The sequence below is a fragment of the Nansenia antarctica genome (genome assembly GCF_963989245.1).
Source record: "Nansenia antarctica genome assembly, chromosome: 1".
Lineage (NCBI taxonomy): Eukaryota > Metazoa > Chordata > Actinopteri > Argentiniformes > Microstomatidae > Nansenia > Nansenia antarctica.
In genome coordinates this window covers 92,799,173-92,943,351 of record NC_137674.1, presented here as the reverse complement: position 1 = coordinate 92,943,351, position 144,179 = coordinate 92,799,173, and the positions used below count along the sequence as shown (strand labels likewise).

Here is a 144,179-nt window from a genome sequence, read left to right as displayed (position 1 = left end):
TTGAGGTCTAATGCAGTCAAAACAGATATCTGTGTTTTCTAGACAGGCCAGGGTGTAATTGATGAAGTCATTCAAACCTGTGGGGCATGTCATGAATTATTTTCATAAAAATGTCACTGTTACTGCAATATGGTTATGCCAATATTGAAATGAATATCCAACCAATGCTAATGCAATGCAAATTGAATGTGTATGTCTTCTGAAGAACATAGGGTGATGGAAGGCGGACATTTTGTGTCAGAGAGCTACAGTCGCTACAATCCCAGGAGGAGAGCATTATGGGATAGATGGCAAAAACACTGAGGTTGCGTCTCTGTCTCTTCTCTTCTCTTGCTCCACTAAGGCCTAGGCTACACGACGACAAAACGCAGACGAAACGCAATTTCGATCTCTGGCACAAGCGTTTTCTCATTGTCGCGCAAAAGAATCTCTGGCCACATGGAACCGCATATTCAGGTACACTGGGCATGCGCGTACTGGTAGACCTAGAAAATGGTTCAAACTGAGACAGTACCGTAACATAATAGAAATTCATTACTTTTCATTCATTCGGTAGTATTGTCAACTCACGTTCAATCACGTAATCACCTTTGCCTCAGTGATAAGGTAATGACATTTATTATAATATTGTAATAGCAGTTTTGTTATGTCATGGACAACTTAACTGCAACAACAATTGCCTGTTAAATAATGAATCTTCGCATTGGTTTCACACTTGACTAGAGAATCCTTTCATGGCTCAAAAGTCATTAAAGTTTCTGTCTCTGGGACCAACTGGTTGTGCAAGAAAACTCTATCCAGAGAAAAGTTGTTTCTGGGCATCCAAATCATCAACAGTGGCCAAAGTTAGATGCAGTTCTCTACAAAATGCAGTACTCTAAAGACTATGTTTTGCTTGGCATTCTCCAATGGCTTCAGTCTTAAAACCGAAAGGTCATCCCAAATCCCTGCCAGGTGAATCTGTTTTAATTTTTAAAGTTGCATGGATGAGGTCGAAACAACTCACAAATAAAAAAAACTAAAGAAAAGCCATTAAATAGACATTACACACAAAGCTCTTATATCCATGACCCCCTCCACTAAGTGCCAGAATGTCTTTGTCAGAGAGAGTTTATACCTCAGTGCTGTGCTGAGAATAGCCTGATAAACTCAACTATAACTGTATAACGGTTCACATCACAGTCTTGTCTAAATGAGAGATCTACTCACAGTACATGTCTGGTAGGAAATGTGAAAGAGATTGCCCTACCTACACCATTAGCACAATTAGACATTTTATTTCGTGCCCAGACATTGAATTCCAGGGGTTGTTCTGCCGCCCCCAATGGCTACCAGGAAAATGTACCGCCATTGTATGCATATCGGTTTATATCCATAAGCCGGCATGAGCGTCGCACTCAAGGAACTGTACGGAACTATCAGTGACAGACACCCAGAGGCCGCTCTAATAGTGGTTGGAGACTTCAACAGAGCGATGCTGAAAAAGGAATTACCCAAATTCTTCTAACATATAACTGTTAATACACATGGTAGTATGGTAGTAGTGTATATGTTACGGTACATGCGGGAATAGGGTTGATAGGATGCATTTTATCATTGTGCTTAGGTAAACCCTGAATACTTTAATCATTGGTGATTATCAGCAAGTTGTAATATCTAAAGTGCTGACACAGGCTGCAAACTCTCTGTCTGTAACTGGACCTGAGCCAAAGATAGAGACCACGGGACCAGTTTGGCTCTGAGGATATTGGAGCCTTGTGGTGGTCAGCCAGGTGGGAGACTTATATGGGTACTGAGGTCAATAGGTCAGTTGACCAACCCGTTATGGTAGGGAAGCAGAGGCAAGCTGGCTTCTAACTTTAGTATGTAAACAACATATATGACTGGTGACTGGTGATTGGGAAGGAACAGCTGGTTCCGGTGTCAGCGGAAATCTAGCATATAAGCCCACTGCAAAATGTCATTCAGTGTGTGCCTCTCACCGTTGCTTGCCGTGTGTTGAGAGGCTGACCCAGCGCTGTATGGAATAAACTTCTATCTTTAATTGTCTACTTGAGCAACCTATTAATTAATTGCATCTCGGCCTGCCGCCCTTCATCAGACATTCATCTTATCAATTGGCGTTTAACGAACAGGATCCTAGATTCAGCGAGACAGGTAAGGCAGATAAACACAGTGTGGTTGTGTGCTTAACCTGAATTGTTGTTCTTGAGGGAAAAACCTGTAATTTTTTTTCCTTGAATGAAGGAAAGGGGATGAATTTGATGATGGGGGGGCCAATGATTAAATTTGACTAAATATTGAAGGTTGAGTATTGATGTGTACATGAAGGGCATTGATCCACATATAGGATAATACGTTATAAAGGACAGAGATGCTAGGTGTCACTCTGGAGGTGACATACTGATACTGGATATTGATTAATTCATAGAAGAATTGATTAAACGGAATTGGGCATTCCGTGGGTTTTTATTTGTTTATCTGTAAGGTACAGACATATTGAGGTATTTGACAGGAAATAAGGTGAACTGCAGAAGCACGCTTGAGTCAATTGAAACTATGAAGTAGAATGTTGATTAAGATGGTTAAATGAATAAGGTATTGACACGCAAGTGGTTATGGTATGTAATTTGAAGTGTGATTTAAAGAAAGTGTTTATAAGTGGTCTAGTAATGTGGGTATATTATATAGAGAAACAGGATAATGAAAGATATAGGTCAGCGGTAAAAAGACAGTTGTAGGACGATAAGAAGTTGAACGGATACGGCATTTGTGTTAATGTTAAAGCGCAACAGATTTGAGTGACAAGAGTGATTTATTGAGACAGGAGAGAACAGATGAGACGTGGATTTAAATGACCTTGATGAAACGCAATACAACAGACTGAATTAAAGTATATAACACGAATGGTGTAACTATAAAGCTCTAACGAGACAATTTAGATAAAAGAATTCCTTTTTACTAACATTGTGTGCAGTGTAATTAATCAAACATGGGTAATCAAATGTCTAGGACGGCAAATTGTGAGAAACGGATTATCAAGTATAAGTCGGTTAGGGACTTGCCACGAGGGGAAAAGAAAGCTATTAAGAAACTATTGGAAATTGATCCACACATAATTGATATTCCGATAAAATACACTGATACAGTGACACCGAAAGGATGGATTTTACTTAAATTAGGACCATTCTATGCAGAACCATTTCTAACAAAGATTGCGGAATGGAGTGACGATAATTTCCCAAGTATCGGGAGTTTTGAAAAGAATAAACTAAAGATTATTGACGAATATTTGATATCGAACAAAAGCATTTGCGACCCATTATGGGATATTGATTACATGAAAGAAGTCTATCAAGCATGGGTAATAATGTCTAATCAATGGCCTGGTAATATTGTCAGAAAGAAGGAACACAATAGGTCTAACCCTATACCCAAGGTAAAGGAGATACAGAGCGTGTCTCCTCCGGTACAGGCGGAACAGGCGGAGCAGGCTGTGATACGCAGCGTGGTCCGGGTGCAGGCACCATTGTTAACTATAGAGGAGAAAGTACTGTATAAACCATTAACCCTGACTGACGTATCTGCAATCATAGTCGACGCACCCAGACCCTTGATTAACCCAAAAGGATTCATAAATTGGTATAAAACAATGTTGCTCCATGGTAATTTGAATGGCACGGATTTAAGATACATTCTCATCACGTTAATGCCAGATGTTGAAATTGATACTTTGATAAATGCTTGTGAAACTTTGAATGAAAATAATGATGGGCCATGTAGAGGTAATACAATTAATGAACGATTCCCATGGTTTAATAAACAACACAAAGTGACTCACATTGAACAATTAACCAAATTTCTAAACGAACATGCCAGCCAAAACCGTGATATCTCACAAATTCTGAACTGTAAACGTAAGCCTAATGAAACAATGTCTGACTTTGTAATCAGATTCCAAAATACCTGGAGAGAAAAGGCGAATTTGGAATTAGATGACAAACCTAACGCATTCTTTACAAATATGATTCTAGATGGTATTGGAGAAGATGCAAAGAACTTCAAATTATCAACACCAGACATTTTCTCAATGACACCAGCATTGATTGAAAAACGAATAAGGGAATTAGAAGCTTTGGGATTGTTTAATAAGCGACACCAACCACAAGTCTTGGAGCTTGCGCAATACACGGACCTAGAGGGTTGGAATGAATACTAAGCATTATGGGTAATGAAGTCTTACGTGAAGCATGTCGAGTGATAGAGTTATAGGGAAATCATTGAGTTAAGTAATAATAATCCTTGTATTGATTAACATATTGTAAACAAATGATAAAGAGTGAAATGAATAACTATTGTATTTTCAGGACAAGCTAAATAGCTTAGCACGAACAGCAAAAGGTGGTAAGAGACACGAGTGCACTTGTGCTCCACAAAAGCTGTACCAGGGACGACGCTCTGAACCAACACTATTAATAGAACTGCCCTTGCAAACAAGACGCAGCTCGGCGACACAGAGACACAGACACGCAGAGAACACATAGAAGTGTTAGACATGAAAATGTAGTTGTCTCTTATTGTAATTATCATACAATTCTGCATTGACTCAGTAAACGTAACATTTGAATTTACTTAGTGAACAGAGATAAGACCATGCATTGATGACTGTTGATGTTCACACAAGCAAAGAGCAATATGTGACATTTTGATTGATGAATAATCCCGAACGGACAACACAACTCTTGCCAATTCTATCTCCTGACAGACCCAAGAAAATGCAGAAAAACTGAGCGACGGACTAAAAAACGGGGGCGTTGCTGAGGGCCAATCTAACAGAAGTGGGGGCTGAAATGACAGTGAACGATTGACGGATGAGAGAAAGGGGAAACCACAAATAATAATTCTCTGTGTAACTGTAAATGAAAATGTTGTTTTTCTGTTTGAAAGCGGAAACATGATAATGACATGACAGACTACAGACTTTGATAAAGCAATTACACATACGAATATGACAGTACTTCACAATCAACAGTGTTAATCGGCCAACAGCTGAATGCACGAGCATTACACATTGATGCAACATTTATGATAAAGAACCATTCACACTGACTCAAGAGTGTCTCTGATAAATCTACTAAAACCAACGGGTGATTGACTGAGAAATATTTGATTATAAGAAAGGGATAGAACATTTAAATGTTCACAGCAAATTTAAATCTTAATGCAAAATAAGCTTATAGCGTACATAGACCAACGGGGAAGTATTCAAGCCATCAGTTATGATTATGATCAGAATTTTTTAACATACGGGTAGAATAGAACCTATCTACCTCATTAAAAGTATGCTTATGGGAATTGACTCAGATTGCACATTGACAGTAAATAAACTAAGTATTGAAGAACTGATTTGGATATTAAAGGGGCGGTTCACGGTTTTTCACAACACAAGTCCTAGTTTGAATACCCATGGCATGAACGTCAAATGACAAATCCTTTTGTTTCCTCTAGGAGCATTGATGAAGGATGAGTTAACCATTTTGAGAGAAACTAAATGTCTGTCTACCTGTACTTAGCGATTGTGCAATCCCTGTATCTAAAAATGTCTCAGCAGGCAAGTGCAGAACTCATTAGAGGGGGGGGACCACAGGGAGCCCAACCCACTCTCAACTCTGACGATGAGACCCAAGCAAAGGGGAAAACACGTATTATGACAAACGATTACTGATTCCAGTGCCATAATGATGACTATCTCTGCTATTAACAATTATTCTTGATGTTGTTGTGAATTAAGATTGAAACTAGGACAAGAGATACCGGACAGACGATGCGTGCCGAGAGAAACCGTGTGATCCTGGCCTCATTGTGGATAAGATGGATGGCCACAATTTTATCGGTTCTGTATACGCTCTGGGTGTTAACTAACGAAACAGACTTTACTTTAACTGAAGACTCTGACACTAATCTTGTTCGCATGCGTCGTGACATCCAGGGAGTTAAACCGAATAGCGCACTAGACTCAGTTGCAGGAGTTTGCCAGTTTGTTGACAATTGTTGTACGTATTCACCACAACAGGAGTAAACCTTTAAGATCAGACAATGGGGACATAGAACAATAGGGGAGAGAAAAGTAGGGGGTAAGGATTTAGAGTTTCAATAACACTGTTAAAACATTTGAGCAAGCATCATGATGGTGAATGAAATAATTTCTACTGTGAGTCTCTCAATAACACAGCAACAAGACAAGAGGACACAAGGCGAAAGACAACAATGGTCCATCAGCATCTCAGATAGTGCCTCATTGCGACCGGAAAAGCATGATGGTCCCTCTGTTGAAGATCGACCTAGGATATCGAAGAACCAAGAAACTGATTGACGATATCCCTATTTGTTAAAAATGTACAATTATGTAACAAACTATGGAAAAACATTTGATTTGACTTAATGATGGAAATGATATCTACTTCATTTGTAATGAGTAGTTAGACATAGCAATGAGAAACCTATTTGGATATTTTCTCCTTTAAACAACAAAGGTTTTTATCCAAAGAAGGTGATTATTAATCAGAGTAGTTTTAACCACAAAGTGACCTTTTACTCATGCCAAGTCAATTGTGGAGTGAGATGTTTGTTCACTTTGTCAGGCCACATGACTGAGGAATTGTATTTGTCTATGGGGAAAGTCCTTTGATGACAATTCCGGGGGAGGAATGCAAGATCTCAGCCATGTGGAAAGAAAGAGAAATAATTAAAGTTACTATCCATTAGAGAAGAAAAAAAAGAGTGGGCTGATAGGATGCATTTTATCATTGTGCTTAGGTAAACCCTGAATACTTTAATCATTGGTGATTATCAGCAAGTTGTAATATCTAAAGTGCTGACACAGGCTGCAAACTCTCTGTCTGTAACTGGACCTGAGCCAAAGATAGAGACCACGGGACCAGTTTGGCTCTGAGGATATTGGAGCCTTGTGGTGGTCAGCCAGGTGGGAGACTTATATGGGTACTGAGGTCAATAGGTCAGTTGACCAACCCGTTATGGTAGGGAAGCAGAGGCAAGCTGGCTTCTAACTTTAGTATGTAAACAACATATATGACTGGTGACTGGTGATTGGGAAGGAACAGCTGGTTCCGGTGTCAGCGGAAATCTAGCATATAAGCCCACTGCAAAATGTCATTCAGTGTGTGCCTCTCACCGTTGCTTGCCGTGTGTTGAGAGGCTGACCCAGCGCTGTATGGAATAAACTTCTATCTTTAATTGTCTACTTGAGCAACCTATTAATTAATTGCATCTCGGCCTGCCGCCCTTCATCAGACATTCATCTTATCAAGGGTACATGTGGGAAAACTAGGGTTAGGGTTAGGTGCTACGTCGCTGGCATGTCTAACCCTAGCCCTAACCCTACCCCTAACCGTAGCACCCTAGCACTTAACCCTAACCCTAGTTTTCCCACATGTACCGTATTCCCACATGTACCGTAACAGAAGCGGAGAGCATTCACATGCAGGGAGGGCTGTCGGCACAACGGTCCGTCGGCATATTGATGCGGCACCCATTCTTCTAGCACCAGTTAGTTAGATATCTTATCAGTTTTCCAGGCACGTTATCAGTTTGGTACCCTACACAAGACCAATTATAAGGTATTAGGGAGTTACTGTCTGTCTGGGACTGTTCTGTTTGGCCTTCAAGCCAGGTGCTGCTACAAACCCCTCCTCCGGGAGGCGAGGGGCAAATCAGATCACAGCACCATCCTCCTTGTACAAGCAGGCATTGTGCAGAACAGCTGGCTGGTGTCTCACCACCATATTTAACCTCTCCCTCTCCACGGGCATAGTGCCCTCCTGCTTCAAGTCATCTGCCATAATCCTGGTACTGAAAAAGGGTAAGGTAACATGCCTAAATGACTGGTTCCGTGTTGCTCTCACCCTCGTAGTGAGCAAATGCTTTGAGAAGATCATCAACGTTCTGATCTGCAGGGAGTTGCCACTCACCCTGGCCCTCACCAATTTGCCTACCGAGAAAACAGATTGACAGATGATGCCATTGCCACGGCACTCCTCTCAGTCCTCACCCACCTTGACAGGAGAAACTCCTATGTGAGGATGCTGTTTGTAGACCACAGTTCAGCATTCAACACCATAGTCCCCTCCAGACTCAACTACAAGCTCAGGGACCTAGGCATCGGCACCCCAAAAATGTGTGTGTCGATTTGATCACAGACAGGATGTCTGCTAAGTGTGATCATTCATCTGGGAAAGGACCCAGAAGAGAGAGTGATTAGCGTCTATACATATTTAAACATGATAAGTGGTCATCAATGTAACCAACGACTGTCATCATTCAACTCAGTATACAAATCGGTCTGTCTTGAAACCCCTCTAGAGTGTGATATTATAAATAATATGATTAATTTGCGTATTTTTTTATTTCTTTTTTTTACCGCTTTAAGCTTTCCAAATTAACCGTGATCGTTAACGTGTTACAGTGACATCCCTAAATAAAAGTGATTCTGATTCACATGAAAGAATTTTGGGCCAATGGAAAAGTAGGATGTAGGCCAAACCAAAAGGCCCACTCCCTCTTACTCATGTACCACAGCTCATGCACAATAACAAGTTAAAGTTATTGGTTTATAGATTGAACCCTCTGGTTTAAAACATCAATGTCTCAGACTAGCTATTCCCATTCTCAAGCATCAATTGAGACTGAAGCTTAGGCTATAGAGAATGCTTCAGCTGGCATGTTTAGGGGACATGGATATACAGTCATGTGAAAAAGATAGGACACCCCATGAAAATCTTTGTCAACATATTTAAACATTATGGACATTTTCATTTTAACAATATTGAGAGATGGAGGTAATATAACTATAGGAACAAAACAGAAAATACATCTTTTTAAATTCTAATTAATAGAAATGCAATTTTCTTGTGAGGAAAAAGTTAAGATACCATCGATCTGTATTACTACTTAAAATGCCTAAAATTAGAATCAAGTGTACCACATCAGGTGCAAATGATTGGAAAATCGTTAGAGAGGATTTTGGAGGGGCGTGTCTTATTTAAACTTTTGGTTTGCTCTTGATTGTTGAAGTGAGTGGTATTACCATGGCAAGATCAAAAGAGCTCTCTTGGGCCTTCAGAAAGAAGGTTGTAGGTGCGTATGAGTCTGGGAAGGAATTTTAAAAGATCTCCAAACAATTCGAAATCAGCTATTCCACTGTCCGGAAATTAATTTACGTGGTGAACATTTAAAACAACTGCCAACATGGCCTGGTCAGGCAGTCCTAGCAAGTCTCCAACAATCCTAAAATGGTATCACGGGACCTACTGGTAGCTCTTGTCACAGTTGGTTTCAAAGTACATGCACCATGTACCATCAGAAAGAGACTGCACACATTTGAATTCATGGTAGGTGTGCAAGGAGGAAACCCTAGCTGTAAAAAAAAAAAAAAAAAAAACATCAGGGCAAGACTTAAAGCTTGGCAGAGAACACCTAGACAAACACCAGGACCTTTGGAACAATGTGCTTCGGACAGATGAATCCAAAGTTGGATTATTTGGGCATAGTAACAGAATAGACAGAACCATCTGTCCAAAAATGTAAGCTGAAGCGGATGTGGACCATGCAACATGACAATGACCTAAAACATTCCAGTAAATCCACTAAGGAATGGCTCAAAAGAAAGAAACAGAAACGGAAACAGAAGAGTTCTGGAATGGCCAAGTCAAAGCCCGGATCTTGTCCTATTGAGATGTTGTGGGGTGACTTGAAACGTGCTGCGCATGCAAGACACCCCTCAAACATCAGTGTGAGAAAAACCTTCCTCCCAGTCGATGTCAGAGATTCGTAGACATAGGAAATGTCTAATTTTTATTTCAGCAAAAGGGGACAATACCAGCCATTAGGGTATTGGCTGTCCTAACTTTTTCCTTAATAGGAATTACAATTTTTGTTCATTTCTTTTGTTAAATAAATGATAACGAAGTTGAATTGTCATTGTCTTTGGTTCAATCACCTTTATCTATAGATATTGTTCGAAAGAAGATTGACTGGTTTGTAGTTTGGCTATCGTGGGGGAACGTGTCTCACATGGGAGTCGGGACAATAGGGGCAGCTGTGGCGTAGGAGGTAGAGTCACTGTCTATGTCGAAGTGTCCTTGGGCAAGACACTGAACCCCCAAATTGCTCCCAGTGAGTGGGCCAGCGCCTTGCATGGCAGCTTGCCGCCATTGGTGTGTGAATGTTTGTGTCAATGGGTGAATGAGAGGCCGTTGTAAAGTGCTTTGGAGCAGCAACAAAGGCGCTATATAAGTGCAGTCCATTTACCATTACCATTTACCATGCAGCTCACTTCTATGGTTTGGAATGGCAGGGTCATAACTGTCTGAAAATGTCAGGTTATTGCTTTCTCTGTCATGGCACTGTGGAGCAAATACATCAGATGTACAGTGGTGTTACAGTATTATGTTATGTGGTAAGTACACTGAAATAGTCACTTATCATCATAACACCTATGAACAATACATGATCCCATTCCATATTGAAACAACCTGGACAAATGACGCAAGACAAAAAATAGGGCAATATGGTTTCAAATTGAGTAACACTATCCAGAGTATTACCATAGCCCTCCAAGTATAGGTAGCTGGCTGCATGCATCAAGCCCTCAGGTAATGTCTGAAAGCAGTTCCCCCTGGTTTTCCTTTCTGTTTTGCTTTTACTTCAATGTGTTACTGACCTGCAGTCTGCATTAGATAAACAGGTGGGGGGGGTACTGTAAAAGCTTTTGCATACAGAGAAAGAGAGAGCAAAAAAGCAGCATCCGCAGCATGAGCGGTGGCAGGGCCGGTCCGGTCCTAGGCATTTAGATGCCCTAGACGAGAGTATGATTTGATGCCCCCCCCAAAAAAAAATTTTTTAGGGGCGCCACCACCACCACCACATTAAGCCACCAGTACTGCCTCATCACCACCCACACATTCAACAGTAAAAATATGGACAACAATGGTTTCAAGACCAAAATATTATTATTATTATTATTTTATTTTTTTACAGAAATCAGAAAACAAGGTACAAATAAACATATTCAAACATTAATAGTGCAATCAGAAATCAGAAAACAAGGTACAAATAAACATATTCAAACATTAATAGTGCAATCAGAAATCAGAAAACAAGGTACAAAATGATTTAAATGAAAAAAAAGGACCGGCCATGAGCGGTGGTATTTTCACTATTTTGATTGATTTGCGAGAGAGAGAGATGCTGAATTAGCGTGGGAGGACACAGAGGGAGAGAGATGTGGAGGAAGAGAGATCATTAGCAGTGATATGTCTGCCTGAAGAAGGTCTACTGTATGACCACAAGCTTTTTTTGCACAGATTTGATACTCTTCAGCTCCAGCACCTCAGCTAAGTCTGATCACGGATGAGCTGTGGTATTTTCACTATTTTTGGTAAGCGGTGAAACTGCAATGAGTCAATTGTAGTGTTTACTATATCATTTCTTCACTAGATGGCAGTGTAAGCATTATGATAAGCCAATAACATGGTTCTGAAGTTGTTCTCATCCATAATTACCTTTACTTAATCATGTTTATGTACTCTGGTGACATGATTATGAATTCTTTGAAAATAGGTCAGTTTATATTAGAACTGTTTCCAACCAATCCAAACCTGAACCTGTTGATATGACCTTTGACCTTATTGGTTTTGGCTGAGGGTGTTCAGTGATTAGAGAATCCTCAGGAAATGAATTTTTATCAGCCTATTGAAAAAACAACAACAGGCCAAAGGTGGGAGTGAATATATCTAAATTTAACACATCAGATACTGCCAAACTAAGTCAAACCGCTACTGAAAAAAACTGAAATGTTTTCCGGCCTTACTGATTAGAATTCTCATGATAGCAATACTGCCTAATCATGTCAACCTACATTCTATTGCAGTCTTTTCATTCAAAGACACAGAAATAACTAGGCATATAAAGTTGTGTAGTATCAAGAGGATTAGCCATATCCAAATTTTCCCACATTACCTTCAGTGATGGGGCTCCATATTTGAGCCTGTGGGATTACCCAATCCTCCCTATGATACATCATAACAGTCCTGTGTTGCTCTCTGTTTCCGCCCACACTAACCCACCATCTCTCTATCTCTCTCCCACTCCCCCTCTCTCTCTCTCTCTCTCTCTCTCTCTCTCTCTCTCTCTCTCCCTCTCTTTCTCTCTCTCTCCCTCCCTCTCTCTCTCCCTCTCTCTCTCTTTCTCTCTCTCTCTCCCTCCCTCTCTCTCCCCCCCTCTCTCTTTCTCTCTCTCTCTCCCTCCCTCCCTCTATCTTCCTCCCTCCCTCTATCTTCCTCCCTCTCTCCCTCCCTCCCTCTCTCTCCCCCCCCCTCTCTCTCCCCCCCCCCCTCTCTCTCTCCCTCTCTCTTTCTCTCTCTCTCCCTCCCTCTCTCTCTCTCTCCCTCTCTCTCCCTCCCTCCCTCCCTCTCTCTCTCTCCCTCTGTCTCCCCCCTCTCTCTTTCTCTCTCTCTCTCCCTCCCTCCCTCTCTCTTCCTCCCTCTCTCCCTCCCTCCCTCTCTCTCCCCCCCCCCCCCCCCCCTCTCTCTCTCTCTCTCTCTCTCTCATTATCATACTGTGTACTCCTCTTCCCTAGGCATACCTCTCCATGAGATGAGTGATATATTCAGGCAACACAGTGAAGAGGTTGAATAGTACTCCTGTCTCGTATTCACCCTCTCCTGAAGCGTGTGGGAGGTGATAGTGGGCAAGCATACTTACTCTGCTGTGTCCTACAATATCAGCTGCAGTATTTAGAACATGTACGGTAGCTTCTTACAGGGAGTAGATTGAAAATTTACCATTTAAGAAACTGGAGTAAGAGCCGCACCATCACACAGTATAACATGAGGTTGAACTAGGTTGTTTGAAGTACTCAAGTAGTGCTAGTCTCCCCAGTTGCATCATTGCAACCTGACAGACACAATAGGCTCTACAGTAGACATGTACTATATATATATATCATTTGTGGTATATGGTACATGCCTACTGTAGAGAATATTGTGTCTGTCAGGTTGCAACTGCAATGTAAAAGACACATCCTATGACATCCATTCTCAGATACAGTAGATCGAGTGGGTGTGTGACTCTGTTGCTCCTCCCCCCCTTTGCACAACATAGTCCAGTAGTCTCCACAACCTCCTTTGACAGATTATTTGGCTATTCGTCGGCAAACCGTGAGATTAGGCAGCCCGTGTCACAGAGCAACTGAAAGGTGGGAGAAAGGAGAGGCAAACCAGCGGTCTGTCATCCTAATTGGAGCGAGATGACCCTTCCAGCCTTCCCTATGTGATAATGGGTAGTGGGAAGTGGTGTTAAATTGAAGTTACTTGTGTTAAACTTGCTAAACTAACATCATAACAATCGCCATTTTAATTCTCCCTGCTGCTGCCGTCTTAAAGTGACAGGCGCCCTTTTCTCACCGTGCCACACACAGACCTATGAAGGCAAGTTCTCTGTCTCCCTGGCTAGGTCAGGCTAGGTCAGGCTAGCTCTCCCTGGCTCGGTTAAAGGACTTTATCTCAGCAACCGTAGGTGCCACAGACACGGTTGAGACATCATTCGACAGGGCTCGGCCCCACCGAGAGACATATGGAACCCCCGAATCGGTGTGGCGCCCCCTGGTGATGTTAATGAGCTTCCTGCAATTAGCCGCATGCTAATTAGCATCATGCTAATCTACCTGTTTTTTGGATTCTGTGTGAGCTCATGAGCATAAAAGTCAATGGGAGGGGCCCAAAAAATCGGGTTCGACTTAAAAAAAAAAAAAAAAGCCAAGGGTGAGGATAGTAGATGCACATGTGAAAACAAAGCTTAGGGTGAGGATAGTAGGGGTACAAAAAAAAAAATAAGCTTAGGGTGAGGATAGTAGGGGCACATGTGAGTCGATGTATCTTCTATTAGTCTGTGGAGACGAGATAGAATTAGCTCCATGGATTTAACATCTCTCTATGACCTGGGGTCACAAGGGTGCGGAATAACCAGTGACATCTGAGCTCCTGGGCATACTCAGGTATATGTGCCTCCAGTGGTGGTAAGTTGAAGGCACATTGTATTCACGCCATTATCTATATAGTAGTTAGTCACTGTTTCCTTGGAGCTAAGAACCTAGCACGTAGCACACAGCACCTGATCTGCTGACTGAGAACAACCTTTTACTACAACTGTGTAATAAACTTGAACTTTTTATAAGACGCTCTCAGTGCCTCTTTGTTGAGGGGAACCTGGATTACTGGAGGTTACAATAGTATAGTTATGTGTGTGTGTGTGTGTGTGTGTGTGTGTATGTATATATATAACCTGTGTGTGTGTGTGTGTGTGTGTGTGTGTGTATAACCTGTGTGTGTGTGTGTGTGTGTGTGTATATAACCTGTGTGTAGGTATGTGTGTGTGTGTATGTACCCGTGTGAGTGGGAGTGGCTTGTCTTGATATGGGAGTGGCTTAGACAGTTAAGGGGAGTGGCTAAGGGGAGTGGCCAGACAGTTTAATTAATTAATTAAAAGGGGGGGAGTGGCTTGTATCAAAGTGGGTGTGGCCTATATAAAAGTGGGAGTGGCTTGTATCAAAGTGGGAGGAGCTTGTGACCAAGTGGGAGTGGCTTAGACAGTTAAGGGGCGTGGCCAGACAGTTTAATTCATTCATTAAAAGCAGGAAGTGGCTTTATCAAAGTGGGCGTGGCCTGTATCAAAGTGGGAGTGGCTTGTATCAAAGTGGGTGGAGCTTGTGTCAAAGTGGGAGTGGCTTAGACAGTTAAGGGGCGTGGCCAGACAGTTTTAATTCATTCATTAATTAATTAAAAGGGGGAAGTGGCTTGTATCAAAGATGGCGTGGCCTGTATCCAAGTGGGAGTGGCTTGTATCAAAGTGGGCGGGGCTTAGACAGTTAAGGGGCGTGGCCAGACAGTTTAATTCATTCATTAAAAGCAGGAAGTGGCTTTATCAAAGTGGGCGTGGCCTGTATCCAAGTGGGAGTGGCTTGTATCAAAGTGGGCGGAGCTTGTGTCAAAGTGGGAGTGGCTTAGACAGTTAAGGGGCGTGGCCTGTATCCAAGTGGGAGTGGCTTGTATCAAAGTGGGCGGAGCTTGTGTCAAAGTGGGAGTGGCTTAGACAGTTAAGGGGCGTGGCCAGACAGTTTAATTCATGAATTAAAAGCAGGAAGTGGCTTTTTCAAAGTGGGCGTGGCCTGTATCAAAGTGGCTTGTATCAAAGTGGGAGGAGCTTGTGTCCAAGTGGGAGTGGCTTAGACAGTTAAGGGGCGTGGCCAGACAGTTTAATTCATTCATTAGAAGCAGGAAGTGGCTTTATCAAAGTGGGCGTGGCCTGTATCAAAGTGGGAGGAGCTTGTGTCCAAGTGGGAGTGGCTTAGACAGTTAAGGGGTGTGGCCAGACAGTTTAATTCATGAATTAAAAGCAGGAAGTGGCTTTATCAAAGTGGGCGTGGCTTGTATCAAAGTGGGAGTGGCTTGTATCAAAGTGGGAGTGGCTTGTATCAAAGTGGGAGTGGCTTGTATCAAAGTGGGAGGGGCTTAGACAGTTAAGGGGCGTGGCCAGACAGTTTAATTCATTCATTAGAAGCAGGAAGTGGCTTTATCAAAGTGGGCGTGGCCTGTATCAAAGTGGGAGTGGCTTGTATCAAAGTGGGTGGAGCTTGTGTCAAAGTGGGAGTGGCTTAGACAGTTAAGGGGCGTGGCCAGACAGTTTAATTCATGAATTAAAAGCAGGAAGTGGCTTTATCAAAGTGGGTGTGGCCTGTATCAAAGTGGGAGTGGCTTGTATCAAAGTGTGAGGAGCTTGTGTCCAAGTGGGAGTGGCTTAGACAGTTAAGGGGCGTGGCCAGACAGTTTAATTCACTCTCAAAGCGAGGTTAAACCAGAGTAATGCTAGGTCACACAGCAATAGGGCCATGGGGTCTGATCTTGACCTTACCTCTGGAAATAATCTTAGCCTGGCTCTGATTAAGCTTCTACTCTCTCCTGGTGAGGTTGTTAAGTTACTCTAGGCTAAGTTGTGTGTTGCCCTAATTAGCCATGAAGTCAGCAACAAAACAGGAGAAGGTCACTTTTTTGTTTAACATTCAGATACGAAAACAGTACAGTCCAGTACACAGGTCACTAACTCCATGTGCTAGCTGCTAATGAGGTCATGGGAGGCCCTTCTGACTACGTAGTCTAAAGGCCACAACAGACTCAAATCACTAAACCTTGCACAATTAGTGGTGGAAAAATCCCAACATTCTGCATCAGTCATTCACAAAGTAGAACATGTCATCTTGCAGGAGACCCCTTTCATTTTCAGGAATGTAGTTTTTGAGCCTTATCAAAGGGTATGAGAGAAAACCATCCTTGCAGACATGAATTATTAACCAAAGTATACATCACAACCTCAGAGATCAAAACAGCATGCTTGTAAGATACCTGGGGGAAATTCTTATATTTAGCACTGGCTGCCAGTGCAACACAATCTAAGATGGAAAATAAGTGTTGCACCATCACACAGAATAGGCATAAAATGGTACATTTAATATTTGGATTATTCCTAGCATACTATTATTGCATTGAAGCATGAGTGAATTAGCATTCTAAACTGACTCTTCAGCAGAAATGTCATCAACTTCAGATGTTAACAGCTGTAGTGCATGGTAGTCCTCGGAGATGTGGAATATAGTTTGCTACTGTTTGTCTGTCTCCCTTGTGGTTAAAAACGACAAGGCAGGGAAAACAATATTTATCTTCTATCAAAACAGTAACAAGACTAGACTTTGAATTAGTTTATCAACAGGGTCTACACAGACTACTGGAGTTGTGATCAATGTGATTCTTCTGATTGAGTGTTTTGATGAAACATTGACTATTTCATTCATTGTGTACTGTATTTTGTGGATAGGTCCCTGGTCTTGGATGAGGCTCACAATTATATTAAAATGATTAATGCAGTGTCTCTACCAAGCGAGAGGATCTGCTTTGCTTGATGTGGTCCAATACCCTATGTTTATGTGTTTGGTAGAGTGGATTTTAACTGCTGATGGGGGAACAAAGCCTTCCAACATTGAAATGAAATGAAGCACATCTAAAACATTTACATTACTTTGTCATAGTGCTCCTTCTTCTTCAAGTTTATCAGATTAGAGGGAAAAAAACACCCTTTTGTCTGGCTTTTGCACCACTTAAACCCACTCGACCTAGATCCAAATAACTTGTCACTTTTCATTCTGTGACATAAACCCGCTGATGGAACCAAAGGTTCTGTATTTACATTTTATATCAGGTTATCTGGTCCAGTGATTCTTCTGATTGAAGGATACAAAGCTTTAGCCCCAGGATTTGATGCAGGCCCTGACTGAAACTCTAGGTAGAGTGGATACTCTCTCCGTGTGTACGCTGTATAGGAGCTCATTAGACAGAGAGACCTGCTGTGTGCATTGTTCCAAGTTTGCAGAGTCAGCGGGGGAGGGACTCATCACTCCACACAATCTAGACTCGAGCACATCTGGTCTGGCAGCTCCAGGGTGACCTGTACGTACTGTAAGTGCAAATTATTCAATAACGGCAGCCTGTTTCGTTTCAAGATGTATAAGAAAATATATTTAATATTCTTCTGCAGAAGGAGGAAGTTTACAAGCACGTCAGACAAGTCTTAACAGTGAAAGTTCCTCGTAAAGTCCAGATCATTCATTTCATCTCAGTATTTATACAATCAGGTACCTTCAGGTAAGGGGTCCGCCCTCAGGTGAGGTTTAGACCAATCATGAGCAATGGGTGTGGACTTGTACATTGATGAAGATGATTTTGATGAAGGCTAGGGGGGAATCGGCCCCCACTTTCTCCCAGGGAGACAAAGGTGAAAACGGAACACAATAGCCACAACTGGTTCAGTCTGGTCCCAGAGCACTGGGTCTGGGGCAACACAAAGGTCCAAAACTGCTCTAGATGGTAGGGCAATCAGGTCTTTGTAATCATGTAAATGTGTCTATTGTCTTAGCCCATGTCAAGCTTCAAGTAGAGAAACTGGTTCTATTGTGTGACAACAGGAAATCATCTTCTACAGCCCGCTGCAGACATTCAACCCAAGATGATGTTTGGTTCTTAAATGTAGCTTATTACATATAATAATTTTCTCTCACATTCCACACTTTTTTAAGATGTAAACTCTTAAAACAAGAACAATTTGAAAAATATGGTTCAAAACATTTTTGGAGAAAGAATAATAAAAATTCATCACAACCCAAAAATCCTAAAATTAACAACCAAGCTTAAAATTAAGCACAGTACATCATACACAAGACAAAAAAAATAATAAAAATAAATCCAAACGACCGACGCCTTCTTGATTCTTGCATCTTCAATCTCTTCCTAATCGGTCGTTGTCTGTCAGTGTCATTGAGGTTCAGGCAGTCGTCTGTCTCCTTCCATGTTGGACATGGTCTGGGGAGTGGTCTTTAGCACCATCGAAAAACATGATGCAGGCAATCACCAGCATCTTCACTAGTACAGGTGTCCACACTTTGGACCCTGGCTGGACTCACAGGTATCTGTTGACAGATCCAACAATCAGAGTAATTCATCCTCGAAGCAAAATCTCTCATGATACTATGTGTCTTTCCTCCTTGAAACGGCCATGCTCTGATTTGAAGGCTCGGTGGTCCGGGCTGTTGAAACTGGAACACTGTCGTCGATGGTCGTTTGGTGGTTCTCTGTCGGGCCTGGCACCCTGGTGTTGTTTCCCTCTCTGGCGGGTCTGGCACCCTGGTGGCTCTGGTTCCTCCTCTGTCGTCTGGCTCTCTCTCTGGCGGGCCTGGCCACCCTTATCGTCATCTCCTCGGTGTTCTCTGGTGGGTCTGGTAACCCTGGTTATCGTTTCCCTCTCTGGTGGCCCTGGTTCATCCCTCAATCATCTGGCTGGATATTGCGTAGCACGCCGTCTCTGGATTCTGGTAAAACGGCTTCCACTCTGAAATATATATCACATTCTTGCCGTGGCAAAAATCAAGTGTATCTGCAATAATACAGGGCCACCACTGGTCTGTCTGAGGAGACAGTTAACAAATAAAATAAAAACTGCAACAGAATTTTATGTCTAATCAAACCAACATCTTAATATTAAAATGGGAAACGGTAGAACATTTTCGTGTGATTTGAAAATCATAAACAAATGTGTCATGTTTTATGATGTCAAAATATACTTACTGAAAAATCATTCAAAAACAAGAAAAACCAGGGTTAATTGTTAATGAGTTAGTGGGAGTTAGCAATCAAAAATATAGTATTTTATGAGCCTCTGATACGACAGGCCACATGGTTCTTTTTTCAATACATCATGGTCTGAACAATGCATGAATACCAAACAGATCTATATAATTTTGGACAGGTTTATGCAAAAAACTCAAAATGGAGAGTGATCAGTTCTCCCAGAGTTTCACACATAAACCTACCTTCTTGAGAATAGAAATAACTCTCAGGGTCTTTCTGCGCAAGAAAGCAGCTCCCCATGACTTGGGTTAGAAAATATAAAACCTTGCCTAATGCAAAAAAAATGTTTTTAAAATAGAGAACAGAAACTCAAAAACCGCTAGGGTCTCATCACAACAAAAATAATCCAAACAACTCAACAATTTTCCTAGAAGTGTCGGAAAACAAAAACATTCTTAAACCATCAAGATATACAAAAAACTGGAGCTGTACATGGAGAAACAACGATTATAGATTGTTTCCTAAAATTGCTGCTGTGGTGTCGGGCAGAATTTGTAGGAATGGTTGCCCCCACAATTATAACATGCAAAACCCTTATCACCCCACTGTTTTTACAGACAAAAAGATAAACCAGGGACCTTCTTCATCACACCTGTCCGAATGACTGATGAATGAGCCCCTGTGTCTGCAAGGAAAATTAGATTTTCACCGTTCACACAGAGAGTTACAAGGGGATTTTCACTTGGAAAAGAATGCAAAATAACACATTGTTCCAACATCTCTTGGTTGACAATATCTTGATTGTCATCTAGCTGGGTAGTTTCTGTTTGTTCCCCCTTAGTACTCTCTTGTGTCTCTTCTTCCTCCCTGCTTAGTCATAATGGATGTGTATTGCCCTGTGGTCTATTCATGGTTATGTCTGTAGGAGGCGCTGAACCCCAATCGTTCCTGGTCTGATGTTGTCCTCTCTGATTGTCTCTGTATCTGTATGAGTTGTGTCGATGAGTCGTATGTTTCTGTTTCCCATGGTTGGGAAACCTTTGTGACGTCGGACAGAATTTATAGGAATGGTCGCCCTTACCACAATTATAACATGCAAAATCCTTAACAACCGTGGGACAGAATTTATAGGAATGGTCGCCCTTACCACAATTATAACATGCAAAATCCTTAACAACCTGCTGCCTATTATTTGTTTGTGGCTGTCTATGTTGTTCTCTAGAACGTTTCTCTTGTCTTTCATAAAATCTAATTTGTGCAGCTTGTAGACGCACCTGATTCTGTAGCAATTTCAAAAGTTCTATACTCATTTTAAACTCAAAATCAAGATATTTTCAAAGGAACAATAGATACAAATAGCACTATTAGTTAAAATAGCTGTAAAAAACACACAAGGAATGACTAAGAACAAAGAAACAGCTGTACTGTCTTATCACAAATAAGAAGACAATTACTTTAACAATACAATTAACAAACAATCTTGTAAGATCAGCACTGCCTTTCACATATGCACTGAGTCAGCAGATAAACTGAAGTATTAACACTGATTAACTAATTAAAACTGGAGTTCAGAACTTTGGTTAGCTCAATGAAACTCTATATTCATACATGGAAAATTCAGAACACCTGGTTGGCTCAATGAATTTTATGGATAAGTACTGAAAATGTGTTCCCACCTCCCCACTTTTACACAGAACTAACCTCTGTGTAATAAAAACCCAATCCTAGATCAACCTAGGATTCACTGATTTGGACCTCTGTTAGCCAAAAACAGCATCTCTCCCTGGTTAGGCCCTCTCTGTAACCAGGTGAACAGCAACTCCCCCTGATTAGTCCCTTTCTGCAATCAGGTCAGCAGCCACTCCCTCTGGTTAATACTTTTTCTGTAACCAGATAACAGCAACGTCGAAAGATACACATATATATATAACTAAACCTCTTTTCAGTCCCACTAATCATATACACAAAAAGAGCAGTCCTATGGTTTTGCCAGGTGCAATTATAGCCACGATAACATGTAAATCGTCTAAAAACGCCACAAGCCTTGCATCACAAAGTGCACCCGGAAACAAAGACCTCTCCAATCGGGTATCTTTCTCCGATTAAATACCGTTCCACATACAAATGAAAATCGACAGGCTTACCCTTGTTCGTGTGTTTACGTAGACAGCGTGCCAAGGCTCTGATCATCCGCTCTCAGCCAATCCAAAAAATAGAGGGGATCTCTTGACCGCGTCACTTGCTAGGTGAAACGGGAGAGCTCCGTCTCAAAAACAGCTCGTCAGCTGAAAATGGCTGAAAACGGACAAAACAGGATACCTCCGCAGCCGCTCCCTTTGTTTCCTCGTCGCCAACTGTAAGTGCAAATTATTCAATAACGGCAGCCTGTTTCGTTTCAAGATGTATAAGAAAATATATTTAATATTCTTCTGCAGAAGGAGGAAGTTTACAAGCACGTCAGACATGTCTTAACAGTGAAAGTTCCTCGTAAAGTCCAGATCATTCATTTCATCTCAGTATTTATACAATCAGGTACCTTCAGGTAAGGGGTCCGCCCTCAGGTGAGGTTAAGACCAATCATGAGCAATGGGTGTGGACTTGTACATTGATGAAGATGATTTTGATGAAGGCTAGGGGGGAATCGGCCCGCACTTTCTCCCAGGGAGACAAAGGTGAAAACGGAACACAATAGCCACAACTGGTTCAGTCTGGTCCCAGAGCACTGGGTCTGGGGCAACACAAAGGTCCAAAACTCCAGGGGGGGACTTCCTGACCGACCGCCCCCAGAGGGTGCGGGTGGGCCCCCACACCTCCACAGCCCTCAGCCTCAGCACTGGGTCCCCCCAGGGCTGCGTGCTAAGCCCCATCCTCTACAACCTCTACACCCACGACTTCACCCCCGTCCACCCCAGCAACTACATCGTAAAGTTTGCAGACGACACCACCGTGGTGGGATGTATCTCGGGGGGGGACGAGGCGGCGTACAGGGATGAGGTAGAGCAACTGAGCAAGCTGTGCAAGGTTAACAACCTGCTGCTAAACAAGTCAAAGACCCAGGAATTCATCGTAGACTTCAGGAGGAAAAAGTCCGAGATCCAGCCCCTGCTCATCGACGGAGAGAGCGTGGAGAGAGTCTCAACCCTCCGATTCCTGGGACACAACATGCGGGATGACCTGGCCTGGAAGGACAACACAAAAGGCACCATCAAGAGGGCACAACAGCGGCTATACACCCTGAGATGCCTCAGGAAAGAACACAACAAGCAGGAGATACTGGTGGCCTTCTACCACGGCGCAGTGGAGAGCATCCTCACCTACGGCATCTCCAACTGGTTCCACAGCTGCACAACAGCGGAGAGAAATGCGCTACAGAGAGTCGTGAGAACAGCACAGAAGATCACCGGCGCCCCCCTCCCCTCTCTGGAGGAGCTGTACAACACACGCTGTCTCAGGAGGGCCTCCAAGATCTCCAGGGACCCGACCCACCCTGGGCACGTACATTTTGTCAAGCTGCCCTCGAACAGGAGGTACAGGACCCCGGCCGCTAAGACAAACAGACTGAAGGACTGCTTCTACCACAGGGCCGTCAAGGCCCTGAACACAGAAAAGGCCTAAGTTCTGGGCCCAGGACAGTCCGGACGGATTGTATGGCAGCTAGTGCTGAGGCACAAACATGTATATTTTCAAGCCTGCAAACTGTGACACTTTAAAATAATGTGAAAAAATACTCTTGTGCAATATGACAACCCTAGTTGACTATCTGTGCAGTATAGTACAGTGGATTGTGTACATAGCCTTTATTGATGTAAACCAGCTCCTTACCTTCTTGTGATTTTATGCTTTTATGCTTTTTCAAAAAAAAAAAAAATGTTTCCCTTTCCTAACACCAGGGGAGCCACCCCTCCTAAATTTCGTTGTTTGGTACCTGTACTGTAGCAATGACAAATAAAGTCCATTCCATTCCAAAACTGCTCTAGATGGTAGGGCAATCAGGTCTTTGTAATCATGTAAATGTGTCTATTGTCTTAGCCCATGTCAAGCTTCAAGTAGAGAAACTGGTTCTATTGTGTGACAACAGGAAATCATCTTCTACAGCCCGCTGCAGACATTCAACCCAAGATGATGTTTAGTTCTTAAATGTAGCTTATTACATATAATAATTTTCTCTCACAGTACGTATAAACACACACACACACTTGCACACGTACAGACATTCTCACACACACACACATGCTTGCCTTGCGCACATATACATACAAACGCATGCACACACACACACAATCTTAGCTGTCCATCGTGTTCCATGATGACACTTGCTCCAGGGATAGGGGTGGGGGGGGGGATATTCAGCGACGAATCGCTGGTGCCACTTCTCGTGGCCGTTGAGTCGATCCTTGAGCCGCAAACCCGTCCGCAGATGGTGCAGGGGAAGCCAGATACCAGGGGGATTCCAACTGCACGCTGGTGTCGTTGTGTGCGCCTCTCGGATCTTCTGTCTTGGTTGGTTTGGTGTATTTTGGAAACTGCAGTGGCACAAGTGACTTGCCAGGCTGATCTGTCGAGTGCCAGAGTTTCAAGCTGCGTGGTGTTGATGTTTGCTCTGTAGGCAGCGGATGTGGAAGGCCTCCAGGTTGGTGATGTGCCGGCGGTATGGGGTCCAGGATTCTGCTCCATAGAGCAGAGTGGAGAGACATACTGCGTTGTAAACGGCAACCTTGGTGCTGACCTTCAGGTTTTGTTTTTCGAAAACCCTGCTGCGTAGGCGTCCAAAAGATGATGAGGCTTCAGTGTTTCCCCTAGGTTTGCTGCCTTGGGGGGGTGGCATGGACCGTGGCATGGACCCCCCCCCCAGGGGGTAAGACCCTGCCTCATACCAGCGTCATGTCCAGGGGTGTACTTGTACATTAAGCCGCCTCACGCTACGGAAACAGGAGATAGGCTCCTGCCCTATGGGCCATTAGGCTCCAGAACCATCGGTTCTCAAGGCTACTTACTTATGTGGTCTTGACTACCTGTCCACTTTCTCACCTGGTTCTTGCTCTCTCTCTCTCTGGTGTGCCGACACCATCCTGCTCTCTCTCCTTCTCTCCCTCCCTACCCTCCTCTCTCCCTTTTGCTGTCAACCAAAAGGTAAACAAAACAGCCAGAGTATTTATAATCTAATAAGAGGCATAAATTGACATAATTATAATTGAATATTGGATTGCTGTGGGCAATCCAGTCAGATAATCATGTCATTTTGACTTTACTCTCTCACCTGAAAAAAATGTGTATGTCCAACTATAAAAAACAGACATTTCCAATGCTTCAATCAACTGTCCATGTACTGTAAATATGCCATTATGGTATTACCATGAAGCCCAACTCTAGCAGAATAAGAAAGATAGTATATCTACTTTAAGTAAAATAATAAAGTGCCTCCAGTTAGCTCTTTAGCTGGCAAGTGTGCAAGGAGACTAGCTCATCTCATCACCTCTGAGCTAGCTAGTTCTTTGACACTATTTACACTATGGAACTATAGTCAGACACTTTCTAGTCACGATAATAACGACCAATTTTAACCAACTTTCTCTGTCAGAACACTCAGCAATTATATTTGCTAACGTTTGAACTTGCTTACTTTCAATCTGCAGACATCACAGCCGGCAAAAACTCTCGCGTCTCGCGTGCACACTTGCGCAAAGTCTTGTATTATTCTCCAGCGCTGGCACAGCGCGAAGTGTGGAGATAGGTCTGGCTATGCGAGACTACGGCGGACTAACGTTACCAACGAGCCTATGGGCTTGCCACTCGCCAGATTCGGGTTGGGTGCGTTTAAAAAACGCGGATATTTTAGCCTGCTTGTCAGATGTTTGGTGTCTACGTCCGTAATAATTCCTCTTTCTTGGGGGGGCGGGGGGTTCCGTTGGTAGGGTGGCCCGCCCCCCCAAGGCAATGGTAGGGGAAACACTGAGGCTTTATTGATACGCGTGTGTATCTCCGCGTCAAGGGAGCAGCATGAGGACAGAGTGGAGCCGGTAGGTGAAATGATCAACTGTTTTAAGTGGAACACCGTTTATGTGAAGTTTGGGAAGTGAGTTGGGACATGACTTTTTTGGGATGTTGACCTGGAGACCGAAGGATTTGTACAGACTGGATATGGTGTTGAGAGCGTGCTGCATAGACTCTGGGCTGTGAGATAAGATGGCACAGTCATCAGCGTACTGAAGCTCACAGATTTGGCAGGACTCTGTCTTTGTGTGTGTTTGGAGCCGGCGGATGTTGAAGAGACTACCATCAAGGATGGCAGAGAGGAGGAGATTAAAGAGCACTGGAGCCAATACACAGCCCTGTTTCACCCCAACATATACCTCAAAGAATTCTGACTGGAGTTCACCCGTCTGGACTCTGGCTTGCATCCCATCATGCAGCTGCTGAAGGATGGAGAGGAACTTGGGTGGTACTCCAAGTTTGTCGAGGTGTTTCCAGAGCAGCCCACGGCTGATGGTGTCGAAGGCTTTGCTTTGGTCTATGAAGGCTATGTAAAGATCCTCGCGGTGTTCTCTGCTCTTCTCTAGTAGCTGCCTCAGGACAAAGACCATGTCGGTGGAGTTTCCGGAAGCACAGTTTCCGAGATGGTCTCCATCAGCCTGTTCAGCATGATCTTCGCCAGCTCAGGGGCCCATAGTCCTCGGGACCCGGGGCCTCTCTCTAAGAGAAAGAAGGGCCCACGGAAACGTGACATCAACCGGGGCCCTTCCTTGGACCCGGTCACCCACCCTGATCTCCATCAAGGCCCCGGACCTGTATTTTACCTTAACCACAACACCCACCCTACCCTCCCTAATCTGGTGTTGGACCCCTCTGGCCCTAACTCTAGCCCTGACCCTGGCCCTGACCCTGACCCTGACCTGGACAGACTGCTCTATCACCGCAGTGCATATCAAAAAAGTGTGGTGTGGGACCTTGAGATTAGAAAACCAGTGGTGATAGTGGGGGATTCGAATCTCAATAGAATCCCCCCTTTCAACTATCCACTGGTACAAATTGACAGTTTCCCGGGGGCCAACATTTTCCATCTGAGGGATATTTGGAACAAGATGAACCCTAGTCCTGCCACTCACAAACCCTAGTCCTGCCACTCACAAAGTGGTCTTTGTGGTGGGATTGAATAACTGTCTGAGTGGAAACCTGCTCTCGAAACCTGCTCTCGAAAAAGCAATTCCAACAGCTGATGGCGAGGGCAAGAGTGGTTTTCCCTCAGGCAGAGGTGTTTGTTACATTGACACAATACTCACCCAGGTTGCAGGCCCCAGTACGGGCCCTCCTGGAAGAAACAAACACCTATGTGCAGTCCACATACAGGACCCTGAGAGGGGTGGAGGCCCGGGACTTCAAAGCTTGTGAGAGGGATCCGATACATTGGACCCCTCTAAAATGTTAGAGGCATGGATGCTACAGTTAAACTGAAAAGAGGGGGACCTGGGACACTTACCAAGCCCCATTCTAATATTTTAAATTTTTCTAATATTTTAAATCTTTCACTTACCTTTGAACTATCCACAAAAGAAGAAATGCTGCTGGAGAGGGGCCTCTTCTTTATTCCTACGCCATCTGTAACAGACAGAGAAGATTTACAAAGAGATTTAGCAAAGTATCACAGGCGTTTGAAACGTTTAGATCATTTCCGGTTTACCACGGATTTCATCAGGGAACCGTTCATCAACCCCTCTCATTGGGAACCTGATTGGAATTCCATCTTGGACCCTATTAAGGGATTGATCAGGGAAGATGTACGGGACCTGGAGGGAATCCGTTGGGCCTGTGAAAAAGAAAGTAACCTGTCACAAGGGGAAAGAAAAGCATTAAACAAATTAAAAAAGAACCAGGATATAATTATTAAGCCTGCCGATAAGGGCTCTAAAATTGTAATAATGGATAAAAAAATCAACATTTGACAGAGGCTAACAGACAATTGGAAAATAGAACACACTACTTACCTTTAACTAGCTCTCTGCAACTGGAGACCCAGAAACAGATTAGAGCGACGGTGTCTCACCTGTATGAAAAGAAAGTTATATCGGCCAAACAAATGACTTACCTGTATGGGGAGGATCCGCCACGTCCACGGCAACTGTATCTCTTGCCAAAGATCCACAAGGATCCAGAGACCTGGACAGTGCCACATCAGGTCCCCCCAGGAAGGCCGATCGTGTCCGATTGTGGGAGCGAGTCCTATCGAATAGCAGAATTCATAGATTTTTATTTAAATCCATTATCCCAAATTCATGAAAGTTTCATTAAAGATACATATGATTTTGTGGAAAAACTAAAAAACATCCAGGTTCCTTTTGGTTCGATGCTTTTCTCGGTCGATATTGACTCCCTGTATACAAATATAGAGACCCCATTGGGGCTCAAAGCGGTGCGGGACCTATTTAACGACCATCCAGACCCTTTTAGACCAGATGAGGCTCTTCTCCATCTTTTTGAGTTAGGGTTAACTAGAAACTATTTTATCTTTGATTCCAGATGTTTCCTTCAGGTACATGGGACGGCCATGGGGAAGAAGTTCGCTCCTGCATATGCCAACATTTATATGGCTGATTGGGAGCGGACTGTCTTCCCCAAATGCCCGAAACTCCCAGCACTGTATGTCCGTTATTTGGACAATATTTTTGGCATCTGGAGCCACACAAGGGTGGACTTCCAGGTTTTTATCAATGTACTGAACACGCATCATCAGGCAATCACTGTAAAATGCAATCTTCAACCTGAGAAAATCGAGTTTTTGGACACAGAGGTGTTTATTAAGAGAGGAGAGGGGGGTTATAGTCTGGGCACAAGAGTATATTTTAAACCCACAGATAGCTAGACTTGTGCAACAGCACATGGGTATCACCCCAAACATACCTTTAGGGGAATAGTGAAATCGCAGCTTATCAGATTTAAGCGAATTTGCACAGCAGAGGAGGACGCGTCTTCAAGTCAGCCACGAGGACCCTCTTCAAGGTCCTCAGATCCAGGGGTTATGGGAGAACTTTTCTCCGGAACATCAGGACTGAGGCAAGAGGGAGTCCTAGGCAGGAATTTAGACCGGAGAGGAAGGATGGCCCACAACATCTGGTCCCTTTCGTCTCCACCTTCTCCCCCGCCTCTCGTAGACTAAACAGCAACATCAAAAACAGTTTTTTAAGGGTGCAGGAGGTTATGGAACACTTGAACAATTTGAAAGTTTTAGCAGCATATAGAAGAAATAAAAATCTGAAGGATCTCCTTGTACATGCCTCCTTAAGTCGGAGTGTAAAAGATAAATATAAATCACATTTCAAACAGTTGAAGTTTCTCAAAAATCAGTATACTGACCTGGGCTCACCGGTGTGGCAGACCGTGGGGCCTGAGTCTTCTAATCTGGTTTACAGTATCCAGTGTGGAACATGTGGGAGACTGTATATTGGACAGCTTAAGAATAGCCTCTTACAGAGACTCAAACAACACCTGTATACAATTGAGAAAACGGATAAACAGACTGTACTGTACACACACTTTAGGAGACATGGGAGCACCAACTTGCTCATAGCGGGATTGGAGTCGGGTACGAGGTGGTCCAGAGCACAAAGGCTCGCCAGAGAGAGACAGTGGATTAGAAAATTAGGTACTGTCGATCCTGGGGGGCTGAACGAATTGGATCATTAAAATGATGAGAGGAGAAGTGGGGAACTTGAACGGGAGGGAGACTGAAAGAGGGAGAACGCCCTTATTTATTTATTTATATGTTATATTGTATGTGTATGTGTGATGTTTTAGGATCATTTATGAGGTGGAGGCGTTATGGATTGAGACCCCCCTCAATACTTGAGTTGTTACCAGCACTTATTTTTAGCACTTTTATTATTGGCGGGATCTTCCTCATTAAAAATATCAAGGCCCCCCGGCCCCCATCTTCCCTCTATGGATCCGAATTTTGTGACCTCTACCTCATGTTGGTACCCACCGGAGACCCTCAGTTGTGGATGGTGTTGGTCACCAGTAGTTTTTTCCTGAAAACCAGAGGAAATTTTAGGAAGAGGAAATTTTAGTTTATAAGAGTGAGAAGTTACAGTTAATATTTTCCTGTATATCGGATATGAAATAAAGAGGATTGTAGAATACTTACCTACTACTTACCTGGAACCGGAATGCTTACCTGTATCACAGACCTAATAGAGGAAAAGTAGAACATTTATCTATCACCTCACCTGGAACCGAATTTTGAAAAAGAAAGGAATTGAAAAATTAAACAATAACAATAGGAAATGAGGATACCTACCTGTGTGTGGATGTATCAACTCGTCTGGGACGTATTCTGACAGTTTAGAGGGGTTTAATAACGGTTTTAATGCATTTAAGATAAGTAGAAAATATGTTTAGACACAGACCGCATTTATCTGGGTTAAAGGACAGCGACGTATAGACGCAATTTAAACCACCACTTCTGCTAGGATACTATGCTAGACTATATGAATCTCATACTACATGACGTCTGCGACGTATTCTGACAGTTTAGAGGGGTTTAATAACGGTTTTAATGCATTTAAGATAAGTAGAAAATATAGCCGTAATATAGCAGGATTATATGATGGCCAACCGTAGACGCGAGGTTGAAACGACGTCTATTGCTCACTGGGATGTTTTGGTCATGTAATTTGTTGTTAACATTTTGGAACTTTGTGATTGACACGATAGCATTATGTTTAAATATTCACATTGCAAAATCATCTCGCTTGTGTCTTTTAGGCCCAATCAATATGGATCCTTGGAATGAATTTCAAAAAAAATATATTGATCTTGCTTTGATTGCTGCAAAGAAGTGTATTGCAATCCATTGGAAATCCGATTACTCTCCTACAATATCACATTGGTTAAATGAAATCTCTAGCTTCATTCCATTAGATAAAATATACAATAATATAAGACATAAGAGTCAGGACTTTGTAGAAATATGGCAACCACATATAGATGTTATGGCAAGAAGGGCAGCTTCAGGTACTATTGTTTGATGGACAGTGTTTCTTGTAGGGATGCACGGTGATGTGAATTGCTGTTAATATCATAGCGCATCCCTAATGAATGTATTATTGTGTGTGTGTGTGTGTGTGTATGTAGCTGGGTTTCCGTTAACCGGCAATTACCGGTCTTTGTCCGGTAAATGTTGTTGAAGTCCGACAAATTGAAAAGTCGTCGGACATATTGTCCGGTGAAAATAATTCCCTTTGAATACAATTCGCTAAAGTTCACATTCTGATTCATTCTATTTTTAAAAAGACGAATATATAGGCTATGTATTTCTTTTATTATGATATGATTTGACACCGGCATGATGATGACTCCTAATGTGTAGGCCGGCCTATGCGAAACAGCGCACAGGTGCCACATGGGATTGATTACAGTTTAACCAGTCTATTACCGCTTAAACACGGTAGCCCATTCGGCGGTAACCCATGCCTATCTGGCAACCCTGCCAACCCGTCCACCATAGTAATACGGTTTCTTGATTTCCCATCTATGGGTGCGTTCGTAAACACGCTCTGGAAATCCGATCAGCACTCGCGGAACGCCTCTCGTCCAATCGAACGACTCGGTCGCTCTGTGACATCGAAGCCAGCGTGCGCTCCGGCGCTCTCAGAGCGTGTTTACGAACGCACCCCTAGAAGTTTCTAGCCAGCTAGCTGAAGCTGCTACACACACCAGAGCCATGGCGACCGAACGGCAAGTTAAACAACATACTATAAAAGTGACATTGTTTTACTCATTACTCATACATTTGTTGTCATTCAGTTATACAGTTATGTTCTTCCCATTGTCATACTCCCGAGCTAAACGAAATGCCTTCCCAACCAGCGAGACTTATAGAAATGACGTTGATTTATTGATTTAAAAAAAAGGGTAAAACTGGAAAGAGAAAATAGAAAACTCACATTAATCCCAAACAATTTAACAAACTTCAGTTAACGTAATGTGGAGTCCGTTCATTGATCGATGCTGTCTGTTCAGTTCCCAGTGAGGCGCCCGTTCAGCGCTGGATTTGACGCATGGCATAGCGCGCATGCGTCAAATCATGTTATATTATTATATATTATATAGCTCGCATCTAATCGTATCGGATGAGAAATATACATTAAATGGCATATATAGGCCGCTACACAACAGTAATCACCGCGACAAACAGCTATATTAGATTTGGAAGAAAAAGAAATATGATTTTGATTTTTTTTTTTTTTATTATATTTTAATATGATGACCGGAATATATCACGTTTGTCCGGTAAATCGAATTCTTCCCGGACACGATGTCCGACGGCAAATTTTTCTAACGGAAACCCTGGTATGTAGGTATGTGTGTTTTGTCTTATTATTATTATTATCTGTGTGTTGTGTTGTCGTTGGGCGTTGCCGCACAATGGTGGGTGGGGGGGTGGATACAAGGGGGCGGGGAAACAAGAAAAAATGTGTTCAATTATATTGTAAAAATGTTTGAATCTTTGGGGAAAAAAAAAAAGAAGAGGCGGACCCAGGTCATCCAGGAGTTCCAGAGCCCCGCTCCTGACGGCCCCACGATCATGCTGCTGTCACTCAAAGCTGGCGGGGTGGGACTCAACCTGACAGCCGCCTCCCGTGTTTTCCTCATGGATCCAGCATGGAACCCTGCAGCAGAGGACCAGTGTGTGGATCGCTGTCACCGCCTGGGCCAGAAGAGAGACGTCTTCATCACCAAGTTCATCGTGAAGGACTCTGTGGAGGCGAACATGGTGAAGATTCAGAGGCAGAAGCAGGATCTGGTGGACAAGGCTTTCGGCTCCAAGAACCCCACCGACAAGAAGGCGTCACGCATTAATGAAATAAAAGCCCTCATGGAGCTGTAGACGTCCCTACGTATGGGAACCTTGTTAAGAAATTCCCATTTTGAAGTTTAGTTTTGATACTGTTTGTTGTGGAATGTTCTCTCAGCACATATATGTCCATCGTTACATTCCCACTCACCACACTGCCCTTGGTTAACAAGTCTCATGATACATTTACATTTTGAAATTAGGTAGGGATGTCCCGATCCCATTTTTTCACTACCGATACCTGGGCTTCAGGTATCTGCGATACCGATATCAATCCGATATTTGTATTTATTGTTTTACTCCTGAATAATAACAAATACTTCCCCAGTATAGTCCAAAACATTTGGCTATTAAAGACTGCCAGCCTTTATTCAAGCAACAAAAACAGTACTCACTGTTACTCACTACTCAGTGACCAACTGGTTTCAAGTTAAAACAATTTAAACAGCAGCATTCAGCATTGTAGAAAAAAATGAGTTACTGTCTGATTTCTAGTTGTAGTGCCTTCAGTTCTCTTTCAGAGTATTCGTTTGGTATCTCACTATGGGAACGCCCCCTGCGTGACCTCATCAGAAACTGAATTACACTGCGCCAGCCCATTGGCTGGCCAAGGCGACGCTTGTGTCACGAGGGACGGGACCCTCCGCCTATATAAGACGTACACACGGCATTCAAAAGCCTTTTTCTCGCTTCTCACTGGAGCTGACAACAACTGTGCGGGTGGCTAGAGCTAAACAGTCCACAGATACGAGCGACCACAACACAAACACACACAAACTGTATGGAAAGTTTGAGCGGCAGTGACGGCCGCGCGCTACACTTAGTATTTATTCTTGATTATTTTGAACGTCTCGCTCAGCCCGTCAGTGACGGTGCAGTGTGTGTTAGCCCGTCAGTGACGGTGCAGTGTGTGTGTGTTAGCCCGTCAGTGACGGTGCAGTGTGTGTGTTAGCCCGTCAGTGACGGTGCTGAGCCGTGCTGTACGTTAACAAACACGTTTGTACAGCTGTTCCTTTGTGTCGACCTCCCTCTGTGCCTAGAGACTCTTACACTAACGTTACCACCAGGTGCTAGCTAGCTACGGTAGCTAACGTTACCACCAGGTGCTAGCCAGCTACGGTAGCTAACGTTACCACCAGGTGCTAGCTAGCTACGGTAGCTAACGTTACCACCAGGTGCTAGCTAGCTACGGTAGCTAACGTTACCACCAGGTGCTAGCTAACTAAGGTAGCTAATGTTACCACCAGGTGCTAGCCAGCTACGGTAGCTAATGTTACCACCAGGTGCTAGCTAACTAAGGTAGCTAACGTTACCACCAGGTGCTAGCTAGCTACTGTAGCTAATGTTACCACCAGGTGCTAGCCAGCTACGGTAGCATTCCTACACTTGAGATGGATGTCACTGCATGGAGTATACAAGAGTGGTGTATGCTGGAGTGCATCCACTTAGGTTCACTCTTATAGAGTCATTTAGATGCTCATCTGTCAGTCTTGTTCAGAAGTAGTAGGCCTAGTAGTAGATTTCATTACATTCATATCAGACAAAATCTGATTCTCAAAGGCATGTAGAGCCAAATACAACAAATACTTTCAGGGCTGCTTGGGTCTACCAGGCTCCAGAAATGTTGTGAATGTAGCTGGACATTATTCTGGAGCTTTATAACCTCCATCTCCATTTCTCCAGGCTTGACACTGAACAGTTCAGCTATCTGCTCTCAGTGTTTCCGTTGGTTGCTGCCTTGGGGCGGGGGTGGCATGGACTGTGGCATATGTTGTCTTGACTACCTGTCTACTTTCTCACCTGGTTCTTGCTCTCTCTCTCTGGTGTGCCGACACCATCCTGCTCTCTCTCCTTCTCTACCCCCCTCTCCCTCTTGCTGTCAACCAAAAGGCAAACATAACAACCAGAGTATGTATAATTTAATAAGAGGTATAAATTGATCCATATCAATTCATAACATAATTCGAATTGAATATTGGGTTGCTAAAAAATAAAGTGTATCCATCTATAGAAAACAGACATTTTCAATGAGTGAGGGTTTGTTCCAATGCTTCAATCCACTGTCCATGTACTGTAAATATACCATTATGGTATTACCATGAAGCCCAATTCTAGCAGAATAAGAAAGATTGTATATCTACTTTAAGTAAAATAATAAAGTGCCTCCAGTTAGCTCTTTAGCTGGCATGTGTGCAGCAGACTAGCTAATCTCATCACCTCTGAGCTGGCTAGCTAGTTCTTTGACACTATTCACACCATGGAACTATAATCAGACACTAGTCACAATAATAACAACCTTTCTCTGTCAGAACACTCAGCAAGTATATTTGCTAACGTTTCAACTTGCTTACTTTCATCTGCAGACATCTCACCCTGCAAAAACTCTTGTGTCTTGTGCGCGCCCACTTGCGCAAAAAGTATATATTCTCCAGCGCTGGTACAGCGCGAAGCGAAGTGTGGAGAGATAGGTCTGGCTATGAGAAGTGTGTCAGAAGCATTGGCTTAGAAAATAACAAATCTCATGTGGTCTTGAGAAGAAATCTCAAACATTTTAATGAGCAATCTTTCTTGGCAGGTTTTACTCAGAAGTAGAATTGATGTCATGTTACTATAAGTTCAATAATGCTCAACTGGCATTGGACTTCTTCAATGAATGAACTCAGTTGACCTAGGTACAGAGGAACGGCTGTAAATATGTTTTTATTGGCGTACAGCACGGCTCAGCAACGTCACTGACGTGCTGAGCGAGTCTTTTCTAAATAATAAAGAATAAAGAACAAGTACAGCTCTCTGGTTCACTCAGTCTCTCTCCAACACCTCAGCAGGTTTTCCCCGTCTCCTTCACTCTCCCGGGGGAACAAACACACACTGGTTAAATAGACCATCCAGTATTGGCTGTTGTGGTTCCTGTATGCCTCCAGGGGGCCCCGTCACAAAGCTCCTATACTCTGTTAAGTCCATGTCCACAAGAGTGTGAGAGGGCATTATTTGCAAGGTCATCTCCAGGTAAAGGTGCATTTTCCTCTGTGAATGGATCAAATAGACTGAACAGATCCTCTGGTTGAGCCATTTTACTCCTAGTTATGCTTTCACAGTGCTATTATTACAATATTAAACAATTTTTCCTAAGCCAGGTTTGTGGTATTGAGTCCTGAGTGTTTTACCAGTCTGTCATGGCCAGCATTCTCTTCTACGCTGCAGTCTGCTGGGGGGGAAACATCACCAAGAGGGATACCGGACGGCTGGACAAGCTCGTAAAAAAGGCGGGTTCAGTGGTGGGAAGGAGCCTGGACTCTCTGGGGACGGTGGTGGAGAGAAGGACTAGGAGTAAGCTGCTGTCCATCAGGGACAACCCCAACCACCCCCTCCATCATGTCCTCGCTGGGCAAACCAGCAGCCGCCGCAGAGGGCGGTTCATTACGATCCGCTCCCGGACGGAGCGATATAAAAAATCATTTATCCCGGCTGCACTAAGACTGTTCAATGGCAACTAAAGTAGCAGTCGGGGTCAAGGCTCCTGAATCTGTATTTATTATTTATTTTAATCACCATCATCACTTTTTTTTAGTATTTTAATATAAATAACTATAGCCATCCTTTTAATCCACTTTTATATCAGATCTCACTGTTTTTTATATACTGTACATGGCTGGCCCAGTGTTGTTGTCTGTCCTTTATGTTGTGTTGTGTTGTTATGTGTGGTTTTTAGTGGAGTGGCGCGGCAAAATGAATTTCCCCACGGGGATAAATAAAGTATTTATCTATCTTTATCTATCTATCTATCTATCCTACCTGGGGTGCCATTTTTTATGTAACGGTTTTGACCTTTGACTTGGTTGTCCGGGGTGCCAGTCAGGGCGAGGCCTGACAATTTTGATCATGTCCGTGACCGAAGAATAGTTCTCTTGACATTCAAAGAGCTCAGAAAAATATTGGTATCAATATCGCTAATACATTTTACCCACAATTCCACAGTGAATCTGGGGGGATAGCACCATAGCACCAGCCTCCCCCCAAGCGCCTTCATGGGAGAGGGCACCAACTGCCATCATTCACTTCAGACTTGTATAGAAATTTACAAAATTAAAAAATCCATATACAGTATATATCATCAGCACCCATTATTATATAGATCCTAAATATTACTGAATCAATATAACTGTGTGTGGAATGTGGCTCATGCATTGCTGTTATCGAGAGGGTCTTACAGTGAGAGTACAATTTGAACAGTATCATGAGAAGTGAGACAAAGGAGTCAGTCCTGTTGATCATGTCCGTGACCATCTATGACAATTAACAAAAGACAATAATTACAAACTAACTACCTGGTTATCATCTGCCGTCTTCCATAAATGCTCCGCAATGCAAATGTTTTGTTTGGTACTACTAAGTGTTAAGTTGTCATGGTTTTCACGACGGTATATCCGTTTCTACTGTTATCATCACTGTCATTGATAACAATCAACAAGCACATTAAAAAAAACGGGTACGAGTACAGTAGCCTCTCACCTGATAGTCTAACACAAGGGGACAGGGTGGCTGGGCTGTGTCACCTCACTCTACGTCTCACACACAAGCACTTCTGATTTGGGTTCTGCCACCGTTCATGGATTAAAAACATGTCTCAACAGTTGTCAGAGGGTTTCAGACGGGGTGGATGTCATAGTCATACTCTGGCTCTAGGTGGTCTGGTTAGGTCAATCTCTTCTCATGGAGGGGGGGCCTGGATGCTGTCAGAGGTATTGTGTAGTACAGTACTTATGAAAGCAAGACAGCAGTATTATTAATAAGTATGGTATACATTTACAGACAACACTTTAGAATCAGTTGTGTTGTTTTCTGGTGATGAGGGCTGACAAGCTGAATGGACAAAAATCCACAGAATCATTCATGATTTAGTCATTATCCCTCACCAGTTAAATAATCTTACCTAAATATTTAAATATTTACATTTGTTATCACTCTCTCTCTTCTCTCGAAAATTCCAAAAACCAAAAACTAAGCTTCAAGTTGTCAATATTCCGTTCTTTTTTTTCCTTCTCATTAAAATCAAGATCAAAAGTGCTTTTATAAAATATTTTCTTCTGTATGTACAATTTGTATTAGCTATAGCAGAAACCAATAACATCAACAACAATCATCATCATTAGTATCATATAATAAATAAGAATAAAAAAGTGGATTCAAATTATTTATGTAGACGGAGCGCACAGAGAGGGGACTGTGGACAAATGCATGTTGCCGTGGCCACAGCGTGTTGAAGCGTGTGGTGACCGTGACCAGTGTCTCTACAACATGAGGTACAGAGAGCTCTACAGCCCCTGAAAAGCACCAGGGTTTCTCCCAAATAAGCACCAAGCAGACCCTGGCCACGCTGCACGCCTGGTGCCACCCTGGAGCCTACACAGCACGCACACACACACACATTTGAATACTTTATTTGGTTCCACAAATTATATTATACAAACAGGGAATCAAATATTTCGGGGCTAAGCAGCACTGAACACTTAAGGATACACATAACACCTCCTTCTCCACACGGCCAAGCTGCCAATAATAGCTGAGACAGAGCAAAATTTGGCAACCTGTTTGGCCTTTCTTTTAGTCATTGCAGCAATTCTCAGACCCCTCATGGTGCATTTATATATACATGGCCCAGACTTCCAAATACAAGTATGCTGAATTTGCACTTGTACCCAAAGCTGGTTATCGTACCAAGTAGTGGTTGGTATTTGATATACTTGTCCTGGAAAGTCTGGTCCATGTACAGGTCAAAGGGGCAGCCTACTTCTACAATCAGCACCTCCTTGTGGTTGGTGTCAACAAAGACAACATCAGGTGTATTTGGGATGTTGGAAAAAACATCATTGGCAAAACCAAACCACTCTGGTAACACTCTGGCATGCTTGTACATAACTGCGCTAGATGGTAAGATGTTTTGTACTGTATCAGACACAATGTCCACAATACGGTCATGACGAGCTATGTACAGGTGTTTGTATGCATTACATCCATTTGTTATGTGTGCAATGGACTCTAGGTGTTGTGAATCCTGATGGTTTAAACAGAATGGACTGTGAGTGTGGGGATACCAGGTGGACAGATTGTACTTGGTCGGTAATACCTGCAGTCTTGCTTTGATGGTGAATTTCAGAACATCCTCACCAACAGCGACGTTCTTATACACTGAGTGTGAGACTGAGTGGTCAGCGAACTGCAAACAGGCTAGCTTTCCCTGTAGTCTGAGTCCACACCAGTGCTGCCTGATCTCAGACTGCTTCAGGCTGAGCAGAACCCTCCTTGCAGAGTCTCTGTGCAGTCCGACAGTCTCTTCCTGCGGTGTTGTGACGTGCAGGTGTCATCACGACAGGAGGATGTCATCACCAAAATGCTGGCACGCACTGATGAGTTCCTCCAATGGTCAGGGCTGGAGGTGAAGCAAGCCAAGTGTGCCGTACTCCATGAGCGCCGCAGTGGAGGCAACCGCTGGTATAAGGCCAAGAACGACAAGCCCCCCACCTTTCTTGTAATGGGCCAACCCATCAGGGTGTATTCCCGCAATGAGACCTACCCATACCTTGGCCACAGGTTTAACATCGCTGGCGAGTGGAGCGAGCAGGTCGAGGAGCTCACTACAGAGTTTCTCCATCGTCTCCACCTGATTGACTTGTCCCCCCTCCCCATCCTCATGAAGCTCCAGGCTGTGAGAGAGGTGGCTCTGGCCAAAATCCAACACCTCTTCGCCAATGTGCACATCCCTCTCAAAGCACTGAGAGAGATGACGAACAGAACTGTCCAGCTGGTCAGAAAGTGGGTGGGCCTCAACACACACTCCACACGGGGCATGATCTTTCTCCCATGTGGAGAGGGAGGGCTGGGAGTCCCCAATGTTGAGTGGGCCTACATAGCCACCAGGCTAGCCCACCTGCTCCACATGCTTAACAATGACGATGCCACCGTAAGAGAAATGGCCAGGGCCTCTCTCCTACTGGATCTACGCAGAAGGAAGATCCCCCTGGCCAGCGCACACCAGAACGACTTCCTCGGCTTCAGGAGGAAAGACTCTGGGAAACTGGATTCCCAGGCCAAGGGCTTCGGGGTCTGGTCTGACTGGCCGGATCTCAATGACCTCTGCAACCAGACTGGAGTTCAGCTAAGATGGACAGAACTTAACACACAGACTGAAGTCCCTGTCTCTGATGAGGTGATCACAGACCCCTGTGTGATTGTGAAGGCCGACATCACAACACCGCAGGAAGAGACTGCGGGCACAGGGGCACACACACACACGTGATGCTTGGTGGCCCTCAGCGCCCCAGGCTCCAGGGCTGGGAGTGTTGAACCCTGTGTGGTGGGGGTGGGGGCACCTACCCCTGATTAGCACCACCCCCCCCCAGGGGACAATCGCCTTGGGCCGCCTGGTCACCTTGTCACCTTGTCACCTTGACCTGGCTGGACCGAGATGATCATGGTTTCATTCTTGTGGTTGAACAGCATGCTTCCTGTGTAGCCTTTCTGTGATAGCATGTTGTCATGACAGTAACCTCCTCAGTGTGGTGTAGTTGGTTAGCCTCTCGTTTAAGATAGTGTCCAGCATCTGGGTGAAGCGGTTGAGGCTCTTTACCTCCCGGGCCAAGGTCTTGTAGCTCAGCTGGGCCTCATGGAATTGCCTGATGACCGTCTCGCTGTCTCCCTGCTGGGTGCTGATCTTCACCTTCAGGCGGCTGATCAGTCACAGCACCATATACAGTATTAGCAGGACTGAGTGAAAGCATATACAGTATACTGAGTCACAGCACCATATACAGTATTAGCAGGACTGAGTCACAGCACCATATACAGTATTAGCAGGACTGAGTGAAAGCATATACACTCATAGAGGGTTAATATCGACTGTGAGAACTAAAATATATGAGTACTTCCTACTGACCTGATCGCCCCTCCTCTACAAGGCCTAGCTAGCATTGTGCTTTATTATACGGCAGGGAAATAGACTCCTGGGGGACAACAACAAACAAAATAATTGTTGTTCTTTACCACAAAGGTTCTCCTGAATGTATGTAAAATACTTTGCAAAGTGCAAACAAAAATGTTGCCGAAATGACAACCAAAAAAGCATGTCACCGTGGACATTATGCCAAATCAAGATAACAAAACAAAAAAATAAAGAAAGTAACCAAGTTATTGTCCAAACAAGCATTAAATCAAGAGTTTGTTCTTAAGGTGAATGCACTCAGGTACAAAACAACATGTTTTATAACAATATGAACAAATAACAAACAACATTGACAAAATGTCCTTAGAAACACTATACTCCTTTAATAAGGAATATTCCAATAACAACCAGTGGTATGGATTGTCTCCTGTGTGTGTTCTCTGATGCTTCTTCAGGTGTCTTGCTTCACTAAAAATCTTCCCACACTGGGCGCATGTGTTTGGTTTCTCTCCTGTGTGCTGAATGCGGGCTGGATTTGTGCATTCTTACCCATTTAAAGTTTGAGAATAGGTTGAGATCGTTTCGGCCCCAAGACCTCTAATCATTCGCTTTACCAGATAAAACTGCGAGACTTCGAGCGCCAGCTATCCTGAGGGAAACTTCGGAGGGAACCAGCTACTAGATGGTCTTCCATCCATCCAGCTACTAGATGGTAAGCTACTTCCATCCAGCTACTAGATGGTAAGAATGAAACCATGATCATCTCGGTCCAGCCAGGTCAAGTCTTTCGCCCCTATACCCAGGTCGGACGACCGATTTGCACGTCAGGACCGCTACGGACCTCCACCAGAGTTTCCTCTGGCTTCGCCCTGCCCAGGCACAGTTCACCATCTTTCGGGTCCTATCGCACGCGCTCACGCTCCACCTCCCCGACAGAGCGGGCGAGACGGGCCGGTGGTGCGCCCGGCCCCGCGGGGCCGGGATCCCACCTCAGCCGACGTAAGAGTCGGCCCTCACTTTCATTGCGCCACGGGGTGTGTTCGGAAGTACCCTCTGACTCGCGCGTGCGTTAGACTCCTTGGTCCGTGTTTCAAGACGGGTCGGGTGGGTTGCCGACATCGCCGCTGACCCGACACCTGACTGATAACTGAATAACATAAACTGAACAGAAATGCACACAGGCTACAAATAGTGGCTGTTATGGAATAGAAAGTGTCTCCCTCTCTCACAAACCTCTGGCACCACCATGTAATCAGCACACAGAACTACAGCCAGCCAGCCAGCCAGCCACACACACACACACACACACACACACTCATCTACTCAGCCATCCCAGCCCCATACATCTGCCCTTCATTCAGTTCCTGCTCGTGCCTTTTTAGCTTTTGGGCTGTGCTGAGGTGCTTACGCCTACGCTTGGCCGCTGCGCTATGCTTTGCCTCTGCCTTCGTCACCCGGAGCAGATCGACCTCCCTCATGTTCTCCAGTGTGACCATTGTGCTTTCCAGCCACAACTTTTGCATCACACCGAGCATGGCATGGGCACCTTCATTAAAGGTTGCAACGGCCATCCCTGCAGCAGCCTCAATTCGGCCTTTGCCTTGAAAAACTGTCTTCGGACACCGCACCCAGATTACTGAGTTGAGGCACTCATTGGTGTTCTGTGTGCCTCCATTCTGCATCCTCTGTAGAAGGGCATCGCTGGTCATCCTGTGGTAGACAGGCAGCAGCTTCTCCCCCACCTCCTTGCGGAGAAAGTTCTGAGGGTGCTGGCTGTGGCTGTCGGGCTCCTCTCCATTCTCCTCCGCCTTCTTGAACCAGCACCAGGACACATTGCACCTGGTGTGCATAGGATGTTCATCACTCGACATCGAGTGGAGGAGGCCCGCCCATATTGCTCTCTTCATCGCGTCTACATTGTCCAGATTTGACAGAATGGCCCCCCTGTAAAATTTTTGCAAAGCCTTGCATTTCTTGGCGGTTAACTTGCCGACCCCCTTCCCTCCCAACTTGCCTTCTTTAGTTAGTTTCCGCAGAGCAGTGCCCATTCTTTTGTGCGCGTGGTTGATGCACTCCAGCTTCTCAACCACAATCCCCGGGTAGGGGTCCAGGGACACCACCTCCCGGAGCGCTGAACTGTCCCCATCGCCGAGCATCTGCGTGTAGCGCAGCTGGTGGAGGTTTACTGACCTGCCCCACATGCGCTTGGCGGATTCCTGCTCCATTGCTTTGCTGGAGCCAGCAAAGTTTTGGGAGCAGGACTCGGTGTGTTCCTCCCTCCAGGTCTTGTAGTCCTCCTCTGTGACCTTTTTGTCCGTGACAGCAATGGCTTTGAGGACACAAGAGTGGCAGTAGGTTGACAGCACCTCGTAGTCGATGACTAGCCCGGTGAGGATGTCAATACAGACCCCGATGCCATAATGTGAGGAAAACCCCCTCTTCTGCCAGGTTCCGTCGAATGATACAGAGATGTCTATGACAGCGTCCGGATCCTCCTGCAGGAGCTCTGCCACATCTGGGTCGGTGTCGGCGTAGGCCTGCCGCACCACCTCTCTGGTGTTGTAGAGGCTCTCAAGACCTCTGTTGGTCTCTACGGCTGAAATAAAAAACAAAGCAAATCACCAACTCTTCATCTGAAGTTTTATTGATAAAAAGTAAAGATGAGAACAAAGAGACTGATGCATTTTATTGCCATTATGTATGAATATCAATCATGAGACACAAACAGTATAGTAATCTAAACAACTGATTACTGCACTGAAAAACAGTATTGACCACTGTCTCTCTCTGCCTCTCTCTCACGCACACGCACGCACACACACATGCACACAGAGGCTTCTGCCTACAGTAACTGTTAGCCTACACACACAAACTGTCACAAACACACACAAATGAAAGCATACACACACACACACACACACGAAAGCATACACACATACACACACACACACTGTTTTATTACATACTGAAGTATTCCCTTCCCACTTGTTGCCATAGAAAATACACTATAAAATAGCCTGAGAGAGAGAATTCTTACCGGACACCATCTTGCTGTGCTTGACGTAGGTACTGTGTCCAATCCCAGGTATCCCGAGCACTTTGCTGATTTTTTTTAGGGCTGCATAGCCCATTCCCAGTTCATGTGCGAGGAGCACCATTCTGACGTTTATGTCAAACGCCGTGGACTGGAGACGAGGGGAAGAGAACATGCTCCTGTTGTACCCACACTCACCGCACCCCAACACAAGGTTGGATGAGAATCCTTTGTTCCCTTGACCAATGTCCACCTTTAGTGCACCTTTCTCTCCGCAATCCGGGCATGGCAGGTCGGCAATCAGTCCAGTTAGTTGGCCAACATGCGCCAAAAGCCAGTCTTGTGTAGCCGCGGCGGCGTGCTCTTCAGAAGCGCTCGATGACAGCGACAGCTTGCGCTAGAATGAATGAATGAATGAATGAATGCTCTTTATTGTCATTGTACTGATACAACGAAATTAATTCTCTTATGGGAGAGTGGTATCAGGATTCAGGATTTTTCAGATACCACTCCCGTGCAATACGCATTGTTTCCCAACCCTCTCCTCGGGGCACCCCAGCCGCACCACATATTTGATCTGTTCCACCACCAGCACACCTGATTCAACTAATCAAGTACAAACCATAATTGCTTTATACTTGATTAGTTGAATCAGGTGTGCTGGGGTGCCCCGAGGAGAGGGTTGGGAAACACTGCTAGAGGGACTGTGCAACAAAAGGGACTTACCTTCGAAGCACTTTGAATAGCATCAACATTTTCCTCCACGTCACCTTTCCTCTTTCTCTTCTCTCTGGCCAAGCGGAGCTGCATCTGCTTCTTTTTGCCGAATTTGAAACAAACTTTCATCATGTTTGTTTTCTTATCGTATATTTTCTTGTCTAACTTCGCCAAAGTTACCAAGTCTCCACTGGTAATCCTTCTGCGTAAAGTCGACTGAGTCAATCCTTCCGCGTCACATGGGACACGAGAACCAATCACATTCGAGAATTTTCGCATCAACCAATAGAATCGTGTATTTTCAAATAATGCAACCTATCTATTTTAGTGATTGGTTGCTGATACAAGGGGTGTTGTACATTTTTGGGGCGACCATTTTGAGCAAGAGAACCAGATCTTTCAAACGAACCCAGGCTTGACGTATTTCAGACAGCAGCCGTTTCGGTAAAGCTGTGCGTAAAGTACTAACTTTTGGCGAATTTATGAGGATTTTACGGACACATGCACCACAATCAAGTAAAATAAACAACCAAATGTGTTTTTGTCGACGTTTTATTGTCACTAATATGAAAGAAAACATGTTTAGGAGGCAAAAGAGCAACTCATCTCAAAATCGAAAAAAAAGGGGAAATTGCGTTTTGGGGGGAGGTAGCCTCAAGATGTTATTCAATTCTTTGGCGACCAGTGACCAGCATTTTGAAATGGTAGAACATCGCCAGAAGCACTGGATATAAGTGCCATTTTTCTCCTTACACTTGGAGCAAAGTGGTGATCTGGACAGGTCAAATTTATTAAGGATATATGGAGTTCTATGTTGTCTATGCAAAATGTTGTACTGAGTCTCCTTAAATTTATTACAGCAAAAAGTGCTACTGCAAGAAGTAATACATGTAGTCCAGTCTGCCCCTTCATACTTAGATTCCAAGTCCCTCTCCCAAGTAGCTATTACATGGTCTATATTATGTTTGTTGCAAGTGTCTAAAAAGTTATAAAAATAAGAAATAAACCCTCTAGGTTGTGAGAACCGGGTAAGACATTCATCTAAAGAGCTCCTTACTGGCCCCCCTGGAGACAGTTTAATATTGGTATCTATGAAATGGCGTACTTGTAAATAAGCAAATAAATGTTTATTAGGTATAGCAAACTGAGACTGAACCTGGGTAAATGACATGAGAACCTCGTCCGTGAATAAATCACCTATGACCCTAACTCCCTTCCTATACCATTCATTGAAAACACTACTATTAATACCTGGAGGGAAGGTCTTATTACCAATTATTGGAGTCAGGGAAGAGAAACATCCCTTCGTACCAGTATGGCTTGTAATTTCTCCCCACGCTCTTACTGTGCTATAGATAATGGAATTCTTAATGCTTGATGGTATTTGTTTTCTGTCACCAGTTAGCAAACTTAACAGAGTTACAGGTGAACCAACACCATTCATCAATGTGTTTACCCACTCCATTAAGGTAATCTTTTAACCATTCCAACATGATCCCAGCATGACAGGCCAAATTGTAATTGAAAATATTGGGGAGTGCTAAGCCCCCTCTTTCTACAGGTAGCTGGAGTGTTTTCATCTTTAGTCTCTGATGCATCTTTAGATTTCCTGCTGTGTACTTGAACCTCTTCCCACACAGGGAGCATTGGTACGGTTTCTCTCCTGTGTGTGGTCTCTGATGCATCTTTAGATTTCCTGCTGTTTTGAACCTCTTCCCACATTGGGAGCAGTGGTATGGTTTCTCTCCGGTGTGTGTTCTCTGAGGCATCTTCAGGTGTCCTGCTTCAAATCAAATCAAGCCCCCAAGGTGTCTCTTGTGGTCTCCAGGATCTTGCTGAGGAGACGTCTGTGATTGACTGTGTCATAGGCAGCTGAGAGGTCGACTAACACCACACCAGTTACCATCCCTTCCTCATATCCGTCTTCGATGTACTGGGTGAGGTTGAGTACTTGGCTAGTTGTTGACTTGCCAGGGCGGAAACCTGCTTGTTCAGGGATGAGGTGTTCGTCAACAAAGGTACAGATTCTGTTGAGGATCAGACGTTCAAAGAGCTTGTAGGTGTGACTTAAAAGTGAGATTGGTCTGAAGTTCTTAGGAGCGGATGGATCTTTCCCCGGTTTCAACAGTGCTATAATGTGGGCTTTCTTCCAGATGTTAGGGAGCTTGTATGTTGTTAAGCACTCATTGTAGAGCTGTAGAAGCCACGTCTTTGCCTTGTGACCGAAGTGCTTGATCTGTTCGGTTGCGATGTTATCCAGTCCAATTGCCTTTCCTGGTTTGAGGATAGAGATTCCCCCTTCTAGCTCTCCCATAGTAAGCTGTCTTGTAAAAGCAGGGTCCGCGATGTATTTCTTGCGGTTCAGCTTGGCGTGTGTGGTTAAATAAATAACTATTTACAGAGAGGAGATAAAAGATCCATATTTGAAATTGAACATTTGTTATTTAAATAATCACAAATAAACACACACTCACACACAAATAAACAAGTTAAGCGTATTCCAGCAGGATTCCTGTCACCAGCAGGGTTCCTGTCACAAGCCGAGGATGGTGCTGACAGCCTGGTTAAATCTGGATCATTCTAATTTAGATTAGACGTTTTTGAAATACTGGGCTCTAGCTATCAATATTATATGGGCTAGTGGTGTTGACAAAAGTAGGTAGATTAACATCATGTATTATGTTACCCTAACTCTCCGGAAAGGAGAGCTAGCCAGCTAATCAGTGTAGCTAACATTAGCTAGGACCCCTAGATCAGGCTGGGATATCGGATAGCTCCATGCGTGGGATGGTAATCAGCTTGAGTGGAGCAACTCTGGCCTTTGCCATGATAAAGGCTCCATGAAGCTCGTTGTCATTGCTCTTCTGTAGCAAATAACTCACTGTTCCATAGCCCTCTTGACTAGCATCTGCAAAGTGATGCAGTTGGCTGAATGTTGTCTCGCCAAAGCCTTTAGGCTTGAAACACCGAGCCACTCCGAAGTCTTCCAACAGGTGAAGGTCGCTCTCTGTATACTTCCCATGGCATGTTCCATGCATCTGATGGGATTTAAATCCGTGCGCACCGGTGTGAAGGCTACAACTATGTTACAGTTTTTGGAAGGACCCTGAGAAAGACCTAAAATGAACATGTTCAGGCGTGTCTAGAAATCAAGTTTCACACATTCATATCAATTATTATTTGTGTGACTGTCAAATAAGTAAAAGCCTTACCTTCAGAATGATGCACTAATATAATAGATAACGTTAGACATATCCACACTTTGTATTTCCCCCCCATTTCGGTGGAAATGTGTTCCAACGCTTCTCTCTGAAGTATTTAGCAGTAATACATCCTTTGGAAGTTCTCACAAAGATAAAAGTTCCAAGGGTGACAGCAGGGAATCTTCATAAAGTTTTTAAGGAGGACATTCATCAACTAAAACCAAGTAAAAACGATGTTGAAAATGTTTAGGTCCAATCCCGTATTCGTGTCCTCCGCAGCTCGGACAGATGATCTACTTGGCTGACACTAGCTAGTAGTAGCTAGCTAAAGATAAACACACACTAGCTAGTTGATTTCAAGCTATACAGCTGACTTTTTAAGATAGCCCAGGAAGCCAATACATAGCTAGATAGAAATATACATTCTTTCTCTACTCTACAGAGAGAATGCCTCTTCTCGTGGATGGTCTGTCTTGTACGACGATCTTAAACTTGAAGTCGTCAGATTCGGTACACCATCGGACTCCCAACGCTAGCTCAAAAGGGAGCTTGTCCAGGTCCAAATCTAGGTCTCTAACTTCTTGGACCCGTTCTTCTGCAGGAATGGCTGACAGCACGGCCCGGCTGTTGCTCACCCATTTTGTGAGCCGAAATCCTCCCGAACTAAGGATAGCTCTCAAGTCGTGGTACAAGGAAACAGCTTCTTCCTCTGAGCTAACTGACTTGAGGCAGTCATCGACGTAGAAGTTGTGCAGCACGGTTTCGACCCCTTTGGCGCCGTACTGGTCTCTGCTGTCTTCTGCACACTTCCGAAGGGCAAAGCTGGCACAACTTGGAGACGAGGTGGCTCCAAATATGTGCACCGTCATCCTGTACTCCACCAATTCTTGGCTGGTGTCACCGGAAGGCCACCAGAGAAACCGGAGAAGGTCGGCATCCTCCATCGGCACCCTAACCTGGTGGAACATAGCTTACACATCCGCCATGATAGCCACCTCCTCTTGTCTGAACCTGGTGATGACACCGAGCAGAGTACTAGTTAGATCCGGCCCCTGTAGCAGGTGGTTGTTCAATGTGGTACCCTGGAACGACGCTCCACAATCGAACACCACTCGGATCTTCTTCTTCTTAATATGGTACACACCATGGTGTGGCAAGTACCAAACCTTCCCGTCGCTGCGGCTGAGCTCGTCCTTGGGAACCTTTACTGCGTAGCCTTTGGTTATCCAATCATCCACGAACACCGTGTAATCAGCTCGAAACTCAGGATTCCTCATGAACCTCCTCTTCAAGTTGAGAGCTCGCTGTTCAGCTACTCTTCTGTTGTTTGGCATCTTGACTGTGCTCTTTAGTGGTAGACTAATGCTGTAGTGTCCCTCTGTGAGCCTAGCAGACTGCGAGACCATCTCCAGAAACTGGATGTCATCCCTCGTTATCTCCAGTTTGTCGTCTTGACCCTCTGGAAAGTCATTCTTGAACTGTTGACTCCAAAGCTCATCCAGCGTTGCCACTGATAAGTGGTTGGATGTGACCTGTATGAGTCCACTTGTGGTTCCGTGGCCATGGTCTTCCCGGAGGGGACCGTTGACAATCCAGCCCAGTCATGTTTTCACCGCGTACGGCCCTTCATCTTGGCTGGATATAACCTGCCATGGTTCCATAGCCTTGGGTACGTTAGTCCCAATGAGAAGGCCTATCTCCGCTTGAATCTCCGGGATCCGTACTTGACTGAGATGGGGCCACTTATCCACCTCCTCTTGTAGTGGGATGTTCTGTTTACGTGCTGGGATAGCCTTCTGAGAGAAGATGTTGGGCAGCTCCAGGAAGTCATTACTATCCAAGCTACAGATCTCTAAGCCGGATACCACTTGGCTGCTTATGATCCTCTCTCCCCCCATGGTCTTTAGCAGGATGTTTGTGTTCCTGCCTGTGAGGTTAAGTGCCGACATTAACTTCTCAGTGCAGAATGTGGCATTGCTGCCTGGGTCGAGGAAAGCGTAGGTAGCCAACACCTTGTTGCCCTTCTTAGCTTTGATCTGGACCGGAACGATCGCCAAGATGGTCTCAGTGTTGCCGGCCCCAGTGGCTCTGCAGGTTCTCGTCTCTGCTTTGATGCATCCGCTGACCACCGAATGATCTTCGCCCCCATCCGATGGCTCGCTCTTGTGTACATCATCCGGTGACTCGCCCTCGTGCTTAGCTTCAATAGATGTAGCCTTGTTCTTCATATTCTTCAAAACCGTAGGGTGTGTCAGCTGGCAGTCTTGGCAGCTTAGCCTTTCCTTGCAGTCCCTGCTTATATGTCCTTGTTTAAGACAGCCGAAGCACAGACCTTTATTCTTAAAAAAGTCTATCTTCTCCTTGTGAAGAGACCTCCTCATCTTCTCGCAGTGCTCCATGGCGTGCTGTTCTCCTTGACAGAAGATACAAGGTTTCGAAAAAGCACAGAGTATGTCCCTCTTTACCTCGCATTTGTTTTCTAAATACTTTTCCATATCATTTAAGTATCCATGTGTGGTGAATAAACCAAGTGTTGTCTATGGAATACATATAGTCCTGCCTCAACTGAATATGAAAGCAGTAGCAGCTCAATGGCAAACTGCCGGGGAAAAAATATGATACAGTAGTCTCCTCCACTAGCAATTGCTAACCTGCACAAGCTCTTGCCTGTAACCTGTCAGTAAGCCTACTGTGTTGAAATACAATTGCAGAATTCTTAAATATGTGTATGAACAGATTGTTCTGACTTTACAACAAACCTCTGTCAACAGAGAGACACCTGGAAAATGAAATAATTATAAAATCAAAAGATGTATCCTGGAGGCCCTTTGCCTGGTCAGTGATATTCTGCCCTGGAAAATGTTTTGATGGCATACAGTTAGTACAACCATTGCATTTAATGGAGATAATAATGTGGACAGGGAAGAAATAACCTATGGATTTGTAACTTAATAACTCACTCAAACATGGAGCTGCTGCTATACAATAAGTGCCAATGCCTTGCAAAATGTATTTAATCTATGTACACCATTTGGGATGGCTTCACCAAAGGCTCACACATTTTTAATACTTTTAGTTTCGCCCCCTTTTTACTTGTCTATGCACTCTTTTTCGAGAATACTAACAAAATGATGGTTAAACCTCAATTATACCATATATCTCTGTTGAATTCCCTACCACTGTAGCAGCAGTGGTAAAGCTTCCTCGACCGCCACTCTTTCTGGTCGACCTCTCATCATTGTGAGCTCTAGCTTGGCTCCTGACTCCATCTGCTATGTTCCCGAACAGGGGATCCAAGGCTTCTTCAGCTTGCTTGTTTACAAAACCTGCGAGCTCATGAAACTTGGCTCTACGCTGCAAAAAAAAATTATACTTAGATTTTATTAACAGCCACAATGTGCATTCATTTATTTAACAATTGATTACATTTCCATAAAATAATTATGTACATCTTAAATAAAATATCAAACAAGTCAACATTCTTCTTCTCCTCTTCATTGTCTTCAATCTTAAACACAGGAATGAAACAACACATAAAGGCCAACTTGGAAGGAGGCTAGCAGGCAAGAAGTAATTTAATTGCTTAGGCACACTTTAGCTAACAGGCATAACGTCAGAACAAACTGCTTTCCCTGCAAAGTCATCTGCCCTTAGAAATCCAGCATTTTCTGTTGTTTTGACCCACTACCAGACTGCTTTCTGTGCCTGGAACACAAGGCACAAGAGAGGCAGCGAGCAAAGGCAAGCCTCAAGAATGAATATGAAACTCCTTAAGCAGCCAGAGTGGAGGAGAAAGAAGGGGTATCTCCGTCGCTCTCCCCCTCTTCCTCCGCAGCGTCTCCACTCAGCATCTGCCGGGGCACCCAGCTGAACGGGGCGCTGGCCGCGGGGGGGGGGGGAGGCGCCAGCGGGGCCACCACCTTCCCCGACGTCTCTTTCCTGTGTTTGGGCGTCTTTGTCTTTCTCTCTTTCTTCATTCGCTCAGCTGGGGGAGCCAAATACTCCGGTGGGAAGGGCAACGTGTTGAGGTAGGGCGTAGTGCCTGCAGACTGAAGGGAGTTCACTCCAGGGCGTGACAGGAGGGAAAGATGAGGGGATGAGGATGAAGGAAGGGTAACACCAGGACTACTCCTTCTCTTCTTTCCTCCATCTCTCTCTCTTTCCCTATTGTAAGGCGATCAACTTCTCCAGTATCGATTTAATTGAGTCGTCACTTTACAAGCGAGTTCGTTTAATCTCAACGAGACGTCCTTGATATCACTTCTTAAGATGATATGATCCAATCAAATATTAGGCACCACTACTGAACTGTTCATTAAGATAATATTTATTCAAGCACATCAGCAAGCAATAATAGTTCATTTCCATGGAAAAGTGGTCTCATCTAGTTTCACCTCTGCAGGCCCGTCTCAGCTAGCCGTCAACAAGTTAACTGCAAGAGCTCCACCAGACGAGAGTCCCCTTTTTCCCTGGTACATAGTGTTTATACATTTGATTCAACATTTGGGGCCGGGTGGTGCCCCCCCCCCCCCCTATCTAGTAGTTTTCCACTTGTCCGTACAAAATCCGTTGCAGCTGCTCGTTAGCATGGCCTTCAATTCCTCTCTTGTGTGGGTGCTGAGAGTCTATGTATGTTATCAGCTTGAGTGTCCTGCTAGCGTCTCGTTCCCATGGTGATATCATACTTTGTGAGCAGAGCAGTGAGTTGAGTTCTTATCAGTAGCTTGTGAAAACATTTGAAGTTGCACAGTAATATGAGTTAGGATTCGATTTACAAGTTAAAGTATAGTATAGAAGAATAGACTTATCATTAATCATTAGTTATGAAAGTATAAAATCAGTACAGCAAATAGAATATCATAACAGCAGGTATACAATGGTTGTTTAGCACATAGGTAAAAATAAGTAATTTTCAGGCAGTTTGAATCATAAAACGTTCTTTTAGTCAGGAGCTTGTCTTCTTCTTGTCGCTCAAAAACAGAACCTCTCTTGTGGCTTTGCGTGACCTTCCTATTGTTCTCAACTGACCGCATTCATATATTATTTAAATGAGCACATAGTACATGATTTATCACTTCTAGTGATTTTAATACAAATTCCCAACACTATCCCTGTGTCCCTCTCCTTCACTGTTCTCTGAGGATGCTGTAGCATCTGAGTCTGAAGAGTCCTCGTCCACCCTCTCATATTGTAACAGTCTGTCGAGAAGAAAGCTTTTGTCTCCGGAAACTTTAAGCAGCTTTCTCTGAGATCTTCTAAGTTCTTCCTGAAAACATTCCTGCTCATAAACCAGAAATTTCAATTTGCGTTTAAGGTTTTTGTATTTCCTCTTGTAATCCACCTCCATATCGGCTTGACCGTTCATTTCTGACACGGGGATGATGAACACACGTTTATGGGAATTCTGACTTCACTTCGGTCCTCTTCTCAGCCGCAGTCCACACACGGCTGTCTTCCAAAAGATAAGTTAAATACAGAAGTGTGAACCAGTTTATAGCATATCGTTTTTTGACTAATGTGAGGGGCCGACGATGGACTTTTAGCTGCTACAGTTAGCTACTCGTGTGTGTTGCACTCCTTCGTTTAGAATACCAAAAATCCACAGGACTCCGATGTAAAAAGATATCAAAAGTTTTATTCCAATTTCCACAGGTTGTGAATTTCGTAAACTATGTTTTGCAACTACGACTACGGTCAAAAAACTATATGCTTCCAGTCTCAAATCCAATCACCGACACACTGCCTAGAACAATCTAGAAAACAAAACAACATCACATTTTAAAACAATTTAAACAAAACCAATATCACATTTTTCACAAGATTAAAACCTCTTTTAACGCACTAGAGGCGATGACTAAGCATGAGACTCGGCACGGGAGCGACGTGCCTCAAAAGAATCGTCCAAACTACTAACTTTCTTGTTGTAAACACTTAACCAGTGTCCGTGTCAAGCCTGACTGTGTGATAAGTCCATAACATGTTATTGGTCAGGAGCGTAACTCCAAATAATCCAATACAAGTTGGAAATCCAGCTAATGGTGAACACTTCTGCTAACAAAATAGAATACTTCGGCTCTTGACATTGTAGAAACTGAACATGACAACGTATTAAACTGTTCCAGCAATCCTCACTCAGCTCTGCCTATGACTGTCGATACTCTTCCTGTAGTGATGATAAAGAAGATGACATTAATAATCGGATACACCTGTCCCCTATAACATCTGTAGTGTATAACACCTGTAGTGTATAACACCTGTAGTCTATAACACCTGTAGTCTATAACACTGCCACGCCGCCAATGTTGGGGTCCAGGAAGTTGTGTGTTTTGACGACCGCGGTTTTCTTCTCCGAGGCGGCCTTCTTGGCCTCCAGGCGGCGCTGTCGGCAGGACTTGGCCGGCTCGGGGAGCTTGCGGACGGCGCGGCGGAAGTTGTCCAGCACCTGGATGGCACCGGACTTCATCTTCTGCCGCTGGCCCTCCTCGCTGCCGTGCTCGTCGGTGAGCAGAGATGGAGCATGTAAATAAACAGGCCAGTTGTAACTGAGTGGTTATTTTTATTTTCTGGTTCCAAGAGTCATAATGATCACCACAGAAAAAGGTCATGTAAGTCAACGTCAAAATAGAATCTAGATGCATCAAAACAAAACAACTCAACACAGTCTTCAGTAAGGTTTGTCAACACAGATCCAATACAGAACACAAGTAACAATTAACAAGATCTTCAGGTCTGCGCTCGTACACTGAATACTACCAGAACACTTTATATACAGCATATTGGTTAACAACTAAATTGGTACAATCAGTAACGTAGCCCTTTGAGGAAGGTGTGCCCAAGCAAATTATGAAAATGTACAAGAAATAAAAAGAAAGAAATACAATAACAAAATGACACATTGAAAGACAGAAAACAAACAATAATGAGATTTAGTTTGGTGTTGGAAGCTCATAACTTACAGGCACCATATGCAGGATTGCTGGAACCCCCCTTGTAGAGGGGCAGCACATGGAGCTGCTCGTCCTCGGGGATCTCCCCCACCTTGCGGTTGTCCTCTTTCGTCAGGGTGCACACCTGGGAGAGAGGCGGTGGTGGGGGGGGGAAGGGGAGAGGGGGCGTGCCGCGTCACGGGCGCACTCAATCAGGATGGAGCCGTGGGCCTGGGCCACCGCCACGCCACCGGGTCCAGGAAGTTGTGTTCGCTGTCCGACCAGTACTCCCCGTCGCACGGGTCCCCCCTCTGGCTCTCGGCGTCGCTCTCCGTCCGTTTGTGTTCGCTGTCCGACCAGTACTCCCCGTCGCACGGGTCCCCCCTCTGGCTCTCGGCGTCGCTCTCTGTCCGGTTGAGCTGCTCGTCCTCGGGGATCTCCCCCACCTTGCGGTTGTCCACGTGCACCTTCATCTTGACCTCCCACACGGTCAACGGTCACATCTCACCTTTATTATTGCCTTGCTGGGGATCTCCCCCACCTTGCGGTTGTCCGCACACGGTCTACGGTCACATCTCATGTTTATTATTGCCTTGCTGGTGTAACCCCTCACAATCCGGACAGACCAGGCAGGCACACGGGTTCACTTTCAAGCTGTTTATTTATCTGAATGTGCAAACAAAATGGTGGTTATTTAATGGTAGGCTCCAGCACAAAACAGCTCTCGCCCCATCTCCAGCACACAAAGACGAAAGGGGTGAGCCTTTGTCATAACATCAAATAATTATTAGTTATCATACCATTCATATCATTATAACACACAAGACTAAACCATACCCATGGATACAACATACATGCAACATACCTGAATGTGCAAACAAAATGGTGGTTATTTAATGGTAGGCTCCAGCACAAAACAGCTCTCGCCCCTGCATGTCAGCAAAACAATACATTCAGAACACGCTACATTGCCGCCATCTTAGCTCACGCACAACTTTATCCATCCATAAAATACAAAGCGTGCACATTCATCTTGGCCTCCCACATGGCCAGGCCGTGGACGGGCTGGTTCAGGTTCTTGTGCATGTAGAAGACCAGGGAGATGCGCGTGGGGTGGGAGCGGTCGGGCCTCTTCAGAGGCGTGGTGGCATGCAGCTCGCGCCGGGCGCACTCAATCAGGATGGAGCCGTGGGCCGGGGCCACCGCCACGCCGCCGATGTTGGGGTCCAGGGAGTTGCCTTGTGTTCGCTGTCCGACCAGTACTCCCCGTCGCACGGGTCCCCCCTCTGGCTCTCGGCGTCGCTCTCTGTCCGGTTGAGCTGCTCGTCCTCGGGGATCTCCCCCACCTTGCGGTTGTCCGCGTGCACCTTCATCTTGGCCTCCCACACGGTCAACGGTCACATCTCACCTTTATTATTGCCTATCCCCCACCTTGCGGTTGTCCACGTGCACCTTCATCTTGGCCTCCCACACGGTCAACGGTCACATCTCACCTTTATTATTGCCTTGCTGGGGGTCTCCCCCACCTTGCGGTTGTCCGCACACGGTCAACGGTCACATCTCACCTTTATTATTGCCTTGCTGGTGTAACCCCTCACAATCCGGACAGACCAGGCAGGCACACAGGTTCACTTTCAAGCTGTTTATTTATCTGAATGTGCAAACAAAATGGTGGTTATTTAATGGTAGGCTCCAGCACAAAACAGCTCTCGCCCCATCTCCAGCACACAAAGTCGAAAGGAGTGAGCCTTTGTCATAACATCAAATAATTATTAGTTATCATACCATTCATATCATTATAACACACAAGACTAAACCATACCCATGGATACAACATACATACAACATACCTGAATGTGCAAACAAAATGGTGGTTATTTAATGGTAGGCTCCAGCACAAAACAGCTCTCGCCCCTGCATGTCAGCAAAACAATACATTCAGAACACGCTACATTGCCGCCATCTTAGCTCACGCTAACTAGCTGTTAGCTAGTTAGCTCACAACTTTATCCATCCATAAAATACAAAGCGTGCACATTCATCTTGGCCTCCCACATGGCCAGGCCGGTTCAGGTTCTTGTGCATGTAGAAGACCAGGGAGATGCGCGTGGGGTGGGAGCGGTCGGGCCTCTTCAGACGCGTGGTGGCATGCAGCTCGCGCCGGGCGCACTCAATCAGGATGGAGCCGTGGGCCGGGGCCACCGCCACGCCGCCGATGTTGGGGTCCAGGAAGTTGCCTTGTGTTCGCTGTCCGACCAGTACTCCCCGTCGCACGGGTCCCCCCTCTGGCTCTCGGCGTCGCTCTCCGTCCGGTTGTGTTCGCTGTCCGACCAATACTCCCCGTCGCACGGGTCCCCCCTCTGGCTCTCGGCGTCGCTCTCTGTCCGGTTGAGCTGCTCGTCCTCGGGGATCTCCCCCACCTTGCGGTTGTCCGCGTGCACCTTCATCTTGGCCTCCCACACGGTCAACGGTCACATCTCACCTTTATGATTGCCTATCCCCCACCTTGCGGTTGTCCACGTGCACCTTCATCTTGGCCTCCCACACGGTCAACGGTCACATCTCACCTTTATTATTGCCTTGCTGGGGGTCTCCCCCACCTTGCGGTTGTCCGCACACGGTCAAAGGTCACATCTCACCTTTATTATTGCCTTGCTGGTGTAACCCCTCACAATTCGGACAGACCAGGCAGGCACACAGGTTCACTTTCAAGCTGTTTATTTATCTGAATGTGCAAACAAAATGGTGGTTATTTAATGGTAGGCTCCAGCACAAAACAGCTCTCGCCCCATCTCCAGCACACAAAGACGAAAGGGGTGAGCCTTTGTCATAACATCAAATAATTATTAGTTATCATACCATTCATATCATTATAACACACAAGACTAAACCATACCCATGGATACAACATACATACAACATACCTGAATGTGCAAACAAAATGGTGGTTATTTAATGGTAGGCTCCAGCACAAAACAGCTCTCGCCCCTGCATGTCAGCAAAACAATACATTCAGAACACGCTACATTGCCGCCATCTTAGCTCACGTTAGCTAGTTAGCTCACAACTTTATCCATCCATAAAATACAAAGCGTGCACATTCATCTTGGCCTCCCACATGGCCAGGCCGTGGACGGGCTGGTTCAGGTTCTTGTGCATGTAGAAGACCAGGGAGATGCGCGTGGGGTGGGAGCGGTCGGGCCTCTTCAGAGGCGTGGTGGCATGCAGCTCGCGCCGGGCGCACTCAATCAGGATGGAGCCGTGGGTCGGGGCCACCGCCACGCCGCCGATGTTGGGGTCCAGGAAGTTGCCTTGTGTTCGCTGTCCGACCAGTACTCCCCGTCGCACGGGTCCCCCCTCTGGCTCTCGGCGTCGCTCTCCGTCCGGTTGTGTTCGCTGTCCGACCAGTACTCCCCGTCGCACGGGTCCCCCCTCTGGCTCTCGGTGTCGCTCTCTGTCCGGTTGAGCTGCTCGTCCTCGGGGATCTCCCCCACCTTGCGGTTGTCCGCGTGCACCTTCATCTTGGCCTCCCACACAGTCAACGGTCACATCTCACCTTTATTATTGCCTATCCCCCACCTTGCGGTTGTCCACGTGCACCTTCATCTTGGCCTCCCACACGGTCAACGGTCACATCTCACCTTTATTATTGCCTTGCTGGGGGTCTCCCCCACCTTGCGGTTGTCCGCACACGGTCAACGGTCACATCTCACCTTTATTATTGCCTTGCTGGTGTAACCCCTCACAATCCGGACAGACCAGGCAGGCACACAGGTTCACTTTCAAGCTGTTTATTTATCTGAATGTGCAAACAAAATGGTGGTTATTTAATGGTAGGCTCCATCACAAAACAGCTCTCGCCCCATCTCCAGCACACAAAGACGAAAGGGGTGAGCCTTTGTCATAACATCAAATAATTATTAGTTATCATACCATTCATATCATTATAACACACAAGACTAAACCATACCCATGGATACAACATACATACAACATACCTGAATGTGCAAACAAAATGGTGGTTATTTAATGGTAGGCTCCAGCACAAAACAGCTCTCGCCCCTGCATGTCAGCAAAACAATACATTCAGAACACGCTACATTGCCGCCATCTTAGCTCACACAACTTTATCCATCCATAAAATACAAAGCGTGCACATTCATCTTGGCCTCCCACATGGCCAGGCCGTGGACGGGCTGGTTCAGGTTCTTGTGCATGTAGAAGACCAGGGAGATGCGCGTGGGGTGGGAGCGGTCGGGCCTCTTCTGAGGCGTGGTGGCATGCAGCTCGCGCCGGGCGCACTCAATCAGGATGGAGCCGTGGGCCGGGGCCACCGCCACGCCGCCGATGTTGGGGTCCAGGAAGTTGCCTTGTGTTCGCTGTCCGACCAGTACTCCCCGTCGCACGGGTCCCCCCTCTGGCTCTCGGCGTCGCTCTCCGTCCGGTTGTGTTCGCTGTCCGACCAGTACTCCCCGTCGCACGGGTCCCCCCTCTGGCTCTCGGCGTCGCTCTCTGTCCGGTTGAGCTGCTCGTCCTCGGGGATCTCCCCCACCTTGTGGTTGTCCGTGTGCACCTTCATCTTGGCCTCCCACACAGTCAACGGTCACATCTCACCTTTATTATTGCCTATCCCCCACCTTGCGGTTGTCCACGTGCACCTTCATCTTGGCCTCCCACACGGTCAACGGTCACATCTCACCTTTATTATTGCCTTGCTGGGGGTCTCCCCCACCTTGCGGTTGTCCTCACACGGTCAACGGTCACATCTCACCTTTATTATTGCCTTGCTGGTGTAACCCCTCACAATCCGGACAGACCAGGCAGGCACACAGGTTCACTTTCAAGCTGTTTATTTATCTGAATGTGCAAACAAAATGGTGGTTATTTAATGGTAGGCTCCAGCACAAAACAGCTCTCGCCCCATCTCCAGCACACAAAGACGAAAGGGGTGAGCCTTTGTCATAACATCAAATAATTATTAGTTATCATACCATTCATATCATTATAACACACAAGACTAAACCATACCCATGGATACAACATACATACAACATACCTGAATGTGCAAACAAAATGGTGGTTATTTAATGGTAGGCTCCAGCACAAAACAGCTCTCGCCCCTGCATGTCAGCAAAACAATACATTCAGAACACGCTACATTGCCGCCATCTTAGCTCACGCTAACTAGCTGTTAGCTAGTTAGCTCACAACTTTATCCATCCATAAAATACAAAGCGTGCACATTCATCTTGGCCTCCCACATGGCCAGGCCGTGGACGGGCTGGTTCAGGTTCTTGTGCATGTAAAAGACCAGGGAGATGCGCGTGGGGTAGTGATGAGGGAAACGAAGCTTTCGACGCAATTGACACATTCGACACAATTGTGTCGGAAAAAGTGTCGATCTATCGATGCAGTCGATACAGCAACTCCATACTGCCATCTGCTGGTCAGGTCATGGTACTGCCTATACTGCCATCTGCTGGTCAGGTCGTGGTACAGCAGTTCTATACTGCCATCTGCTGGTCAGGTCATGATCATGGTCATTTTATGCAGTACCAAACTTGGAACACTGCCTCGTCTGCGGAATGATTGACACACGCGTCAGATGTGCTCGTGTGACGTACGAATCTTTCTTCGAGTAGTCACGTGGTTTTTGCCAATTTGACACAAGCATCGATACATTTGTATCGACGCACATTGCGTCGGAAGATAGACGCCGTGTCGTGACTACTGCGTCGAGCGTAACATCCCTAGCGTGGGGTGGGAGCGGTCGGGCCTCTTCAGAGGCGTGGTGGCATGCAGCTTGCGCCGGGCGCACTCAATCAGGATGGAGCCGTGGGCCGGGGCCACCGCCACGCCGCCGATGTTGGGGTCCAGGAAGTTGCCTTGTGTTCGCTGTCCGACCAGTACTCCCCGTCGCACGGGTCCCCCCTCTGGCTCTCGGCGTCGCTCTCCGTCCGGTTGTGTTCGCTGTCCGACCAGTACTCCCCGTCGCACGGGTCCCCCCTCTGGCTCTCGGCGTCGCTCTCTGTCCGGTTGAGCTGCTCGTCCTCGGGGATCTCCCCCACCTTGCGGTTGTCCGCGTGCACCTTCATCTTGGCCTCCCACACAGTCAACGGTCACATCTCACCTTTATTATTGCCTATCCCCCACCTTGCGGTTGTCCACGTGCACCTTCATCTTGGCCTCCCACACGGTCAACGGTCACATCTCACCTTTATTATTGCCTTGCTGGGGGTCTCCCCCACCTTGCGGTTGTCCGCACACGGTCAACGGTCACATCTCACCTTTATTATTGCCTTGCTGGTGTAACCCCTCACAATCCGGACAGACCAGGCAGGCACACAGGTTCGCTTTCAAGCTGTTTATTTATCTGAATGTGCAAACAAAATGGTGGTTATTTAATGGTAGGCTCCAGCACAAAACAGCTCTCGCCCCATCTCCAGCACACAAAGACGAAAGGGGTGAGCCTTTGTCATAACATCAAATAATTATTAGTTATCATACCATTCATATCATTATAACACACAAGACTAAACCATACCCATGGATACAACATACATACAACATACCTGAATGTGCAAACAAAATGGTGGTTATTTAATGGTAGGCTCCAGCACAAAACAGCTCTCGCCCCTGCATGTCAGCAAAACAATACATTCAGAACACGCTACATTGCCGCCATCTTAGCTCACGCTAACTAGCTGTTAGCTAGTTAGCTCACAACTTTATCCATCCATAAAATACAAAGCGTGCACATTCATCTTGGCCTCCCACATGGCCAGGCCGTGGACGGGCTGGTTCAGGTTCTTGTGCATGTAGAAGACCAGGGAGATGCGCGTGGGGTGGGAGCGGTCGGGCCTCTTCTGAGGCGTGGTGGCATGCAGCTCGCGCCGGGCGCACTCAATCAGGATGGAGCCGTGGGCCGGGGCCACCGCCACGCCGCCGATGTTGGGGTCCAGGAAGTTGCCTTGTGTTCGCTGTCCGACCAGTACTCCCCGTCGCACGGGTCCCCCCTCTGGCTCTCGTCGTCGCTCTCCGTCCGGTTGTGTTCGCTGTCCGACCAGTACTCCCCGTCGCACGGGTCCCCCCTCTGGCTCTCGGCGTCGCTCTCTGTCCGGTTGAGCTGCTCGTCCTCGGGGATCTCCCCCACCTTGCGGTTGTCCGCGTGCACCTTCATCTTGGCCTCCCACACGGTCAACGGTCACATCTCACCTTTATTATTGCCTATCCCCCACCTTGCGGTTGTCCACGTGCACCTTCATCTTGGCCTCCCACACGGTCAACGGTCACATCTCACCTTTATTATTGCCTTGCTGGGGGTCTCCCCCACCTTGCGGTTGTCCGCACACGGTCAACGGTCACATCATTCATTCATTCATTCATTAACCCAAGCATGTTAGTAAAACTAATTCTAGATGCACTTTCAAGAAAACAATAAAAGAGCGCTTGATACAATTAACTCTCAATGAACAGTAGATTATTTATCTCGTTTGCTGATCTGTTGTATTTCATTATTTTATTTTTATTAAAATGTATAAATGTATTTATTCTTATTCATTTATTGTTATTATGATGTATGTTTACAATTGTTTACAAAAAATGAAATATAATTCTCTGTTGCAGTCCTTTGTCTTCAAGTGCTCCTTTGTTCCACATGACTATCTATACTTTAGATCAGGCCTATTCAAATTGCGGCCTGTGGACAGGTGTAGGTGTGATAGAGTTGATATAAAGACGGTGCATAATAGCGATTTTTGCGTTATGCTTGTTGTAAATAAAAGTTCTATGATTCATTGAAATGACATTAAACTAAGATAATACGATGGTCTGCATAATTTTTTGAATCTTTATTAATAAGCTATTACAGAAACTGTAGTGACATTTTCCAAGAGCGAATGTGGTATTTAAAGATGGGTCTTCGTCGTCATCGTTGGCATCGCGAATCCTATGGCCGGAAAGGGCAGAACCTATGGGCGGATACTAATTTGCATTGTATTCCATTCCGATGTAGGTGCCATAATACCTACATCGGAATGGAATACAATGCAAATTACATCGGATTTACATGGGATATCGAAAAGCAATGCAAATGAGTACACCGACACTCGAATGGAATACACTTATGACCGAATGGAATACGCTGCGCTCAAATGTAATACACATGCACAATGGAATACACTCGTGACCGAATGGAATACACATGCTCAATGGAATACACTCATGACCGAATGGAATACGCTGCGCTCAAATGTAATACACATTGCTTTTATTTTGGCACAAACATTCCGTATTTTTGCATTGTATTTGGTGTTACACGTGTATTGCATTCCGATGTGTGTATTGCATTCCGATGTGTGTATTGTATTTAAATACGGCATGATACACCCTCCATACAAACTCACATCACTTACTATATTCAAACAGAAACTTCAACAGATTATAGTTGACAGTTGTACCTGGTGATTGCTTTCTCCACTGCCAACTGGCCCGTACCGGGCCATAGTACCCGTACTTATTTTAGCTACCCTTCCTGACTCGGAGTGAAAGGTACTATCTCAGGTCCGGTCTTAAACTGGTTCAGGACTTACCTGGCTGACCGAGACTACTTTATAGCCCTTGGTGACCATTAGTCAAAAAATTATAGCACAACCTGTGGAGTTCCCCAGGGGTCCATTTTAGGACCGTTGCTTTTTAGCCTATACATGCTACCCCTCAGTTCTGTTATCAAGAGGCATAGCGTTAACTACCACAGCTATGCTGACGACACTCAGCTTTATATCTCAGTAACTCCCAACGACTACAAGATGATCGACCACCTGATAGATTGTATGGCCGATATTAATATTTGGATGACACAAAACTTTCTCCAACTCAATCAAGAAAAAACAGAGGTATTGATCATTGGCGAGAAAACTGGGAGAGAGAAATTATCTGCACACTTGAAAACACTAGCTCTTAACACTAAGTGTCAGGCTAGGAATCTTGGTGTCATAATTGACCCAGATCTAAATTTTGAAACTCATATTACAAATACTATTAAAACATCCTTCTACCATCTAAGAAACATCACTAAGGTACAATCCTTTCTCTCCCAGGCAGACACTGAAAAACGAATGCATGCGTTTGTTACTAGTAGGCTAGATTACTGTAATGCTCTCCTGACAGGTCTCCCTAAAAAAATGATTAATAGACTACAAATGGTTCAGAATGCTGCTGCTCGTGTCCTTACTAGGACCAAACGAAGAGCGCACATCACACCTGTCTTGAGATCACTACACTGGCTCCCTGTCAGTTATAGAATAGACTTTAAGATCCTTTTACTAGTCTATAAATCACTCCACTGCGATGCACCCAATTACATGGTGGACATGCTCATAAGATACACACCAGCTAGACGCCTAAGGTCTAGTGGCACGGAACTTTTAATAGTGCCAGAGGCTAGGACAAAGAGATTTGGAGGATCAGCTTTTAGCATATATGCTCCTAGATTGTGGAACACCCTACCTGAGAGCCTGAGGTTGTCTAAAACTCAGGACATTTTTAAACGTGACCTCAAAACCTACTTATTCAATGTCGCCTTTTGATACTAAGTAAGACATTGGACATTATAGAACTAGGATCACTAGGCCATTACACCATACTCGTGTTTTGAGATTTGTGTTGACAGGAAAATGCTGATGAGGCACTGTCAGCTCCCAGTAGCACCTCGAGCAGTATTGGAACCGGTACAAGGGTGTACCAGGACCACCATCAGGTTGTATTGCTGTCATCTTTATTGTCTTTATTGTGTTGTTGCATCATAACTGTGCTTAATATTCTCTTTTGGCAGGACCTGTGACCCTGCTGGATGCAGAACGATGCAGATATAACACTAAATGTATGGACAGTGTGTACGCCAATAATATGCAAGGAACTTTTCCTGGATACATGGTGTACATGTTTTTTGCCCTTGCTTGCTTGCTTTGTGCCGGTGGTCCTTGGCCTCCCCTTGGGGCCCCCCGGCTGCCCCTGTGTGCCTGGTCTGTTCCGCCGCCGGGGCACCTGCTTGGCCGTCCTTGTGCGGGGCCTCTTTGGTCTGTGCTTGCTTGGCTGGGCCGGGTGTGCTGGTGGTGGGGCGGGCTGGGTGCGTGGGGCGGCGGGGGCTCCCCGGGGGGGGGTGTGGGGGCCCACCGCTGGGTACTGGTAGGCAAACTGGCTAGTAGTCGCTCTATGTGTAGAGGGCTGCAAGGGAATTTTGTCCTGGCTACATAGTGTACAGGTTTTTACTTTTGCCTGCTCGCGGCTCTGTCAGTATTGATTGATTGATTGACTGATTGACTGAAAATGTTCATTGTGTGAAGCGCATTGAGTTGCATCTTGTAAGAAATGCGCTATACAAATAAAATTTGATTTGATTTGATTTGATCCGTGCTACGATGTGACGCTGCAGACCGTCGATTGGTTTGATTGATAAGTGACACGTCATACGTTGTTTACAATGGTCCGAGAGCCTTGAGACTGAAAGCTCGCAATAAACATAGTTTTTGCACTGATTTGAGTATGCAAATGCTGCTTTTTTGCACTCTATTTGATTCTCTTCAGCTGCAGCACCCCAGCTAAGTCTGATCACGGATGTGTTAGGATATATCTTTCTTTCAAAGGTTTTATTGTTCATTCTTCTAGCACCAGTTAGTTAGATATCTTATCAGTTTTCCTATTTTAATAGGCACGTTATCAGTTTGGTACCCTACACAAGACCAATTATAAGGTATTAGGGAGTTACTTTCTGTCTGGGACTGTTCTGTTTGGCCTTCAAGCCAGGTGCAGCAGAATACTCCTTTCTCAGCTCTCACGTCAAACACAAGACAACACTCAATTCTTAGTTTTAGACCATTCTAATCAAGGCCATTCAGCGATTACATCATAGTGTCCAAAAGGGGAATGACTAAACGTATATAATATCATGTAAACTCTGAAGAGAACAACCTTCCTCCTGAGACCGCCTCAGGAGTGGGGTCCAGCTGATGCATCTCTGTACTCTACGTGTCATTTTCAATAAATACCAAGTGTGCAACAGAGAACTTCTCTCCTCTTTCTTGGAGCAATCGAGAAAAGAACCGGATCTGATTTTATTCTAACAATTGAGCGGTGGTATTTTCACTATATTGGGAATTTACATTGTGAAATGCATTCTTAGACATATGACTACGTCGTCATGATTACAAATATGCCACTTGAAATGCATGGAATCCAAGTTTATTTGTGTCTCACACACACGTTCGCCTTGTATTTGACTCCCTGTAGCCCAGTCACGAATGGTCCCAGTATTGTAGCTTCAGACGGAACAATTTGGTTGTTATTGTGCTTGCTGTAGCAAGCCCACGATATGTTATTGCTCATATATATTTATTTTAATCCTGTTCTTTTACCAACTGCTAAGACCACACTATAGTAAGCTAGTTACTTAAGCTAGCTAAAGATATTGGCCCCCCAAATCAGTTTACAACTTGTTTAGCTATTATGTTACAATGTTTCTGTCACAGTGAAGGTATCTAAAAAACGTAATGTAGCTAGCGAACAGAAGTGGAAAAAAACGTCAGATCAGATTTGGGTTATTTTGATAAACTGGATACATTTTGGGACTATATATGGTTACTTTCTCACCTGAAAACATAATAAAACTTAATAAAATGACATGTTAACACTTTAGGGTTAGGGTTAGGGTTACCAACCAAAATTACAGCTTTTAGCCAATGGAGGTTCTCTGCCGGCCAGTGCGAAATGCATTGTGGGAGGCAGGTCAGTTGTGTTTAATGGAGAAGCGTTTCTGAAAATACGGTACATACGGGTAAGATACAAATGCGTGCCGTCCTGTACCGTCCCGGTCTGGTCAATGGAGAAGCGCCATTAGGGTCTCTGTCCTGTCTAAGATGGGGAAGTGTGTTTGGTGACTGGTCCACACCCTCTGGCAGCGGACAGCCATTTCAGGAAGTATTTCAATGTTTTGGACCAAAGTGCTTTCCAGACAGGTCACTACAATCATATTGCAGCTGCTTACCTCTGAGATAAAGCTTGGTGGTAAATACAGAGTTGGTGTAAGACTTTGATAACTATACATTTTATTCCATTGCTGTCACAACCCCTCCTGAAACCTGCTAATTGGGTGGTTTTTGCTTGTTCTCTGAAAAGAGGGGGGGGGGGGGGGGTGAGAGACATGGGGGTGTAAACAAAGAAAGGGAGAGAGGGGGAGAGAGAGACTAACATGTCAACCCCATCGCTAGAGATTTAGTAGTGTGAAGAGCACACACAACTCACAGACTCCTCAAAGGCTCACAGACTCCTCTTTTGAGTTTTTTGGGGGGGCTCTGGGAAAAGCAGAGTTGTCAAAGCAATGATTATATTTTAAACTTTTAAAACTTTGTCTGCCTTTTTGGTCTGCTGATGCATTTATTCAGCATTTGCATTTGAATTGTGTAGATATTATTCATTGCATGCTTCAAACACAAATCCTCTGATATGTAGTGATTTATTATGGAGGTATTAGGATACTTTGATATAATAAATGATAGTGAGAGAACAGTGAAATTAATACTAAACATTTTAGAATACTAAAACTGTTTGTTGCACATTGTAGATGCAACTGTTTTCAATCAAAATAGTGAAGATGAATTGTTTATTAAATAAACAAAAACATGTTTTGCACAGATTTGAGTGTGTGGATGTTGCATTTTGCACTCTAGATGCAACTGCTTTGAAATGACTGCCAGCATCATAGGAAATACTTTGGGAGGGGACACATTCATTGACCAAATCCAGTGCTGTTGTGAAACCTGCGTAATGTCAGGGTCTTAACAGTGATGGACAGTACATTTGCAAAGCCTCTTCTTCCTCATGAGATGAGGTATAAAGAACACATCTCTTATTCTGTGAGATTAGATTTCAAGATTATATATTTCCATATATATACTGTATATATAATTCAAATATACTGTAACCTATCAGCTTTAAAGCTTATAATCATCTGTGACTGAAGTTTAAAAAATGGCACGATTGGTATTACTCCAGTGCAGGCAATACTTTCTAAACTTCTGAGTGCTAGCATGTCAAAACAAAGCAGGTAGGAGAGCTTCCAGATGGCTACCAGTCAGACATTGTTATATGGCAACAGACCATCTCTTAAGATCATATATTTACGAGGGGAGATTCAGGTGTGGTGCTGAAGGCTGATATTTCACCATTGGACTCAGATCCATTGTTGGGATCCAAAGTGAATGTTATGAAAACGTTCAGTTTAAAATTAAATGATTAATAGCCACACAGTCTGAACTATCCATTCTGTGAGCGAAGTTAAATATTTTATTAGCATCTTCCCTTAGCGTTCATTGAAGCTAAGTGTAGGAAGCCTAGCTCTTCTCTCTGGCACACTTTTCACACCATGAATAAAATAGTATGGCCCTTACTTGGGTATGCAACAAAAAGAAACGTCAGGATTATTTTTGCAACGATTTCAAACTGAGCTTTTTGGTATGAAAATGATCCCCCCAAAAAAGTAATAATGTAGCAGCTCAACTCAAATGACTAGGTTCTCAGGTGGATTACACTCAGGAAAGTACACAAGACTAATGTGTAACAGATCTGCAATGTATGGGTCACAATGTTATTTACAGTGTTGGTGTTTGTGCTGCCGCTGTGTCTAGGACTATAATACTTGGATGTTGTCTCCGATGGGGGTGATCCCTCCATTTATCTTTATTTTGTTTTGTTTGTGTTTTTGTTTTTTGTAAAAAAAAAAAAAGAGAAAGAACATTCTCTGTTATTGTTTATGGACTGCATAACAAAGTGCAAAACTAGTTTTCTACTATTACATGGGACAATAACCTCCCCCATGGATGCTAGTAGTTGTTGCTATGTCCTGTTGTGTACATGTCTCTGTGAAATTCAATAAAAAAATATTAACCATAAAAAAAAGACTAGGTTCTCTAGATCTGTCCTATACTGTAGCTGCGAGCAGGGTCTAAGCTATGTCACCACATGTGTACAAAATTACCATGATGTGTTTTGAGTGACCTCTATAGAGTTTTTTTGGGGGGGTTTCTGAGTGGGGCAGTGACACTCATATTTTTCATTGTATTGTATAGAGATAGTGAAGACAGACAGGAAAGTAAGGAGAAGAGAGCATGTCAGCAGGGCCAGATTCAAACCCATGCTGACATTGGGCATATTATGTGTGCACTGTAGACTGGACCAACCCATGCCACAGACTGGATAGAGTTCTGTTAGCGTTTCCTGTCATTTTGAAAAGTCAGAGAAGTGCCCATGATGTATTCTGTTGTGTTGTCCATATTTTAGCAGACTTTAAACATCTTCTCTTCCAAAGCTGCTTTGCGGATCTACATTAAATTTGGTTAATGATCTATGGGCAAAAGTCTTTCCATGTGCTAGGTTTCATTAGCTAAAACACAACATGGCCAAATATTCTAAATAGTGCCACCTTGTGGTCAAACACAACTCTAGGGCTTAGTTGAACACCCCTGACCATCTGTACCCAATGTAATTATGACTAAGTCAAACAGATGGGTTAGGGTAAGAGATATGAATAAGCACGTGTTATAGCGCCACAATGTGACAGATTAAGGCACAGATCAGACACAATGCCTGGGTGATACAGTTCAGCTCATTCAGCATAGAGAAAGTTTGTTGCAGTGTCAAGGCTGAGGTTTTGATCTTCATTATGTATGTTAATTAATTAGTTCAAGGCTAATCATTGTAGCAGTATGGCTTTTACCGCAGCATTTTAGAGTCTAACACTCCGTCAAAGCCTTTGCCTCTTCGTCAGAACAAATCCAAATTGTTTAATAGGTTCTTCTTCTGTCCAGTCAGAAGAAAACCCAACCAGACCAAATCCAAGGTGAGCAGTAGATTATAGATTCGGACTCCTGTAAATAACACAAACTTCATCATATTAATATCCAGGCTAGACTATTATTTCTATAGAGGAGAAAATGCCCGGTGGAGAGATTTGAATCTTTCACTTTTAAAGGGAGGGAGGAATGATTCTTAATGATAGAATGAACATGTATTTATTCTTAATGATAGAATGAACATGTATTTAATGATAGAATGAACATGTATTTAATGATAGAATGAACATGTATTTAGTGGTGCAAAATGGTGTTGTTGTCCTTGTAGCTCTAACATCTCTTGTGTGTCGCTCCAGCAGCGTGGCTCGTCAAATGCAGCTTCGCCCATCGCATCAAGTTTGATCCATTTGCCTTAGCAGGCTTTGCATCGGGCCATATGTAGGTTCAGTGACAGTGGAGGCTCCTCCATAGAGGTGGAGGAGGCCTGGCCTCCCCAATAATTTGAGAGAAGAGAGAGAGATTTAAAAAAGCAATAATTATATTTTTTATCAGACGCACAACATACAATTCAGAACAATACTTCATCCATTTCTAATATTTATCCTGCAGAACAGCACTCATACACGCGTGTGGCGGAAAAAGGTACTACACGGAGGCCAGGCCTCCTGTCGGAAAGTGGTTTCTCATAGAAGTCAATGTAATGCAATTTTTTTCATGGCAATATGTGATTGTCCAAATCACTGAAAATGGGTGGGCACAGGAGGCCTGGCCTCCGTGTAGTACCTTTTTCCGCCACACGCGTATGAGTGCTGTTCTGCAGGATAAATATTAGAAATGGATGAAGTATTGTTCTGAATTGTATGTTGTGTGTCTGATTGACATAGTGTTTGAGTGCTTTTGACATGTCACTAATATGTTGTGGTGAATGTTATGAGCCTGAGCAGAAGGGACAATAGCTGCTGCAGGCGGACCAGAGATTCATGCCAATTGTTTTGTTTATTTGATGACCCATTGTGCAGGCAATAAAAGCTGCTTCATCCACCATCTTGAGAGTGTCCCAATCCCTTCAGTACCGCCAAACAAAAATTAATAATTTTTAACAAAGACAGATAAGAAGAACAGGGAACATTCCATCGCGAGTGAAGCGAGCAAGCGGTAAAAAAAATGTGGCCTCCTCAATTCTGGAAGTCACCAGCCTCCACTGTTCAGTGAATCTTTAATAATCCATTGCTTGTGAATGTCTTTAGTGAGCCACACATCCTGACATGTACATTTGCATACAGGCATAGCTCCAGCTGCTTGCTGCCGCTTAACCTGCACCGGAATGTCCTTGAGGCGCGTGCGTGGTGCGACTCAGATAGCGGGAGAGACATGCAGACAGCGTAACGGAGCATATTTACTAACATTACGTTCAAAATAATTGAGTTAGAGAGTCTCTCCCTCTCTAAAACAAAACAAACATTGAGAGAGAGGGAAATTCAAGCACTTTCATGGACCCATGTCTATTTTTCAAAACTTGCAGGAACCCTGCATTTTGATCATGATGATATTTTGATGATATCATATTATTTTCGAGGGCTTTAATGCTTTAATCATCAGAATGAGAGATGAATACATATGGGGCTTTTTAATATTATTATTTGTATTATTATCATTGTTTTTAATAATTTTCTTTGGTTAAAAATGGAGCTCCTGAGATCAGAATGTTCAGAAAACATGCATTATGACATCATAGTCAACAGTCGAGAGGACGTCACAATCAAATGTCTGCTAAGCCAGGCGCCAGTGTATCAGGCCAGTTGAACTTCGAGAAGGAGCAACACACCGTGACACAAGCAAGGTAAGCCTGTGTTAGCTACTTGTCAAAATCTATGGTCTTGTGATATTAGTGATATTATTAATGTCTAGCTAGCTAGCCTGCCCTGTACTCACTGTGATATTAATGTGGAACATAGAAAGGAAGTGGGATGACCTTACTTTGCCTTTGTAGAATCCAATTGATAAATCTTCAAGCCTTAAGTTCAAGCCCTCAAACATGTGTATGAAGCATATGCATCTCTGTAACTGATGTGGCTATTGGAACTTGTATTCCACTCAGATGGGCAACGTCAGTCACTTTTGAAGTTCAAACAGCCTCACAGTCATCCATGAACTCATAGGGGACAAGTAATTCTATAATAATAATATATAAATATAAAATACGTAATTTCACATTCTCTGTCCTTGGTCAGAAATGCCAAATAAAAAGAAGAAGAGTCAGGGAGGTCAGGGAGGCTTTAATTTTGACGAAGCTTGGAGGTTGGAAAATGAGTCAGACGATGAGGAGATCACCTTAACCAAAGCCATGAATGCCGCCCCCATCATGGCCGCCCCCAGGGACAACAACAAGGCCCAGACAGCAGCCAGCCTGGAGGACCAACCCAGTGGTGTGTGTGTGTGTGTGTGTGTGTGTGTGTGTGTGTGTGTGTGTGTGTGTGTGTGTGCGCTGAGAAGAGATCAACGTGGGTCTTGTGCGTAAATTACCAGAGAGTCTTGAATTACAGATTTGCACATAAAAAATGTGCCTTGACAAGTAAAAGTCTATGGGGTTGATGGCCTGACTGTATTCATAGGATTGTTGTAACTGTATAGGTTACATGATTAACTTTATAGGTTACAGGATTAATTCATATGTTACATGATTGACAATTAAAAGAGATTAATTAATTAATTAATTAATATATATTACATAACATAAAGAAGTACATTTCTGTTGTATTGGCTAAGAATAGGTAGAACTGCAGGTCCCAGGAGGCCTTGCGGCAAGACGTCATGGAAGTTGACAGTTTAGTTTGTTGGTTTTGAGAAATGCAAATTGTAACGTCCAGAATTAAAATGAATATCAAATAGCTCTTTTATTGTTTGAAAGTGATCAAAAGTGTAGGCCAACAGATCTTTTATATAAAGAAGCTTTCGCTTTACAACCCGACGTCCTAGCCATACTTTTTTGAGGTAGAAATACTACAAGGATATGGCTTTTTGCCACGTTGCACCTGTTGTCATGACAACTGATGCTTCAATCATAATGTCGCGCAATATCAACAGTCAGTCACTTTTGAAGTTCAAACAGCCTCACAGTCATCCATGAACTCATAGGGGACAAGTAATTCTATAATAATAATATATATCTAAAATACGTAATTTCACATTCTCTTCCTTGTTTTTCATATTGTAGCCATGAGCAGGAGGACTGGGAGGAAGCAGGAGGATAGAGGGGACAGACCTGTAACTGTAAGTGTAACCATCACCATTAGCACACGTCCCTGCAGTTATATCAGTTTTGTGTAACCATGTAGCCATGAATGATGCCACACCTCCTCTGTTCTGCTCCTGCAGCAGGTCTGCTCGGGTGACGAGGCCACCAATGCCTCTGTGGCCACGGTTGCCCCATCATGGCCACCCCCGAGGACAACCAGGTCCAGGGAGCAGCCCCCCTCCTAGAGGTCAAGGCTGAACCCGAGGCCACCTCTGCCTCTATGGCCATGGCTGCCCCCGCGGACAACCAGCCCAAGGCTTCATATGCCAATGTGGCCCAGGTAGGCATCCCGCAGGTAGAGGCACTCCAGAGAGAAGCCAGCCAGGCCAAGAGAGCAGTAGTAGCCCAGGCCCAGAGAGCTGCCCACACAGCAGCCCAGAAAGCAGCCCGTACCCAGAGAGAGGCCCAGAGTCCCACAGCAGTCAACTGGGCCCAGGGTGAAGCCGAGAGAGCAGCCCGACAGGCCCAGAGAGCAGAAGAGATACTGGCCCAGGCCCAGACAGCAGCCCAGGCCCTGACAGCAGCCCCACAGGACCAGAGAGCAGCCCAGGACCTGAGAGAAGCCCAGGACCAGATAGTAGTCCAGGCCCTGAGAGCAGCCCAGACAGCAGACGAGAGAGCAGCCCGTACCTGGAGAGAAGCCCAGAGTCCCAAAGCAGACCCATGGGCCCAGAGGGAAGCCAAGAAAGCAGCCCGATGGGCCGAGAAAAAAGCCCAGGACCTGAGAGCAGCCCGACAGGCCCAGAAAGCAGTCGAGAGACTGGCCCAGGCCCAGACAGCCGCCCCACAGGGAGCAGCCCCACAGGTCCAGAGAGCAGCCCCCCAGGGAGCAGCCCAAAGCGCAGCCCCACAGGTCCAGAGCGCAGCCCAGGCTACATATGCTTCTGTGGAGAAGGTAAGACCCACCAGGAGACATGTGCAATGTGCAATATACAGTAGTACAAAGGTAGTAATGTACATCAGTAGTGCAAAGGTTATAGAGTGATCACATTAACCAGGGATGAGCAGCCATTATTAAGTATTGTCATTGTCATCATAGTGTAGGCATTTTCCATTGTCTATAGTATCCTAAGGTGGGGGGGGTACTGAGAGTCATAGTCAAGTGTGTGTGTGTGTGTGTGCGAGGGGGGGCAATAGTTCAGTGGGGTATGTGGAGGGGTGGATTGTTTATCAGAGTGATAGCTCTGTTATCTCCATCGGGGAGTTTCAAAGGACTATGGTACTGTATTTGATAACTGCCCACTCACCCTATTTAGGATTGCTAAAAATAGACAATACACAAAGATGAGGGGAGACAACTGACTGGTTTTATTCTCAGAAAAGACAAGGGACCCCTCTTGCCAAATACATTTGAGATTGCACCTTAAGTGTGTTCACTGTATGTCCACAGGAGTGTAAAGAGGCCCAGGCTGCCCTGCTGTTGGAGGCGAACCAAAGAAAGGCGGAGCAAGAGCTCTACATGGCAGAGAAGTCCCGAGTGGCAGAAGAAAGAAAGGAAGAACAAGGGGTCTGGAAGAGGGAGATGGAGGAAGCCCAGGCCAGGTACATGGCAGAGAAGGCCCGAGTGGCAGAAGAAAGAAAGGAAGAACAAGGGGTCTGGAAGAGGGAGATGGAGGAAGTCCAGGCCAGGTACATGGCAGCCCAGGCTTCATATGCTTCTGTGGAGAAGGTAAGACCCACCCCATGTCAGGAGACATGTGCAATGTGCAATATACAGTAGTACAAAGGTAGTAATGTACATCAGTAGTGCAAAGGTTATAGAGTGATCACATTAACCAGGGATGAGCAGCCATTATTACGTATTGTCATTGTCATCATAGTGTAGGCATTTTCCATTGTCTATACTAGTATCCTAAGGTGGGGGGGGGGTACTGAGAGTCATAGTCAAGTGTGTGTGTGTGTGTGTGTGTGTGCGAGGGGGGGCAATAGTTCAGTGGGGTATGTGGAGGGGTGGATTGTTTATCAGAGTGATAGCTCTGTTATCTCCATCGGGGAGTTTCAAAGGACTATGGTACTGTATTTGATAACTGCCCACTCACCCTATTTAGGATTGCTAAAAATAGACAATACACAAAGATGAGGGGAGACAACTGACTGGTTTTATTCTCAGAAAAGACAAGGGACCCCTCTTGCCAAATACATTTGAGATTCCACCTTAAGTGTGTTCACTGTATGTCCACAGGAGTGTAAAGAGGCCCAGGCTGCCCTGCTGTTGGAGGCGAACCAAAGAAAGGCGGAGCAAGAGCTCTACATGGCAGAGAAGGCCCGAGAGGCAGAAGAAAGAAAGGAAGAACAAGGGGTCTGGAAGAGGGAGATGGAGGAAGCCCAGGCCAGGTACATGGCAGAGAAGGCCCGAGTGGCAGAAGAAAGAGTAAGGACAGCAAAGATGGCAGGCTTAGGGTTAACACTAGGCTTAGGCTTAACACTAACCCTAAAAATGTTGCATGTTTTTTTCAGATAATTTTTGCATTTTAGATGCAAAACTGAACTGTCAGAGCAAATCAATAAATGTCCTGAAATGTCTAAAAATGTTTTTTCACTTTGTCATTCTGGGGTATTATGTGTGGATTGATGGCAAATTATGACTTTGCTTGTTCTGTAGACATGGGTCTACGGACATCAACTAAACTTGTTTCTCTAAAAGCCTGTTTGCTTTGAGAGAACCATAAACAGCAGAGGAACTATTAGCTCTTACAGGAGATACGAGAATGATAGTGATTTGGGATATTAAGATACACAGGTACACAATGTCTAAACTAGCAAGATAAACACCTTATATTAAGATACACAGGTTACACGGTGTCTAAACTAGCAAGATAAACACCGTATATTAAGATACCCAGGTTACACTGTGTCTAAACTAGCAAGATAAACACCTTATATTAAGATACACAGGTTACACAGTGTCTAAACTAGCAAGATAAACACCTTATATTAAGATACCCAGGTTACACAGTGTCTAAACTAGCAAGATAAACACCTTATATTAAGATACACAGGTTACACGGTGTCTAAACTAGCAAGATAAACACCTTATATTAAGATACACAGGTTACACAGTGTCTAAACTAGCAAGATAAACACCTTATATTAAGATACCCAGGTTACACAGTGTCTAAACTAGCAAGATAAACACCTTATATTAAGATACCCAGGTTACACGGTGTCTAAACTAGCAAGATAAACACCTTATATTAAGATACCCAGGTTACACGGTGTCTAAACTAGCAAGATAAACACCTTATATTAAGATACCCAGGTTACACTGTGTCTAAACTAGCAAGATAAACACCTTATATTAAGATACACAGGTTACACGGTGTCTAAACTAGCAAGATAAACACCTTATATTAAGATACCCAGGTTACACGGTGTCTAAACTAGCAAGATAAACACCTTATATTAAGATACACAGGTTACACGGTGTCTAAACTAGCAAGATAAACACCTTATATTAAGATACCCAGGTTACACGGTGTCTAAACTAGCAAGATAAACACCTTATATTAAGATACCCAGGTTACACAGTGTCTAAACTAGCAAGATAAACACCTTATATTAAGATACACAGGTTACACAGTGTCTAAACTAGCAAGATAAACACCTTATACTGATCCACGGGCTGAACCAGCGCTGCACACAAGAGCCCTCGGCATGACCAGTCTCATCATGATTATCTACAATCATTCACCTGTAGGCGAACTTTACAGTAAGTTGTCAGTGATGTCACCTTTTTGCGTCCTTCTGAAAGGTAACAAGTTCTACAGCAATAACTGTAAGCAGTTGCAGCACAGCTGCAGGGCGGAATACCACCGGCATCCGTCCAACTTCCCTGCTTTTCCCAGTTTTTTCTTACATTACAGAAAGGTTCCACCTCTAAGAGGACGGTTCTACCTCAACGAAAGAGCTTGAAAAGTCAAAAGATACAGCCTAATGTTGGTGCCTGTTCAGATACAAAATAACTGGTCTGTTAGAAAAGACGTGAAGTGATTTCTATTGCCTCTGCCCTTAACGGCAGCAAGCAAAGATGGTCGCTTGACTGTACTGTGACCACACTACATGAGCTCTCAGATACATAGATCACCCATACACCCAAAAAAATCAATTACACAGACAATGTTTTTGCAATGTTCAAATATATTTAATTAATAGGCAGTTATGCACATCTTTTCATCTTTGATCTTCTCCATAGTTTCTAGAATCAAATAAAACATACTACTCTCTATTAGAGGACTTATTGTTAGGGGATATTTGAGCTCTGTGGAGGTGTGTCTGGTTCTGCTTACACTGCCTGGGCCAGACCCACCATGTTGTTCTGTCTGTCAAAGACGGTGTAGAACTCCCTGATGAAGAATCTCCCCAGGTCCACAGCCTGCTACTGACACCGCTGACCAGGCCAGAGTTCTAGAACGCTGCCCAGGCCAGAGTAGCAGCCGTTGGAGTTCTAGAACGACAAGAGCGGAGGAATTTACTGATGGAATTCCACTTCTACTTCAAGAGATTTAACCCTTTATCGGGCAAATAACCGTTTTAGGTAACTTCCGCACACACTACAAATGGCGTCCCACTCGCGTAACAGTGAAACAGTGAGGTCAAATAGCATATGGTTTCCACCCAGACAATCAGCGAAGATCCCTCTTTGTCAGCATTCGCGCCATCGTGGCATTTGACCAATCAGCAGAGGCCTGGGACATCTCGAAACCTCCTCTTTTCTCTGAAGGCGGAAAAGCGGGTATTTCGGCTCCGTTTGCTTCACTAATAACGGTGAAACTTCGAAAGTAACCATGGTAAGTTGACAAAACTCACACATTCTATGTTTGAATAGTTGTGCTAAATGATGACGTGTGTTGTTTGTGGAGGACATTGTGAAATTAGTGAAATTACGGCATGAAAAAAGAACGCACTATTATTAGTCATTCACCCTAACCATGTAGCACCTAGCGTTAGCATAGAATGTCCGTGTGGTAAACTTGCAAACAAACGCGCTCACTCGAAGGGGTCAAAAAGTGAAAGTGGAACTGTGTGATATTTACCTGATGTATTATTATTGTTATTATTATTATGTTATAATGTTGTCAAAGGTTTGTAAAACACTATACAGTGTTTCGGTGAGAAGCTTAACCAATTTCTAGAAAATGTAATGCTATAAATAGTGAATGACATTCTATTGGATCTATTTTGTCAGTTTTATGACCTTATAACAGTTGTTTTATGTTTTATTGTTTAATTTTTAGCACATGGGGATTTCTACCAAGATGTTTTATGGCAAGAGGAGGGAGAATGTTGTTGTGCCAGCCCACCCTGCCATCAGTGATGAAGAGGACGATGTAGATGTGGCAGACCCTGACTTTGTTCTGCCCACCCACAACCATGACCTTCCAGGCCCAAGTGACACAGGCCTTGGAAGAGCCAAGAGGAAGCGCATTCAGCCTGCAGTGGAGGTGTTCCAGGTTGAGGACAATGATGACGATGACGACGATGATGACGAGCAGCCAGCACCACAAGCCAAGAGGCCCACCAAACCCAGGAAGTCAGCAGCCAGGCCAACCACCTGGCACAAAGTTGACCTGGACAACGCAGCCCTGCCTGAATACCAGCACAACCCCCCGGACCACATTGAAACCCCTTTTCAATACTTCATGAGGTACTTTAGCCCTGACGTCATTAGGCATATCACATACCAAACCAACCTGTACACCTCTCAAAAGGATATCAACACCACCTTCACCACCAATGAGGATGAAATAATGACCTTTCTGGCCATCCTCATCTATATGGGGATTGCTGAGCTCTCAGCTGTGGAAGATTACTGGGCCATGGAGACCAGGGTCCCTCAAGTTGTCGACCTGATGTCATCCAAGAGGTTCAGGCTGCTGAAAAGAGTTGTCCATTTCAATGACAACACCGAGCTCCCTGGCACCATCGACCGCTTCTTCAAGATACGGCCATTGTTTGATTTCCTCAACACTGCATTCAGGCGTGAGCCGCAGACACCCAAACAATCGGTGGATGAGGTGATGGTTGCTTACAAAGGAAAGACAGCCGGAAACCTGAGGCAGTATATCAAGTCCAAGCCAGACAAGTGGGGTTTTAAATTATTTTCCAGGGCCTCTGAGGATGGTTTTGTACATGACATTGTGCTCTACCAGGGCCAGACTACGCTGGAGGCCCACGGTGTGCCCATGACACCTCAACAACAAGCCATGGGTGCCACCAGCCAGATCGTCTCTGTCCTGGCGAGTACCATGACCTTCCCCACCACCACAGCCATCTTTGCCGATAACTTTTTCACCAGCCTGGAGCTGGTGCGATACCTCAGAGACCAAAATTGCAGATACACAGGGACAGCCAGGGACAATAGCATTGGAAAGCCTCCAATCAAATCTGTCAAGGAAATGGAGAAAAAGGCTGTCCCTCGTGGTGAATGTGACTACACCATGAGCGATGATGGGATCCTGGCCGTCAGGTGGAAGGACAACAGAACGGTCACTTTGTTGTCAACAGACATGGGGGTGGAGCCTGTGTCCTCAGTCCTCAGGTACTGTCACTTTTATCTTCTTACTATGCTCCTCTTACTGTATTTTTATAATGTATGTAAAGCACTTTGAATTGCCCTGTTGTATGAAATGTGCTATACAAATAAACTTGCCTTGCCTTGCCTCAGGTACTGCAGCGAGACAAAGACAAAGGAGCATGTTAGCTGTCCAGCTGTCATCCGGACTTACAATGCCAACATGGGGGGCATTGACAAGAGTGACATGTTGGTCCACCTCTACCGCACCCCCATGAAGTCCAAGAGGTGGTACCTGCGCTTATTTGCATACGCTATTGATCTCAGTGTCACCAACGCCTGGATCGTTTACAAGCGGGACTGCAAGGCCCTTGGTGAGAATGGCGTGCCTCTGAAGAACTTCAGAATACAAGTGTTCAGGGGTGCCAGCAGGCAGATGCCAGCCACGTATAGCTCCCGAAGAAGCTCGTTGTCATCGTTGTCATCTCCTAACCCTAACCTGACCGTTGCTGTTGTCCCAAAGCCTGTCCGGGGACACCGCAGTCACACCCCAGATGAGGCTGTGCGGTTTGATATGTGTCTCTTCCATGCCCCTGTACATGCCCAACGCCAGACCTGCAAGTACTGCAGCAAGAAAGGGAACATTCTGAGGTCAAATGTGATCTGCAGGGTCTGCAAGGTCCACCTCTGCATGAACGCTGACCGTAACTGCTTTGTTGCTTACCATGAAGAATGAAGATGTGGCCTAATGCTATCTCATGTGTAACAAGTAATATGCTCCCAGTGTGGGACATTTATATAATACATTTGGTTATTTGCTAAGCCAATGATAGCTGGGTCAGGTGACAAGGTTAGGGTCTGTGTGTTATTTACCTGATGTAACATGTAATTTGTTTGTGGTTGCGAATAGTAACCATTGCACTCTGCTCTGAGGTGTTTGTATAAGGTGTATATGTGATACACTCATGTTCTAATGCTCTAAAATACATATTCCTTTCACCTTATATGTGTTTTTCTTGTATTTCTTATATATACACTTTTTAGATATTTTTTTTTACCACGAACGGGCAAGGAACCATATATGGTAACTTCACTGACCTTGATTTTGAAGATGAAAAATAATATATTTTTTCAAATTTCACTCAAACAAAAATGTCTTCTTATGTCCTCCAATAACACTCTAGGGTTGAAATGTAGAATTTCATAGTATTTCAATGAGTGCCCTATATTAATCGCTTGTATTCTTCACATCCAAGTATTGCAGTTTTATTTAGTAATAAGGTTATCAAGATAATCGTCTTGTTCTAGAGACAACCAGAGGGCACAGAGCTTGTCTCTGGTTACACATAGAATAATTCCAAGCATGTCTCTCAGGGAAATACGGACTGTATGAAATGTCATAGAATATTTCCTCATAAAAAATGTTGCTGTTTTATTATTATAGTATTATAGTATTAGAATGGGCAAAATGAAAGAGTGCACTGATGGAGATGTGAAGGTCACTTCCCTGACCCTCTTCCACAATAGAGGCCAATGCCTCTCTTAAATTGTCGATTTAATTGTGGTTTTAAGTGCTTTGTTTTTAACATGTTTTATCTTTCAGCCCTCCTCCCCTTTCCCCTTATATGAGGCAGGCCAGCATTGTAAATAAGAATTTTGTTCTTAATTGTCTCGCCTGGTAAAATAAAGGTTAAATAAAAATAAAATAAATGATAGAGACTGTATATCTGCTATAATTCTAATGACTTCATTGAGGTCTAATGCAGTCAAAACAGATATCTGTGTTTTCTAGACAGGCCAGGGTGTAATTGATGAAGTCATTCAAACCTGTGGGGCATGTCATGAATTATTTTCATAAAAATGTCACTGTTACTGCAATATGGTTATGCCAATATTGAAATGAATATCCAACCAATGCTAATGCAATGCAAATTGAATGTGTATGTCTTCTGAAGAACATAGGGTGATGGAAGGCGGACATTTTGTGTCAGAGAGCTACAGTCGCTACAATCCCAGGAGGAGAGCATTATGGGATAGATGGCAAAAACACTGAGGTTGCGTCTCTGTCTCTTCTCTTCTCTTGCTCCACTAAGGCCTAGGCTACACGACGACAAAACGCAGACGAAACGCAATTTCGATCTCTGGCACAAGCGTTTTCTCATTGTCGCGCAAAAGAATCTCTGGCCACATGGAACCGCATATTCAGGTACACTGGGCATGCGCGTACTGGTAGACCTAGAAAATGGTTCAAACTGAGACAGTACCGTAACATAATAGAAATTCATTACTTTTCATTCATTCGGTAGTATTGTCAACTCACGTTCAATCACGTAATCACCTTTGCCTCAGTGATAAGGTAATGACATTTATTATAATATTGTAATAGCAGTTTTGTTATGTCATGGACAACTTAACTGCAACAACAATTGCCTGTTAAATAATGAATCTTCGCATTGGTTTCACACTTGACTAGAGAATCCTTTCATGGCTCAAAAGTCATTAAAGTTTCTGTCTCTGGGACCAACTGGTTGTGCAAGAAAACTCTATCCAGAGAAAAGTTGTTTCTGGGCATCCAAATCATCAACAGTGGCCAAAGTTAGATGCAGTTCTCTACAAAATGCAGTACTCTAAAGACTATGTTTTGCTTGGCATTCTCCAATGGCTTCAGTCTTAAAACCGAAAGGTCATCCCAAATCCCTGCCAGGTGAATCTGTTTTAATTTTTAAAGTTGCATGGATGAGGTCGAAACAACTCACAAATAAAAAAAACAAAAGAAAAGCCATTAAATAGACATTACACACAAAGCTCTTATATCCATGACCCCCTCCACTAAGTGCCAGAATGTCTTTGTCAGAGAGAGTTTATACCTCAGTGCTGTGCTGAGAATAGCCTGATAAACTCAACTATAACTGTATAACGGTTCACATCACAGTCTTGTCTAAATGAGAGATCTACTCACAGTACATGTCTGGTAGGAAATGTGAAAGAGATTGCCCTACCTACACCATTAGCACAATTAGACATTTTATTTCGTGCCCAGACATTGAATTCCAGGGGTTGTTCTGCCGCCCCCAATGGCTACCAGGAAAATGTACCGCCATTGTATGCATATCGGTTTATATCCATAAGCCGGCATGAGCGTCGCACTCAAGGAACTGTACGGAACTATCAGTGACAGACACCCAGAGGCCGCTCTAATAGTGGTTGGAGACTTCAACAGAGCGATGCTGAAAAAGGAATTACCCAAATTCTTCTAACATATAACTGTTAATACACATGGTAGTATGGTAGTAGTGTATATGTTACGGTACATGCGGGAATAGGGTTGATAGGATGCATTTTATCATTGTGCTTAGGTAAACCCTGAATACTTTAATCATTGGTGATTATCAGCAAGTTGTAATATCTAAAGTGCTGACACAGGCTGCAAACTCTCTGTCTGTAACTGGACCTGAGCCAAAGATAGAGACCACGGGACCAGTTTGGCTCTGAGGATATTGGAGCCTTGTGGTGGTCAGCCAGGTGGGAGACTTATATGGGTACTGAGGTCAATAGGTCAGTTGACCAACCCGTTATGGTAGGGAAGCAGAGGCAAGCTGGCTTCTAACTTTAGTATGTAAACAACATATATGACTGGTGACTGGTGATTGGGAAGGAACAGCTGGTTCCGGTGTCAGCGGAAATCTAGCATATAAGCCCACTGCAAAATGTCATTCAGTGTGTGCCTCTCACCGTTGCTTGCCGTGTGTTGAGAGGCTGACCCAGCGCTGTATGGAATAAACTTCTATCTTTAATTGTCTACTTGAGCAACCTATTAATTAATTGCATCTCGGCCTGCCGCCCTTCATCAGACATTCATCTTATCAATTGGCGTTTAACGAACAGGATCCTAGATTCAGCGAGACAGGTAAGGCAGATAAACACAGTGTGGTTGTGTGCTTAACCTGAATTGTTGTTCTTGAGGGAAAAACCTGTAATTTTTTTTCCTTGAATGAAGGAAAGGGGATGAATTTGATGATGGGGGGGCCAATGATTAAATTTGACTAAATATTGAAGGTTGAGTATTGATGTGTACATGAAGGGCATTGATCCACATATAGGATAATACGTTATAAAGGACAGAGATGCTAGGTGTCACTCTGGAGGTGACATACTGATACTGGATATTGATTAATTCATAGAAGAATTGATTAAACGGAATTGGGCATTCCGTGGGTTTTTATTTGTTTATCTGTAAGGTACAGACATATTGAGGTATTTGACAGGAAATAAGGTGAACTGCAGAAGCACGCTTGAGTCAATTGAAACTATGAAGTAGAATGTTGATTAAGATGGTTAAATGAATAAGGTATTGACACGCAAGTGGTTATGGTATGTAATTTGAAGTGTGATTTAAAGAAAGTGTTTATAAGTGGTCTAGTAATGTGGGTATATTATATAGAGAAACAGGATAATGAAAGATATAGGTCAGCGGTAAAAAGACAGTTGTAGGACGATAAGAAGTTGAACGGATACGGCATTTGTGTTAATGTTAAAGCGCAACAGATTTGAGTGACAAGAGTGATTTATTGAGACAGGAGAGAACAGATGAGACGTGGATTTAAATGACCTTGATGAAACGCAATACAACAGACTGAATTTAAGTATATAACACGAATGGTGTAACTATAAAGCTCTAACGAGACAATTTAGATAAAAGAATTCCTTTTTACTAACATTGTGTGCAGTGTAATTAATCAAACATGGGTAATCAAATGTCTAGGACGGCAAATTGTGAGAAACGGATTATCAAGTATAAGTCGGTTAGGGACTTGCCACGAGGGGAAAAGAAAGCTATTAAGAAACTATTGGAAATTGATCCACACATAATTGATATTCCGATAAAATACACTGATACAGTGACACCGAAAGGATGGATTTTACTTAAATTAGGACCATTCTATGCAGAACCATTTCTAACAAAGATTGCGGAATGGAGTGACGATAATTTCCCAAGTATCGGGAGTTTTGAAAAGAATAAACTAAAGATTATTGACGAATATTTGATATCGAACAAAAGCATTTGCGACCCATTATGGGATATTGATTACATGAAAGAAGTCTATCAAGCATGGGTAATAATGTCTAATCAATGGCCTGGTAATATTGTCAGAAAGAAGGAACACAATAGGTCTAACCCTATACCCAAGGTAAAGGAGATACAGAGCGTGTCTCCTCCGGTACAGGCGGAACAGGCGGAGCAGGCTGTGATACGCAGCGTGGTCCGGGTGCAGGCACCATTGTTAACTATAGAGGAGAAAGTACTGTATAAACCATTAACCCTGACTGACGTATCTGCAATCATAGTCGACGCACCCAGACCCTTGATTAACCCAAAAGGATTCATAAATTGGTATAAAACAATGTTGCTCCATGGTAATTTGAATGGCACGGATTTAAGATACATTCTCATCACGTTAATGCCAGATGTTGAAATTGATACTTTGATAAATGCTTGTGAAACTTTGAATGAAAATAATGATGGGCCATGTAGAGGTAATACAATTAATGAACGATTCCCATGGTTTAATAAACAACACAAAGTGACTCACATTGAACAATTAACCAAATTTCTAAACGAACATGCCAGCCAAAACCGTGATATCTCACAAATTCTGAACTGTAAACGTAAGCCTAATGAAACAATGTCTGACTTTGTAATCAGATTCCAAAATACCTGGAGAGAAAAGGCGAATTTGGAATTAGATGACAAACCTAACGCATTCTTTACAAATATGATTCTAGATGGTATTGGAGAAGATGCAAAGAACTTCAAATTATCAACACCAGACATTTTCTCAATGACACCAGCATTGATTGAAAAACGAATAAGGGAATTAGAAGCTTTGGGATTGTTTAATAAGCGACACCAACCACAAGTCTTGGAGCTTGCGCAATACACGGACCTAGAGGGTTGGAATGAATACTAAGCATTATGGGTAATGAAGTCTTACGTGAAGCATGTCGAGTGATAGAGTTATAGGGAAATCATTGAGTTAAGTAATAATAATCCTTGTATTGATTAACATATTGTAAACAAATGATAAAGAGTGAAATGAATAACTATTGTATTTTCAGGACAAGCTAAATAGCTTAGCACGAACAGCAAAAGGTGGTAAGAGACACGAGTGCACTTGTGCTCCACAAAAGCTGTACCAGGGACGACGCTCTGAACCAACACTATTAATAGAACTGCCCTTGCAAACAAGACGCAGCTCGGCGACACAGAGACACAGACACGCAGAGAACACATAGAAGTGTTAGACATGAAAATGTAGTTGTCTCTTATTGTAATTATCATACAATTCTGCATTGACTCAGTAAACGTAACATTTGAATTTACTTAGTGAACAGAGATAAGACCATGCATTGATGACTGTTGATGTTCACACAAGCAAAGAGCAATATGTGACATTTTGATTGATGAATAATCCCGAACGGACAACACAACTCTTGCCAATTCTATCTCCTGACAGACCCAAGAAAATGCAGAAAAACTGAGCGACGGACTAAAAAACGGGGGCGTTGCTGAGGGCCAATCTAACAGAAGTGGGGGCTGAAATGACAGTGAACGATTGACGGATGAGAGAAAGGGGAAACCACAAATAATAATTCTCTGTGTAACTGTAAATGAAAATGTTGTTTTTCTGTTTGAAAGCGGAAACATGATAATGACATGACAGACTACAGACTTTGATAAAGCAATTACACATACGAATATGACAGTACTTCACAATCAACAGTGTTAATCGGCCAACAGCTGAATGCACGAGCATTACACATTGATGCAACATTTATGATAAAGAACCATTCACACTGACTCAAGAGTGTCTCTGATAAATCTACTAAAACCAACGGGTGATTGACTGAGAAATATTTGATTATAAGAAAGGGATAGAACATTTAAATGTTCACAGCAAATTTAAATCTTAATGCAAAATAAGCTTATAGCGTACATAGACCAACGGGGAAGTATTCAAGCCATCAGTTATGATTATGATCAGAATTTTTTAACATACGGGTAGAATAGAACCTATCTACCTCATTAAAAGTATGCTTATGGGAATTGACTCAGATTGCACATTGACAGTAAATAAACTAAGTATTGAAGAACTGATTTGGATATTAAAGGGGCGGTTCACGGTTTTTCACAACACAAGTCCTAGTTTGAATACCCATGGCATGAACGTCAAATGACAAATCCTTTTGTTTCCTCTAGGAGCATTGATGAAGGATGAGTTAACCATTTTGAGAGAAACTAAATGTCTGTCTACCTGTACTTAGCGATTGTGCAATCCCTGTATCTAAAAATGTCTCAGCAGGCAAGTGCAGAACTCATTAGAGGGGGGGGACCACAGGGAGCCCAACCCACTCTCAACTCTGACGATGAGACCCAAGCAAAGGGGAAAACACGTATTATGACAAACGATTACTGATTCCAGTGCCATAATGATGACTATCTCTGCTATTAACAATTATTCTTGATGTTGTTGTGAATTAAGATTGAAACTAGGACAAGAGATACCGGACAGACGATGCGTGCCGAGAGAAACCGTGTGATCCTGGCCTCATTGTGGATAAGATGGATGGCCACAATTTTATCGGTTCTGTATACGCTCTGGGTGTTAACTAACGAAACAGACTTTACTTTAACTGAAGACTCTGACACTAATCTTGTTCGCATGCGTCGTGACATCCAGGGAGTTAAACCGAATAGCGCACTAGACTCAGTTGCAGGAGTTTGCCAGTTTGTTGACAATTGTTGTACGTATTCACCACAACAGGAGTAAACCTTTAAGATCAGACAATGGGGACATAGAACAATAGGGGAGAGAAAAGTAGGGGGTAAGGATTTAGAGTTTCAATAACACTGTTAAAACATTTGAGCAAGCATCATGATGGTGAATGAAATAATTTCTACTGTGAGTCTCTCAATAACACAGCAACAAGACAAGAGGACACAAGGCGAAAGACAACAATGGTCCATCAGCATCTCAGATAGTGCCTCATTGCGACCGGAAAAGCATGATGGTCCCTCTGTTGAAGATCGACCTAGGATATCGAAGAACCAAGAAACTGATTGACGATATCCCTATTTGTTAAAAATGTACAATTATGTAACAAACTATGGAAAAACGTTTGATTTGACTTAATGATGGAAATGATATCTACTTCATTTGTAATGAGTAGTTAGACATAGCAATGAGAAACCTATTTGGATATTTTCTCCTTTAAACAACAAAGGTTTTTATCCAAAGAAGGTGATTATTAATCAGAGTAGTTTTAACCACAAAGTGACCTTTTACTCATGCCAAGTCAATTGTGGAGTGAGATGTTTGTTCACTTTGTCAGGCCACATGACTGAGGAATTGTATTTGTCTATGGGGAAAGTCCTTTGATGACAATTCCGGGGGAGGAATGCAAGATCTCAGCCATGTGGAAAGAAAGAGAAATAATTAAAGTTACTATCCATTAGAGAAGAAAAAAAAGAGTGGGCTGATAGGATGCATTTTATCATTGTGCTTAGGTAAACCCTGAATACTTTAATCATTGGTGATTATCAGCAAGTTGTAATATCTAAAGTGCTGACACAGGCTGCAAACTCTCTGTCTGTAACTGGACCTGAGCCAAAGATAGAGACCACGGGACCAGTTTGGCTCTGAGGATATTGGAGCCTTGTGGTGGTCAGCCAGGTGGGAGACTTATATGGGTACTGAGGTCAATAGGTCAGTTGACCAACCCGTTATGGTAGGGAAGCAGAGGCAAGCTGGCTTCTAACTTTAGTATGTAAACAACATATATGACTGGTGACTGGTGATTGGGAAGGAACAGCTGGTTCCGGTGTCAGCGGAAATCTAGCATATAAGCCCACTGCAAAATGTCATTCAGTGTGTGCCTCTCACCGTTGCTTGCCGTGTGTTGAGAGGCTGACCCAGCGCTGTATGGAATAAACTTCTATCTTTAATTGTCTACTTGAGCAACCTATTAATTAATTGCATCTCGGCCTGCCGCCCTTCATCAGACATTCATCTTATCAAGGGTACATGTGGGAAAACTAGGGTTAGGGTTAGGTGCTACGTCGCTGGCATGTCTAACCCTAGCCCTAACCCTACCCCTAACCGTAGCACCCTAGCACTTAACCCTAACCCTAGTTTTCCCACATGTACCGTATTCCCACATGTACCGTAACAGAAGCGGAGAGCATTCACATGCAGGGAGGGCTGTCGGCACAACGGTCCGTCGGCATATTGATGCGGCACCCATTCTTCTAGCACCAGTTAGTTAGATATCTTATCAGTTTTCCAGGCACGTTATCAGTTTGGTACCCTACACAAGACCAATTATAAGGTATTAGGGAGTTACTGTCTGTCTGGGACTGTTCTGTTTGGCCTTCAAGCCAGGTGCTGCTACAAACCCCTCCTCCGGGAGGCGAGGGGCAAATCAGATCACAGCACCATCCTCCTTGTACAAGCAGGCATTGTGCAGAACAGCTGGCTGGTGTCTCACCACCATATTTAACCTCTCCCTCTCCACGGGCATAGTGCCCTCCTGCTTCAAGTCATCTGCCATAATCCTGGTACTGAAAAAGGGTAAGGTAACATGCCTAAATGACTGGTTCCGTGTTGCTCTCACCCTCGTAGTGAGCAAATGCTTTGAGAAGATCATCAACGTTCTGATCTGCAGGGAGTTGCCACTCACCCTGGCCCTCACCAATTTGCCTACCGAGAAAACAGATTGACAGATGATGCCATTGCCACGGCACTCCTCTCAGTCCTCACCCACCTTGACAGGAGAAACTCCTATGTGAGGATGCTGTTTGTAGACCACAGTTCAGCATTCAACACCATAGTCCCCTCCAGACTCAACTACAAGCTCAGGGACCTAGGCATCGGCACCCCAAAAATGTGTGTGTCGATTTGATCACAGACAGGATGTCTGCTAAGTGTGATCATTCATCTGGGAAAGGACCCAGAAGAGAGAGTGATTAGCGTCTATACATATTTAAACATGATAAGTGGTCATCAATGTAACCAACGACTGTCATCATTCAACTCAGTATACAAATCGGTCTGTCTTGAAACCCCTCTAGAGTGTGATATTATAAATAATATGATTAATTTGCGTATTTTTTTATTTCTTTTTTTTACCGCTTTAAGCTTTCCAAATTAACCGTGATCGTTAACGTGTTACAGTGACATCCCTAAATAAAAGTGATTCTGATTCACATGAAAGAATTTTGGGCCAATGGAAAAGTAGGATGTAGGCCAAACCAAAAGGCCCACTCCCTCTTACTCATGTACCACAGCTCATGCACAATAACAAGTTAAAGTTATTGGTTTATAGATTGAACCCTCTGGTTTAAAACATCAATGTCTCAGACTAGCTATTCCCATTCTCAAGCATCAATTGAGACTGAAGCTTAGGCTATAGAGAATGCTTCAGCTGGCATGTTTAGGGGACATGGATATACAGTCATGTGAAAAAGATAGGACACCCCATGAAAATCTTTGTCAACATATTTAAACATTATGGACATTTTCATTTTAACAATATTGAGAGATGGAGGTAATATAACTATAGGAACAAAACAGAAAATACATCTTTTTAAATTCTAATTAATAGAAATGCAATTTTCTTGTGAGGAAAAAGTTAAGATACCATCGATCTGTATTACTACTTAAAATGCCTAAAATTAGAATCAAGTGTACCACATCAGGTGCAAATGATTGGAAAATCGTTAGAGAGGATTTTGGAGGGGCGTGTCTTATTTAAACTTTTGGTTTGCTCTTGATTGTTGAAGTGAGTGGTATTACCATGGCAAGATCAAAAGAGCTCTCTTGGGCCTTCAGAAAGAAGGTTGTAGGTGCGTATGAGTCTGGGAAGGAATTTTAAAAGATCTCCAAACAATTCGAAATCAGCTATTCCACTGTCCGGAAATTAATTTACGTGGTGAACATTTAAAACAACTGCCAACATGGCCTGGTCAGGCAGTCCTAGCAAGTCTCCAACAATCCTAAAATGGTATCACGGGACCTACTGGTAGCTCTTGTCACAGTTGGTTTCAAAGTACATGCACCATGTACCATCAGAAAGAGACTGCACACATTTGAATTCATGGTAGGTGTGCAAGGAGGAAACCCTAGCTGTAAAAAAAAAAAAAAAAAAAACATCAGGGCAAGACTTAAAGCTTGGCAGAGAACACCTAGACAAACACCAGGACCTTTGGAACAATGTGCTTCGGACAGATGAATCCAAAGTTGGATTATTTGGGCATAGTAACAGAATAGACAGAACCATCTGTCCAAAAATGTAAGCTGAAGCGGATGTGGACCATGCAACATGACAATGACCTAAAACATTCCAGTAAATCCACTAAGGAATGGCTCAAAAGAAAGAAACAGAAACGGAAACAGAAGAGTTCTGGAATGGCCAAGTCAAAGCCCGGATCTTGTCCTATTGAGATGTTGTGGGGTGACTTGAAACGTGCTGCGCATGCAAGACACCCCTCAAACATCAGTGTGAGAAAAACCTTCCTCCCAGTCGATGTCAGAGATTCGTAGACATAGGAAATGTCTAATTTTTATTTCAGCAAAAGGGGACAATACCAGCCATTAGGGTATTGGCTGTCCTAACTTTTTCCTTAATAGGAATTACAATTTTTGTTCATTTCTTTTGTTAAATAAATGATAACGAAGTTGAATTGTCATTGTCTTTGGTTCAATCACCTTTATCTATAGATATTGTTCGAAAGAAGATTGACTGGTTTGTAGTTTGGCTATCGTGGGGGAACGTGTCTCACATGGGAGTCGGGACAATAGGGGCAGCTGTGGCGTAGGAGGTAGAGTCACTGTCTATGTCGAAGTGTCCTTGGGCAAGACACTGAACCCCCAAATTGCTCCCAGTGAGTGGGCCAGCGCCTTGCATGGCAGCTTGCCGCCATTGGTGTGTGAATGTTTGTGTCAATGGGTGAATGAGAGGCCGTTGTAAAGTGCTTTGGAGCAGCAACAAAGGCGCTATATAAGTGCAGTCCATTTACCATTACCATTTACCATGCAGCTCACTTCTATGGTTTGGAATGGCAGGGTCATAACTGTCTGAAAATGTCAGGTTATTGCTTTCTCTGTCATGGCACTGTGGAGCAAATACATCAGATGTACAGTGGTGTTACAGTATTATGTTATGTGGTAAGTACACTGAAATAGTCACTTATCATCATAACACCTATGAACAATACATGATCCCATTCCATATTGAAACAACCTGGACAAATGACGCAAGACAAAAAATAGGGCAATATGGTTTCAAATTGAGTAACACTATCCAGAGTATTACCATAGCCCTCCAAGTATAGGTAGCTGGCTGCATGCATCAAGCCCTCAGGTAATGTCTGAAAGCAGTTCCCCCTGGTTTTCCTTTCTGTTTTGCTTTTACTTCAATGTGTTACTGACCTGCAGTCTGCATTAGATAAACAGGTGCACTGTAAAAGCTTTTGCATACAGAGAAAGAGAGAGCAAAAAAGCAGCATCCGCAGCATGAGCGGTGGCAGGGCCGGTCCGGTCCTAGGCATTTAGATGCCCTAGACGAGAGTATGATTTGATGCCCCCCCCCAAAAAAATTTTTTTAGGGGCGCCACCACCACCACCACATTAAGCCACCAGTACTGCCTCATCACCACCCACACATTCAACAGTAAAAATATGGACAACAATGGTTTCAAGACCAAAATATTATTATTATTATTATTTTATTTTTTTACAGAAATCAGAAAACAAGGTACAAATAAACATATTCAAACATTAATAGTGCAATCAGAAATCAGAAAACAAGGTACAAATAAACATATTCAAACATTAATAGTGCAATCAGAAATCAGAAAACAAGGTACAAAATGATTTAAATGAAAAAAAAGGACCGGCCATGAGCGGTGGTATTTTCACTATTTTGATTGATTTGCGAGAGAGAGAGATGCTGAATTAGCGTGGGAGGACACAGAGGGAGAGAGATGTGGAGGAAGAGAGATCATTAGCAGTGATATGTCTGCCTGAAGAAGGTCTACTGTATGACCACAAGCTTTTTTTGCACAGATTTGATACTCTTCAGCTCCAGCACCTCAGCTAAGTCTGATCACGGATGAGCTGTGGTATTTTCACTATTTTTGGTAAGCGGTGAAACTGCAATGAGTCAATTGTAGTGTTTACTATATCATTTCTTCACTAGATGGCAGTGTAAGCATTATGATAAGCCAATAACATGGTTCTGAAGTTGTTCTCATCCATAATTACCTTTACTTAATCATGTTTATGTACTCTGGTGACATGATTATGAATTCTTTGAAAATAGGTCAGTTTATATTAGAACTGTTTCCAACCAATCCAAACCTGAACCTGTTGATATGACCTTTGACCTTATTGGTTTTGGCTGAGGGTGTTCAGTGATTAGAGAATCCTCAGGAAATGAATTTTTATCAGCCTATTGAAAAAACAACAACAGGCCAAAGGTGGGAGTGAATATATCTAAATTTAACACATCAGATACTGCCAAACTAAGTCAAACCGCTACTGAAAAAAACTGAAATGTTTTCCGGCCTTACTGATTAGAATTCTCATGATAGCAATACTGCCTAATCATGTCAACCTACATTCTATTGCAGTCTTTTCATTCAAAGACACAGAAATAACTAGGCATATAAAGTTGTGTAGTATCAAGAGGATTAGCCATATCCAAATTTTCCCACATTACCTTCAGTGATGGGGCTCCATATTTGAGCCTGTGGGATTACCCAATCCTCCCTATGATACATCATAACAGTCCTGTGTTGCTCTCTGTTTCCGCCCACACTAACCCACCATCTCTCTATCTCTCTCCCACTCCCCCTCTCTCTCTCTCTCTCTCTCTCTCTCTCTCTCTCTCTCTCTCTCTCTCTCTCTCCCTCTCTTTCTCTCTCTCTCCCTCCCTCTCTCTCTCCCTCTCTCTCTCTTTCTCTCTCTCTCTCCCTCCCTCTCTCTCCCCCCCTCTCTCTTTCTCTCTCTCTCTCCCTCCCTCCCTCTATCTTCCTCCCTCCCTCTATCTTCCTCCCTCTCTCCCTCCCTCCCTCTCTCTCCCCCCCCCTCTCTCTCCCCCCCCCCTCTCTCTCTCCCTCTCTCTTTCTCTCTCTCTCCCTCCCTCTCTCTCTCTCTCCCTCTCTCTCCCTCCCTCCCTCCCTCTCTCTCTCTCCCTCTGTCTCCCCCCTCTCTCTTTCTCTCTCTCTCTCCCTCCCTCCCTCTCTCTTCCTCCCTCTCTCCCTCCCTCCCTCTCTCTCCCCCCCCCCCCTCTCTCTCTCTCTCTCTCTCTCTCATTATCATACTGTGTACTCCTCTTCCCTAGGCATACCTCTCCATGAGATGAGTGATATATTCAGGCAACACAGTGAAGAGGTTGAATAGTACTCCTGTCTCGTATTCACCCTCTCCTGAAGCGTGTGGGAGGTGATAGTGGGCAAGCATACTTACTCTGCTGTGTCCTACAATATCAGCTGCAGTATTTAGAACATGTACGGTAGCTTCTTACAGGGAGTAGATTGAAAATTTACCATTTAAGAAACTGGAGTAAGAGCCGCACCATCACACAGTATAACATGAGGTTGAACTAGGTTGTTTGAAGTACTCAAGTAGTGCTAGTCTCCCCAGTTGCATCATTGCAACCTGACAGACACAATAGGCTCTACAGTAGACATGTACTATATATATATATCATTTGTGGTATATGGTACATGCCTACTGTAGAGAATATTGTGTCTGTCAGGTTGCAACTGCAATGTAAAAGACACATCCTATGACATCCATTCTCAGATACAGTAGATCGAGTGGGTGTGTGACTCTGTTGCTCCTCCCCCCCTTTGCACAACATAGTCCAGTAGTCTCCACAACCTCCTTTGACAGATTATTTGGCTATTCGTCGGCAAACCGTGAGATTAGGCAGCCCGTGTCACAGAGCAACTGAAAGGTGGGAGAAAGGAGAGGCAAACCAGCGGTCTGTCATCCTAATTGGAGCGAGATGACCCTTCCAGCCTTCCCTATGTGATAATGGGTAGTGGGAAGTGGTGTTAAATTGAAGTTACTTGTGTTAAACTTGCTAAACTAACATCATAACAATCGCCATTTTAATTCTCCCTGCTGCTGCCGTCTTAAAGTGACAGGCGCCCTTTTCTCACCGTGCCACACACAGACCTATGAAGGCAAGTTCTCTGTCTCCCTGGCTAGGTCAGGCTAGGTCAGGCTAGCTCTCCCTGGCTCGGTTAAAGGACTTTATCTCAGCAACCGTAGGTGCCACAGACACGGTTGAGACATCATTCGACAGGGCTCGGCCCCACCGAGAGACATATGGAACCCCCGAATCGGTGTGGCGCCCCCTGGTGATGTTAATGAGCTTCCTGCAATTAGCCGCATGCTAATTAGCATCATGCTAATCTACCTGTTTTTTGGATTCTGTGTGAGCTCATGAGCATAAAAGTCAATGGGAGGGGCCAAAAAAATCGGGTTCGACTTAAAAAAAAAAAGCCAAGGGTGAGGATAGTAGATGCACATGTGAAAACAAAGCTTAGGGTGAGGATAGTAGGGGTACAAAAAAAAAAATAAGCTTAGGGTGAGGATAGTAGGGGCACATGTGAGTCGATGTATCTTCTATTAGTCTGTGGAGACGAGATAGAATTAGCTCCATGGATTTAACATCTCTCTATGACCTGGGGTCACAAGGGTGCGGAATAACCAGTGACATCTGAGCTCCTGGGCATACTCAGGTATATGTGCCTCCAGTGGTGGTAAGTTGAAGGCACATTGTATTCACGCCATTATCTATATAGTAGTTAGTCACTGTTTCCTTGGAGCTAAGAACCTAGCACGTAGCACACAGCACCTGATCTGCTGACTGAGAACAACCTTTTACTACAACTGTGTAATAAACTTGAACTTTTTATAAGACGCTCTCAGTGCCTCTTTGTTGAGGGGAACCTGGATTACTGGAGGTTACAATAGTATAGTTATGTGTGTGTGTGTGTGTGTGTGTGTGTGTGTATGTATATATATAACCTGTGTGTGTGTGTGTGTGTGTGTGTGTGTATAACCTGTGTGTGTGTGTGTGTGTGTGTGTGTGTGTGTGTGTATATAACCTGTGTGTAGGTATGTGTGTGTGTGTATGTACCCGTGTGAGTGGGAGTGGCTTGTCTTGATATGGGAGTGGCTTAGACAGTTAAGGGGAGTGGCTAAGGGGAGTGGCCAGACAGTTTAATTAATTAATTAAAAGGGGGGGAGTGGCTTGTATCAAAGTGGGTGTGGCCTATATAAAAGTGGGAGTGGCTTGTATCAAAGTGGGAGGAGCTTGTGACCAAGTGGGAGTGGCTTAGACAGTTAAGGGGCGTGGCCAGACAGTTTAATTCATTCATTAAAAGCAGGAAGTGGCTTTATCAAAGTGGGCGTGGCCTGTATCAAAGTGGGAGTGGCTTGTATCAAAGTGGGTGGAGCTTGTGTCAAAGTGGGAGTGGCTTAGACAGTTAAGGGGCGTGGCCAGACAGTTTTAATTCATTCATTAATTAATTAAAAGGGGGAAGTGGCTTGTATCAAAGATGGCGTGGCCTGTATCCAAGTGGGAGTGGCTTGTATCAAAGTGGGCGGGGCTTAGACAGTTAAGGGGCGTGGCCAGACAGTTTAATTCATTCATTAAAAGCAGGAAGTGGCTTTATCAAAGTGGGCGTGGCCTGTATCCAAGTGGGAGTGGCTTGTATCAAAGTGGGCGGAGCTTGTGTCAAAGTGGGAGTGGCTTAGACAGTTAAGGGGCGTGGCCTGTATCCAAGTGGGAGTGGCTTGTATCAAAGTGGGCGGAGCTTGTGTCAAAGTGGGAGTGGCTTAGACAGTTAAGGGGCGTGGCCAGACAGTTTAATTCATGAATTAAAAGCAGGAAGTGGCTTTTTCAAAGTGGGCGTGGCCTGTATCAAAGTGGCTTGTATCAAAGTGGGAGGAGCTTGTGTCCAAGTGGGAGTGGCTTAGACAGTTAAGGGGCGTGGCCAGACAGTTTAATTCATTCATTAGAAGCAGGAAGTGGCTTTATCAAAGTGGGCGTGGCCTGTATCAAAGTGGGAGGAGCTTGTGTCCAAGTGGGAGTGGCTTAGACAGTTAAGGGGTGTGGCCAGACAGTTTAATTCATGAATTAAAAGCAGGAAGTGGCTTTATCAAAGTGGGCGTGGCTTGTATCAAAGTGGGAGTGGCTTGTATCAAAGTGGGAGTGGCTTGTATCAAAGTGGGAGTGGCTTGTATCAAAGTGGGAGGGGCTTAGACAGTTAAGGGGCGTGGCCAGACAGTTTAATTCATTCATTAGAAGCAGGAAGTGGCTTTATCAAAGTGGGCGTGGCCTGTATCAAAGTGGGAGTGGCTTGTATCAAAGTGGGTGGAGCTTGTGTCAAAGTGGGAGTGGCTTAGACAGTTAAGGGGCGTGGCCAGACAGTTTAATTCATGAATTAAAAGCAGGAAGTGGCTTTATCAAAGTGGGTGTGGCCTGTATCAAAGTGGGAGTGGCTTGTATCAAAGTGTGAGGAGCTTGTGTCCAAGTGGGAGTGGCTTAGACAGTTAAGGGGCGTGGCCAGACAGTTTAATTCACTCTCAAAGCGAGGTTAAACCAGAGTAATGCTAGGTCACACAGCAATAGGGCCATGGGGTCTGATCTTGACCTTACCTCTGGAAATAATCTTAGCCTGGCTCTGATTAAGCTTCTACTCTCTCCTGGTGAGGTTGTTAAGTTACTCTAGGCTAAGTTGTGTGTTGCCCTAATTAGCCATGAAGTCAGCAACAAAACAGGAGAAGGTCACTTTTTTGTTTAACATTCAGATACGAAAACAGTACAGTCCAGTACACAGGTCACTAACTCCATGTGCTAGCTGCTAATGAGGTCATGGGAGGCCCTTCTGACTACGTAGTCTAAAGGCCACAACAGACTCAAATCACTAAACCTTGCACAATTAGTGGTGGAAAAATCCCAACATTCTGCATCAGTCATTCACAAAGTAGAACATGTCATCTTGCAGGAGACCCCTTTCATTTTCAGGAATGTAGTTTTTGAGCCTTATCAAAGGGTATGAGAGAAAACCATCCTTGCAGACATGAATTATTAACCAAAGTATACATCACAACCTCAGAGATCAAAACAGCATGCTTGTAAGATACCTGGGGGAAATTCTTATATTTAGCACTGGCTGCCAGTGCAACACAATCTAAGATGGAAAATAATTGTTGCACCATCACACAGAATAGGCATAAAATGGTATATTTAATATCTGGATTATTCCTAGCATACTATTATTGCATTGAAGCATGAGTGAATTAGCATTCTAAACTGACTCTTCAGCAGAAATGTCATCAACTTCAGATGTTAACAGCTGTAGTGCATGGTAGTCCTCGGGGATGTGGAATATAGTTTGCTACTGTTTGTCTGTCTCCCTTGTGGTTAAAAACGACAAGGCAGGGAAAACAATATTTATCTTCTATCAAAACAGTAACAAGACTAGACTTTGAATTAGTTTATCAACAGGGTCTACACAGACTACTGGAGTTGTGATCAATGTGATTCTTCTGATTGAGTGTTTTGATGAAATTCATTCATTGTGTACTGTATTTTGTGGTCCCTGGTCTTGGATGAGGCTCACAATTATATTAAAATGATTAATGCAGTGTCTCTACCAAGCGAGAGGATCTGCTTTGCTTGATGTGGTCCAATACCCTATGTTTATGTGTTTGGTAGAGTGGATTTTAACTGCTGATGGGGGAACAAAGCCTTCCAACATTGAAATGAAATGAAGCACATCTAAAACATTTACATTACTTTGTCATAGTGCTCCTTCTTCTTCAAGTTTATCAGATTAGAGAAAAAAAAACACCCTTTTGTCTGGCTTTTGCACCACTTAAACCCACTCGACCTAGATCCAAATAACTTGTCACTTTTCATTCTGTGACATAAACCCGCTGATGGAACCAAAGGTTCTGTATTTACATTTTATATCAGGTTATCTGGTCCAGTGATTCTTCTGATTGAAGGATACAAAGCTTTAGCCCCAGGATATGATGCAGGCCCTGACTGAAACTCTAGGTAGAGTGGATACTCTCTCCGTGTGTACGCTGTATAGGAGCTCATTAGACAGAGAGACCTGTGTGCATTGTTCCAAGTTTGCAGAGTCAGCGGGGGAGGCACTCATCACTCCACACAATCTAGACTCGAGCACATCTGGTCTGGCAGCTCCAGGGTGACCTGTACGTACGTATAAACACACACACACACTTGCACACGTACAGACATACTCACACACACACATGCTTGCCTTGCGCACATATACATACAAACGCATGCACACACACACACAATCTTAGCTGTCCATCGTGTTCCATGATGACACTTGCTCCAGGGATAGGGGTGGGGGGGGGGGGATATTCAGCGACGAATCGCTGGTGCCACTTCTCGTGGGCGTTGAGTCGATCCTTGAGCCGCAAACCCGTCCGCAGATGGTGCAGGGGAAGCCAGATACCAGGGGGATTCCAACTGCACGCTGGTGTCGTTGTGTGCGCCTCTCAGGTCTTCTGTCTTGGTTGATTTGGTGTATTTTGGAAACTGCAGTGGCACAAGTGACTTGCCAGGCTGATCTGTCGAGTGCCAGAGTTTCAAGCTGCGTGGTGTTGATGTTTGCTCTGTAGGCAGCGGATGTGGAAGGCCTCCAGGTTGGTGATGTGCCGGCGGTATGGGGTCCAGGATTCTGCTCCATAGAGCAGAGTGGAGAGACATACTGCGTTGTAAACGGCAACCTTGGTGCTGACCTTCAGGTTTTGTTTTTCGAAAACCCTGCTGCGTAGGCGTCCAAAAGATGATGAGGCTTCAGTGTTTCCCCTAGGTTTGCTGCCTTGGGGGGGTGGCATGGACCGTGGCATGGACCCCCCCCCCCAGGGGGTAAGACCCTGCCTCATACCAGCGTCATGTCCAGGGGTGTACTTGTACATTAAGCCGCCTCACGCTACGGAAACAGGAGATGCTCCTGCCCTATGGGCCATTAGGCTCCAGAACCATCGGTTCTCAAGGCTACTTACTTATGTGGTCTTGACTACCTGTCCACTTTCTCACCTGGTTCTTGCTCTCTCTCTCTCTGGTGTGCCGACACCATCCTGCTCTCTCTCCTTCTCTCCCTCCCTACCCTCCTCTCTCCCTTTTGCTGTCAACCAAAAGGTAAACAAAACAGCCAGAGTATTTATAATCTAAGAGGCATAAATTGACATAATTATAATTGAATATTGGATTGCTGTGGGCAATCCAGTCAGATAATCATGTCATTTTGACTTTACTCTCTCACCTGAAAATGTTTTGTATGTCCAACTATAAAAAACAGACATTTCCAATGCTTCAATCAACTGTCCATGTACTGTAAATATGCCATTATGGTATTACCATGAAGCCCAACTCTAGCAGAATAAGAAAGATAGTATATCTACTTTAAGTAAAATAATAAAGTGCCTCCAGTTAGCTCTTTAGCTGGCAAGTGTGCAAGGAGACTAGCTCATCTCATCACCTCTGAACTAGCTAGTTCTTTGACACTATTTACACTATGGAACTATAGTCAGACACTTTCTAGTCACGATAATAACGACCAATTTTAACCAACTTTCTCTGTCAGAACACTCAGCAATTATATTTGCTAACGTTTGAACTTACTTTCAATCTGCAGACATCACAGCCGGCAAAAACTCTCGCGTCTCGCGCGCACACTTGCGCAAAGTCTTGTATTATTCTCCAGCGCTGGCACAGCGCGAAGTGTGGAGATAGGTCTGGCTATGCGAGACTACGGCGGACTAACGTTACCAACGAGCCTATGGGCTTGCCACTCGCCAGATTCGGGTTGGGTGCGTTTAAAAAACGCGGATATTTTAGCCTGCTTGTCAGATGTTTGGTGTCTACGTCCGTAATAATTCCTCTTTCTTGGGGGGGCGGGGGGTTCCGTTGGTAGGGTGGCCCGCCCCCCCAAGGCAATGGTAGGGGAAACACTGAGGCTTTATTGATACGCGTGTGTATCTCCGCGTCAAGGGAGCAGCATGAGGACAGAGTGGAGCCGGTAGGTGAAATGATCAACTGTTTTAAGTGGAACACCGTTTATGTGAAAACTGGGAAGTGTAGAGGTTTGGGAAGTGAGTTGGGACATGACTTTTTTTGGATGTTGACCTGGAGACCGAAGGATTTGTACAGACTGGATATGGTGTTGAGAGCGTGCTGCATAGACTCTGGGCTGTGAGATAAGATGGCACAGTCATCAGCGTACTGAAGCTCACAGATTTGGCAGGACTGTCTTTGTGTGTGTTTGGAGCCGGCGGATGTTGAAGAGACTACCATCAAGGATGGCAGAGAGGAGGAGATTAAAGAGCACTGGAGCCAATACACAGCCCTGTTTCACCCCAACATATACCTCAAAGAATTCTGACTGGAGTTCAACCGTCTGGACTCTGGCTTGCATCCCATCATGCAGCTGCTGAAGGATGGAGAGGAACTTGGGTGGTACTCCAAGTTTGTCGAGGTGTTTCCAGAGCAGCCCACGGCTGATGGTGTCGAAGGCTTTGCTTTGGTCTTTGAAGGCTATGTAAAGATCCTCGCGGTGTTCTCTGCTCTTCTCTAGTAGCTGCCTCAGGACAAAGACCATGTCGGTGGAGTTTCCGGAAGCACAGTTTCCGAGATGGTCTCCATCAGCCTGTTCAGCATGATCTTCGCCAGCTCAGGGGCCCATAGTCCTCGGGACCCGGGGCCTCTCTCTAAGAGAAAGAAGGGCCCACGGAAACGTGACATCAACCGGGGCCCTTCCCTGGACCCGGTCACCCACCCTGATCTCCATCAAGGCCCCGGACCTGTATTTTACCTTAACCACAACCCCCACCCTACCCTCCCTAATCTGGTGTTGGACCCCAACTCTGGCCCTAACTCTAGCCCTGACCCTGGCCCTGACCCTGACCCTGACCTGGACAGACCGCTCTATCACCGCAGTGCATATCAAAAAAGTGTGGTGTGGGACCTTGAGATTAGAAAACCAGTGGTGATAGTGGGGGATTCGAATCTCAATAGAATCCCCCCTTTCAACTATCCACTGGTACAAATTGACAGTTTCCCGGGGGCCAACATTTTCCATCTGAGGGATATTTGGAACAAGTTGAACCCTAGTCCTGCCACTCACAAACCCTAGTCCTGCCACTCACAAAGTGGTCTTTGTGGTGGGATTGAATAACTGTCTGAGTGGAAACCTGCTCTCGAAACCTGCTCTCGAAAAAGCAATTCCAACAGCTGATGGCGAGGGCAAGAGTGGTTTTCCCTCAGGCAGAGGTGTTTGTTACATTGACACAATACTCACCCAGGTTGCAGGCCCCAGTACGGGCCCTCCTGGAAGAAACAAACACCTATGTGCAGTCCACATACAGGACCCTGAGAGGGGTGGAGGCCCGGGACTTCAAAGCTTGTGAGAGGGATCCGATACATTGGACCCCTGCTACAGGCAAAAAAATGTTAGAGGCATGGATGCTACAGTTAAACTGAAAAGAGGGGGACCTGGGACACTTACCATGTACTGTAAATATGCCATTATGGTATTACCATGAAGCCCAACTCTAGCAGAATAAGAAAGATAGTATATCTACTTTAAGTAAAATAATAAAGTGCCTCCAGTTAGCTCTTTAGCTGGCAAGTGTGCAAGGAGACTAGCCAAGCCCTAATATTCACTTACCAAGCCCTAATATTCTAATATTTTAAATGTTTCTAATATTTTAAATCTTTCACTTACCTTTGAACTATCCACAAAAGAAGAAATGCTGCTGGAGAGGGGCCTCTTCTTTATTCCTACGCCATCTGTAACAGACAGAGAAGATTTACAAAGAGATTTAGCAAAGTATCACAGGCGTTTGAAACGTTTAGATCATTTCCGGTTTACCACGGATTTCATCAGGGAACCGTTCATCAACCCCTCTCATTGGGAACCTGATTGGAATTCCATCTTGGACCCTATTAAGGGATGGATCAGGGAAGATGTACGGGACCTGGAGGGAATCCGTTGGGCCTGTGAAAAAGAAAGTAACCTGTCACAAGGGGAAAGAAAAGCATTAAACAAATTAAAAAAGAACCAGGATATAATTATTAAGCCTGCCGATAAGGGCTCTAAAATTGTAATAATGGATAAAAAAATCAACATTTGACAGAGGCTAACAGACAATTGGAAAATAGAACACACTACTTACCTTTAACTAGCTCTCTGCAACTGGAGACCCAGAAACAGATTAGAGCGACGGTGTCTCACCTGTATGAAAAGAAAGTTATATCGGCCAAACAAATGACTTACCTGTATGGGGAGGATCCGCCACGTCCACGGCAACTGTATCTCTTGCCAAAGATCCACAAGGATCCAGAGACCTGGACAGTGCCACATCAGGTCCCCCCAGGAAGGCCGATCGTGTCCGATTGTGGGAGCGAGTCCTATCGAATAGCAGAATTCATAGATTTTAATTTAAATCCATTATCCCAAATTCATGAAAGTTTCATTAAAGATACATATGATTTTGTGGAAAAACTTAAAAACATCCAGGTTCCTATTGGTTCGATGCTTTTCTCGGTCGATATTGACTCCCTGTATACAAATATAGAGACCCCATTGGGGCTCAAAGCGGTGCGGGACCTATTTAACGACCATCCAGACCCTTTTAGACCAGATGAGGCTCTTCTCCATCTTTTAGAGTTAGGGTTAACTAGAAACTATTTTATCTTTGATTCCAGATGTTTCCTTCAGGTACATGGGACGGCCATGGGGAAGAAGTTCGCTCCTGCATATGCCAACATTTATATGGCTGATTGGGAGCGGACTGTCTTCCCCAAATGCCCGAAACTCCCAGCACTGTATGTCTGTTATTTGGACGATATTTTTGGCATCTGGAGCCACACAAGGGTGGACTTCCAGGTTTTTATCAATGTACTGAACACGCATCATCAGGCAATCACTGTAAAATTCAATCTTCAACCTGAGAAAATCGAGTTTTTGGACACAGAGGTATTTATTAAGAGAGGAGAGGGGGGTTATAGTCTGGGCACAAGACCCACAGATAGCTAGACTTGTGCAACAGCGCATGGGTATCACCCCAAACATACCTTTAGGGGAATAGTGAAATCGCAGCTTATCAGATTTAAGCGAATTTGCACAGCAGAGGAGGACGCGTCTTCAAGTCAGCCACGAGGACCCTCTTCAAGGTCCTCAGATCCAGGGGTTATGGGATAACTTTTCTCCGGAACATCAGGACTGAGGCAAGAGGGAGTCCTAGGCAGGAATTTAGACCGGCGAGGAAGGATAGCCCACAACATCTGGTCCCTTTCGTCTCCACCTTCTCCCCCGCCTCTCGTAGACTAAACAGCAACATCAAAAACAGTTTTTTAAGGGTACAGGAGGTTATGGAACCCTTGAACAATTTGAAACTTTTAGCAGCATATAGAAGAAATAAAAATCTGAAGGATCTCCTTGTACATGCCTCCTTAAGTCGGAGTGTAAAAGATAAATATAAATCACATTTCAAACAGTTGAAGTTTCTCAAAAATCAGTATACTGACCTGGGCTCACCGGTGTGGTAGACCGTGGGGCCTGAGTCTTCTAATCTGGTTTACAGTATCCAGTGTGGAACATGTGGGAGACTGTATATTGGACAGACCAAGAATAGCCTCTTACAGAGACTCAAACAACACCTGTATACAATTGAGAAAATGGATAAACAGACTGTACTGTACACACACTTTAGGAGACATGGGAGCACCAACTTGCTCATAGCGGGATTGGAGTCGGGTACGAGGTGGTCCAGAGCACAAAGGCTCGCCAGAGAGAGACAGTGGATTAGAAAATTAGGTACTGTCGATCCTGGGGGCTGAACGAATTGGATCATTAAAATGATGAGAGGAGAAGTGGGGAACTTGAACGGGAGGGAGACTGAAAGAGGGAGAACGCCCTTATTTATTTATTTATATGTCATATTGTATGTGTATGTGTGATGTTTTAGGATCATTTATGAGGTGGAGGCGTTATGGATTGAGACGCCCCTCAATACTTGAGTTGTTACCAGCACTTATTTTTAGCACTTTTATTATTGGCGGGATCTTCCTCATTCAAAATATCAAGGCCCCCCCGGCCCCCATCTTCCCTCTATGGATCCGAATTTTGTGACCTCTGTACCTACCTCATGTTGGTACCCACCGGAGACCCTCAGTTGTGGATGGTGTTGGTCACCAGTAGTTTTTTCCTGAAAACCAGAGGAAATTTTAGTTTATAAGAGTGAGAAGTTACAGTTAATATTTTCCTGCATATCGGATATGAAATAAAGAGGATTGTAGAATACTTACCTACTACTTACCTGGAACCGGAATGCTTACCTGTATCACACACCTAATAGAGGAAAAGTAGAACATTTATCTATCACCTCACCTGGAACCGAATTTTGAAAAAGAAAGGAATTGAAAAATTAAACAATAACAATAGGAAATGAGGATACCTACCTGTGTGTGGATGTATCAACTCGTCTGGGACGTATTCTGACAGTTTAGAGGGGTTTAATAACGGTTTTAATGCATTTAAGATAAGTAGAAAATATGTTTAGACACAGACCGCATTTAGCTGGGTTAAAGGACAGCGATGTATAGACGCAATTTAAACCACCTCTTCTGCATGAATAACTATGCTAGACTACATGGAATCTCAGACTAAATGACGGTCTGGTACATATTTTGACAATCTACAGGTGTTTAGGGTATTAATTTAAACTCAACGTGCTGCTAGACTAAAACAGGTTTAGACACAGACCGCATTTATCTGGGTTAAAGGACAGCGACGTATAGACGCAATTTAAACCACCACTTCTGCTAGGATAACTATGCTAGACTATATGAATCTCATACTACATGACGTCTGGGACGTATTCTGACAGTTTAGAGGGGTTTAATAACGGTTTTAATGCATTTAAGATAAGTAGAAAATATAGCCGTAATATAGCAGGATTATATGATGGCCAAGCGTAGACGCGAGGTTGAAAAGACGTCTATTGCTCACTGGGATGTTTTGGTCATGTAATTTGTTGTTAACATTTTGGTACTTTGTGATTGACACGATAGCATTATGTTTAAATATTCACATTGCAAAATCATCTCGCTTGTGTCTTTTAGGCACAATCAATATGGATCCTTGGAATGAATTTCAAAAGAAATATATTGATCTTGCTTTGATTGCTGCAAAGAAGTGTATTGCAATCCATTGGAAATCCGATTACTCTCCTACAATATCACATTGGTTAAATGAAATCTCTAGCTTCATTCCATTAGATAAAATATACAATAATATAAGACATAAGAGTCAGGACTTTGTGGAAATATGGCAACCACATATAGATGTTATGGCAAGAAGGGCAGCTTCAGGTACTATTGTTTGATGGACAGTGTTTCTTGTAGGGATGCACGGTGATGTGAATTGCTGTTAATATCATAGCGCATCCCTAATGAATGTATTATTGTGTGTGTGTGTGTGTGTGTGTGTGTGTATGTAGGTATGTGTGTTTTGTCTTATTATTATTATTATCTTTGTGTTGTGTTGTCGTTGGGCGTTGCCGCACAATGGTGGGTGGGGGGGTGGGGTGGATACAAGGGGGCGGGGAAACAAGAAAAAATGTGTTCAATTATATTGTAAAAATGTTTGAATCTTTGGGAAAAAAAAAAAAGAAGAGGCGGACCCAGGTCATCCAGGAGTTCCAGAGCCCCGCTCCTGACGGCCCCACGATCATGCTGCTGTCACTCAAAGCTGGCGGGGTGGGACTCAACCTGACAGCCGCCTCCCGTGTTTTCCTCATGGATCCAGCGTGGAACCCTGCAGCAGAGGACCAGTGTGTGGATCGCTGTCACCGCCTGGGCCAGAAGAGAGACGTCTTCATCACCAAGTTCATCGTGAAGGACTCTGTGGAGGAGAACATGGTGAAGATTCAGAGGCAGAAGCAGTATCTGGTGGACAAGGCTTTCGGCTCCAAGAACCCCACCGACAAGAAGGTGTCACGCATTAATGAAATAAAAGCCCTCATGGAGCTGTAGACGTCCCTACGTATGGGAACCTTGTTAAGAAATTCCCATTTTGAAGTTTAGTTTTGATACTGTTTGTTGTGGAATGTTCTCTCAGCACATATATGTCCATCGTTACATTCCCACTCACCACACTGCCCTTGGTTAACAAGTATCATGATACATTTACATTTTGAAATTAGGTAGGGATGTCCCGATCCCATTTTTTCACTACCGATACCTGGGCTTCAGGTATCTGCGATACCGATATCAATCCGATATTTGTATTTATTGTTTTACTCCTGAATAATAACAAATACTTCCCCAGTATAGTCCACAACATTTGGCTATTAAAGACTGCCAGCCTTTATTCAAGCAACAAAAACAGTACTCACTGTTACTCACTACTCAGTGACCAACTGGTTTCAAGTTAAAAACAATTTAAACAGCAGCATTCAGCATTGTAGAAAAAAATGAGTTACAGTCTGATTTCTAGTTGTAGTGCCTTCAGTGCTCTTTCAGAGTATTCGTTTGGTATCTCACTATGGGAACGCCCCCTGTGTGACCTCATCAGAAACTGAATTACACTGCGCCAGCCCATTGGCTGGCCAAGGCGACGCTTGTGTCACGAGGGACGGGACCCTCCGCCTATATAAGACGTACACACGGCATTCAAAAGCCTTTTTTCTCGCTTCTCACTGGAGCTGACAACAACTGTGCCGGTGGCTAGAGCTAAACAGTCCACAGATACGAGCGACCACAACACAAACACACACAAACTGTATGGAAAGTTTGAGCGGCAGTGACGGCCGCGCGCTACACTTAGTATTTATTCTTGATTATTTTGAACGTCTCGCTCAGCCCGTCAGTGACGGTGCAGTGTGTGTGTGTGTTAGTCCGTCAGTGATGGTGCAGTGTGTGTGTGTGTTAGCCCGTCAGTGACGGTGCAGTGTGTGTGTGTTAGCCCGTCAGTGACGGTGCTGAGCTGTGCTGTACGTTAACAAACACATTTGTACAGCTGTTCCTTTGTGTCGACCTCCCTCTGTGCCTAGAGACTCTTACACTAACGTTACCACCAGGTGCTAGCTAGCTACGGTAGCTAACGTTACCACCAGGTGCTAGCCAGCTACGGTAGCTAACGTTACCACCAGGTGCTAGCTAGCTACGGTAGCTAACGTTACCACCAGGTGCTAGCTAGCTACGGTAGCTAACGTTACCACCAGGTGCTAGCTAGCTACGGTAGCTAACGTTACCACCAGGTGCTAGCTAGCTACGGTAGCTAACGTTACCACCAGGGGCTAGCTAACTAAGGTAGCTAATGTTACCACCAGGTGCTAGCCAGCTACGGTAGCTAATGTTACCACCAGGTGCTAGCTAACTAAGGTAGCTAACGTTACCACCAGGTGCTAGCTAGCTACTGTAGCTAATGTTACCACCAGGTGCTAGCCAGCTACGGTAGCATTCCTACACTTGAGATGGATGTCACTGCATGGAGTATACAAGAGTTGTGTATGCTGGAGTGCATCCACTTAGGTTCACTCTTATAGAGTCATTTAAATGCTCATCTGTCAGTCTTGTTCAGAAGTAGTAGATTTCATTACATTCATATCAGAAAAAATCTGATTCTCAAAGGCATGTAGAGCCAAATACAACAAATACTTTCAGGGCTGCTTGGTGAATATTCTTATAGTTGCTTGTAGTGCTGTCCCAAACGACTATTTTTCTAACGATTAATCTAGCGATTATTTTATCGATTATTCGGTTAGTCTAACGACTAATTTATCGATAAGTCTAACGATAATTTTTGTACTGTAAAAAAAAAAAAAAAAAAAAACGTATTTGTCTCCACCTCACTGCTATGTTTAGCCAACTTGAATGCCAACATGGCCATTTAGAAGTCTGTCCATCACCACAACACATAGCTAGCTAACGTTACTCTCGCTGCTATGTTATGATTAGCTAAATTGATGCTAACGTAGCATGCGAGCTACGAGCTAGATAACGTACAGTAGGTGCTCGCACCACAATGACAATAGGCTACCGTAGCTAGCCAGCTACATAGCTAACGTTACTAACACCAGAAGACAAGACATACGAACTGTGGTGAGCTACATTGCTTGTGTAACATTAGCTAGTAGCTATCCATTTTTCACTCATACACTTAATTGTCTCGCCTGGTAAAATAAAGGTTTAAAAAAAAAAAAAAACGCCATTTTGTTTATTTACGACTAACCGACGCATATTACGCTAACCGACGTATTGACGTAGTCGATGACGTCGACGACGTCGAATAATCGTAACAGCCCTAGTTGCTTGGGTCTACCAGGCTCCAGAAATGTTGTGAATGTAGCTGGACATTATTCTGGAGCTTTATAACCTCCATCTCCATTTCTCCAGGCTTGACACTGAACAGTTCAGCTATCTGCTCTCAGTGTTTCCGTTGGTTGCTGCCTTGGGGCGGGGGTGGCATGGACTGTGGCATATGTTGTCTTGACTACCTGTCTACTTTCTCACCTGGTTCTTGCTCTCTCTCTTTGGTGTGCTGACACCATCCTGCTCTCTCTCCTTCTCTACCCTCCTCTCCCTCTTTTGCTGTCAACCAAAAGGCAAACATAACAACCAGAGTATGTATAATTTAATAAGAGGTATAAATTGATCCATATCAATTCATAACATAATTCGAATTGAATATTGGGTTGCTAAAAAATAAAGTGTATCCATCTATAGAAAACAGACATTTTCAATGAGTGAGGGTTTGTTCCAATGCTTCAATACACTGTCCATGTACTGTAAATATACCATTATGGTATTACCATGAAGCCCAATTCTATCAGAATAAGAAAGATTGTATATCTACTTTAAGTAAAATAATAAAGTGCCTCCAGTTAGCTCTTTAGCTGGCATGTGTGCAGCAGACTAGCTCATCTAATCAACTCTGAGCTGGCTAGCTAGTTCTTTGACACTATTCACACCATGGAACTATAATCAGACACTAGTCACAATAATAACAACCTTTCTCTGTCAGAACACTCAGCAAGTATATTTGCTAACGTTTCAACTTGCTTACTTTCATCTGCAGACATCTCACCCTGCAAAAACTCTTGTGTCTCGTGCGCGCCCACTTGCGCAAAAAGTATATATTCTCCAGCGCTGGTACAGCGCGAAGCGAAGTGTGGAGAGATAGGTCTGGCTATGAGAAGTGTGTCAGAAGCATTGGCTTAGAAAATAACAAATCTCATGTGGTCTTGAGAAGAAATCTCAAACATTTTAATGAGCAATCTTTCTTGGCAGGTTTTACTCAGAAGTAGAATTGATGTCATGTTACTATAAGTTCAATGATGCTCAACTGGCATTGGACTTCTTCAATGAATCAACTCAGTTGACCTAGGTACAGAGGAACGGCTGTAAATATGTTTTTATTGGCGTACAGCACGGCTCCAACGTCACTGACGTGCTGAGCGAGTCTTTTCTAAATAATAAAGAATAAAGAACAAGTACAGCTCTCTGGTTCACTCAGTCTCTCTCCAACACCTCAGCAGGTTTTCCCCGTCTCCTTCACTCTCCCGGGGGAACAAACACACACTGGTTAAATAGACCATCCAGTATTGGCTGTTGTGGTTCCTGTATGCCTCCAGGGGGCCCCGTCACAAAGCTCCTATACTCTGTTAAGTCCATGTCCACAAGAGTGTGAGAGGTGGCATTATTTGCAAGGTCATCTCCAGGTAAAGGTGCATTTTCCTCTGTGAATGGATCAAATAGACTGAACAGATCCTCTGGTTGAGCCATTTTACTCCTAGTAATGCTTTCACAGTGCTATTATTACAATATTAAACAATTTTTCCTAAGCCAGGTTTGTGGTATTGAGTCCTACCTGGGGTGCCATTTTTTATGTAACGGTTTTGACCTTTGACTTGGTTGTCCGGGGTGCCAGTCAGGGCGAGGCCTGACAATTTTGATCATGTCCGTGACCGAAGAATAGTTCTCTTGACATTCAAAGAGCTCAGAAAAATATTGGTATCAATATCGCTAATAATTTTTACCCACAATTCCACAGTGAACCTGGGGGGATAGCACCAGCCTCCCCCCAAGCGCCTTCATGGGAGAGGGCACCAACTGCCATCATTCACTTCAGACTCGTATAGAAATTTACAAAATTAAAAAATCCATATACAGTATATATCATCAGCACCCATTATTATATAGATCCTAAATATTACTGAATCAATATAACTGTGTGTGGAATGTGGCTCATGCATTGCTGTTATCGAGAGGGTCTTACAGTGAGAGTACAATTTGAACAGTATCATGAGAAGTGAGACAAAGGAGTCAGAGTCCTGTTGATCATGTCCGTGACCATCTATGACAATTAACAAAAGACAATAATTACAAACTAACTACCTGGTTATCATCTGCCGTCTTCCATAAATGCTCCGCAATGCAAATGTTTTGTTTGGTACTACTAAGTGTTAAGTTGTCATGGTTTTCACGACGGTATATCCGTTTCTACTGTTATCATCACTGTCATTGATAACAATCAACAAGCACATTTAAAAAAAACGGGTACCAGTACAGTAGCCTCTCACCTGATAGTCTAACACAAGGGGACAGGGTGGCTGGGCTGTGTCACCTCACTCTGCGTCTCACACACAAGCACTTCTGATTTGGGTTCTGCCACCGTTCATGGATTAAAAACATGTCTCAACAGTTGTCAGAGGGTTTCAGACGGGGTGGATGTCATAGTCATACTCTGGCTCTAGGTGGTCTGGTTAGGTCAATCTCTTCTCATGGAGGGGGGGCATGGATGCTGTCAGAGGTATTGTGTATACAGTACTTATGAAAGCAAGACAGCAGTATTATTAATAAGTATGGTATACATTTACAGACACAACACTTTAGAATCAGTTGTGTTGTTTTCTGGTGATGAGGGCTGACAAGCTGAATGGACAAAAATCCACAGAATCATTCATGATTTAGTCATTATCCCTCACCAGTTAAATAATCTTACCTAAATATTAAAATATTTACATTTGTTATCACTCTCTCTCTTCTCTCGAGAAAATTCCAAAAAACAAAAACTAAGCTTCAAGTTGTCAATATTCCATTCTTTTTTTTTCTTCTCATTAAAATCAAGATCAAAAGTGCTTTTATAAAATATTTTCTTCTGTATGTACAATTTGTATTAGCTATAGCAGAAACCAATAACATCAACAACAATCATCATCATTAGTATCATATAATAAATAAGAGTAAAAAAGTGGATTCAAATTAGTTATGTAGACGGAGCGCACAGAGAGGGGACTGTGGACAAATGCATGTTGCCGTGCCCTCAGTGGCCACAGCGTGTTGAAGCGTGTGGTGACCGTGACCAGTGTCTCTACAACATGAGGTACAGAGAGCTCTACAGCCCCTGAAAAGCACCAGGGTTTCTCCCAAATAAGCACCAAGCAGACCCTGGCCACGCTGCACGCCTGGTGCCACCCTGGAGCCTACACAGCACGTGCACACACACACACAGAAACACACACGGAGGCGCGCACACAAACACACACAGGGGCACACACACACGTGATGCTTGGTGGCCCTCAGCGCCCCAGGCTCCAGGGCTGGGAGTGTTGAACCCTGTGTGGTGGGGGTGGGGGCACCTACCCCTGATTAGCACCACTCCCCCCCAGGGGACAACCGCCTTGGGCCGCCTTGTCACCTTGTCACCTTGACCTGACTGGACCGAGATGATCATGGTTTCATTCTTGTGGTTGAACAGCATGCTTCCTGCTACTAGATGGTTCGATTAGTCTTTCGCCCCTATACCCAGGTCGGACGACCGATTTGCACGTCAGGACCGCTACGGACCTCCACCAGAGTTTCCTCTGGCTTCGCCCTGCCTAGGCATAGTTCACCATCTTTCGGGTCCTATCGCACGCGCTCACGCTCCACCTCCCCGACAGAGCGGGCGAGACGGGCCGGTGGTGCCCTGTGTGGTGGGGGTGGGGGCACCTACCCCTGATTAGCACCACCCCCCCCCCAGGGGACAACCGCCTTGGGCCGCCTTGTCACCTTGTCACCTTGACCTGGCTGGACCGAGATGATCATGGTTTCATTCTTGTGGTTGAACAGCATGCTTTCTGCTACTAGATGGTTCGATTAGTCTTTCGCCCCTATACCCAGGTCGGACGACCGATTTGCACGTCAGGACCGCTACGGACCTCCACCAGAGTTTCCTCTGGCTTCGCCCTGCCTAGGCATAGTTCACCATCTTTCGGGTCCTATCGCACGCGCTCACGCTCCACCTCCCCGACAGAGCGGGCGAGACGGGCCGGTGGTGCCCTGTGTGGTGGGGGTGGGGGCACCTACCCCTGATTAGCACCCCTCCCCCCAGGGGACAACCGCCTTGGGCCGCCTTGTCACCTTGTCACCTTGACCTGGCTGGACCGAGATGATCATGGTTTCATTCTTGTGGTTGAACAGCATGCTTCCTGCTACTAGATGGTTCGATTAGTCTTTCGCCCCTATACCCAGGTCGGACGACCGATTTGCACGTCAGGACCGCTACGGACCTCCACCAGAGTTTCCTCTGGCTTCGCCCTGCCTAGGCATAGTTCACCATCTTTCGGGTCCTATCGCACGCGCTCACGCTCCACCTCCCCGACAGAGCGGGCGAGACGGGCCGGTGGTGCCCTGTGTGGTGGGGGTGGGGGCACCTACCCCTGATTAGCACCCCCCCCCCCCCCCCCCCCAGGGGACAACCGCCTTGTCACCTTGTCACCTTGTCACCTTGTCACCTTGACCTGGCTGGACCGAGATGATCATGGTTTCATTCTTGTGGTTGAACAGCATGCTTCCTGTGTAGCCTTTCTTTCTTTCGCCCCTATACCAGAATTTTGAAATGGTAGAACATCGCCAGAAGCAGTGGATATAAGTGCCATTTTTCTCCTTACACTTGGAGCAAAGTGGTGATCTGGACGGGTCAAATTTATTAAGGATATATGGAGTTCTATGTTGTCTATGCAAAATGTTGTACTGAGTCTCCTTAAATTTATTACAGCAAAAAGTGCTACTGCAAGAAGTAATACATGTAGTCCAGTCTGCCCCTTCATACTTAGATTCCAAGTCCCTCTCCCAAGTAGCTATTACATGGTCTATATTATGTTTGTTGCAAGTGTCTAAAAAGTTATAAAAATAAGAAATAAACCCTCTAGGTTGTGAGAACCGGGTAAGACATTCATCTAAAGAGCTCCTTACTGGCCCCCCTGGAGACAGTTTAATATTGGTATCTATGAAATGGCGTACTTGTAAATAAGCAAATAAATGTTTATTAGGTATAGCAAACTGAGACTGAACCTGGGTAAATGACATGAGAACCTCGTCCGTGAATAAATCACCTATGACCCTAACTCCCTTCCTATACCATTCATTGAAAACACTACTATTAATACCTGGAGGGAAGGTCTTATTACCAATTATTGGAGTCAGGGAAGAGAAACATCCCTTCGTACCAGTATGGCTTGTAATTTCTCCCCACGCTCTTACTGTGCTATAGATAATGGAATTCTTAATGCTTGATGGTATTTGTTTTCTGTCACCAGTTAGCAAACTTAACAGAGTTACAGGTGAACAACACCATTCATCAATGTGTTTACCCACTCCATTAAGGTAATCTTTTAACCATTCCAACATGATCCCAGCATGACAGGCCAAATTGTAATTGAAAATATTGGGGAGTGCTAAGCCCCCTCTTTCTACAGGTAGCTGGAGTGTTTTCATCTTTAGTCTCTGATGCATCTTTAGATTTCCTGCTGTGTACTTGAACCTCTTCCCACACAGGGAGCATTGGTACGGTTTCTCTCCTGTGTGTGGTCTCTGATGCATCTTTAGATTTCCTGCTGTTTTGAACCTCTTCCCACATTGGGAGCAGTGGTATGGTTTCTCTCCGGTGTGTGTTCTCTGAGGCATCTTCAGGTGTCCTGCTTCAAATCAAATCAAGCCCCCAAGGTGTCTCTTGTGGTCTCCAGGATCTTGCTGAGGAGACGTCTGTGATTGACTGTGTCATAGGCAGCTGAGAGGTCGACTAACACCACACCAGTTACCATCCCTTCCTCATATCCGTCTTCGATGTACTGGGTGAGGTTGAGTACTTGGCTAGTTGTTGACTTGCCAGGGCGGAAACCTGCTTGTTCAGGGATGAGGTGTTCGTCAACAAAGGTACAGATTCTGTTGAGGATCAGACGTTCAAAGAGCTTGTAGGTGTGACTTAAAAGTGAGATTGGTCTGAAGTTCTTAGGAGCGGATGGATCTTTCCCCGGTTTCAACAGTGCTATAATGTGGGCTTTCTTCCAGATGTTAGGGAGCTTGTATGTTGTTAAGCACTCATTGTAGAGCTGTAGAAGCCACGTCTTTGCCTTGTGACCGAAGTGCTTGATCTGTTCGGTTGCGATGTTATCCAGTCCAATTGCCTTTCCTGGTTTGAGGATAGAGATTCCCCCTTCTAGCTCTCCCATAGTAAGCTGTCTTGTAAAAGCAGGGTCCGCGATGTATTTCTTGCGGTTCAGCTTGGCGTGTGGTTAAATAAATAACTATTTACAGAGAGGAGATAAAAGATCCATATTTGAAATTGAACATTTGTTATTTAAATAATCACAAATAAACACACACTCACACACAAATAAACAAGTTAAGCGTATTCCAGCAGGATTCCTGTCACCAGCAGGGTTCCTGTCACAAGCCGAGGATGGTGCTGACAGCCTGGTTAAATCTGGATCATTCTAATTTAGATTAGACGTTTTTGAAATACTGGGCTCTAGCTATCAATATTATATGGGCTAGTGGTGTTGACAAAAGTAGGTAGATTAACATCATGTATTATGTTACCCTAACTCTCCGGAAAGGAGAGCTAGCCAGCTAATCAGTGTAGCTAACATTAGCTAGGACCCCTAGATCAGGCTGGGATATCGGATAGCTCCATGCGTGGGATGGTAATCGGCTTGAGTGGAGCAACTCTGGCCTTTGCCATGACAAAGGCTCCATGAAGCTCGTTGTCATTGCTCTTCTGTAGCAAATAACTCACTGTTCCATAGCCCTCTTGACTAGCATCTGCAAAGTGATGCAGTTGGCTGAATGTTGTCTCGCCAAAGCCTTTAGGCTTGAAACACCGAGCCACTCCGAAGTCTTCCAACAGGTGAAGGTCGCTCTCTGTATACTTCCCATGGCATGTTCCATGCATCTGATGGGATTTAAATCCGTGCGCACCGGTGTGAAGGCTACAACTATGTTACAGTTTTTGGAAGGACCCTGAGAAAGACCTAAAATGAACATGTTCAGGCGTGTCTAGAAATCAAGTTTCACACATTCATATCAATTATTATTTGTGTGACTGTCAAATAAGTAAAAGCCTTACCTTCAGAATGATGCACTAATATAATAGATAACGTTAGACATATCCACACTTTGTATTTCCCCCCCATTTCGGTGGAAATGTGTTCCAACGCTTCTCTCTGAAGTATTTAGCAGTAATACATCCTTTGGAAGTTCTCACAAAGATAAAAGTTCCAAGGGTGACAGCAGGGAATCTTCATAAAGTTTTTAAGGAGGACATTCATCAACTAAAACCAAGTAAAAACGATGTTGAAAATGTTTAGGTCCAATCCCGTATTCGTGTCCTCCGCAGCTCGGACAGATGATCTACTTGGCTGACACTAGCTAGTAGTAGCTAGCTAAAGATAAACACACACTAGCTAGTTGATTTCAAGCTATACAGCGGACTTTTTAAGATAGCCCAGGAAGCCAATACATAGCTAGATAGAAATATACATTCTTTCTCTACTCTACAGAGAGAATGCCTCTTCTCGTGGATGGTCTGTCTTGTACGACGATCTTAAACTTGAAGTCGTCAGATTCGGTACACCATCGGACTCCCAACGCTAGCTCAAAAGGGAGCTTGTCCAGGTCCAAATCTAGGTCTCTAACTTCTTGGACCCGTTCTTCTGCAGGAATGGCTGACAGCACGGCCCGGCTGTTGCTCACCCATTTTGTGAGCTGAAATCCTCCCGAACTAAGGATAGCTCTCAAGTCGTGGTACAAGGAAACAGCTTCTTCCTCTGAGCTAACTGACTTGAGGCAGTCATCGACGTAGAAGTTGTGCAGCACGGTTTCGACCCCTTTGGCGCCGTACTGGTCTCTGCTGTCTTCTGCACACTTCCGAAGGGCAAAGCTGGCACAACTTGGAGACGAGGTGGCTCCAAATATGTGCACCGTCATCCTGTACTCCACCAATTCTTGGCTGGTGTCACCGGAAGGCCACCAGAGAAACCGGAGAAGGTCGGCATCCTCCATCGGCACCCTAACCTGGTGGAACATAGCTTACACATCCGCCATGATAGCCACCTCCTCTTGTCTGAACCTGGTGATGACACCGAGCAGAGTACTAGTTAGATCCGACCCCTGTAGCAGGTGGTTGTTCAATGTGGTACCCTGGAACGACGCTCCACAATCGAACACCACTCGGATCTTCTTCTTCTTAGTATGGTACACACCATGGTGTGGCAAGTACCAAACCTTCCCGTCGCTGCGGCTGAGCTCGTCCTTGGGAACCTTTACTGCGTAGCCTTTGGTTATCCAATCATCCACGAACACCGTGTAATCAGCTCGAAATTCAGGATTCCTCATGAACCTCCTCTTCAAGTTGAGAGCTCGCTGTTCAGCTACTCTTCTGTTGTTTGGCATCTTGACTACCGAGGTAGACTAATGCTGTAGTGTCCCTCTGTGAGCCTAGCAGACTGCGAGACCATCTCCAGAAACTGGATGTCATCCCTCGTTATCTCCAGTTTGTCGTCTTGACCCTCTGGAAAGTCATTCTTGAACTGTTGACTCCAAAGCTCATCCAGCGTTGCCACTGATAAGTGGTTGGATGTGACCTGTATGAGTCCACTTGTGGTTCCGTGGCCATGGTCTTCCCGGAGGGGACCGTTGACAATCCAGCCCAGTCATGTTTTCACCGCGTACGGCCCTTCATCTTGGCTGGATATAACCAGCCATGGTTCCATAGCCTTGGGTACGTTAGTCCCAATGAGAAGGCCTATCTCCGCTTGAATCTCCGGGATCCGTACTTGACTGAGATGGGGCCACTTATCCACCTCCTCTTGTAGTGGGATGTTCTGTTTACGTGCTGGGATAGCCTTCTGAGAGAAGATGTTGGGCAGCTCCAGGAAGTCATTACTATCCAAGCTACAGATCTCTAAGCCGGATACCACTTGGCTGCTTATGATCCTCTCTCCCCCCATGGTCTTTAGCAGGATGTTTGTGTTCCTGCCTGTGAGGTTAAGTGCCGACATTAACTTCTCAGTGCAGAATGTGGCATTGCTGCCTGGGTCGAGGAAAGCGTAGGTAGCCAACACCTTGTTGCCCTTCTTAGCTTTGATCTGGACCGGAACGATCGCCAAGATGGTCTCAGTGTTGCCGGCCCCAGTGGCTCTGCAGGTTCTCGTCTCTGCTTTGATGCATCCGCTGACCACCGAATGATCTTCGCCCCCATCCGATGGCTCGCTCTTGTGTACATCATCCGGTGACTCGCCCTCGTGCTTAGCTTCAATAGATGTAGCCTTGTTCTTCATATGCTTCATATTCTTCATATGCTTCATATTCTTCATATGCTTCATATTCTTCAAAACCGTAGGGTGTGTCAGCTGGCAGTCTTGGCAGCTTAGCCTTTCCTTGCAGTCCCTGCTTATATGTCCTTGTTTAAGACCCTTATTCTTAAAAAAGACTATCTTCTCCTTGTGAAGAGACGTCCTCATCTTCTCGCAGTGCTCCATGGCGTGCTGTTCTCCTTGACAGAAGATACAAGGTTTCGAAAAAGCACAGAGTATGTCCCTCTTGGCCCTTGTCTCTGTTGAATTCCCTACCACTGTAGCAGCAGTGGTAAAGCTTCCTCGACCGCCACTCTTTCTGGTCGACCTCTCATCATTGTGAGCTCTAGCTTGGCTCCTGACTCCATCTGCTATGTTCCCGAACAGGGGATCCAAGGCTTCTTCAGCTTGCTTGTTTACAAAACCTGCCAGGTCATGAAACTTGGCTCTACGCTGCTAAAAAATTTTATACTTAGATTTTATTAACAGCCACAATGTGCATTCATTTATTTAACAATTGATTACATTTCCATAAAATAATTATGTCCATCTTAAATAAAATATCAAACAAGTCAACATTCTTCTTCTCCTCTTCATTGTCTTCAATCTTAAACACAGGAATGAAACAACACATAAAGGCCAACTTGGAAGGAGGCTAGCAGGCAAGAAGTAATTTAATTGCTTAGGCACACTTTAGCTAACAGGCATAACGTCAGAACAAACTGCTTTCCCTGCAAAGTCATCTGCCCTTCTTAGAAATCCAGCATTTTCTGTTGTTTTGACCCACTACCAGACTGCTTTCTGTGCCTGGAACACAAGGCACAAGAGAGGCAGTTCTAGTTCCCCAGACAGCCAGCGAGCAAAGGCAAGCCTCAAGAATGAATATGAAACTCCTTAAGCAGCCAGAGTGGAGGAGAAAGAAGGGGTATCTCCGTCGCTCTCCCCCTCTTCCTCCGCAGCGTCTCCACTCAGCATCTGCCGGGGCACCCAGCTGAACGGCACCCAGCTGAACGGGGCGCGAGCCTCTAAATATTACTTTAACTTTTGACAAAGTTCTCCTGCTTTTAAACCAACACTTTTACACTGAATCAAGACAAACTAACAAACAAAACACAACCAAACAGTCAACTAACAATGGGAGACAAGGAGGAGCATTTAAACAGACGGGCAGCCCTCTGATTGGAGAATGGGCAGCCTTCTGATTGGATGGGAGTGGGATGATGAATGAGGGAATGATTGGCCAATTGACAACACCTGGATGGAGAATGATAGAGGAGAACACAGAAGGGAAGGAAACACAACAAGGACACATGTGGACGTAACAAACATATTCATATAATCTATTCGATATTCTTAATCATGTTCTCATCAGTACTAACCATGCTTGACAATCCCCTGCATCTCCTCCCAGACTCTGAACTGCAGGTTGCCCAGGTGTTTTGCCACGTCTTTTAGCGCTCCTGAAACCTTCTCTGGGTCTGGCAGTGTAAACTGGGCTCTTTTCTTACTGGCCTTGAAGTTCTGCAGGAAGGAGATGTCTTCAGCTTTCAGCTCCTTCTCTAAGGCTGTGATTGTGTCTGAAAGTGATGATATCTGTCTGCTCAGTGCCTCAGTCTTCTTCTTCATCATCTGACTCTTCTGCTCCTCTTCCTCTCTCAGTGCAGCCATCCTGGCCTCCTCTTCTTCTCGTAGAAACTGGTGGAGTTTCTCAAACCCCTCCTTAATCTGTCTCTCTGTGTGCTGGGCCTGGCTCTTAATGTGCTCTGATGTTTCATCACAGGTTTGTTTAACTTTGTTAAAGACCTCCAGCTTCTCCTGTAAGGGTTTCAGAGCTGTCTGGAGTTCCTCCTTATGTTCCTGTGCAGCCTCGTCTACTGGGACACAGTCATGAGATTTGTGTTTCTTTGAGGCCTGACACACCACACAGATGGGCTGTTTATCATCCAGACAGAAGAGCTTGAGTTTCTCACTGTGCAGACTGCACAGCACCTCAGACCCTGCCTCAGCTCTCTGACTTCTCTTCTGTAAGAAGGCCTCACACACGTTCTTTAGAGCTAGGTTAAAGGTAAGAGGCTCATGCTTTGAGGATCTTCTCCTACAAACTGGACATTCCCGAGATTCCTTGTGTTCCTAGTATTCCTGCAGACAGGCTTTACAGAAGCTGTGACTACAGGACAGGATGACAGGATCTTTAAAGATGTCACAGCACACAGGACAGGAGAAATCCTCCTCTGCACAGCAAAATCACTAGTGTTAAATTAACACCCACAGTGTTAATTTTAACACCAGCAAAGTGTGTATATGCATCCACTTTATTGAGTGTTAAAGTAACACTTTTGATGGTGTTAAACATTTTACACCAAATTTTTGTTGATTCAACACCAAATTTGTGTTGATTCAACACCACATTTTTGTTGATTAAACACCAAATTTGTGTTGATTCAACACCAAATTTGTGTTGATTTAACACCAAATTTGCAGTGATTCAACACTCCACAATGTAACAATTAACACCAAAAATGTTGTATTCACACTACACTGGTGTTGGGTGTTAAAATACAGTGTTAAGAACAACCCTGTGTAGTGTGGATACAACAAAACAGTTTTCCCACTTAGCCTAAATACATACAAGAGAAATGGCAGAAATGGTTGTTAAGTCCTCTTTATTGACCCAGCCATGTACTTTGTACATGAAATAATAAAATTGCACATTCCATAAAAATAAAAGTTCTGCACTTGGGATCAGACAAAACTGCAATAGGGCACAATGTATGTCCTCTCATCATTCTCAGTTGAAAACTGCCTGTCATACGGTCTATAATACACCAACTGAGACACACTAATGACAGTGAACACATCATCCACCTCACCAATACTGAAAGCATTCAAGTGATCGTCAAAATACATCGTAAAGACCTTAGTGGTAAAAAACTATGCTTCTTCATCCTTAATAATGACATTGACAATCTTATTGAAAATAGGCATTTCATTTTCAACATGAGTGCAAACATACATTCCAATGTGGTACTCTGTTCCATAATTTTTCACCCAGGAAGTAGTGGGGACACTAGATGCATTCAAAGTTACACAAGCCTCCAAGACCTCACCGCCCTCTAGCTCACTAATTAATACATACTTAAGGGGACCAAATGTAAATCTTTGGAAATAAAATTCTCCCAATGAAAAGCCAATTGATTCTGATGTTTCTTTACTAGTGTTTTGGTTATGTTTTTAAAGTTCTTCACAGACCTCTTAAAGAAATTGTGTTTCCCCTCGAACCTCATACACCACATGTGTATAAGTGGACCTATTTTCCTGATACATCTGGGATAATGAATCATCAGATGATGCTTTGGGATCAGCCTCTTATCTGTAAATACAGATTTGAACAGTTTGTGATGGTCAGAAATTAAGTGCTTCAAAAAATAAGTCATTCCTTTTGTTATGATAGGTGAAAATACAATGTTAACGATCTGAATCAAAAGTAGAATCACGTTCCAAAAACTGCTGTCCTGGTCAACTAGATCTCCAAAAATCAAGGGAGTATTACGCAGGAGGAACCATGACTGAATGGCATTGAGACCAAGGTCGTTGCTACCATCGTCAACTTTGACTGTACTAGGTCTGTTCTTTCTCTCACTGTATCCATAGTTAAAGCTCTGAATCCTTTCTGAAATTGAATGTACAGTACAAACAGAATCCTTCACTAAGTACTGAAAAACCAGCTTCAACTCATACTGTACAACACCTTCTAGTAGGTCATGCATAATATCCACTGCAAAATTGTCAGAGCAATGGAAAAACTGCAGTTCATTGAGAGGACAGGTTTTCTTAACGCCAAATGAGTGGACTAGAGAAGGGTTTTGTGCCATAGCTTCACAATGTTCTGAATAGAGCTCCCTTGTGCGAAGAGTTAAATCTGGGTCATCCTCAATAAAGACTGACTGCAAGCTTGCTTTGTCGGTTAAACAAAATCGGCAACAGTAAGTTGCACTGAACGACTCAACCATGCCAAAAAGGCCATGTATAGCCAAATTATCACCAGTAACCTGAATAACAGACCCCTTCAACGGTGTATCTGAAAAGGGCGTCTGGAGTCCCTGTGTCTCTAAAACTTTTAAGTCTCTCACAAGAGGCTGTAGGATTGGACCAAACCCATACTTCTTCAAGTCCTCTGAGTGGAAAAGTGCCACAAGGTGAATGTTCATCAAAACAGAATTTAGCTTGGGTGGTACATTTCTTAAAATGAAATAAATACAACCGAGTTTGTGTATTCCTTTTTTAGATCCGAGCGGATTGGCTGTTTCGAAATCATCGTAATATAGCTGAATCTGAAGCGCATGTTCTTGCTGTGCAAATAATGAATGATTTCGGAAGTATGAACCATCATTAATGTCTTTGAAAATGCCATCTTGATGAAGCTTTACTTCCTGAAAACAGTTGCAGAGTTCCTGGTTGGTAAACATTGACTCAAGAGTTCCCAAAATGGGTACATACATACATTTGTCATTGACTGGAATTTGACTGTATAGACCTGTTCTATCTTTGCGGACATCATAACGCACACCGAGAACATGTTCCTTGGGCTCAACAATTTTCCATTTATTTTCAAAATATCTTTCCCTCTTAGTTTCAGTATTGAGGAGTGAGAATGGATTTTCAAGCTGCTCAAAACAGTTTCTAACTTTATCTAGGGCGTGTTCAGTTACTTCAGATGAAAGGCACTTAAGAACGGCCTCCTGTGCTTGAACATGGACATCTTTGACAAGCTCCTCCATTGAACTAGCTAAACATTGCAGAGTACTTTCAGGGACTCCAGATGCTTGTACTTGAGCCATAATAGAGCTACACATATCCAATAACTGCCTTTTTTCAATAGGAGCTGCATTTGGCAGTGAATGACCAACTACGTCAACATTTGTAGTGGTATCAGTAGGAGTAGTAACAGCAGGAGTATCAACAGAGTCAAAATGATCAGTAGATCCAGAGGCTACACAGTCTCCATGTACTCTCAATAAATGTTTCTTGAATCCACAATAAGTGTAAAAAACAGATGAACACCCATGTTCACCGCATTTTAAACGCAACGTACGGCCTGGGTACAAAGCATGAGTAAACTTCAAATGTTGGAACAAAGCTGAACTAGTGCTGTGCTCTAACTTACAAATGTAGCATGTAAACATCTTTCAATGTTCTCCCTAAACCTCAATGTTGTGAAGTCGCACCCTGATTTCTTTGACTCTTGGACTCTCCTTGGCAGTTCCCACATCAATGCCATACACGGTAGTTTGAAGGAAGGTGAAGAAGCTGGTCAAGGCCTCGTCGTAGGACACAGCAAACACAAAGTGTGCCTTAAACAGTTCGTCAAAGGCAGCCACAGATGTTTGTACCATGCACGGAATGGCCTTCTGGTCCAGGACGATGTAAAACTTCTGGATACTGCTCAGCTTTTCTCCGACCGCGAGGAGAAAGGGCTGTGTTGATCCAACTTTGCTGAGGAACGCGTCAATGCTCGTCCCGACCTATAGAGCGATGAAGAAGAAATTGTTCTTGTGTTTGTGTGTGCTCACACCCAAGAGACAGAAAACATTTTCCACCTTCCCTGGACAGGCATCATCTCAAAATTACATGCATGTATGTCAAAGGTAGTTTTTTGGCGTATGGAGGGCTGGCGTAAGCTCTTAGCATGGATGATCATGTCTATTCAACCATTTAGAAGTACATTAAAACTGAAGCAGCACTCTGCTTGGTTAAATGATCAATCTGGTACAATATTGGTCTCTTCCTAGAATTACAATGAATAAAATATACAGTACCAAATTGTTTATCTATCCCCCAGAGATGCTTCTTTTCAAGAGCTGTGAAGGGGAGATACTCTAGGCAGACCTAGAGTATCAAATCATAGGTTAAATCAACAATCATTCTTCATCCACGTGTAGAACATGTACCTTCACAAACTTGATCACATGACCAGCAGCATCACTGGCACTGACTTTTCCAGTCTTCCTTCCTTTTGCAGTTGGAGGCAAGAGATGAACAAGCAGGAGGAGCGCTGCCACGTGACGTCACTGTCCCATCCTAGTGGATTAGAAGGGCCACACCCACATCCCATGAGTACAGTCAAAGCTCATAGGTGCAGATGAGGACTGGTAAACAAACACCCACATTAAATGTACACTTACCAGAATCATTTGATTCCTCCTGAGCAGTCAAAAGATCGTCCACATGAGTACCAGGGCGAAGGTCTTTGCATGCAGTAAAGACCCTAGATTTGTAGAAGGTTGGCCATTTCTCGATAAACTTGCGGGATATGTCTTCTCCAAAGATCATTCTGAAGTCTTGGTCAATCTAGCACACAGAAACAATGTCCAAACATTACGCACAATTCATGACATGTAATTATTAGTACATCTAGCTAGTCTCCATTGTGCTCACCAAGCCTGGTGTATCCAAGAATCGGGAGAAGTGATCTAGGACGAGTGCAGACTGGTCTTGATCGTGTAGCATACTCTGTCGGTGCTTGAACGTTGCCTTCATTTTCTCCTTGACAACTGATTGGTCGGCTGAATGCTTCATCATGGATATTGCTTCTCTGCATTCATCACCTGACAGCTGTGCGGGTGTAGATGTCTCACGCTGACTCTTGGGGCCATCTTGATGAGAAGACTTGGAGCTCCTCCGGGTTTCTTTGGAGGCACTTCTCATGTTGCGCTGCACTGTTTTCAATCTGTAGCCCAGGTAACCCTGTCCACTGGCAAGATCATAGAACTGTTCCTGTAAAACAAGGCAACATCAGACCAAAAATATGAATATATCTTTCAATATATCTATTTTTTTCGTTTTTGTCTCAATGTGTTAACAATGTGTGCTACACAGGGAAGAAAGGTGTGAAATGATTTTTGTTTTGAAATTCTAAAGTTAGTCCAAAAATGTAGACCTGAGCTAAATGTGATGAGGACAACAATATCCCCTGCCAAATTAGTAGAGAAAGGATCTAGTCCTTATTGGATACTTAAAATCCATCAAAGCAAAAATGGGAAAATCCTAGAGTTCAGCAGAACTCCTCTCGGTGTAGTTCATTGTGAAGCTATGGGTGTGTCTGTATCAGGATCCTGATACCAAGTTAGGAATTCCTAACATACTAATTAAATTAGGTTCCTGCTATATACTGTAACTCACATAACCAGTTGGTGAAGACAGATCCTTCAAATTGGGGAAAAGGGTGACTATTCCAAGGGCATAGGTAACACGGACATTGACCGGTGGGACTTTCCTGCGATATAGCGAGAGAGATAACAAGGTCAGTTTGAAATACAGTTCAAGCTATTTTTAACGGTGTAAACGGTTGAGAAGAGGATAAATGAGTTTAACATAACCAAAATTAGTAAGTATTTCAGTTAAGGAAGTAGAGTATATTGTATTGGTCACTTACCCATGAGTCTCGACCATATCTGCCACCAAGATGTTTACGAGTTTCCTTCTTGTTTGATCAGAAAGGCTTTTGGTTTTGTTGTACTCTTTGAATACATCCTCACCCCCTGGTTGTTGGTGCAAAGCTACGTAGACCGTCTGCAATACAGATATCACATGTAAACCTACCACACATTTTGAAAATGCCTGACATCAACCAGCAACCTATGAACTCACATCTTTTGCCACCTTGCTGTCAGGTGGTCCTTCTACCAGTTTCCTTTTCCATGTTTTGGTGCTCTCTAAAATTACAGTGAAGCTACTTGACGTGGATTTGGCGGCACTTGATGCGGAGCACGATGACTGAAATGAGGAAGACATCCCTTCATCTGAGCAGAAGGAGGTCTCAGAGATCTCATTCTCACCTAAAGGGACAAGGGAGGCAAAACAATAACTTCAGTTGCATAATATTCCATTTGAGGTATATTTAGCATTGTGGCAACAAGAGCTGTGAAATAAGTACGAGCTTCTAGAACTAGTTGTCGACTTTGGGGGTTAAAAAGTGTACCGTAAATTCCGGACTATAAAGCGCACCTGAATATAAGCCACACCAGCTAAATTTAGGGTAAAAACCAATTGTGTACATATACAAGCCGCACTGGACTATAAGCCGCAGGTGTTTTAATGTTTAATTACCATATGTAAGGGTTTGGGTGATTTTTTGAGGGGCCAGCGTCATCGCTGCCAGCAAAACGTCGCTCGCGGCATGTCAGGACAGCCTGATTGAAATGAATGCATTCTAATCACTTTCACTCGCTCGCGTCGCTGTATGTCAGGATGGGGTGTGAAACGGGCCGTCCAACCGCTAAACAATACTAGAAGTTTGTTCACACCCCTAGTTCATTTGAGTGGTTTGGAATATACCCGTGATAAAATCGCAACGCTGCATATGAGGACAGTTTCGCACATGATTTTGTTGCCGGTTCGCTCGCTCGCTGTATGTCAGAATGAGGTGTAAGGTGGTGGACCGGTAAAATCCATAGATTTAGAACGCCCCCTTGTGGCCGGTAGCTGTAAAAATCCATAGATTAGCCGCACCATTGTATAGGCCGCAGGGTTCAAGGCATGGGAAAAAAGTAGCGGCTTATAGTCCGGAAATTACGGTAATTGGAGGGATCAGAAGGCTACTGCAAAGCAGCGCAGGTCAAAGCCTCTCGAGTCACATCCATCTTCTAATCATGCCAAAATCCATTACATTAATACCTGGCCAAAATCAGCAAAACCACTGTATCTACAGTATATATCTCGGTGGCGAGGAAATAGGCTCCCTTAATTCCTGATAAAAGGACCATGTTTGCACGAAATGTTACCCATGTTGGCTGGGTATTAACATTCGTTGAATACTAAAATACTGTGAACACAGTTATTGTCGTTTCTTTTCCTACTCACAAAATGTAAAGTCGCTTTGGATAAAACTGTCAGCTTAAGGCCCTGAATGTAAAATTTACAATGGAGAGGGGCGTTCCTGTTTCTTACCAGAGTGTTCCAAAGTACCAGAGTGCTCCTCAGTGAACACCTTGAAAGATACTGCAGCACCCCTCACTAGCTCATCGAAGATGTCAGCTTCCACATCAACTCCTGAGGAGTCCTTCAGGTTCACATCAGTTCCATGTGGAAGGCTGAATTTCACTGAAACTGAGAGCAAAAACACTTACTCATGTTATGATAGCTATATATATATATATATATATATATATATATATATATATATATATATTATATAGGCCTACATGCAATGCATCATGTGACATTCAAATGCTCCATAAAGCATTGACTCTCTTTACTGTTCTCATTCTTTTAGCCGTCTTCCCATTAGCTTGATGTGTAAAAGAGTGGGCAGTCCCTACCTTCTTGAATGAATTGGAAGTAATTGTAGCAGTCATCCATCATTGGTACTCGTACCCATTTCAGGGCTCCCTTGCACTCGACGTGAACCAACATTTTCTCCAATGGACCTGTGCAAAACATTGCTTCTTATTTCATTTTCTGAGCTATCTAATTCTACATCTGTCTCATTCAGCAGCTATAGCTAAATAGTGCTGCCAAGTCAAATACTGTCCGGGCGATGTCGGAATATCACTGTTCCTCATCGCAGTGGCGGCAAGCTACCCAGCTATCGTTACCTTGATAGTAAACTAGCTAACGTTAGCCAAAGTTTCCCAGCGCAAGAGGATTCCGATTCCATCACCGTGAAACAATTTGGCATGGCAGCGTCAACTCAAGCTAACAAAGCCCACCACGCTTGCTAAACTTTCTCAAACTAAGTTTCATACCACACAAATACACTGTTTTCGACACAAGCATATATAATATAACGAATTAACAAAAATGATAACATACATGTCGATGAAATTCAGTGCGCAGCAATACAACCATTCTTAGGTAACGTTAAGCTAGCAGATGGCCAAACATACCTTTGCTGGTTTGTGGATGGTTACTTGATGGCCGACCAGAATGTACCATTAGAAAGGAAATAACAGTTAGTGCTACTTAAATGTATACAAAATAAATACAATTACAATAAACGAATAAATCAAATAATACATATTTGACACAGGGGCTGTAACGTTCAAGGAAATAGATGTCGAACTCACGTGGCTGTGTTCGACAGAAACTTATCCATTAACTTAACACGCCCTGCTGTTTAATCTGGCATGACAGCTCCACCCACCGGCAGCCGCACTAACCGATCACGTCTCTTCACTATACTGAAGAGGGGTCGTTTCCCACAGAGTTCTCCTCAGACCCTTGACTGCCTAGGGGATGCCCACCTGCAGCAAGAGAGAGGAAAGAGACAGCAGTGGTTATTGTGACAAGAAAAATACTCATGACATTTGTAAAAACCTGAGTATTGTACCATCGTTTTGAAAAACATTCTCAGTTGAGACTATGGAAATGCTCTACTGCTGCATTCTGTCCATCACTGTGTCTCTGTTCCCCAGCTAGAGGCTACAGCCACTCAGCCAAACCCACCTGCTCCTAGTCAATAATAATAATAATAATTCCTCTGTCCTCTGGGTGACAGGGCTGCTGTGGTGGCTGTCTCTGGCCCACTTCCTCCTGAATTATGTCAGTCATACTCTGGCTCTAGGTGGTCTGGTTAGGTCAATCTCTTCTCATGGAGGGGGGCCTGGATGCTGTCAGAGGTATTGTGTAGTACAGTACTTATGAAAGCAAGACAGCAGTATTATTAATAAGTACGGTATACATTTACAGACACAACACTTTAGAATCAGTTGTGTTGTTTTCTGGTGATGAGGGCTGACAAGCTGAATGGACAAAAATCCACAGAATCATTCATGATTTAGTCATTATCCCTCACCAGTTAAATAATCTTACCTAAATATTTAAATATTTACATTTGTTATCTCTCTCTCTTCTCTCGAGAAAATTCCAAAAAACAAAAACTAAGCTTCAAGTTGTCAATATTCCGTTCTTTTTTTTTTCTTCTCATTAAAATCAAGATCAAAAGTGCTTTTATAAAATATTTTCTTCTGTATGTACACTTTGTATTAGCTATAGCAGAAAAAAAACAATAACATCAACAACAATCATCATCATTAGTATCATATAATCAATAAGAATAAAAAAGTGGATTCAAATTAGTTATGTAGACGGAGCGCACAGAGAGGGGACTGTGGACAAATGCATGTTGCCGTGCCCTCAGTGGCCACAGCGTGTTGAAGCGTGTGGTGACCGTGACCAGTGTCTCTACAACATGAGGTACAGAGAGCTCTACAGCCCCTGAAAAGCACCAGGGTTTCTCTCAAATAAGCACCAAGCAGACCCTGGCCACGCCGCACGCCTGGTGCCGCCCTGGAGCCTACACAGCACACGCACACACACGGAGGCGCGCACACAAACACACACAGGGGCACACACACACACACACACACATAGGGTTGGGTACCGAAAATCGGTACCGGTAGGTACCGGTTACTTTACATTCGGTATGTACCCGTACCGAATCGCAAAGGAGATTTCGGTGCCTCATTTCGGTACTTTTCTATCTCGCGACGTCACATCGCCTGTTAAATTTCCACTCAGTGAAAGCAGCGAGTACGGAAGAATAACGAGAAGGTTGCTAATAGCAACTTCCGCTAGCGGGTTGGCGTAACGCGACGCTCGACTTATGGGTGCGTTCCGTAAACTCGTTCTGGAATTCTGATCACCACTCGTGGAATGCCTTCTGTCCAATCAAATGACTTGCTCCCCTTATGACGTCGGGCCCAGTGTGCGCTGCGACGCTCTCAGAGCAAGTTTACGAACGCAAGCCTTTGATTGGACAGTGCACTCCAGGATTCGACGCGTCTGTTGATGACGTTGTGCGGATGTGTGGCTGCGTCTCTACGAGGTGGACAACATGATCGGGGATCTCTTGATATTCGGGGACTGTCCTTATCCTACTACTGTGTCTGAAAAATGAATCGTCATGTCATCATGGACCAGAGAGGGGGAGGGGAGTAGTAGTAGCTGAGCGGCAACAGAGTTTGGATTTTGACGAGGTGGAGGGCTCCAGTTTATCAGAGTTATATTTCCTCTTGGTTCTGGGGGCTATGCAGGCCTCTTCACTAGATCCCTTTTCTAAGAATATTCTGATGTCCTTGAGGGGCTGCCGAACAAGAAGTGTGTACTCGTATTCGACATCAGTACCAACGATAGGCACCCCCAGCTTAATGGAGTCCCCAAGGCTCAGGAGTTTTATTTTCATTTATTTTAATTTGAGTGTATATTTAACTAATATATATTGTGCCTCAGCAATAAAAAAGTGAAAAGCTGTTTAATGTTGTCGACCGTGTTATTATTATATATATATATATATATATATGTCATTTTAAAAAATCAAAAGTACCGAATTAAGTACCGTTTTGGTACCGGTACCGTTTTTAAAGTATCGGTTAGGTACCGGTACCGGATAAAACCCAAACGGTACCCAACCCTACACACACACACGATGCTTGGTGGCCCTCAGCGCCCCAGGCTCCAGGGCTGGGAGTGTTGAACCCTGTGTGGTGGGGGGGGGGCACCTACCCCTGATTAGCACCACCCCCCCCCAGGGGACAACGCTCCCTTGGTTGAGACCAGGCTGACCCCCCCCCCACCACGATTGAGAAATTACTCCAGCCTCCCTCTCGACAGGACAGGCCTTGATGGATGGATGATGGTGTTGTGTTGGGAGGTCATGCTGTAGGACCGCCAGGGCCGGTCGCCTCAGTAACGGGGGGCTCCGCTGCTTCACGAGCTAACAGGCCGACCGCTCTCTGTGTAGGGGGGTAAATCTGACCCACAACCACTATGGATCTCTTTCAGCATAGCCCTGCACTGGTGCACTGTGACCGAGGTTAAAAAAGACTCCATGCTCGCTAACTGTAAAACACGACGTGAGACATCCCCTTTAAAGCCCGCTTGAGACATCCCCTTTAAAGCCCACAGACTGAGGGCACCGCAGAGGCAGCCGTGATGACTAGACCAGGTCTTACTCACATATACAGGACTGAGATTTACCACCCTACACAAAGACCCATCAGAGTCACAGCACCATATACAGTATACTGAGTCACAGCACCATATACAGTATTAGCAGGACAGTCACAGCATATACAGTATACTGAGTCACAGCACCATATACAGTATTAGCAGGACTGAGTCACAGCACCATATACAGTATTAGCAGGACTGAGTCACAGCACCATATACAGTATTAGCAGGACTGAGTGAAAGCATATACAGTATACTGAGTCACAGCACCATATACAGTATTAGCAGGACTGAGTGAAAGCATATACAGTATTAGCAGGACTGAGTGCAGTGAACGACCGTTACTTTTTATTTTGGATTGATTATTGATTTATTGCTCACTCCGTCGCCTTACGCGAATTCACTCAAATTCAACCGGTAAGAATCAAAAGAGTTTCTATAAGTTATAGAGCTAGCTACTATGCTATCTATTTTAGCTAGCAAGAGAAACGTCACTCTCCAAAGGTCTTGATATTCCGCGAGTGAATGCTGGCGCCTCTTTCACTTCCACACGGTCAACATTCTGAAGAAGTTGCTATGGTGATATATCGAATGTACAGTTTTAGAGTCTTCAGCAAGTGTTTTATTGTTTTAAGTCTATGCTTCCACTGTAGTTGGACTGTATTCAGTCAAGGTTGCTGTGTGTCTGTGGAAAGATGGCCTTCAAATCCTGTCATGCATGACCACAGGCAGTCGATAAAGTTGGACAGATACAGTGGGCGTATCTGGGAGAGAGGCGGTGGTGGTGGGGGGGAAGGGGAGAGGGGGCGTGCCGCGTCACGGGCCCCTCTCTCTTGTCCTTGGTCTGGCCTGGTCCCGGACTAGCCCCTGCCGCCGCCGCCGCCGCCCCGTACTTGCGCTTCTTGCCGTAGGCCTTGATCTCCTCCTGGGAGAGGCCCAGTAGAGCGGCCTCCTGCTGCCTCTGCTGCGCGCACATTCATCTTGGCCTCCCACATGGCCAGGCCGGTTCAGGTTCTTGTGCATGTAGAAGACCAGGGAGATGCGCGTGGGGTGGGAGCGGTCGGGCCTCTTCAGAGGCGTGGTGGCATGCAGCTCGCGCCGGGCGCACTCAATCAGGATGGAGCCGTGGGCCGGGGCCACCGCCACGCCGCCGATGTTGGGGTCCAGGAAGTTGTGTTCGCTGTCCGACCAGTACTCCCCGTCGCACGGGTCCCCCCTCTGGCTCTCGGCGTCGCTCTCCGTCCGGTTGTGTTCGCTGTCCGACCAGTACTCCCCGTCGCACGGGTCCCCCCTCTGGCTCTCGGCGTCGCTCTCTGTCCGGTTGAGCTGCTCATCCTCGGGGATCTCCCCCACCTTGCGGTTGTCCGCGTGCACCTTCATCTTGGCCTCCCACACGGTCAACGGTCACATCTCACCTTTATTATTGCCTATCCCCCACCTTGCGGTTGTCCACGTGCACCTTCATCTTGGCCTCCCACACGGTCAACGGTCACATCTCACCTTTATTATTGCCTTGCTGGGGATCTCCCCCACCTTGCGGTTGTCCGCACACGGTCAACGGTCACATCTCACCTTTATTATTGCCTTGCTGGTGTAACCCCTCACAATCCGGACAGACCAGGCAGGCACACAGGTTCACTTTCAAGCTGTTTATTTATCTGAATGTGCAAACAAAATGGTGGTTATTTAATGGTAGGCTCCAGCACAAAACAGCTCTCGCCCCATCTCCAGCACACAAAGACGAAAGGGGTGAGCCTTTGTCATAACATCAAATAATTATTAGTTATCATACCATTCATATCATTATAACACACAAGACTAATAGTCCAGTCAATCTGTGGTTTAACCCAGGGGAAATTGCAATAGTAATCATTCAAGTTTTTTTGTGATCCCTAGGGACAACCAAATAACATATTAAAAGTCTTAGTCTTAATATTTATTGGATCAAGGTAAATTCAGGGGTCGAAAATGTGGGTTTTTGTGCCAGGCGCAACACAGCCAGTTCATAGGATAAAAAAATCAACTAATAGATATCACCATGAAACTTCACCAGTTAATCACTTACATTAAGACTAACATTTTTTGTATTACAAGTTTTCTGAAATATTATGTTTAAATATGCAAATTAGGCATTATCTAATGAAATATGTGCTAATTTGCATAACATTCAAAATCTGAAATCTGAACATTGGATAAAGCCAGGTTAAAAATTATTGTTTCATCTTGTTGTCATATTAGAGTCAAGGTCCTCTATAACATTTTGCCATGTTTTTAGGAGTAAATGTTACATAAATCAGGCTATGAATGATATATTAACAAACCCCTCTATAGCAGACCTCGGAATGTAGATAGGAATACAACTGGAAAGTTTGGTGTATGTAAGTGCTACTGAAGTGGAGATTTCTGGCTCAGAGTATGAGAAAAAAACTATTTTTGAGAAAATGGCCATTACCCCCTTGGGGGTACCCTTAACCCAAAATTATATAGTTTTATTTTATTTTATTTTATAGTTTTATTTTATTTTATTCAAACAAAGTCAATCAAATTAGTTTATAACACATGTATTATCATTGACATTTCTGAACATACAGAAATGTTAATGTTTTTCCATGAAAACCATGTTGCATATCATATACAGATTAAACCCTTAAATGAGAAATAAACCTATAAACCTATTAAAAACAGTTTTTAGACCAAGCTTGAAATATGCCTTTACTGTAGGCCTACATGTAACCTTCACTCCATGTCCTCATCCAAATGTTGTGCCGACATATTCACGCATACACCTCTGCATTCTGAACAGGCTACAGAGCAATCAAGTACTTGACAACGGCATTTGCAGCGCATAGTGCCACAACCTGACTTGCAATTACAGCGCACAAGCTCCAACAAGTATTGAGGAGCAAGGTCCTGGTCGGAATGGATGGGAATGAGGCATGAGTCTTGGATCCTCCAGCCCCATTCCTCTGGTGGTAGCGAGTTTCCCATCCATTCCTGAACCTGATGGTACACTCTGAAGCTGTGAAGCATGGCAGACGACCATGTTGGTGGCAAGTTGCAAGGGTGGATAGCCGTTTTGCTGTCAGTCACTTTAGTATAGAAACTTTTCAGCCTGAGGTCATTGAGAGAATCCGTTTCGGCACCTTTGTAGATTAGTATTAGTATATTGATATATTAGTTCATTGCCCTTTCCCCTGCAGCAGCAATTTCTTCCTTGGTAGCAGATTGTTTTTGAAAAATGCTGGCCTGTACTCTGAGTCGTTTTGGCTAACCAGACACAGAGATACCCCTTTCCCAACCCCAAAGAGTCTGGATGTTGTATCACAGCCAAGCATGGCATGCGCGAATAAGATGTTGTTGCAAACAACCTGTAACTTGATGATCAATATGGACAACTTCTTCTTTGTTCAGTTTGACTGTGGATTTGGAAACCAGTGATTAGGTGCTGAAGGTGTTCATACCCGGCAAACGGATTTTGTGATTCCAACAATTGAAGTATTTTGATAGTGTCAGCGTTGTCTCGTGCCTGTCTTGATGCAGAAAGGTCCTTGTGCTGTTCACTAGTTTCATAGTTTACCCCCGTCACTTCTTTCATTGCATTGTTGATTTCAGATGTTGCAGGGTTGGAAAGAACCCAGACCAAACGTTGTGTTTCAGACATACTCCTTCCCTGTGTCAGTCCTCCGGTTGTTTTCATACTTCGCACGAGGGCTTGTGCTATTACAAGGTCGGGGGATAGTCTCCCTGTGTCAGTCCTCCGGTTGTTTTCATACTTCGCACGAGGGCTTGTGCTATTACAAGGTCGGGGGATAGTCCGGCCCAGTATTCATTTGATCTACGAACAACTTGCAGACCATCTTCCTGAAATCGTTTGTAAACTTGGGGATATGTGTCTTCTAGTTGGTGCATTTTCTGGAGGTATATGGTCAATGATTTTACATACAAGTTATGTCCGGAGGCAGCCTTGAATGGCATCATGTCTGTCAGGGTATCAAGGTGCTGATCCCAATTTCCAGTTCTCTCCGATCCAATGAATGCACAGACTAGGTCGATCATCTCCATGTACTGTAGCCACAATGCTGCTGCCGGTCATCTACCATGGTTGTCTTCTCTGCCCCCAAACGCTGAGCTATGATCTGGAGTAGTGCACTTGCATTTGTCCCGGTTGCGGTGGCAGCCATAACACTGTCATACAGATCTGAGGTTTCTGCTTTTTCAGATCCAGATTCAGATTCATATAACGTTTATTGCCATTATGCTTGACACATGTAGGAATTTGCTTTGGCATTTACAGAAGGTGCATTTATGCTTTTTTCACATATACATGAACAAAACAAGTACAAATACAAATGCAAAGACAGGCAAAAACAGGACAACACAGGACAGACAGTGCATGAATAGTGCTGTATATAAAGTGCAGTGCAGAGTTATTCAAGGTCCAGTGCATGTTATGTCCTGGGCAGACTTGGAGGCGGGGGGGAGGGGGAAGCCAGAGTCATTTAGCAACCTGGCGGCTGAGGGGAAGAAACTGAGCCTGTGGCGGGCCTTTAATGTCTTAGGCAGCCGCAACCTTCTTCCAGAGGGAAGCAGGGTGAGGAGGCCGTGGCCGGGGTGGAAGGGGTCTGCCATGATCTTCCTTGCCCTCCTCAGAGCCCTGGTGTCATGCAGGGAGTTGAGGGAGGGCAAGGGACAGCCGATCACCCTCTCTGCTGAACGTATCACCCGCTGCAACTTGGCCTTGTCCTTGGTCGTTGCAGCAGGGAACCAGGTGATGATGGAGTGGGTGAGGATGGACTCTATGATGGCCGTGTAAAACTGGACCATCATGGACCTCGGCAGCCTGAAGGAGGAAGAATATCCTCTTCTGGGCCTTCTTCGTGAGGGCCTCGGTGTTCCGCTCCCACTTGAGGTCCCGGGAGATGGTCATGCCTAGAAAGCGGCATGACTCCACGGAGGCCACCGGGGTACCTCCCAGCGTGATGCTAGTTCCTCTGGTACTTTGGCATGGTCTGTGGATTCTCCATCTGGCTAATCAGAAACTGTGTCCTTGCTGTCATCAGCAACGGTACCATCTTGAGTCAACTCTGACACATCCTCTGAGTCCACAGCATAGTTTGCTTTGTTTGGGACAGGCAGTTTGACATGAAAAGTTTTCGCTGCCAGTAGGGTGTTCAGTGCTCCATCAACCAGGAAATGACCTCGTATGGCCCTGGCAACTGCTTTTCCTTCGAGCATTTTGGGCACCGTATTTGGTGTGTACACTAGGCCCCCAGACTTCTGTACATATGGAACAATGTTAATGCGTCCGACATCTGTTAGGTCCTTTGCTGTCAACTTGATACGTGGAATGATGGAAGCTTGTTCAATTCTGCGGGTGATGCATACAATAATTCCAATGCCATAGAACATTCCATGGCCATCAATTGTTCAGATATTATGGTCAGCATTATCAGCAACATATTGCATGAAGTGCCCAGGTGTGAATCCATGTACCTCAAGTTTCTCAGCTACTGCAGCACTTCAGCCAAACCCAAGGTGATACAGACTGTCAACTAGACATTTTGATTTTGAGAAATGTCTAACATCTGTGTTTGAACTACTTACCAATGACAGACTGGGAGTGGTGTTTTCATTGTGTATTTTTATTGAAATTACATCAATGATGCATCAAGTTGTGTTTACAGTGATATATTGTGGGGGACCAATAATATCATTCACAGGATGGGGGTGGGGCGTGACACATGATAAGGAACATTTGTGACGCAAGCCAGTCTAGGGATAAACTAGTCACAGAAAATTAAAGTGAAACTTATTGTGTCAACAATATTTGGTTTTCTTTTTTTTTTCTCAAAACACTCAACTTTAAGTTTTAAAGTACCCACTCAATATAGGCCTAATAAAGTTTAACGATCACTAAATACTTATAATGTGTGGATTTAATTCACTGTTCTCCTCTGCCTTAGGCTACTGGTAAGGGAGACTTGACTTGTGAACATAAGGCCAATGCACACGGCGGCGATTTTGTCGCACCGCCGAATTCAATTCCATTGTTTTGAATGAGACAATGCACACGGCGTGCGATGCGATTTTGTCGCACGACAACATTCGATTCTCCATTCACACCCACACACTTCGGTGGTGTGAATTGAGAATCAAATGTTGTCGTGCGACAAAATCGCACGCCGTGTGCATTGGCCTATACTCTCTTTTTTGTTCGTGTTCAAAAGCAAGGACTGTGTGATCATCTAATTATGTGTAGTTATGTGTTTTTAGCATGTTGATGTTCTCTCAGCATGTTGTGATGTTATAAAAATGTAGTTAGATGTTCGTAGCTATGTGCCATTCTTAGCCGCTAGCTGTTAGCAGCGTTTGTTGTGACTTTTCTCCCATTCTGTGTTTGAGGTGTACCAACATTCAAATACTTGTGTCGTCTTCAATTTCTGTCCGATTTCAATGTATGACACATCATTTGAAAGCTTACAATCTGTAGCTTCAGAATATGTAAAAAAACTGAGAGTTTATGTAAGCAACTGATTGATGAAAACATTGTCTGGCGTCACATTTGGCAAATAAGTGGGTGTTGGGGTAGTTGTACCCCTAATACAGGTATAAGACTTAAGAATATCCTCTGAAAAAGTGTTTTATTGGAAAGATTGACCCCCAAAACATAGGAAAAGACACCAAATATGTTGGATAGGTATACCTAGGCCCTCCAATATTAACACAATTTTACCCAGATGGCGTCACTCTAAAACATTGTTTAACCTCTTTTGACCTTGAAAAAAGTATGATCCAATAAATTAATCAAGTAAGACTTTTAATATATGATGCAGGAGGGTATTAGGAACAATAAAAACTATGAAACATTACTATTGCAATTTCTCCTGGGTTGGTCCTTTTTTTGAGTTAGATTGACTGGACTATAAACCATACCCATGGATACAACATACATACAACATACCTGAATGTGCAAACAAAATGGTGGTTATTTAATGGTAGGCTCCAGCACAAAACAGCTTTCGCCCCTGCATGTCAGCAAAACAATACATTCAGAACACGCTACATTGCCTTCATCTTAGCTCACAACTTATCCATCCATAAAATACAAAGCGTGCACATTCATCTTGGCCTCCCACATGGCCAGGCCGTGGACGGGCTGGTTCAGGTTCTTGTGCATGTAGAAGACCAGGGAGATGCGCGTGGGGTGGGAGCGGTCGGGCCTCTTCAGAGGCGTGGTGGCATGCAGCTCGCGCCGGGCGCACTCGATCAGGATGGAGCCGTGGGCCGGGGCCACCGCCACGCCGCCGATGTTGGGGTCCAGGAAGTTGTGTTCGCTGTCCGACCAGTACTCCCCGTTGTCTTGTTTTGTCAGGGTGCACACCTGGGAGAGAGGCGGTGGTGGGGGGGGGGAAGGGGAGAGGGGGCGTGCCGCGTCACGGGCCCCTCTCTCTTGTCCTTGGTCTGGCCTGGTCCCGGACCCCTCTCTCTTGTCCTTGGTCTGGCCTGGTCCCGGACTAGCCCCTGCCGCCGCCCCGTACTTGCGCTTCTTGCCGTAGGCCTTGATCTCCTCCTGGGAGAGGCCCAGTAGAGCGGCCTCCTGCTGCCTCTGCCGCGCCCGCTCCGCGTGCACATTCATCTTGGCCTCCCACATGGCCAGGCCGTGGACGGGCTGGTTCAGGTTCAGGTTCTTGTGCTGGTAGAAGACCAGGGAGATGCGCGTGGGGTGGGAGCGTTCGGGCCTCTTCAGCGGCGTGGTGGCATGCAGCTCGCGCCGGGCGCACTCGATCAGGATGGAGCCGTGGGCCGGGGCCACCGCCACGCCGCCGATGTTGGGGTCCAGGAAGTTGTGTTCGCTGTCCGACCAGTACTCCCTGTTGTCTTGTTTTGTCAGGGTGCACACCTGGGAGAGAGGCGGTGGTGGGGGGGGGGAAGGGGAGAGGGGACGTGCCGCGTCACAGGCCCCTCTCTCTTGTCCTTGGTCTGGCCTGGTCCCGGACTAGCCCCTGCCCCCGCCGCCCCGTACTTGCGCTTCTTGCCGTAGGCCTTGATCTCCTCCTGGGAGAGGCCCAGTAGAGCGGAGATGCGCGTGGGGTGGGAGCGGTCGGGCCTCTTCAGCGGCCCGACCAAAAGTTCAACAAGGAATCAGAATCACAATTGCTTTTATTACATCCAATGTGTAGGTACTGAAAGGGCTAAAATTCTTTGGCTTAGGTTCTTCAACATTGGCATTGCAGCAAGATACAAAATCACAATAATAGAATAAAGTAAAATAAGTAAAGTAAGTAATAATAAAGTAGAATATAGTAAGAAAGTAAGAAAGTGATAGTAGTTGACTAGTCGTACTACAGAGGGACCAGTCGTACTGCAGTAGCATCAGTGTGCAAAATGCTGTACAGGTTACAATATGATGAAATACAATATGATACAATATAATACAGATATGATACAGATAATTTTGTGAATGCTGCATTTTCTGTAACTATTACGAACTGATGCCTTTTCACTACAGATTTATCGGTTTCAAGGGTTCCAATTCAAATTGTCCAGGGTGATTCATCTGAATATTGTGCTGTGATTCCCAAGGCTTTCAACATCATTTCCCTGGACATATGCATGTTTTTACATAGTTATACAACGGTATAATGCAGATTGCATAATAGCGACCGAGCGCTGAGGATATATGAATCTATATTAAAACTTTGATATATTATTTACAACATGTTATGCTGTAAATAAACCATTCCATACACTCACAGCCATACATTCCATACATTCACAGTTTAGAAGCTGAGCCGTCTTGGTCTTATCTTACAGAGAGAGATTTTGTCGAGCTGAGACCATGACTAAATTAAAGGGGTATTTCTCTTTCTCTCTCTCACTCACTCTCTCTCTGCCTTTCTTTTTTTCTGATTGATACCCATTTCACAAAGATTTCACGCCTGAGGGATCCTAAATGGGTCTGGTCTCACGACAAACAGATCAATTTTTATAGAGTTGAAAGTTGAAAGTTTTATAGAGTTGAAAAGACGCCACAGATGAGGAGATGAGGGAATCTAGCGTCATTGATGGTCTTTGCCCCATCACCTCATCCATGACATCGAACCACTTCCAGCTAGCAGCAGTGGCCTCTCCTCCCTCTGTGCTGACCCCTGTCCGGAACTTCCTACAAAGTTCCTACAAAATAACATACACAAGGGTAATCAGATTGATCCTTATTTAGTTAAACATTTCATTTTGATATTTCAACTTACCTTATATTTCTTATTGAAGTTATTCCATTTGGTCTTGAGATACAAAGGTTGAGTTGAACCACCGCCACGCCGCCGATGTTGGGGTCCAGGAAGTTGTGTTCGCTGTCCGACCAGTACTCCCCATTGTCTTGTTTTGTCAGGGTGCACACCTGGGAGAGAGGCGGTGGTGGGGGGGGGGAAGGGGAGAGGGGGCGTGCCGCGTCACGGGCCCCTCTCTCTTGTCCTTGGTCTGGCCTGGTCCCGGACTAGCCCCTGCCCCCGCCGCCCCGTACTTGCGCTTCTTGCCGTAGGCCTTGATCTCCTCCTGGGAGAGGCCCAGTAGAGCGGTCACATCTCACCTTTATTATTGCCTATCCCCCACCTTGCGGTTGTCCACGTGCACCGTCATCTTGGCCTCCCACGCGGTCAACAGTCACATCTCACCTTTATTATTGCCTTGCTGGGGATCTCCCCCACCTTGCGGTTGTCCGCACACGGTCAACGGTCACATCTCACCTTTATTATTGCCTTGCTGGTGTAACCCCTCACAATCCGGACAGACCAGGCAGGCACACAGGTTCTCTTTCAAGCTGTTTATTTATCTGAATGTGCAAACAAAATGGTGGTTATTTAATGGTAGGCTCCAGCACAAAACAGCTCTCGCCCCATCTCCAGCACACAAAGACGAAAGGGGTGAGCCTTTGTCATAACATCAAATAATTATTGAGTGGAGCTTCAACACGGTAGGTAACGTTTGAGCTAACACAAACACAATACTGACAAACAGATCGATTTGACAGTAAGCCCAGGGTAGAGACCAATGGTACCACGTTCGCCAGGTGTAGATGATCTGCTGCAAACTAATAATCATAAAAACATTCAAAACAACCGGAGCAGCGGCAGCTAATCGCGCCAGCGTTCACTCGCGGAATATCAAGACCTTTAGACCTTTGGAGAGTGACGTTTCTCTTGCTAGCTAAAATAGATAGCATAGTAGCTAGCTCTATAACTTATAGAAACTTTTGATTCTTACCGGTTGAATTTGAGTGAATTCGCGTAAGGCGACGGAGTCTGCCAGCTTGTTTATTGCTCTGATTATTGCTAATTTTTATGAGCAATAAATCAATAATCAATCCAAAATAACAATTAACGGTCGTTCACTGCACACGACGTCTTTCACTTCCACAAGGTCAACATTCTGAACATTCCACGCCGCCGATGTTGGGGTCCAGGAAGTTGTGTTTGCTGTCCGACCAGTACTCCCCGTCGCACGGGTCCCCCCTCTGGCTCTCGGCGTCGCTCTCCGTCCGGTTGTGTTCGCTGTCCGACCAGTACTCCCCGTCGCACGGGTCCCCCCTCTGGCTCTCGGCGTCGCTCTCTGTCCGGTTGAGCTGCTCGTCCTCGGGGATCTCCCCCACCTTGCGGTTGTCCGCGTGCACCTTCATCTTGGCCTCCCACACGGTCAAATCTCACCTTTATTATTGCCTATCCCCCACCTTGCGGTTGTCCACGTGCACCTTCATCTTGGCCTCCCACACGGTCAACGGTCACATCTCACCTTTATTATTGCCTTGCTGGGGATCTCCCCCACCTTGCGGTTGTCCGCACACGGTCAACGGTCACATCTCACCTTTATTATTGCCTTGCTGGTGTAACCCCTCACAATCCGGACAGACCAGGCAGGCACACACAACCATACCCATGGATACAACATACCTGAATGTGCAAACAAAATGGTGGTTATTTAATGGTAGGCTCCAGCACAAAACAGCTCTCGCCCCTGCATGTCAGCAAAACAATACATTCAGAACACGCTACATTGCCGCCATCTTAGCTCACGCTAACTAGTTAGCTCACAACTTTATCCATCCATAAAATACAAAGCGTGCACATTCATCTTGGCCTCCCACATGGCCAGGCCGTGGACGGGCTGGTTCAGGTTCTTGTGCATGTAGAAGACCAGGGAGATGCGCGTGGGGTGGGAGCGGTCGGGCCTCTTCAGAGGCGTGGTGGCATGCAGCTCGCGCCGGGCGCACTCAATCAGGATGGAGCCGTGGGCCGGGACCACCGCCACGCCGCCGATGTTGGGGTCCAGGAAGTTGTGTTCGCTGTCCGACCAGTACTCCCCGTTGTCTTGTTTTGTCAGGGTGCACACCTGGGAGAGAGGCGGTGGTGGGGGGGGGGGGGGGGAGGGGAGAGGGGGCGTGCCGCGTCACGGGCCCCTCTCTCTTGTCCTTGGTCTGGCCTGGTCCCGGACTAGCCCCTGCCGCCGCCCCGTTATGCCCTGTTGTGTACATGTCTCAAATTCAATAAAAAATATTAACCACAAAAAAAAAAAAATGTACCGGTAACTATTTTCTCTACTTTGTCACCATTTGCGGTCGGCAGTCGGCGAACGCGATTAGATTTAATATTGACGAGAAGTTCAAGACGATCTTGTCTGAAGTTTGGATTCTGGTAGTGACGTAGGATCCCGCCGGTTGGAGACCCCTGAACCCGTACAGGCTGTGGACGACAACACCACATCACATCTTAATATTATTACTACTAGGGGTGTAAATCACCAGCTTCATCACGATACGATATTATATCGATTTGTTTGTATGACGATACAATGTTTGACGATATCACAATGTCAGTCACGATACGATTTCGATTCGATTCGATTCAAGATCGATATGACGATATGATCGATATGACGCGATATCATATGCCAATCTAACACAATTATCAACTCACAAAAACAACTAGAATATTATTTGACCATTTTATTTGTGAGCTCTTCCAGGTATCCAGCATTTAAATCATATTGTATTATACAGTATTCTTCTGTTACAAAAAGAAAAATAGACCCGTTCACTAGTCTCACAAACAAGAGATATTCAGCTTTAAAACATTAATGTCCTATGAAACAAAACTGGAAGAACTTGTCCCCCCTTTTTTAAGGCAGGATTTTTGTAAACGTTCACTTTTTTACTGTCTCATAAACACAGTATTTTTAACAGTTAGAACTGAACCAAGGTCACCATTTAACCTACAGTATATTTGTGCAATAATAATAAATAATAATAAAATAATAATAAATAATAAGTGCAAATGCAGTACAGTGCAGTACATCTTATATACATTCTTCTTAACCAAAATAAGTTAAGTATATCCTCCAGTGTTATATAATAAGTATATCCTCCAGTGTTCTTCTTTGGGAGGTTTTTCTTCAAAAAAACCTAACTGATCAACATGTTCAGGAGACAAAACACTACGCTCTGAACGCAGGTCAGGATAATTTTTAATATAGGGCCATCCATCACACTTCCTCTAGGAAGCACTGATCTGATATGATGTGTTGATTGGTGAAAGGTAAGGCTATGCTTGGACAGTCATGTTAGATCACTGATTACGGGAGTAATGATTTACCTGTAGATTTTATCAATAGGAATTTTGTTCAGGTTTATCCAATGAAATTGGACAAGCAAACCGGAGTAAAGTAAGTAAGGTCCAACCTGCAGCCTTTGCCCATTCATAAGACAGATGCTTTGTTACAGACCAGAGCATTGACCAATCACTGTCGGCTAGACTAGAGCATTGACCAATCACAGTCGGCCGTGGGCGGGCTTGGCAGTCGCAGCTAAAACCGCTTCGCTGTTCTCCGCCGCAGTCACAAAATGCAGAACACACAATGTGCAGCGCTCTTTGACTTTTCAATTTGCCGCTGCTAGTCGCGTGCTGCACGGAAATGGTGACAGTCACGCAGAATGTGCCATTTCAAAACAAAGGTGTATCTTTAAGATGACGATATAGATCGATATTTTTACATTGCATCGATGTAATCAGATCGTTAGTCAATGAATCGATGCATCGATGTGAATCGATGTATCGTTACACCCCTAATTACTACTACTTAAAAAAAATCTATATCAATTCAACACATTGGGGTTGAGTTCATTCAAAAAACACTTTTATTTATCATTGTTTTAAAATGTATGCATGCTGACAGAAATCTTATCTTAATATTATTACTACTACTTCATAAATCTAGATCAATTCAACACATTGGGGTTGAGTTCATTCAAAGTAGAGGAGGGATCGAGCTGTCAGTCAGAGGTGGAGAGTTACTAGTCTGTGACAGACAGGAAGCCCATATCCGCGATCAGATCCTCCTCCCTCCTCTCCTCGGTGCTGGCCCCAACTCTTTCTCTACCTTCCTCTTCCTCTCCTGTGACGCCAGGGTCTCTTCTGTTCTCTGGTTCTCAAGGTCTCTCTGTGTGCCCTGCTGTGGACACATTCTGCCCTGCCGATCAGAAGATCCCTGTAGTGGCACGCCCCTTGCCACCCTCGCATCCTGTGATACGGATCTGTCACGAATGAGGGACATGGTGTGCCGGTGCCTCCAAAAGGTTGATGTAGTTGCCTCCTCTGTAGCCGTCTTAAGAGGCAGGGGGGCGGCCGCCTGCGCTGGCGTGTGAGGCTGTTGAGAGGGAGGCTGGAGAAAAAATGATCAGAAGAAGTTATGATCAGTTTGAATAATTCATGCTGCAATGTGTTTTTTTTTTCTTCTTCTTCGTCTCAAAACACATCTGAAGTCGTGGGGGAGAGTTCGGTGGATAGAAAGGTACTCACTGAAGTTGTGAACATAGGCTGGTTGAGACGTGATGGACCGAGGGTGTGCCGCCTGGGACCAGACTCCCGAACCCAAGT

At 44.4% G+C, this 144,179-nt stretch overlaps 1 protein-coding gene across 1 annotated transcript; it reads right to left on the bottom strand.

The window, feature by feature from the left end:
- Positions 1 to 50,751: 50,751 nt before the first annotated feature.
- On the bottom strand, positions 50,752 to 52,346 carry LOC308154213 (uncharacterized protein; the record flags this gene model as incomplete). The annotated part of the gene is made up of 2 exons (XM_080527384.1): positions 50,752 to 51,145; positions 52,075 to 52,346. The coding sequence occupies 2 exons, from the start codon at positions 52,344 to 52,346 to the stop codon at positions 50,752 to 50,754; spliced, it is 666 nt and encodes a 221-aa protein (XP_080383510.1).
- Between the last annotated feature and the right edge of the window lie 91,833 nt (positions 52,347 to 144,179).